The 110431-nt window shown below is 38.8% G+C and overlaps 7 protein-coding genes and 3 long non-coding RNA genes across 19 annotated transcripts; 3 read left to right on the top strand and 7 right to left on the bottom strand.

Annotated features, from left to right (window-relative positions):
* Nucleotides 1-1010: 1010 nt before the first annotated feature.
* Nucleotides 1011-2970, bottom strand: LOC120110987. Its single transcript, XR_005512110.1, has 3 exons — nucleotides 2536-2970; nucleotides 1713-2382; nucleotides 1011-1240 (listed from the first exon to the last, which is right to left on the bottom strand). It is a non-coding gene; the product is annotated as an uncharacterized LOC120110987 (long non-coding RNA).
* Nucleotides 2971-8640: 5670 nt separating this feature from the next.
* On the top strand, nucleotides 8641-15062 carry LOC103713028 (protein GID8 homolog). Of its 3 annotated transcripts, XM_039127120.1 has the most exons (7): nucleotides 8644-9032; nucleotides 9246-9405; nucleotides 9516-9622; nucleotides 13616-13747; nucleotides 14069-14225; nucleotides 14534-14595; nucleotides 14720-15062. In XM_039127120.1, exons 1-6 carry the CDS (start codon nucleotides 8907-8909, stop codon nucleotides 14575-14577), a joined length of 726 nt encoding a protein of 241 aa, XP_038983048.1. In that variant the 5' UTR covers nucleotides 8644-8906; the 3' UTR covers nucleotides 14578-14595; nucleotides 14720-15062. The 3 variants fall into 3 exon arrangements, with proteins under 3 accessions (XP_008798010.1, XP_038983048.1, XP_038983047.1); XM_008799788.3 differs by lacking the exon at nucleotides 14534-14595 and having other exon boundaries at nucleotides 8641-8957; XM_039127119.1 differs by lacking the exon at nucleotides 14534-14595 and having other exon boundaries at nucleotides 8646-9032.
* A 906-nt stretch (nucleotides 15063-15968) lies between these two features.
* Nucleotides 15969-46972, bottom strand: LOC103713720 (probable cyclic nucleotide-gated ion channel 20, chloroplastic). 5 transcript variants are annotated; one of them, XM_039127118.1, is made up of 15 exons: nucleotides 46891-46956; nucleotides 45133-45173; nucleotides 44590-45041; nucleotides 43753-43941; nucleotides 41790-41888; nucleotides 39858-39995; nucleotides 30703-30951; nucleotides 30054-30305; nucleotides 29301-29446; nucleotides 27432-27509; nucleotides 22248-22377; nucleotides 20752-20998; nucleotides 19976-20138; nucleotides 16859-16958; nucleotides 16268-16400 (listed from the first exon to the last, which is right to left on the bottom strand). In XM_039127118.1, the coding sequence occupies exons 3-15, from the start codon at nucleotides 44998-45000 to the stop codon at nucleotides 16395-16397; spliced, it is 2208 nt and encodes a 735-aa protein (XP_038983046.1). In that variant the 5' UTR covers nucleotides 45001-45041; nucleotides 45133-45173; nucleotides 46891-46956; the 3' UTR covers nucleotides 16268-16394. The 5 variants fall into 5 exon arrangements, with proteins under 5 accessions (XP_038983042.1, XP_038983045.1, XP_038983044.1 ...); XM_039127114.1 differs by lacking the exon at nucleotides 16859-16958 and having other exon boundaries at nucleotides 15969-16400; XM_039127117.1 differs by lacking the exon at nucleotides 16859-16958 and having other exon boundaries at nucleotides 15969-16400; nucleotides 20752-20992.
* On the top strand, nucleotides 37231-39602 carry LOC120110986. Its single transcript, XR_005512109.1, has 3 exons — nucleotides 37231-37285; nucleotides 38629-38678; nucleotides 39439-39602. It is a non-coding gene; the product is annotated as an uncharacterized LOC120110986 (long non-coding RNA).
* A 4227-nt stretch (nucleotides 46973-51199) lies between the features above and the next one.
* LOC120110984 (aarF domain-containing protein kinase 1-like) lies at nucleotides 51200-63680 on the bottom strand. Of its 3 annotated transcripts, none has more exons than XM_039127113.1 (16): nucleotides 63359-63680; nucleotides 63202-63285; nucleotides 62905-63045; nucleotides 62734-62804; nucleotides 61372-61465; nucleotides 60077-60154; nucleotides 58692-58758; nucleotides 57145-57230; nucleotides 56905-56955; nucleotides 55209-55256; nucleotides 53849-53969; nucleotides 53547-53727; nucleotides 52192-52329; nucleotides 52016-52084; nucleotides 51823-51894; nucleotides 51200-51732 (listed from the first exon to the last, which is right to left on the bottom strand). In XM_039127113.1, exons 1-15 carry the CDS (start codon nucleotides 63557-63559, stop codon nucleotides 51861-51863), a joined length of 1464 nt encoding a protein of 487 aa, XP_038983041.1. In that variant the 5' UTR covers nucleotides 63560-63680; the 3' UTR covers nucleotides 51200-51732; nucleotides 51823-51860. The 3 variants fall into 3 exon arrangements, with proteins under 3 accessions (XP_038983041.1, XP_038983039.1, XP_038983040.1); XM_039127111.1 differs by having other exon boundaries at nucleotides 51972-52084; nucleotides 63359-63674; XM_039127112.1 differs by lacking the exon at nucleotides 62734-62804 and having other exon boundaries at nucleotides 51972-52084; nucleotides 61372-61416; nucleotides 63359-63673.
* Nucleotides 63681-73385: 9705 nt separating this feature from the next.
* Nucleotides 73386-78517, bottom strand: LOC103713046 (protein NRT1/ PTR FAMILY 8.3-like). The gene is made up of 5 exons (XM_008799811.3): nucleotides 78116-78517; nucleotides 76552-76657; nucleotides 76225-76442; nucleotides 75396-75949; nucleotides 73386-74471 (listed from the first exon to the last, which is right to left on the bottom strand). Exons 1-5 carry the CDS (start codon nucleotides 78182-78184, stop codon nucleotides 73649-73651), a joined length of 1770 nt encoding a protein of 589 aa, XP_008798033.1. The 5' UTR covers nucleotides 78185-78517; the 3' UTR covers nucleotides 73386-73648.
* A 3185-nt stretch (nucleotides 78518-81702) lies between these two features.
* LOC103713054 (protein NRT1/ PTR FAMILY 8.3-like) lies at nucleotides 81703-86015 on the bottom strand. The gene is made up of 5 exons (XM_008799821.4): nucleotides 85765-86015; nucleotides 84673-84778; nucleotides 84369-84586; nucleotides 83679-84235; nucleotides 81703-82742 (listed from the first exon to the last, which is right to left on the bottom strand). Exons 1-5 carry the CDS (start codon nucleotides 85822-85824, stop codon nucleotides 81920-81922), a joined length of 1764 nt encoding a protein of 587 aa, XP_008798043.1. The 5' UTR covers nucleotides 85825-86015; the 3' UTR covers nucleotides 81703-81919.
* A 145-nt stretch (nucleotides 86016-86160) lies between these two features.
* LOC103713063 lies at nucleotides 86161-87325 on the top strand. The gene is made up of 3 exons (XR_605021.4): nucleotides 86161-86497; nucleotides 86586-86766; nucleotides 86863-87325. It is a non-coding gene; the product is annotated as an uncharacterized LOC103713063 (long non-coding RNA).
* Nucleotides 87326-89410: 2085 nt separating this feature from the next.
* LOC103713071 (protein NRT1/ PTR FAMILY 8.3-like) lies at nucleotides 89411-94219 on the bottom strand. Its single transcript, XM_008799839.2, has 5 exons — nucleotides 94069-94219; nucleotides 92415-92520; nucleotides 92111-92328; nucleotides 91412-91968; nucleotides 89411-90373 (listed from the first exon to the last, which is right to left on the bottom strand). The coding sequence occupies exons 1-5, from the start codon at nucleotides 94123-94125 to the stop codon at nucleotides 89551-89553; spliced, it is 1761 nt and encodes a 586-aa protein (XP_008798061.1). The 5' UTR covers nucleotides 94126-94219; the 3' UTR covers nucleotides 89411-89550.
* Nucleotides 94220-96906: 2687 nt separating this feature from the next.
* On the bottom strand, nucleotides 96907-101846 carry LOC103713731 (G-type lectin S-receptor-like serine/threonine-protein kinase At4g27290). Of its 2 annotated transcripts, none has more exons than XM_039127110.1 (7): nucleotides 100518-101846; nucleotides 99056-99202; nucleotides 98779-98972; nucleotides 98423-98663; nucleotides 97870-98107; nucleotides 97620-97770; nucleotides 96907-97521 (listed from the first exon to the last, which is right to left on the bottom strand). In XM_039127110.1, the coding sequence occupies exons 1-7, from the start codon at nucleotides 101785-101787 to the stop codon at nucleotides 97216-97218; spliced, it is 2547 nt and encodes an 848-aa protein (XP_038983038.1). In that variant the 5' UTR covers nucleotides 101788-101846; the 3' UTR covers nucleotides 96907-97215. The 2 variants fall into 2 exon arrangements, with proteins under 2 accessions (XP_038983038.1, XP_008798972.2); XM_008800750.4 differs by having other exon boundaries at nucleotides 98423-98633; nucleotides 100518-101845.
* Nucleotides 101847-110431: the final 8585 nt, after the last annotated feature.

Below are 110431 nucleotides of genomic sequence, written 5' to 3'. Positions count from 1 at the left end.
CCAGCTAAAGGGCACGTCAACTTGTCACCCACGTAGATTTTTCATGCACATGATGATAAAGTGAACCAACCACCATGGGTTTTCTTTTTTATATAAATTATAAAAACCTCCTTAGATCAGAAATAAATTACATTTATATCTAATACTTTATAAAATTATGCTTAATGCTTAATTTTCTAAAATTTATTTTTATCTAATACTTTAATTTATAACTTAATAGAACATCAGCCAATCCGTTAATCTTAAATAAGACCCAACTACCATGAAAAATGACCAAAATAAGCTTAGATGATATAATCATTATTCAAAAATATAAAAAAAAATATATGTATCCTTCTTTTCACTTAAGGACAATTGTGATTTTTATATGAGATAAATGTTTTTACCGACATCATAAATTTAATTGGATGTAAGTGTCGGTTTTACAAAATATCAAATATAAATGTAACAAACGTTAATATTAGAAGGTTTTTATATTTTTTTTTTACAAACCAGAATATCATATTATCTTATAATAGTAAATAGATATTTGTTAATCAACTATAAGCTTACCGAAGAAAGCATCGATTCAAATAAAAGGGATGCTTCTCCTCTGCTACAAAATTTTCCATCTAATCAGCGGAGTCAGCTTTAAGATTTTTAAGTGACGGACATGGCGACCTTATGCCAGATATTACCTTATGTTAATTCCCGTATTGATCTTTTCTCTATATGCTTAAATTTTTGAGATCAATTAATTAAAATTATTTATTTATTTATTTCCAAGTAGATTTCAAAAACCCATGATGTTTCTTATAATGCATAAATATAAAATATCTTTATAAATACAAACTTCAGGAAGCATCAAATGGCCACGATTTACAATTATAATGACTTACTTGGACGACTATAACAACAATAAAAAAATAATTAATTACTTTAATATCATAATTTCATCCTTGAAAACCTTTAAATTATCTAGTTCACTATTAAAAGAGACATTATGATCCATTAAATAAGAATACCATGCATCCATATACCTTAACTTTATTATTTTTTAAGAAATAGGTGTACTATTTACCATTGATACTCCATTGACACAACAATAATAAAATAAAGAAAGTTTTTTCGAAAAATAAACATTAAGAAAGACACGACTAGGACATGCATGGCACGTGCGGACGTGCCCCACCTTGGAATTGGAGTTACGCAACAAAAACCAGCACTTCGCGAAGGAGATCGACTGCGAAGAAGCCACCTTCTGCCAAAAAATAGAGGAAACCTCTGCCATTTAATTTTATTCGCCCACATGAAATAACTTACCTAGATAAGGTTATATGTGGCTCGGCCCATCAAGGTTGGAAAATAAGGGTTGATATGTTCATGCACTGGTTTTATTTAAAAAGAAGAATAAGAGAAGATAATTGTATTTTTATCTGCTAGTCTTTATATAGACTAGGAGGTTGATGAAGTTTGGTAAGACCGACTAAATTTGGCACAATTAATCACAAATTAATCAAGGTGAAGTTTAGTAAGACTGACTAAGTTAGGCACAATCAATTAATCAATGGATTCTAACATCTCCCCTCAAACTCAAGGTGGTAAAGTAGACACTAACTTGAGTTTGAAAACAAGAGATCGAAAGATGCCAGGAGGATGAGTTATGATAAAGATGTCTGCAAGCTGATCAATCGTAGAAACTGAATCACGAATGTACCGAAAAATTGACGTACCAGATCAAGAGTAGGAGTAGGAGCTGTCCGGGTTTGGAGCGAGATCGCGTCTGCCAAGTTTGCCTTCGCGCAAGCTTCTGACGGTACTATTTGACACGCTGCTGTTGGGGTATGGAGCGAGATCGTGCCTGCCAAGTTTAGCCACCAAGCTTCTGACGGTACAGTTTGACGCGCTGCTGCTGGGGTTTGGAGCGAGATCGCACCTGCCAAATTTATTCGCCAAGCTTCTGAAGGTACGGTTTGACGTGCTGCTGCTGAGGTTTGAAGCGAGACCGTGCCTGCTAAGTTTACCTGCTAAGCTTCTGACGGTACGGTTTGACGCGTTGCTGCTGGAGTTTGGAACAAGACTGCACCTGCCAAGTTTACCCGCTAAGCTTCTGACGATATGGTTTAGCGCGCTGCTGCTGGGGTTTGGAGCAGGACCGCTCCTGCCAAGTTTACCCGTTAAGCTTCTGACGATATGGTTTGGCGCGCTGTTGCTGGGATTTGGAGCAGGACCGCGCCTGCCAAGTTTACTTGCCAAGTTTCTGACCGTACAGTTTGGCGCGCTGCTGCTGAGGTTTAGAGCAGGACCGCGCCTGCCAAGTTTATCCGCCAAGATTCTAACGGCATGGTTTGGCGCGCGACTGCTGATAGAGATAAAAGTAAGCCATGATTTTGGGCCATCATTCTGAAAAGTGGTCGCCGAAAAAGTCATCGAAAAAGGGGTTGCCGGTGCGGAAAAAGAGATAAAAAGTAATGGCAAAGCTGTAAATATGCAGTAAACTTTGTAATTTTTTTTTTTTTGGTACAATTTGGGGCTTCAATTAAAGCTTTACGGAACCTTTGGTACGTGAGGAGCCTCACAAGCTTCGGTCAGCTTGAAAGAGAGAGGACGGAAGGGCTGAGAGGAGTGACTCTTCCATCTGAAGCCTTACGGAACCTTTGGTACGTGAGAAGCCCCACGGGCTTGGGTCAGCTTGAAAGAGAGAGGATGGAAGGGCTGAGGGGACGGAAGGGAGAGATACCTACCGCAGAGCTTCCGTTAAGGATTTAAGAACCTCACTTTAAGCTTGGAGGGAGCAATTGCATGGCAGCAGAGAAGCCGGTCGTGAGGCCCAACAAGACGCACATAGGAAGAACAAGACGCGCGTAGGAAGAGAAGGCACAAGAAGAAGTTGTCGAAGACATGCGTGGGGGCACAACTGCTTAGGGACGAGACAGGACAACCTTGTTCTGATACCGAGTTTATAAAGAAAAATAAGAGAAAAAAATTGTATTTCTGCATGCCAGTTATAATGTACAGAAGCAGCCTTTATATAGACTAAAACGCTGACGAAGTTTGATAAGGCCGACTAAGTTTGGCACAGTCAATCACAAATCAATCAAGGTGAAGTTTAGTAAGACCAACTAAGTTTGGCACAATCAATTAATCAATAAATTCTAACATGCTTATTCTAAATGTTTTTTTTTTCTCCCTCTCTCTCTCTCTCTCTTCTGACCTTCGAGAACTTATTGGCCCATGGGTGGAGTAAATTAGGATTCTGGATCAATCCTATCTAATGTTGCTGTCAAATTTGAGTTTGATGTGTTATCGGAGATCCGGATCAGGAAGATCTCAATATCTTAGTTTTTAAATGGTCTATTCTGCATTGCGTTCTATTATTGAGATCCAGATTTAGTATTTAATTCGCTCAATATAATCATGCATGTCATGTTCGGCTGTTACTGCATCCAAATCTGCCAGAGTGCTGGACATTGGCCACATTGGCCAGATTGATGGTGTTCAAACTCATCTCTTGTCACTATGTGCAACTTGTCTAGTGTTCTTATGTGCTTGCAGTTCAAAGCCTCCATCATGACAAGCACTCGAGCAGCTAGTATAGGTCCAAGACAAATTAAGACATTAGCCATTGGTGTTTGCTTGTTTGTCATACTTGGAAAAATATGCTTTTGCCCATAAGACCACTACTACATTGTGCTCTGAAAATATTCTTTGGCAAGAAGGATGTTGCAGATCAATGAAAGATGCCTAGTGAAAGAGAATCTACCATCCTCAGCTATGATACAAATATAAACTATGACAAGGTACTAACATCGATCAACATACAAAATTTGTATAGGCTTTTGCCAAGAATTATACCATAATTCTCAAAATGGCAACCTTTTTGGCTATGGGATTTCAGTGCATGCCATGCATGCAAATTGCCGACCGATTATATTCATAATGATAGCCTGATGAAAACGTCAGGATTTAAATGGAAGAGTATATGGGAACCCATGTGAGTAGGTGTTTAGTCCCATATTGATTATTCGTTGGGTAGAACTTGGGTACTTAAACCCAAATAATACTTTTCGGCTAGCCATTTTGGATGAGGTCCTGAGTTGTTACAAATGGTATCATAGTGGATCTGGCCCATAATCTATGTGAATTAGGGGACACTGCAGCACAAATCTATTGAAGCTGACCACAGGCCAATCGTAGTATTTATGATTAGATTTGAATGGATTCAAACTTTTAGCCTGACGAGAACGTCGGGGTGTGCGGGCGTGTGTTTAGTCTCACATCGGTTATTTGGTAGGTAGATTTTGGATACTTATACAGGATCAAGGAATCTAAATGATACCTTCCGACTAGCCATTTTGGGTGAGGTCTTAGGTTGTTACACCATGGTTAGGTTATACAGCGATTTGGTTTTTTTTCAAGAAAAAAATAAATAATATGGGTTGGTCGATGGCTGATAATGAAGTTTAGGTATCTTGGCCGCAAAATTTGTGCCCCTTTTTTTTTTCCACATCTAAGGTATAACAGTATTTAGTCAATTTGTACTGCGACACTTCATGCATTGCGTAATGCAACTCCTTCAAATCTAACATGGTATCAAGATGCTATTTTCATTATCATTGTCACACCGAACTCGTTTACTAAAGATTGTGACATCTATAGCTTCAAAGGTTCTAGAAATTAAGGAACTTGCTACGTCTTCAAGGAGAAGTCCTTGAATTAGTCTAAATAGTGATGATTCTTGTTCCAAAACACTGATCAGTGATGTGGGACCAAAACAGTGAATTAATCTCCTGCAGATCCAGTTATGAAAGTGTTGACTGATCTTTTTCTTTTTTAGACTTGGGCCCAGCCTGTTAGTATAAAAGCCCACTTAATGTTAATGTTAATCTTACAAGAAGTCTATATAGTTTTCTTTCTTTTTTTTAAAATCAGAGGTCTATATTATTTTAGCACAACTTATATTCTTTTTCTAGCTCATAAACTAGTGTTGCGCGTGTTATGTATATAAAAGGAAGCATGAAAGGCTGTGCTTCTCTCATCAAATTAATAGAAATGCGTGGTAATTTTTCTCAAGGCACATTTTTCTGTTTTATCTTGCTTGAAATAAGAATAAAATTGATTATTTATTAAAAAAATATAAGTATCTCTGGAGACGAAAGGAGATATATCGAGCGACTATGCGAGGCAAAGAGTTTGCATTGGATCAGTATAGTGTCAAAATATGTGCTATGCCTTTAATTTGAAAATGTCCTCGTATGGCCAAAAATGAAATCTTTTATAGATAGTGTAGGCAATATATTAATATTATGTTATACCCAATATTTAGAGGGTATATTTCTAGAATTTGAGAACCATTTTTTATTTGGAGCTCTTGAGTGCTACCAAAATTGAGAAACTAGTATTGGAGATTTTCTCTCCTTTATGCTCTTTCCTTATTTGTGAGCATCCTTAACCGTCTCTAATCTCGTGGACGTACTATATAAATTCTTATATTTTGTATTTTTTTTTGATTGATGTGCTACCTCTAAATCTAGCTTTTTTGCATAATAATTGATTGTATTGATGGCATCTTCTTATTTGTAGTGCATTCTAGTTGAGAATATATACTGCATCAAATAGTATGGTATTATTGTTAGCTCCATTACCTTGGAGAGAAAATTGGTATACCAACATGATTGATTAATTGATTAAAGAGTCAAAAAGCATAGAAAAGGAGATGTTTCCCAATAAAAAACAAGAGAGAAATGATTGATTTCGATCCATTAATCAACATAGAAAAGTTTTAGAAAATGGTTAATAACAATAATCCTTGAAGTACATAGGTTCCTTAGATAAAAATCTGTTAGCAACATCAATTGCCATTTTATAATACAACAAACTTTTAGTGAAATGTATATATTATCTTGATCAAGAGCATATGTGGGTAACTCAGATAGGTTGTCCACAGTTCTATAAAAGGGATTGGCAGGTATGATTCAGATAGCTGCATCATGCTACTTCATCGAGCTGAATCAACAGACATGAGAATGCCATTGTCTCACTGAGTTGATGTCTCCATGCAAGTTGGCCAGACTTAAATATTCCTTCCTTTAAATGCATAGGCACATGTTGCAGATCTTGGTCATTAGAAAGCATGAATTGCTTACTATGTTGTAATATGGTTGAACCTGATCCACTGCCCAAGGTAAAATCTACTATGATATGATGCATACTATGAAGACAAGCTGCAAGAAAATCTTCTTGTCTCTGCCATTACTTATATGATTTTCTTTCCAAAAAAAAATCTATCCATCTATCTATCTATCTATCTATATACTTTTTTCTGAAAAACTTATGTTTAATTAACATTAATCAAGTTTTGAGTTTATAATACATGTATGATAAATGATGGTTATAATACCAACACCTGAATTTGGGAACTTGTCCAGTAACTTTGGTAGAAAGTTGGTAGGTCTCAAACTCACATTTATGAAGCAAACATGGAAGTGGAGTCGGAGCATAGATTTCCCCATCCTCATCTCCTTCATGAGAGCTTTTGTGACTTCATGGCGGATTACATCGAAGACATTAGGGCAGCTAGTCGCATAGAAACCGATGGTCGATTGTGCGCTCACTTCTAATTACAAGCAACAAAGGATGGCTAATAAAATTGCAAGCCTCCATCTTTCTCGTTCCAAGGTTTGATGAAACATCAACTCTATCAAGCTCTAAGTTGGCCTCTGGAACTTAGGGAGAGCTGGCATTTTATAGATAGTTGCAAAGCTAGTTCAGAAGGTAAGAAATTGATGGCTTGCTTCACTTCTACTTGCTTCACTCCTTTGGGGCTACACCCACATCCTAGAAGATGGAGTTGTTTGGAAAGTAAACACTTGTTCTCTTGCACTGATAAGTGTAATGGAGCTGCATTAATCCCCACATACTGAACTAATTGCTAGTGCGAGCCAAAAGAGCAGTCCTCTGACTGCTTTGGTGGCTCTCAGTTTCGTATACAATTCTACAATGGCAAAATGCAATGGCGCCTCAAACAGGTTAAGCACATTGACTACTCCCGATGTGAGAATTGTGGGTTTTGGACTTAATTGAGACAGTATTGTTAATTGGTGCTAAAGAGTTCTTGACCTTATCATATTCCCGGGAGTGCCCATATTATTATTATTATGATTATTATTTTTCTAATTTCATTTCGTTGAAGAGAAACAATGTCAAAAAGCCATCATTGGGCCATTCGATGGTAGATTTTACCATTTTCAATTTGATCTAAGACGAAATTTGCATCATTGATTTGATGCAAGTTTTTATCTTTGATCCCATTTACTAAATTAGGCCCTATTGATGAGGTCCAACCTTTGATTTTTCACAAATTGTAAAAGTTTTTTTTGCCGTCCATTTTATATATTTTGATAAATTTATACATGAGTCCCTTCCAGGGTGTTGTGGCCCGGGAGGGTGCTATTCGATAAATTTATAAGTGTTCCAACTATAGATTTATTTATATGATGGAACAATATTAATGTCTTATATATTATATTATTCTGATTAATTAAATTATAAATGCACTCTTGGGGCTTTAAGAAAATTATGCCAGTGACAAAACTTTCTTGATAGATATTAAGTTAATCATATTTATCAATTTTACTATTTTTCACAGGATTTGATTACCATAAATTACATAGAATTTAAAATGTATATCTTTAACCCAACCATATTAGGTGTATAATTTATTGGATGGGTTTTTGATTAATTTTGCTTGTTAGATTTACTATTTTTTGTGGTACTTGATTATTATAGTTGCTATATTTTAATGACAGCATCTATTCCAGTGCATTGGTAAAATGTTTTTTTTCATGCAATAAGCATATACTCTTTTTCTTAATTTATCTGTACACGGGCTTAAAATTGATGAGAAGATATTTTATCAAAATGATTCATGTTTAGTTTTTTCCTTGTATGCCTATGTATTATGCAAAGAGATCGAGAAGTTATATAGATACGCACTACCATCAACCTCCATCGGTGGGACTTCACAGTAAGAATGCCATGAAAACAAGTTTGCAACGTTAGATTACAGAATAATTTGATGTGGCTTAATTTGTTTATATCAAAGGATGAGAAATATTTTTTTAGCCTTAGCATCTACTAAATTGTACTTTTATTAGAAATGCAACAAGTTGCAATTATGGCAGTGGAAATATTTTAGTAAATATTTGATTGATGCATGCCAATTAGGAAGGAGAGATAATAGGTTGCATAGACTCAAACTTTTTTTTTTTTAAAGAAAAAAAAGAGGAGAAGGCTCCATCCACTTCACGAGTAAATGAAGTTAAAATAGTACGAAGATAGTAGTATAGATGTGGAAGAAGAGAAATGTATAAGATGAGATATAAGATTTCGAATCGTAAGCGAAACTTATAATCCAACTATGTCTTCAGAAATAAAGCATTAGCAAAATATTTTTGAGTAGTTATGTTGTCTATTAAATCTAGGAAGAAAATCTTATTGTTTCTTTTTTTTTTCATATTATTCATGCGATAACCCTAACCCGGAAAAGAAATACATGTATCCAAGAAGCTCTCCGAAATACATGTATTCAAGAACTCCAAGCCCCAGTTATTTTGGAACGACTACTTCGTTTGTTTTTATATGTCACGGTGTGACTTGGGGCGGGTTAACCTGAACAGGACCCAAACCCAACTCGTGGATTTTGCCCGAAATCTCTTTCTCCTCCTCGCGGCGGCTCCAGCTACCCTCTTCCGCCGCCCGGATCCCCACCGACGTTTTCCTTCTATCTTGGGTGCGCTTCGATCTCTTTCTTTATCTCGAGATCTTCCTCTATTTTTTCCGTTTGACCGATCTCCATCGCCTCCTCCTCCGGTTGCGGAGGGAGTTCTCGGCGTCGGCGATAGGCTCGGCCGGATCCCGGTGATGTGATGTCTCTTTCTTGGATCATTCTTGGCCAGTTAGATTCGATCGAAGCCATGGTAATCTCTCTGCCTTCCTTTCTTTACTGGTTCACGACTCAATTGGATGATCAACGGTTTTGGAGATCCAATGAGGCTAGTTGAACCTTTTCCCGACCCTTCTATTAGTTCTTCTTTTTTTTTTTACTGCGTTGCTGGTGATTCTTGATATAGATTTTAGTCTCATACTGGAAAAACGTTGGAGTAGTATCGAGTTCGTTAGGGTTTTGCTTATATTTTGACGTCAATTTGGGAGATTAGGGAAATTTGTGCATTTTTTTAATGTCGATTCGGTCCCACATGGTGCAGTCGACGTCAAAGAAGGTAATTACGAGAGATGAATGGGAAAGAAAGCTCAAAGATGTGAAGATTAGGAAGGAGGATATGAATAAGCTGGTAATGAACTTTCTCGTAACAGAAGGTTTTGTTGAGGCTGCAGAGAAATTCCGGATCGAATCTGGGACCGAACGTATCCTTTGTTTCTTTGGATCTGTTCTGGGTCCTGTTGATGCATTTTTGTTTAGTGTTGAATCTTGATGTAATATTATTACATTTAATGTCGTTCCTTATTGAGATTAGCGGGCATAGATCTTGGGACGATAACCGATCGCATGGCTGTGAAGAAAGCTGTGCAGTTTGGCAATGTGAAGGATGCAATTGAGAAAGTCAATGATTTGAACCCTATGGTATGTTTCCTTTCTTGCTGACAATCTCCAATATAATATTTGTGCTCCTTTACTGGATGAGGATGTGCATGTTGTGCTTCTTTCGCCCTTTATACAACCAGTTGCTTTTACATCAGTAAGGGAAACATGGCAGCACAAGGCTGCCAGGGTACCTTTTCATTCACACTATTTTCTTGCCTCACATTTTTCATACTATATTTAAGCATGTAATTGCTGTGGAATATACTCATGTGTTAGATTAGCATAATTCTTGTAGGCATGAAGTTCCCTTTAAGACTAATCACTACAAAGTTTATAGCTTTCTGAGCCAATGAGGGATGTAATTGGGAACATGTTGCACATATGTCGACATAAAAATTGTGTTTTATGTTGAGCTAAATTTTGTTGTTTCAATCTAATCCAAAGATTCAAAATGGCTAAGAGAAGGAATTATCTGTCTTTTAGAGATATTTTATTAAAAGTTGGCCTTCCTTCTTTTTGTTGTTCAACAAATATAACCACAAGTAAAAAGCTTCGAAGCTAAGCCTCACCTTGTAAGCCGATCATTCTTTTCTTTTAGCTTAGTTCCAAGGTTTTGGACCTAGTTGCATTGAGATTGGTTTTGGAAAATGAATTTGTGGTACTCTGCAACTTGTGAGTGATCTTTAGATGGTTGGTTGGTGACAATTCTTAGGTGTCTTCTGACTTCCAGAAACAAATATTTTGATTATAAAGGAGATTCTAAATAAATTAGAAACATCAAGTAATTTTCTAACAATTTGATAAACTGTTAAATGATCCTAAATGATCCAATATGCCCACTTGGACTTGGACATTGAGATCTCCATGGATTTTTTATATTTGTTTCGTTAGTTTTATTAAGCTGTCTTGTCACTTGTAAATAGTTATATTTTAGTTCATGCAATAAATTTACTTGCTCAACTAGTTTAGCTGTGAGACCACCAAGGCCCTACGTGGTTGGTTAGGATAACTTGTTGTAAGTCTGACATACATTTATGCAGGTTTCCAACCCGCAATATACATTCAGGGAAAATAGCAATACGGGTTTGTATCCTTCTTGTTATTTTTGTTTGAGTGTTGTATGAATGAACTTATCTTATAAAATGTAATATCATAAATAATAACTAAAACATCATTTTTGTTCATTATAGAAATATCCATGCTAGCCTTTGTTTCTTCAAATTCTTAAACACCATGTTTTTTTTTGCTAAAGCGGGTATTTTATACAATATGAGTATGGATGCACCCAACAAAATCAGGGCAGCTCCCCCTCCTCAACCCACAAGGTGCCTCCAGAGTGGCTAGCCACATAAGCAGCCACTCAGTCCACGACTCCATTGGCCTCTCTGAATACATGCTTGTCCTGAAAGGCCACCCTGTCCCTCACCATCGCCCAAATGTCTCGAAGCAGGGGTTGACCCGCCCCACCATCGCACGGACCCCTTTGGATCCAACGAATCACTATGGCCGAGTCACCCTCCAATATAATCGAGCTGGCCCGTAACACTCGCCGCGCATGACCAAGGCCAGCCCAAGCAGCCCGCAGCTCAGCCCGTAACCCCATGTTTCATTCTGAATCAATTTTTAACTTAACCATTGTCATATACCAATTGAGGACTATATTAGTCTGCGGCCTACCTTAACTGTATATGTTATTTTGATCTAGTATGGGCATGTTGCATGATAACACGTGAGTATTCATTGTTGAGATATATGTTGTCAGCATATTCCAAAGAGCAAAAGGAGGAACCTGTTGCTAAAACTTCAAATTGATCCATGCCCTAAATGTGTGAACTCCCTCGATGCATTTATGAAAGCAAATTCCAAGGAGTCTTCTGATTCAAATCATGTCGGGATACATGACATCCCTATTGTAGATACATGTTCAAAAATGAAAGTTGAGGTAGTTAAATAAAGTTTGTCTTTTACTGCAATATTTAGAAACCATAAACAATTGGATTAGAACAACACATTATGCAGGTTTGTATATTTCTTCCTTTTTTGTATGAAGCAAGATCAGAAATTTTCTTTGCCCTTTGCTACATTTTGAAAAAGCACTAGATAAACCGTACTGTAAGCAAGGAGCGAGCTTAGCTGCCAACCAGAGAAGCCTGTGGAGTGGGGATCCCCATGATGCATGCATATACAGACCAATTTTTGTAGTTGGGCGAACAAATGTGCAATGGGATCTCATCATGCAAACCCTAGCAGGAGAATCTTCAGACCCTTGGGAATGGGGAGTTACTTCTTTTTGGTGGAAGATTAGGAAAATAGCAGTAGATATTGAATGAAAGTGATAGTGGTGCTGCTTTTGATGATGGCAGTTACTGGTAGATGGGGGTGAGCATAGGGTAGATGGGGGAGTCAGTGATGAGGAAAAGACAAAAAGCAAAGAAACAATGAAAGTAGAGGAACAGGAGAATTCTTTTGTGGCCGTGGAAGTTGTTGACTTATAAGAATTGGTTCTAGCACATTTGTGAACTTCACCACTGGGCATATACCACATGCTTTCCAACCTGTAAATTGCTCATAAGACCCTATTTCAGGCTGTTTTATGTATTTATTGCATCTTGTAGGATTGAGAAATGAAAATGCATACTGCAGGATTTTGTCCTACCCACAGGCCCTAAGATGCTTTCATATAATATTATAGATGGTATAATCCTAGTCCAGCGTCATTGATTCTATAATGTTGTTAAGGACACTTGTTGTTAAATTATATGTTACCTTTCTTTCCTCAGAGCTGGCTTTTGGCTCATTTTGTTACTTGATTTTAGTATTATTCAGTAATTTTTAAGCTTTATTGGTTGCCGTGTTCTGAGCCACAAACTATAACAACTATATATTGAAGGGAACTAGGCATTGATGCTTGAATTCATAAATGAACCTAAATCTTCTTTGGAAGCAAGGAATTTACAGAAACATGACCAGCACAGACCCAGTATTCTTCTGGGGATGAAAACAGGGATTGGCTGCCAGGTGATTTTTAAGGATTGGATAGCTCTCTTGATACAGTCACGGGGCAGTTTATTGGAAAAATAATAACACTTAAAAAAGAGAAAAACATTACAATCAATATTTTTTATGTACAAATGTCAGTTCTACATGTTATACTGTTATTCGGTGTTGCAATCTAATGTTGGAATGACCCGTGTGCTACTGGTCATTAAGAGTGGCAGTGACAAAGCAAGATAACTGGAGGCTTAACCTTAACAAAATGTAAAACATTAAGTTAATAAAAGGGGATAACTAGAGGTATGACCATAGGAAAGTCAACACTCGTAGGGTTCTTGCTCCAAATATGATAATACAAAGTTTATCCTTTGGGCACAAAATCAAATATATTGCACAAACTCTTTATTTATAATGTTTTGTTTAGGAAACCAGTAAAACTGCAAAATTTTATAGGAGTCAACATGGGAAGGCCCAGGGTTCATAAACATGATTACGTAAGACAAGTTGTCAGTAAGCTCCTAGTTTTGTATTACTAGGAGGGTTCATAAACATTATTCAAAGGCCTAAGGCTGCTTTGACCTGAATTATTTTGGAGTGGAAAACATCTACCTCTGTACATTCACTTTGTCAATAATGCCAATGTAATTCCTATTCTTCTGCAATTTCATATGATGAGACTTGCCCTATAGTTAAAAGAAAAAGAAGCTGTATAGCTACCAACTTTTCTTATTTTTGATTGAAAAACCTCTCTGATTGCCTTTATATATTTTGCTGCTCGATGAGACAATGGATCAGATTCTACCAGATCAACCAACCTGTGGGATTCGTGATCAGTTTGATGATTTTATCCAGTTTTCTGGATGACCTTACATGCAATTTAATCTTAATATATGGATGATGTGGATTTTTCTTGCGTTGGGCTTTCTTTAGAAATTTGATTGCCTGCAAATATATAATGCTATCATCTGTATGAAAGGGACAAAAATTCTGTGTACCAGGGGAACTTCACCGTACTCCAGATTTGATATAATTTTGCAGATTCTGTATGCAAATCCCCAGCTGCATTTCCATCTACAGCAACAGAGATTGATTGAGTTGATTCGCATTGGAAAGGTAGAAGAGGCTTTGGAGTTCGCTCAGGAGGAGCTTGCACCCAGGGGCAAGGAAAATGTAATTCTCTTTTCAAAATTTTACCATGCCGGTTTATTATTATCCACAGCATTCTGAAGTTGATTGGCCTCATATAGGTGGCATGCTTTATTTATCTTGTTTGCTTGTCTGACTCTATTTCAGTAACATTATATGTGAATTGTTATTCTTTGTCAACTAGTTGTGTGGTCTTTTCCCTAACATGATTGTAGTAGAAAATCATATAATGGTGTGGACTGCATAATAGACCAGGATGGAGGGAAATTGAAGCTACATAGGCATGTCGTCAAGATAATAATGTATTTATTTGATATTTATGAAATTGAAATTCGGTGTGTGCAGCAAAGTTTTTTGGAGGAATTGGAGAGGACGGTGGCTCTTTTGGCATTTGAAGATGTAAAGAACTGCCCTTATGGAGAGCTTTTAGATGTGTCGCAACGTTTGAAAACTGCAAGTGAGGTGAATGCTGCCATACTTGCAAACCAAAGTCATGAAAAAGGTTGGTGATATTTTCCATCATCTCCAGTTCTCCCTAGGTGCTATTTTTAGATGAACTGAAGGGTTGGGGTGGAGTTAGCATTGTATAATATTAACAAGTAGTATGTTTCTGAAACCCTATGATAGAAAGTTAAATCAAAAGGGGGAAAACCTATGATAGAACACTCCTTGAAGCTGTATGCAATTTGAAGGACATAAGTTGCACGAATTTGAAATGAAGCACCTCTACAAAATCTTGTCACAATTTTGTCCTACCAACTTCTCCAAGCAATAACCATGCATTGTATTCGAGGTGCTTTTTTTTTGAAGGTCTGGGTCGGAATCAGCAATCACAGTTTTTTATGGCAGAATAGTGTCAACAATGCGAACAAGTAATGCATCCTTGAAAACCTTATGAAAGCCCGTCCACCAAAGTTTTTATGCATTTAGTACGACATGTTTGAATTGGATTTTTCCTGGATCTGGATTACTATCAACTGTTTTGCTATTTGGCAGATCCAAAGCTTCCAAGCTTGCTGAAAATGTTGATATGGGCTCAAAACCAGTTGGATGAGAAGGCTGCTTATCCACAAATCAACAACTTATCCACAGCCATGCTCGAAGACCCAGCCATATAAAGTATATAGAAATTTCTTTATTTGTAACTAGATTAGTTTCTTCTATACTCTGTATCATGTATGAAAATAATGCTTGGAGGCTCGAGCATCCTGTGAATAGCTTCGTACAGGCTCTGTGCTTGTTGCTTTCTAGAATTTAGCTTCTTGATACTACACGGTGCAGAGTGTTTGGGAAATCCTTGTACGCACATATTATGAAATGGATTTAGGCTTGGCATCCAGATTATGTGGTTTATGATGATTTTGCATATTATGTTACCTATCTGACACAAATAGCAAGGAGACATGTTTTGTACGTCGGATCGTTTTAGTTGATGATGATACCCAGTGCGCCCGGGTAGGGCACAGAGAATCATTCTGGTAGTTGTTGCAGCATTTGGTTATATCTGTAAGAATCTGATCCCTCGGTCAGGCGGCCTGCGATTCATCCGAGCCAATATCACACCAATATGTGAGGCTTCTTGCCCTTTTCTCATTTGTTTAAATTATAAAGCTGTACGAGAGATGATGAAAAAGTCTTGCGAGTTCATTATCTACAGGGGGTTGGAGATGGAAAAGATAAAAAAAATCAGTCTATGATTGAGGTTTGTTTATGCGAAGGCCAGTTTTCTTGGGACAGATGAACAGGGTCGCCACGGCTCATGGAGGCTCCACGATCGAGAGTACGAGAAATGGGATACAGCCATTATGACGGGGTGAGAACTTACGTCAGCATCAAGAGATGAACAGAAGCATAAGATAGCTGGGAAACTGCGGGGAAACATGAGAAACCATGGGTAGACCATGGACAAAAGAACATAAGAAACGCTTTCCCATCGACAGGCACAAAGTTGCATGGGATGCCCATCCTTAAGCTTATACGATGCGATAACATCAAAGGAATAATATATCAATATGATGATGAACAGACAGCAACTCTGCAGCGCTTTCCCTGAAATAAGAATTAAGGTCAAAAACAGTATGCAAACATCATGTTAACAACTTCGATGAAAACTAGAGACTTACAGCTCCACTAATTGTCATCAATCAAGGCATAATCAAGAAAAGGAGTTCTTCTAAGATTTGACCATCAAATGGTTGTTGATCTCCTTGAATCAAAATAAACTCAGTGGCAAGCTGCTCATATTGGCGGCTAGGAAGGTGCATTTGAGCTTTATAATTACCAGAAGGCTTTAAATGTTGCTTATTCCTGTCAATTTGTGATTCATCCATCATTAGTTCAGATGTCTGAACAATTACGAACTCCCAGACAAATCTACATATTCTGCTAAAGCCCCGCAAACAAAAGGCCATTAAACCGACAGGTCAATCATATCTGACACACACTCCAAAGCCGTTCCTATGCTCCAAAACAGATGTATGCAGTATATATTATGACATGTTAGCCATACATATACAGTTGTTTTGCAGAATCTGCTTCCTGCTTTTGAGTGGTCCCAGAGCTAGAATGAGAGGAGCCATTCATGGAACTTGCTTTCCTCTTCAGACGCCTTTGTCTGTATCTCCACACTACTTGAATGTGGGTTGCAGCCTTATTCCTCCAGTAGGGTGATTCATATCTGTAACCAAAAGGGAAAAATACATCAGCCTCAAGATATCAAAGAACTACAATCATCGTTAGCACTGGTTACGGTATTCCGATGACAACCTACAGGACATCTTACCTAACAAAGAAAAGGACATGAAGAAAATAAATGAAAACAGTTCTATGATAATGGCATTACACAAAAAGCCCATTAATAACGTTTCACCAAAGTTCAATGCGAAAAAGAATCCCCTGGTAGACTCACGCAAGTCTCCTATTGAGTAGAAACCAATGTATGGAATATGGCGCAACGTAAAAAATACGAGCAACAATCCTCTCCCTCTCTCACTCTCAAAAAAAAAAAAGAAACAAAAAGAGAAAAGAAAAAGAAATCAGGCTGCAAGATGAAAATCTTGGAAGTTTGATTCAATAGTCTGTAGGAAGACAATACTAAACCAATTATGCGAGAACAGAACTTGAAACATGCTCCACCTGCAAGTCCATCCTGAGCTGCAATATGGGCATAGACTTGGCAGTGTAAGGTATGAAGTCACTGGAACAAGCTTGGCCGCAAGAAGCTACTGTGCATAAGCTGTGGAAACAAGCTTAAGTAGGCCATGATGGAAATTAAAGTCTATTCATTGTGGTATAAGGTTAGCATGAGTACAATAATAAATTTGTGAAGGCCAACAAGAACCTAGATAATGACTTGAAACTGAGACAATGCTTCCATGTAGTGAAAAAAGCATGAGTAAAATAAATTTGCAAAGACATTGAAAACTTGAACATGACCCAAAATGTTTGATCTTCTCATGCAAACTCTTTCCACATTACCGTGATGCAACCATACGTCAGAGTTAGATCAACATAAGGCAAGAATTGCATTGTCTCAAGGACAATGCTGATGAAATCTGTTGTCTTTTTTCTGAAAACAACTTGATCAAAAGATGAGACATTAAGGATGGATGGTAACATACATCTTTTATCTCAGACTATGAATAGATATCTCATTAGCTACTTTCCTCCTAAATGAAGATGACGATCAAAAGAAATGAATGATATTACTGTTCTTAAAAATGAATATGAAATAGGAAATGAAATCTATTGAATATCCTCCAAAAGCAATTTGATCGAAACATGGAACTATAGGGATAGATGGTAATAGACATCTTTGATGTTGAACAATGGAGAAGATGTATAAATAGAGGTTTCAGTAAAAACTTCTTTTTTTTACAGAAAGAAGATGATGATGATTTAGCAATGCTTTTGTTAACAGTGGATGTATCTTTTTCTGAAAAACAATGAAATAGTGATTCTGTTAATGCATGTATTTCTATTGTATTGAAAAAGTATCTCATAAGTTGATTGTTAAAGACAATTTTGAAGTACATTTGCATCTTTGCAAAGGATATGAAGGCCCATCAAGAAAAATATCATCAAGAAAAAAAAAACTTTATCAACACAAGATGAGGACGATTCTCACAACAAATGAAATAGATACAAATGTGATGAAGGATACTAATATACTCTGTCAAGTAGAGGGCAATAGATTCAAAAGAGATGGTTATTACTATATTATTACTGAAAGACAAATATCACAAGGATTGCTCATGGTGTTCAGCCATTCTTTGGATCACAACTAAAAGAAAAGTTTCTTTAGACCTTTAAAGGACCTGTCGACTTAAGATCATGTTTTCTTTAGCTTTGGCAGATTGATTAGTCAATATCATCCAAATATGTCCATAAATCGACAAGATGTGCAGGCCAAAAAAAATTATCTAGAATAGGATATCTGAGAATTGGTTAGGGACAACACTATCTTCCAGAACAATGTGAGCATGCATGTGAAATCCACCGATCCACTTCTTCCCATGTGAAGCAAGCTGTTTACTCATTCATGAGCAGCTGGCAAATATGACAGGGAAAACAATCAGGTGGATCACACCTGCTGCTTGTCCCATCCATAAAACAGGATTCCCACAGTTTGGGGGATCACGTCATTAGCTTTTGACTGAAACTAGTTCAACGGAGTCCTTCAGAAGAGGCACGTCAAATCAAGAAAACTTTTAAGTTATTTCAATTCAAACACTGAATTTGAACTGAAATGAGTGTCATAACCATAATAACAACAATTGACTCCTAACTATCTGGTGTCTTCTTTATGAATTCCTAATTGCAAATCATTCACAATGAGGGCTATATTTATTGTTATTGGAAGTTTCTCTAAATCATTTTTCACAACTTCCATCCATATGGATGAGAATCTTCCCCACCACTTTCACCCTTTGACAAAGATCCAAGAACCTCATCTTGCCAGACCTTCCTTCCACATGCTTACGTCTCAGCCAATTCTCCATCATTTCGTCATCTAATCAATATAACTCCTATGACTCTAATATACTCATTCCTTGCACTCTTGTTACCAAATTTTCCACACATCCATGTCAACTTTTCCATATTGATCTTATTGTCATTTAAACAAATTCTAGCCCTTCATTTTCCATTCAACATCACAAAATATGTTGGTCATATGACATACTAAGTAACAACACCTCTCAGCTTCATCTCCTCACTCGAATATGTTAGATATGTCTTCGCATATCTCTCTATTCCTTTATTAAAGAGTCAATATAACGAAACTACTCACACTAAGAAAATTATAAATGAAGATAAAGAAATTAGTCACATGAAGAAAGTTATGTCATTTTCTTAGAAACAAGTAAGAAGTGTTCTATAGGAGAATCAAGCATGGTAGATTATTTGAAGGCATCTTTTTTGGGGACAAGCTGATTTAAAGAGACAGCTTTATGACTAGAGGTTGACCAAATGTTGTGCCAAAATTTATGCATGATTGCATAAGTATTACATAAATTAGGGTTCTGATCATACATCTTTTTTTAAAAAAAACATAGGCTTTTCAGATGCAAAAAACATTTTCATCAATTTAAAAATACAAAGAAATATTAATAGTGTGGGAATGTTTGATTTTTGCATTTTCACATGACTATATGTTCTGATAACTGGTTAGCAACATATACAAGAACAACATAAAGCAAACTATCAAAATCCCCTAGGTTCCTTCCTACATTAGCAGTATATGTATATCACCAATTCTCATGCATGCATAATCCATGACATAAAACAAGATGAAGCATATCATCATGGATAGTAACTGCTGTTATGGTGCTCATGGTAGCAGGCAACATCAAGACCATCATGGGTAGGGGTTGTAGCTATGGTCTTCGCCACAATCTGTTTAACTGCAATGTCAAAAATCAATAGACCATATGGTAACTATGTTTTGGATCCCAACCATTTAGTATGTTATAAAGCAGCAATATTGCACTGTTTCATTTTTCTATTCATTCTTGTCATTATTATAATTTCACAAATCACACCGCTATTTGCTTTTCCAGATTTTCAGCATTCTAGACATGCACACATACACACACATGCACACACACAAAGAGATAGGTAGATAGTTAGAAAGAGAGAGAGAGAATACATAATCAAAAATTGGGCAAAAAAGAAAGGGTTATGAATGCCAACATTCACACATAAGTTGTGCTGTTAAGAATTAAAGATGATATTAGAACAGGCTATGTCTACCTAATTGCTCGTTGAATGCGAGGATTCCGCAGGAGTCGTGGAAACATGGTAGTGACTTCTTCAAGATCAGCAGTACGGAGTGCAAAGGTTTCAACATTTGTCAAACATTTAACTGTCCTGGTAGAAAATAAATGCAGTCCAGGGAACCTAATTTTTCCCCCATCTGCAAAATAAAACAATTGCAAACAGATTTATGATGAAGTATCTTATTTTATGGCTACTTTGATAACCAAAAAGCGGTCTCAGAAGTCAAGAACCTAATTATCTTTATAAACCGGCAAAACACTTACTTGCAACCACATTATGCAACCACATTTTCCTAAGATGGAGAACAATATACAAATTAAGATCATCGTTAGGTTTATTAAAATCGTATCATCATTTCATCAACGCAACTGGGAAACAAATTCTCTAAATAACTAACAGTTCAAGATACAAATAGTGATAGTTTGAAAAGCAAGAAATATCATTTTTTTAATCTTTCTGTAGAAATTCAGCTATCAATCACTAACATAACGTTCATCATCTATCCTTGTCCCAACTGTTTAGGAACTGTTTTAGAATCCTCATCATGCAATTAATCACTATAATTATCAAATTTAAAATAACAACAGTAATCAGAGGCACAAATATAAGAGAATATCAAGTTTAGAATATTTGAATTCAAAGTTTATTATAAGAAATTTCCAGATATATTTTAGCAAAAGAAGAAGCGGCTGTGTGGAATGAAATGTGTAATGCTGTTTAAATCAATGGAGTCCACAATTCTAAGTTACCTTTATATACCGAAGAGTGTTCAAGATACCATGTGAGGAGCTCCTCACCACAAACATCTCCTTCTGACAAGGGAGCTATATTTCCATCTACTCCAATGCTCTCTACTTTGCCCCGCACTATGAAAACCATTTTTTCAACAGGACCTCCTTGATATAGAATATCGCTTCCTTGTATGCAAAACTTTTGCCTTAATCTTTTACATATAGCATCTAAGATTGGTTCATCCATTAGGGTGAAAATCTGCACCTGCCAATCATTAGCTTTTAGATTACTAATAGACAGACTGAGTGATATTACAATGGCATGCACTGCTTCTCATAACTTGCTTGCTAGCTTTCACAGTATTGCACATTGTCTAAATCTTTGCTCCAAAATCCAAATTGTGCTATATCCATTTACACCTAATATTAGTTTTTCCTGGCAATCCCACAAGCCTTGCATGCATGTCAGAGATTGGAAGAGGGAATAAAGATGATAGACCCGTAATTGAAAATACAAAATACAACCCATGTGTTCTGTATTCAACATGAAATCGACATTTGAAGTTGGACTGACAGCTGGCAAAAAGTCCTTTACATTTTTTAATTACTTTGCCTACTATATATTATAATGAAGTCGCCTTGGTCGTGGCTCGAGATTTGTACGAGGCCATGAGGTTAGCATGAGTGCCATTTATTTACACATAATATATAATGCAGCCCTCCAAAAGTACACACCCCTTTTCAGTAAAAGTGCCCTTGATTCTCTCTCTGAGAACATTCTTGGAAAAATCGAACTAATTGAGTGCCATAAGGCATTTAATTTAGATATTCTACTAAGGAAAATTTCTATTAGAAAGATAATTTGTATTGGTGCAACTAGAGATTAAAATAAATCCAACTTTAACTGACATGATTCAGCATAGATATCACATATTTCTATCATGCTATAAAATTAAACAAAATAAAAGAATCTTTAACAATAAGTCATCTGTGACCAACAGAAATATTCACTATCATTAACTTTTCCATTTGTAACTTGAAAAATACTAGATATTATTCAAAAATGAAAAACAATATGGTAAAGTTTGACAAAATCGTAATGGATATGCTAGAACTTAAACCAGTCTACCTGACCCTATTTTCGTCTCAAAGGTTAAAGAGAATGGATTAGTGACTGTATGAAATAACATACAATCTACAACATGATTCTGCTAGTGCACATGATCAAATTGCCCTTAAAATTCAAATTGCTCTTCTTTTTTCTAACAATTGATTGAGTATTTATGATCTCTTGGTAATTAAATTTGGCCTGAACCGTTAAGGAATCATGAATAAGTGAAAAATAAGTATTTCAACCCATAGTACTTTCATTATGTAAAAACATAGATGATGTTTCTATGGTCTGTTAAAAGGACAAATTGGACTAAAAAATTAAAAGGAAAAATAATTTGTCAACATTATGTTTCTGCTTCAACTACTATAGCAGGCATGTGACCTCATGTTTAAAAACTCACCTTTTTGAGAAATTTAAAGAAATGGCGGCGTATGTCTCTCTGTATGTTCTCTGGTAGATTCTCAAGTAGTTCTTCTTCATTTACGCCTCGTGTGGCAGCCCAACTAAATCTCTCTGCTTGTCTCACTTGCCTAATATTTCAAAATTCAAAAGGTATTGATGAGAAAACTAGCAATACGATTTGTACAATATATGGAGGAAAAAAAAAACTAGCATGATGGATAACCTGGGTTTAAACCACAATATAGGTGACAATGGGCTCTATGTCAACCATATACGTATGATCATAAAATAGAAAAGAAAATCCATAACATTTACAATATAAAAAATAAAATATGAAACTGAAAGTAAAGTGTGAAACTACAAACACAGACTCATTGTTTTGAATATTTTGTCCTTTTCATATACATATAAGAATTTAAAGTGATTATGACAGAGACCCAATAGTTTGACATGTTTATAATTTTCAAAATCTAGAAGACTAGGATTTGTTTGAGGGATGGTGATATGGCGGCTTGGTATTACTGGAACCCTAGGAGCTTAAGCACAAGATGAAGAAAATATTAGGATAGAGTAGAAGAACGTAGGGAAGGTAGATATAAAATGGAATCTACCACTAAAATCAACTATACATAAATATACAAAGTCTTCGTTCACTGCTTTCTCTTGCCAAAAGAACGCTTAGACATTGTTTGCTTCACATCCCTTGAAGTAAAATAAAGAAAACTTTTTAAAAGAATAACTACTTCTTTAAACCTGAAGAGATATATGAATGAAGCACAGTTAACAAAGCCTTGAACTCCAAAAGTCAAATTCCATGTCCACGAACGCATATTTGAAGCTTAACCACTAGCTATTAACTATCTAATATATAGTTTAACTTAAAATAAGAATATGGTTACTCCAAAATGGGCTGAGGCAAAATGGTTGGTTGATTGCTCCTTTTGTCACTTAGGAGAATTAGCTGTTCTTTATAGTCTGGATGCAACTAAGGACAGCATTTTTTTTTTTTGGAGATTCCTTTGGAAAGACAAATTCCCCTAAAACATGAAGTTGACAGACAATGGAAAAATATTAGGATTAAATTATATATAATTTCCTATGCTTGCATTTGTAAAGAGTATAGTTAACATACTAAATTACCATTAATCAACTAAAAATAGAATACTGAGAGCAGAATAAGCAAATTGAAATAATCTATATTTTTTTTAGTCATACAATGTCATCCTCTAAAAAATAACCAAACCTAAGCCATACTGATGCAGGTTGGAAAACCCTTATCTTTTGGCTACATAATCCAAGTCCCTCATATGTCAAATTATGTGACCAAAGGCTTCCAAGGACCAAAATAATGGGGAAAAAACAACCAAGGCTCAAGAAGATGTCAAGGATGCACTGGAAGATGTGCTAGAATAAAATCAAAGATCGCTTCCTCAAGATTTGTGGAAGGGCAAGAAAGTAGCTAAAGCACCACCCTTAGGGAGCCTCGGTTGATGCCCAAGCACAACCACGTAGCATGACTCGACTCTAGGTGCTTAAAGAGCCAAAAATTTTGCAATATTAGGATAGATGTACGTACCGGCAAATTCAAAGATTCACCAAAAACAACACAAGTAAAATTTGAGAATGAAACCGCTCCCATCCTGTCGATCTATTATCAAATAAGCTTTCTACAGCTTGAACCACAACAATCAACAGTCAAATAAGGAAGTTATGGCTAATTGAGTGGATTTTTTTTTGTTGAGAAATAAGGAGGGAAATGCATGAATTTAATTGCTCAAGACATACCCGCAAGTGCACCATTTGGGACTCGAACCTGGAACCTTTGCCTTAAAGCTAGGGTTGATACCACCGAGCCACTAATTGAGGGGATGATGAAGCATAAAAAGTTTAACTATTGGGAGTGGGAACCAATGGTCAAACAACTTTAACATCCAACATTTATTTCCTAGCACTAAACTTGCTTTATTACCTAGCATCACATTAGCATTAACCATTTCAAGTACCTCAAACAGTCACTAGCCAAAACCAACCATTATTCGGATTTGGAAAAGTTGTGGGATTTCTTGCAATGGGGTCAACACATATTTGGTGCCATTAAGAATGAGAGAAAGGAAAAGGAAGTAGGTGCTCAGGCGGAGAGGGGCATCCAGGGAAAGAGAAAGAAGGCAGCTGCTCAGGCCAGCAAGAAAAAAAGCAAAGGCAACTGCAGATCAGTTAGAGTCGAGGAGGAATTTTTTCATTTAGATTCGAAGATCGGTGAGCTCTTGGATGACCGGTTGCTCAAATCATCCCGCGATACCAGAAATGTTGGCAGTTCGAGCGATGTTGCATCTAGTAGCCAGAGAGGTAGTGGTGGATATGGCATGACAGTTTATGGCCAATATTCCCAAGGTGGTCTTCCATACACCAGTTAGTTTTCGGTATATTATGCCACACAAGATAGGGGCATAATGCACGACCTGATAGAGCCCATGGAGTAGGACCGCTGGACGTATTTAGATTCGAGTCATATGTTAGATCCTATTCCACACAACCAAGCTACAACCTTCACGCATATCCTTCCTTTGAGGTGTCGTATTCAAGTAGCTACCATCCTCCACAGCCTCAGGGTAGCTTAAGGGATGGCTTTCGCTACAATAATCTTCAGATAACCAGTCCAGTATCAGATGGAGGATCAGTATCACGATGGCTATCCAGTGAACGAGTATTATAAGGAGGGTGGCGGAGGGTCGGCGGAGGCCGGCAACCCAAGCAGGAGGAAGAGGAAGGCTCCATGTTTGAAAAACAAGCCGGGTCTCCGATTTCGTTCGAAACAAGGGGTCTAGCTTTTATTTTTTTCTTTATTTCAAGATTTTTAAGTGAAGTTGGCAAATTGCTTGCCGACTTCACTTAAAAATCGCTAAATTAAAAAGGAGTTCGGGCCTCTATTTCGAACGAAACAAGGGACACGGCCTATTTTTCGGTTGTGGAGCCCGGAGGAGCGTCTTCCATGCGGCTCGCCGGCCTCTGTCGGCCAGCCTCCACCTCCCTCTCTCTTTCTTCCTCTCCCTCTCCCTTCCTTCCCTGCTCGCTCTTTCTTTTCCTCTCTTTCCTTCTCCTTCTCTCCCTCTAGCAACGAGTTTTGTTTTCGTTACCGGAATTGTCCCGGTCTGCCGCTAGGATGGCTCGGTACAACCAAAACCGTCCGGTTCGGGACGGTTCCGCCGACCTTGCTATAAAATATTTAAGTTAACCTTAATCAACAAGCATCACACCATTATTAAGAAAATTATAGTGACTAATTCTAATAAATTTACATTGAAGGTCAAAGTGTCGTTCACCCTCTATAAGATGGTGAACCAAAAATTCCCATCTAATTGTCATTAAAGTGTAGAGAATAAATAATCAAAGAGCTATTAAACAATAAAAATACATTGTAATGCACAATGGAGCAAGGTCAAGAGCCAAAACATGATTATGGCCCTAGAAAAATATTATTTAAACTTAGAAAAACATTCATAAACTATTTAGCTCAAAATCAAACATGTGTTTTAAGTGGTTTTATCCTTGTGAGCTTATGAATGTACCGAGCATGAACCTTAATGTAAAACATCATGAATGAATTTTGTTAATGAAGATTTGTCAAAACCACTTTCCAACATGATTGGCACTAAAGTTCATTTTCCAAATAAATCATTACCATGTTTAATATTCCTTTAAGATGAGTACAATGTGGGCATTAGGTCGGGCTAAAGACTAACCTCCAAGACCAAAAAAATTTTCACTACAAAGGAGTTACTTCTAAACCACTCAATCTATCTATATTTAGATAAAAATGTGAAAACATAAATTATATTCCTAGATTATGCAAACAAATGTATGTATTTGAATAAATGGAGATACAAGAAAAATTTTTGAACCATCTGCAGCAGCAGAACTAAGACCTAGCTCTCCTCAAACCTAGCAAGGGTTAACATCTACATGCTTAGATAATCCTAGGCTCTAACTCTAAAGAGACTAAAACTTCTATGCCATGATTGACAAAGACTAGCCATTGATGCTGACATGCACATTCTGCTATACAGTTTGTTCCCACATCTTTTTACTTTTCTTTACATAACTATATGCTTCTCCATATTCATCTCCATAGATTGATGTAAATGTAGGTGCCACATTTTGGAGGCTTGCAGGCTAACACCATCAGGCTAAGAAGAGTTTGAATGATGAATTATATAGTGAGTTAGGCAATGCACTTGAACAGAATGGAGTTCATAAAAGCAACCATGTCATCAAGGACTTGGCCTAGATTCTTGTATTGTTATAGCCAAGCATTTCTAATAAAAGCTATTTTTTGATGTTGTAAATAATGGGATAGAAATTCTTGAAACAGAAAAGACAATGACAGAGATCTTATAAGAAACTATTTTTGTTCCAAAATATAAATAGCTCAGGAAAGTTGAATTTAATTGGTAAAAATCAAGAAATATTAACCAAAAGTGCTTGATAAAAATGCACTAAAGAGCATAACTTCCAAATTTCAAGATGCATTCGAGTTTCTTCCAACCAATAGGCAGATGAGGGGATCAGGTGTACTTCATGCTTCTAGGAGCTGCATTAAGCAATCTCATTTGTATCCCTCTATTCCCCTACAAGTTAAAGGATGAGGTTAAAATTTATCAGGTACTTATGTATTCCACAAGAATTCTTGTTTTTCTTACCATATAATTAGTGCAAGGTTATTAATAACATGAGTTTCTGTGTTTTCTTTACTATTAATTATGTAAAGTTTTGCAACCACTTATTTTTACTTCCATGAATCTGTGAATAAATTAAATCTTAGTGCTTATTTTATTAGATGAATTTTACTACAACCGATCAAGCTGCTAGAATTAGTAATATAATTTTTAAGAAAGAGTCAACAACACAGCAACCATCAGAGAGAAGGAAGAATTGCATAGAGAAATACAGAAAAAGAAGAAAAAAAAAGTATTTAGAAACTGGCTACTACTGTAAAATAGATCATAATGCACCGCATCATCAATCTTGATATACATAAAAGTAAAACCAAGCCAATAGAAAATTACATAATATAGAAGGTAATAAATTAAAAAGAAAAATAAGACTGAAAAAGGATACATTAAGAATATGAAATAGATAATTAAGACTCAAATCAAACATTCAAAGGTCTATTAGTCAGTCAAACCTCTGCAGATCTTCTGGCAAGCGTCGATGGCTCATCCATTGCTCAAAATCACGTTGTCTTATTTGCATTTCAAATCTCCTAATAAAGTGAGATACATAAATATCATTAGATGGGAGGCTCAAGGTATAATAAATATAGGTATATGGAATAGCATACAACAATTTCCTACTAATAAATAAGAAAATACAACTGGACTTGTCAGTATTACCTGCATAAAGAATCAATTCATGGGACTTTTCAAGAATATCAGTGGATTAGCTACTGTCATATTAATTCCATGAAAAAATGGAAGTATTTGGAAAACATAGATACCCTTAATATTTACAATATACATTGAGAAAAAACTTTGTCTTCAGTGGATCATGCACCCTGACTTGGTCGTCCAACTTCATACCATTGGATCACCTAGCTAACAGGATATTTGGATCAGAATTCATGTCATTGTCTTGATAACAAAAATATAGCTCTATATAAATATATATATATGGATGTATGTTTTTTTTTTTTTTTTTTGCTTAAGAGGATGTATGTTTTCTGTGACTGTGATTCCATACACATATATATATCATTGATCATATTAAGGAATTGATGTTACAAATTAATAAATTCACAGCAACTATTAACCCAAATATGGTTTTTACAGTGTTGTGTAACAGCCATATGGAAAGAAGAACTTGTGCATATTCTGGACTCAAGGGCACATGTGATTATGTTATGGATTTTGGCAATGCCCATATTGAGGCACTTCTTGAGAGCAAAACAGTACAGTTCAGAATTCATATTCAAATATGGAGATAACCAAGCAGTTTGATCAAAATATAACCTATTTATGATTCGGTAAGACAAACATCATATTATATAAAAATCACAACAGAATTTGTTTAACTATAGAAATGGATCGGTAGCAGCAACTAGATTATTTTAGAGTGCAACATTAGATCTGGTCCCAATCTGTCTCTGTACTTATCAACAACATGGGATAGCAATATGCCAGCAAATTAATTTCTTGATCAAGAACATTTCCTCAAAGCAATCCTATAGACATTGATTATCTTCATATATTTGGAATCCTTGTTTTATTAGCATGTTTGTATGCATAAAGATATCATAAGCACAGAACTACCCAGTACCAACACAGATGTGATGGGAAATTGCAAATGTTGCCGCCTATATTCTCATGGTATTGAATTCCATCCAATTAGCGAATCAGAGAAAAGAAAAGAGAATAGGAAAGAAAGAACAAAGAATATAGTAAAGAGGACAGTGTGTCCCAAAAAAGATAGAATTTAGACAATTTATATAAATAGTCTAAATCTTCATTGGTCCAATACATTGCTGTGCTTCGAGGCCTCAAAACTGTAATGTGATCCTCAATGGTGGTTCAGTGGCTAAAAAATAGAGGAATGGTGGCAAAAAGGAAAGAAGTTAGAAAAGGAGCAGAATGTGGAGGGCATAGCTCTTATGATAATTAAGGCATCAGAACTGAGAGGACTAGCGTACCCCTATCTGGAAGATGGCCACTTATGGCATTGTTGATCATTATACAAATTTAAGCAAGAAAACAGGCATCTGAGGCATGTAACCAAGGCCTGACAAATGACAGACAAGCCAATAGCTCTTTTACACCTGAAGTATATAGATTTCTGAGCATGCAATAATATTTTCTTGAACCATAAAAGAGCATAAGCAGCAACCAAAGGTCAATAATGGAAAAATATTTAACGTTTTAAACGTCCACCCAGACAAAAGCATGTGTTTGACCAAAGCTATGATTTCTTACACATCAAAGGTAGTCAACAATTTTTTATGTCAAGAACTGATATGAAAAAGAATCTGGCATAATGTGTGAGTAGTTTGTAATTTGCATACCTCCTACCAAGAGCCGATAGAAAGTTCTGAATATTTCCAAGTAGCCAAGCAAAAAGCAACAGTCCCAATCCAATGAGAAAAGTAGTGAACAGAATCTCCCCCACTTTATAAGATGGAATTTGGTTCCCAACTAGTGTAGCCATTTGCTAAGACAGAAAAACAAATTAACTTTTAAAACATCAAAATACAGTTCACGTTATGTTAGCATACAACGTTACAACTAACATATTTTCATTTTAAAAACTTCAACACACTTTGTATAGGATGATTAGGGTGCTTAAATTGACATTTCTTCCATATCTTTTAGGAAAACATAATATTAAGAAATAAGAAGCAAGAAAAATATGGAAATGCATATGGAGGCGCAAACAGGCTGGGCATACCAAACATGTCAAAGTGTATGGTTGATATCCTTTATCAATAGGAGGGCGATATGGTGGATACCATACCATACCTTGGTTTATATAGATTTGATAGTTGATATTTTAAACCTTTATACAAAGGCAACAAAATCATTTCCATATCTTTCAAACTTGAATATCTCAACATAATATAAAATAATTCATAAAAGTTTTACATTACATATAACAGTAACTACTTAGAGTCAAAATCGTGCATAACATACATTGCAGTATGAAAGAACACATTACATCAAAATTTATTTTGTGTTCCAAATCTCATGCAAAACAAAATGATATCAGTTTTAGGACCAAAAGCAAAAACATTTAAAGGGAAGTTGAAAGGATAACATACCAGGAAACCCCAACACAATGCATAAATAAGTCGTGTGATGATACTAGGTTGCATAGTTAAGAGAACAGCTTGATTAAAAATTCCATATGTGTAACTACCATCTGTAGTAAAGCAATCACTAGAGTTTGAATCCTTTAACCATTCTTGCCAAGCTGATATTGGATTTTTATTCCCATGTCCACATTCAATGAATGATTCACAATGCAAGATATGAGAATCAGAGCAGGCGCCCCGTAGACATTCATTAACCCTCTGAAACAGAAAAATGTAAAGTTAAAAATATGCAGAGTCATGAACAGGTTAATGTTGCATTATACTTTTCCTAAGGATTGGGATCAGGATCAAAATATATGCATGGATGCAGGTTAGACCTGCAGCAAAGAGAAAATAAGGCTTCTAATTCAGGGATGAGACATAGGTAACTTTGAAACTAGTGATCAAAGTATCATGTCCGTAGAGTGGTTGACAGGGATATTTGAATCTGATCCTCCTCCAAAGTCCAAACACAGTATAGAAGTCCCTTGTGCATAGCAGAAAGCATGAAGCAGACATAAAGATTCTACTTCAGCTAAACTTGACCCTATACAATCTCCATTATGGAAGTGGATTATATCAAGCAAGCATGTATGTCAGAAAGGCTTTTACCAACCTGTAACCCAAAGATGTACCAGATTGCACCCACAACATGTCCAGACAATAAATACATAAGCACATTCATAACAAAACTTGTCCATGCCGACTCAAATACGAAGCCACCTGTTGACCGACCAGCTAGCAATTGGAAAAATTTAATCATTCTTGGTATATACTGAATTGTAACTGTTAAGCATAAGATATCTCTTGCATAGATTCCTGCTGTTGGTTCCACAGCTTCTGGTATGACGAACAATAGCATAATCTTCATCAGAAACAGAAGAGAAAAGATTCTTGGTAAGTACAAAGGACCAAAAAAGCCACAGCCAGAAAATATGCTTTGGATCCTAGTTTTTTATAGCATGAGTATGCTACTGAAAAAGAACTGTATGACCATAAATACTGTTTCAAAGAAATAATGCGGCAGCAGCAGTTTCATGATTTGGAGCAAGAACAACATTAACCAGCTGCATTTCTTAAATACATATCAAGGATTTACAAGCTGACCACAAGCCATTGGAACTATTTGTTTTAGGTTGTATTCTGAGAGACAATATGGTATAAGCAGTTTCTTATATTTCAAGCACAAATAGCATCAACTAGCTCTAATTTTTGAATAAAAATCAGTGATTCAAGTGTTGCAGGCACCGGCACAATATATGCCAGCTAGTAGCTGGCATAGCATGTGCTATGCAGTGTCTCATGACATGCTGGATGTGTCAACCATGGTCCAACCATGATTCATCTGCCACAGGGATGGGGGAAGGGGGCAGTTTAAAGGTAGCAACTTAACATGCAACAAAGGCCTAATATTAATCCTAACTTAAATCAAAAAAAGAAATCTAACTTATTCATATTGCATTTTTCAGAAAAAAGAACATGTGAATTACAATTGGAGGAACAAGTGTTCCTTGTGTTCATGAAAAAGAGGAATTTCGTGACACAAGCTGGGACCAAAGTCAATAACAGCAGTAATATCATGGTAGATAAGGAGTGACAGAGATGAGTGCTGGTTTGCTCATTATGGGCCATTTGCTATGTGAATTTTGGCTGTCAGTCTTGAGAGTTCAAGGCTCCTAACAATTGTGACAACTGACAACTATGGAGTCTCAATGTGCAAAGAAGAGGCCTATTTCCCTCCGTCGAAGAAAACCTCCATGTAGCTCCATTCTTGCAGGTCAATATGTGACAGCAGGCTTGATACCTAGTACTGACACAGTGTCGAGTGGCAATGGTAGGCCAGCATAGTACATGCTAACACATGGATTGGCACAGGATGACGCTTATATCCTTGATACAAATGCAAAATATACTATACCAAATTACCAATGCATAGTAATAGCCTGGCACTGTACATGCCAATGCATGGAATGGCAGAGTACAAGGAAAAAAAAGTACATAGCTACTTTGCACTCAAAATTATTATGCATAATGGACAAAAGAATGAGTTCATTTACACCAAAACCTTGAGTTTCTCTAGTCATAAAATATTTTATTATTATTAGGGTAATGGCAGAAACTGCAGTCCGACTTTTGATGACAGTGACCTTATTTCATGTTTTAACACACCTAATTTACTCATTCATGTAATACAAGAGCAATAGGCTTTCACATGTAAGAAAAATAAACAATAAAACTCACTATCAGTTAAGCAGAGTTTATTCTAACTTCACACTAAATGGAAAGACAACATGTAAAATTGATGAAGAAGAGAGAGGAAAGACTAAGGGTGGGGTGAAGAAAATACCAGAAGAAAAAAAGTGTGATGGATGGAGCCAATCCTCATGTCACGCCCCTGCCTCTGCGAGGCACGTGAGGCACCTAGTGCCCACGTGGGGGCCACATGAGGGGGGGACTGCGGGGCTCTCCTGCCAGATATTGTCCGGTTCTGAGGCTTCACGCAAGCGTCCTTCACCCCTCCCCGGTTTTGTTTTCCACCCAAAACGCGTCTGCAGGATTTGGAGTCACCCGCCTCATATGCCCAGGCTCTGGAACGAGTCTTTCCGATGTGGGACTATTGGGCCTCACACCCTTCCCACCATCGGACAAGAGCCGTCCTCGGCTTTGATACCAAATGTCACGCCTCCACCTCTGCGAGGCACGTGAGGCACCTAGTGCCCACATGGGGGCCACATGAGGGGGGACCGCGGGGCTCCCCTGCCAGATATTGTCCGGTTCTGAGGCTTCACGCAAGCGTCCTTCACCCCTCCCCGGTTTTGTTTTCCACCCAAAACGCGTCTGCAGGATTTGGAGTCACCCGCCTCATATGCCCAAGCTCTGGAACGAGTCTTTCCGATGTGGGACTATTGGGCCTCACACCGAATGAATTTTTATCTCTGAGGCAGACAGATGATATGACTGTGCTAGAATATGCCAACAAATTTACTAAGCTGGGTCGGTTCTGCCCTCAGATGATAGAGATTGAGAGAAGCAAGGCTAATAGATTTGAGCAAGGCTTAAGGGACGAAATTCGATCCCGGTTGTCAGTTCTGATTTTTACCAGCTACGGAGAGGCCCTGGAGAGAGCACTGAAGGTAGAAGCAGATCTGAAGAAATCAGGGAAGGAAAGAGGTGAGCAGAAAAGGGCCGAGACGTCAAGAAATCTAATGAACCGACCAAGAAACTTTGAAGGCCCTCCTAACAAGAAGAAGAAATTTAAGGCTTGTTATTACGGTGACAAAATGCATTCTGGTCCTTGCTCGAAGAGGATGGGAGCCTGTTTTATATGTGGGCAGCCAGGACACATAGCCAGAGATTGCCCGAACAAAAAGAAGGTTGAATCTGGACCTTCTAGACCGACTGATCATATGCAGAGAGGAGCTGCACGGGTGTACGCACTGACACGACAGGATGCTAGTGCCAGTGACACAGTTGTGGCAGGTATGATTCCCATCAACTCTGTTGATGCTTCAGTACTATTTGATTCTGGCGCTACACATTCCTTTATATCCTCCAAGTTCTCTGCATCCTTGCATCTTATGCCTGATAAGTTAGATGAGCCTTCACTTGTTGCTACCCCTCTCAAGAAGACAGTAGTGGTGGATTCTGTTCATAAAAACTGCATAATTCAGATAGAGGACAGAAAATTATTGGCTGACTTAGTACTATTAGACATGTATGATTTTGATGTCATCCTTGGTATGAATTGGCTGTCTGAATATCATGCTCACATTGATTGCTTTGGTAAGAGGGTAGTGTTTCAGATACCTGGTGAACAGGAAATCTTCTATCAGGGTGATGCACCCACTATGAATCCCTCTTTGCACATTATATCTGCAATGAGTGCAAGAAAGGCCCTCAGAAAGAGGTGTCAGGCCTACCTAGCTTGTATGGTAGACACTACAAAAGAAACAAGGCTAGAGGATATCCCTGTTGTGAGAGAGTATCCAGAAGTATTCCCTGATGATCTACCTGGATTACCTCCTAATCGGGAGATTGATTTTCGGATCGATCTCTTACCGGGTGTTGGGCCTCGAAGGCTCCTTATCGGATGGCCCCGGCAGAGCTAAGAGAGTTGAAGGTTCAGCTACAGAAACTTCTAGAGAAGAAATTCATCCGTCCGAGTGTTTCACCATGGGGAGCTCCTGTACTATTTGTCAAGAAGAAGGATGGAAGTATGCGGCTGTGTATTGATTACCGGGAGTTGAACAAGGTGACAGTGAAGAACAAATACCCTCTGCCCCGGATTGATGATTTATTTGATCAGCTACAAGGTGCCCAAGTCTTCTCCAAGATAGATCTGCGATCTGGGTATCATCAATTGAAAATCCTAGCAGATGATGTGCCGAAGACTGCATTTCGAACCAGGTATGGGCACTATGAATTTTTAGTTATGCCATTTGGACTAACCAATGCGCCAGCTGCTTTTATGGATCTGATGAACAGGATCTTTAAGCAGTATTTGGATCAGTTTGTTATTGTTTTCATTGATGATATACTAATCTATTCTAAGAGCAAAGAAGAACATGAAGATCACTTGAGAGTGGTATTACAGATTCTTCAGGAGAATAGATTATATGTCAAACTGAGCAAATGTGATTTCTGGCTGGATAGTATTGCATTTCTTGGTCATGTAATCTCTAAAGAAGGGGTGTCAGTGGACCCAAAGAAAATAGAAGCAGTGGTGGATTGGCCTCGTCCTACTAATGTCACTGAAATCAGAAGCTTCTTGGGTTTGGCTGGTTATTATAGAAGATTTGTGGAAGGATTCTCTCGGATCGCTACTCCTTTGACTCGTCTGACCCAGAAACGAGCAAAGTTTGTATGGAGTGAAGATTGTGAGCAAAGTTTTCAAGAGCTAAAGCAAAGGCTGGTATCTGCTCCTATTCTTACTTTGCCAACCAGTACTGGGGGTTTCATCATCTATAGTGATGCCTCCAAGAAAGGATTGGGCTGTGTACTAATGCAGAATGATAAAGTAGTAGCCTATGCCTCTAGACAGTTGAAGCCATATGAGCAGAACTATCCGACACATGATTTGGAGTTGGCAGCAGTGGTTTTTGCTCTGAAGATTTGGCGACATTATCTATATGGTGAGCTTTGTGAGGTTTTTACTGATCATAAAAGCCTAAAGTATATATTTACTCAGAAAGAATTAAACATGAGGCAAAGAAGATGGCTTGAGCTACTAAAAGATTATGATCTAAGCATCAAATATCATCCGGGAAAGGCTAATGTTGTGGCAGATGCTCTCAGTAGGAAGTCAGCAGTGGGCTCTATATCTTTGCTTACCACTCAGAAGCAGATTTTGAAAGATTTTGATATGATGCAGATCGAGGTGATTACCAAGGGTGCTGGAAGTATGTTGGCTAGTTTGTTGGTGCAACCTACCTTGATAGAAAGAATAAAAGCTGCTCAACAGACAGATGCACATTTATGTCAGCTTAGAAATGATGTGGAGAGAGGGTTACGACCCGAACTCCGAATCCACCCGGATGGTACTCTGCATTTTGGCAGTAGATTATGTGTGCCCAGGGATGCTGATCTAAAAAGAGAGATTCTGGAGGAAGCTCATCAGTCTCGTTTCTCTATTCATCCCGGCAGCACTAAAATGTATAAAGATTTACGGAAACATTTCTGGTGGAACGGCATGAAGAAAGAGATAGCAGGATTTGTAGCTCGGTGCTTGGTATGTCAGCAAGTAAAAGCTGAGCATCAGAGGCCGGCTGGTTTACTAGAACCACTAGAGATTCCAGAGTGGAAATGGGAGCACATTACTATGGATTTTGTTACTGGGCTTCCAAGGACAGTAAGAAGGAATGATGCAGTATGGGTGATTGTTGATCGCCTCACGAAGTCAGCTCACTTTTTACCTTTTAGGGTTGGCACTTCACTTGACAGGCTGGCTCAGAGGTATATTGATGATATTGTGCGCTTACATGGGGTACCAGTAAGCATTGTATCTGATCGGGACCCCCGCTTTGTATCTGGATTTTGGAGAAGCTTCCAGACTGCTATGGGCACTGATCTGAGACTCAGCACTGCTTATCACCCTCAGACTGATGGTCAGTCAGAGAGGACGATCCAGACCCTGGAGGATATGCTGCGGACTAGTACTGTTGATCTGGGAGGTTGCTGGGATGATCATATATCACTAGTGGAGTTTGTTTACAATAATAGTTATCATTCTAGCATCCAGATGGCACCTTATGAAGCCTTGTATGGAAGAAAATGTCGGTCTCCTTTACATTGGATGATGTTGGAGAGAAGAAGTTGTTGGGCCCTGAATTAGTTCAGAGTGCTAGGGAGAAGATTCTACTGATCAGGAAAAGGCTCAAGGCAGCACAAGATAGACAGAAAAGCTGGGCAGATAAGAAAAGAAGAGAAGTGAAATTTCAGGAGGGGGACTTTGTATTCTTAAAAGTTTCACCTTCGAAAGGTGTTACAAGATTTGGAAGACATAGTAAATTGAATCCTCGCTACATTGGACCCTTTGAGATTCTTGCCAGAGTAGGGGAGGTTGCTTACAGACTGGCTTTGCCACCAAAGTTATCCAGTGTGCATAATGTCTTTCACGTTTCTCTTCTACGGAGATACATTCCTGATCCCAGCCATATAGTACAGCACGAGCCCCTGCAGATTGATAGAGACCTGACTTATGAAGAGTATCCTTTACGCATCATTGATCATAAGGAGCAGGTCCTGAGGCGACGTATCATCCACTATGTGAAAGTTCAGTGGAGCAACCATTCGGAGAGAGAGGCCACATGGGAACTTGAGGAGGATATGCGAGCGAGACATCCGCAACTCTTTGACAATGCAGGTATGTAAATTTCGAGGACGAAATTTTAATAAGGAGGGGAGAATGTGATAACCGCCCCACTCCCAAGAGAAACGGAGGGGGGGGGCATTACACCGTCGTGCAGGCGTTCGTAACGCCTGATGGTGGGCGGTTACAACCGCCCGCTTTTCCCAGCAATCGGAGGCTACAAGAAGCCTCAATCGGTGGAAAATTTCATCATCCTCTTCCCTCTTCTCCAGTCTCCACTGTCTCTCTCTCACAAACCTTCACGGTTGGCAGGATCCGGTGTTAGACCCACGCCGCCGGAGCAGAGGGCTGCATCGCCGGAGTAGGAGACGAACGATCCCCTTCAAAGCAGGTAAAGCCCTTCTTCATTTATTTTTTTAAGATCTAGCTTAGAGATTAAAAAAAAAAAGACGGGCGTCGGTCGGGGTGGCCGAGCAGCATCGGTCACAGGCCACGGCGGCCGCAGGCCGTCGGCCGCGAGCACCAGTTGCGGCCGGTGTCGCTGACCGGCCGGGCAGCGCTGCCGGCTGTGGCTCAGGCCCTCCCCGAGTCCGATCTCCACTCCACAGGAGAAGAAAGAAGGGGAGGAAGAAAAAGAATAAGAGAGGAAGAGGAAGAATATATATATAAAAAAAAAACATACCGGTGGTTGATCCACAGCCGCAACCGCGGGCGCCGGCCTCGGCCGTGGGCCGCAGGTCATCGGCCGTGGGACGCGGGTCGCCGGCAGCGGGAGGCAGACGCGACCGCGGGCCGCCGATGCGCCCCCGAGCACGACCACGGGCACGGCCGCGGGTGTGGCCGTGGGCGCTGCAGGCCGGCCGCCGGGCGCTGTAGGCCGGCCGCCCGGCGCCATCGGCCGCTGCCCGTTCCTCCCAAGCCTCCCGACCTCGCCCTCCTCCCTCCATGGGAGAAGAAATAAGAAGAAAGGGGGAAGGAGAAATCGGGAGAAGAGAAGAGGAGAAGAAGAAAAAGAAAGAAGAAAGAATGGGAGAAGAAGGTTCGGGAAGAAGGAAGAAAAGAAAAAGAAGAAAAGAAGAAAAAGAAAAGGAAAGGAAAGGAAAAAAAAAAAGAGAGACCCTTAACGGGTCCGACCTAACGGGTCTGATCCGAGTACGGGTCCGAATCTGTTAGGCCCAAATAAAAGAAAAGAAAAATGGGTTTAGCCAAATTTGAAAAAAACCGAGCCCAGTCAGATTGGGCTAAGTCCGGACGAACCCAAACTATAAATTGGGTTAAATCCGAACCAAATTAAGCCCAATTGAGTTGGGTATGAACCTAATTAAGCTGAGTTAGTCTCAGCAGACCCAAATTGAATATGAATCAAGCCCAATTCAAAACCAGTTTAACTAAATTTAGACCGAATTGACTTTGGGCTGACCCTGACTCAAGCCTAGATGAGCCACATTGACCCTGGACCAAAATTAAACCTAATTGGACTTGAAATTGAGCCCAATAACATAATCAGAAGACCAAATTGACCCGATAGGGCTAGACCCAATCAGGAACCGAGCCCAATTCTTTAATTAAAGACCCAATTGACCTACGTGAACCCAATCTGGTTCTAAATCGAGGCCAAGGGCTCTAAATTAAATAAATTGGACTTGAGATGCAAGCAAGTAAATTCATGTTATGATAAATTAGAAAATTATGAAATAAATAGAGAATAATGTGACCCCTATGTGATTTATTTAGGTGATCAAGGATTTGTCATCCGGACGTAAGAAACTGGAAAGCATATTGCTGTAAGTAACCTTGGCACTGATCTTAAAGTTTTTAAAGTACTGTTTATTTACAATTATAAAAATGTATTGGTTATGATATATTTTTCTCAAAATTAGGATCAAGTATATGATTGCATGTAATTCATGAATTTGATTAAAGAGCATCCTTCATGAATATTTGATGGTGTATGAGTTATGAAATTATGATTATGTTAGACTGTATGAAAAATGATATTTGAGGCATGTTTATGCATTTTAAATTATATAATGCCATTTATCATTTTCAAACCTATTTATAATGATTATGATTTATGAAAGAAAAAGAATATGATTTATGAACTCTCAGATAGCTATGACCACCTCTAGAAATAGAGGCCAGTCGACACCCTGGAGCTAGCATCCAAAGAATAATAGGCCCTCTGCCAACGGGTTAAAGTTGGTAACGAATAACAGAATTAGTCGACTAAGATTAACAGGCCCTGTCACGGGATTATAGTGACCATAGCAGCACATCCGTCTGAGAGTATGTTTTATACAGTATGGATAAATGGCAATATTTTTATATGACTTGCATTATTATGATTATGAACTTTTATGGATAGAACATGCATTGCTTTATGACCTGATTTGTGTATATCATCTATAAAATATTTTATTTTACTACAACTGTTGGCTTTTTAATCACTGCATTGGCATAATTGTACTTGATCCAATAAGATAGTACCTGGTTACTTACTGAGCTGTGTAGCTCATACCTTTTTATCTACTTTTTTTTCTACAGATGAATAAGACCACTAGGAGCAGGGAGCTTGATGTTATTCAGGGTTGGGGTAATTGAAAATGTTATGTAATAATCAGATTTTAGAAGCTCTGTACTGTTCCAACTTCTTCACTAATGTTATGACATTAGTAAATGAAACTATTTATTTTTATTATGAAATTTTATGTGGCTTCGTGTTATTGTGTGCATAAGATAGCAATAGCACGGCCGTGTCATGATCCGGATTTGGGGCGTGACACCTCACATATTCCTTAATCCTCTTTCACCTAATTAAGTGCACTACTGGTGAAATTAAATTAAAGTTTTGCCCCTAAATAAGCTACACCAATAATTTATATGCAGAAAAGAAAAAAAAAAAAAAAGATGATGATAACAACTGTTGAAGAGCAATAAGCAACTTGTAAGGAGTAAGATCTCACCTGAGGAAGTGGTAATGCAACACACAGGTCAAGTATAAAATTATGTCGAAGATAATGAAGAGCAATTCTCTTTGGTTGATCAACTAAATCCCCAGCACCCACCACTCTAGATTCAGGAGCCACATATGCCACCCTGAACTGCAGCAAATGATATGATTATATTGATAAGCAAAGTTCAATATAACTTATGCTTATGCAGGTTAGATATATGAAAAATGATTTTATTTCACATGGCTAATTGTCAGATTTACAAAGAGTGAATGATTCATATATACATATAATAGTAAAAATAGGCACAAGCTTTACCAAGCAAACTCTAAGCCTCTGAGGGCTTGTAGACTTCAAAACTCATATAAAAGAAAATGAGACAGGCAACATTTAAGGATGCAATTATTCTGATACAGGGAAGGAATAAAAATTCTGAGGGATCCAAAATGTTGATGTTCCATCTTTTAAATCCTGCAAAATAGGCTATAACAAGCAACTAGTTCTTTACCCTCACGTAGGAAACACATGCTCATTTTTGCACGTGTTGATTAAATATACTAACACAAGAACTAGTAACTGGCTGCTTTTTGTCAGTACTTCTTTGCAATCAGGGAATCTTTTCCATCAGAATAGCAAAGTCTTAAAACATTTCAGACCCAACTATAGTAATAATAACCAAGGGCAATTACCCAGTTATGTTCCAGCAATCTGGGGTCCAGGGAGGGGCATACTAAGGAGACCTAATGTTTGGCCCTTTTTTTTTCTCACAAAGCGGCTGGCATAGGACTCAAACCCCTCTATGTACTAATAAACAATTTTGTGAAAAAGAAGCATAATCATTGATCATAAGCAGAATTCCAACTTTGGTACTCATAATTTGACCACAAGATTGCACAATCAGTGAAATGTTAAAAAGATAACAGCTTTTAGAAGGAAAAAACATTAAATGAGCAAACTTTGAGCATTAAATATGTCAAATACTCATACATTTGCAACTTCATGAGATTTTGTGTTTTCACAATTGCATATATGAAGCATGCACATGGATATGGAATACAAATACAACATTACATGGATATGCCAATACAAGAAGTCTTGAAAGTGTAGGACATGATGTGGCTAGGATATGTCGAGAAATACATGTATTTTATACGAAAATACATGTATAACTATGTAGATATACGTCTACGTACATATATACGGATGTAAAAAAGTATCTATAAAGGATGGTATGCTATTGAAAATTCACAATAACATAGACCATACTTTATACAATAGTATCAACTTTACAAGCTCATAATTTAGTCATCCTTCACCATAGACCCCAGCCTATACTTCATGTTTTATCATTAACATCATAACCTCCAATATTAATATTAACCATTAAAAAGCTAATATTAAAAAAAAGCACGCTCCCCCTCATTTTTGAAGGTATCGAGGTAGCATCTCAAGTGTATATGGGAAGTATCCAGAATATTATTTTTTAATTTTGAAAAATAGGATACTTAACACAAGTATATGACACATATCTGGGAAGTATCTAATGAGTCTTGATACCTGATATGTATCTAATATGGACACCACATGTGATTTGAAGTATCCTTGCTTCCTCAGATTGTATGTATTGGCATTTAAAACTCTATTAAGGCCAAATCAACTTGCAATATGCTAGTCAAAACATGGTAACCCTATTAATCATATGGTTGGTTTGGTCTCTTGATAGAAGTTCTTAATGATTGCAACTTTATTGTCTCATTCTATAGAAAGTAGGCTAGTGTAGGCTAGTATTTTTTTCTTCCCACCTCATCCAAGTTCCAAGTATCAGCATTGTTCAACTAAAAGAGAAAGGATAATTATGAAAAAAAATGCTAGTGAACTGAGACCAATATTATGACGGGATAGGCCTCTTCAAAAGCACCAAGTAGTTTCACCCAAGTAACTGACCTGAAGAAGCATGTGTATGAAGTAGATGAAATCAATTACACTTCTCACAATTGCAAATGATGTTGCCAAGGACCAGTCCATGATTATACACTTGTTGTCCTGCTCTTGAAAGGAAAAAATGGAAAGAAATATTATTATGTACCAAAAATGGACCAAAAAGATTCGAAAGGTTGGGTTCATGCATGAACATATCAGATGAAAGTCATAAAGCTTGATCATGCAAGTGATGCTTTAGATAATTTAGTCCTAAGAATTAAAAAACTGTTAAACAATATGTCATGTAAGCATGATATTTAAAACAATATAAAGCTAAACCAGAAAAATAAGGAATAGTCAATATTGAATATATCTCTTGTCAATATTTTTACAGGTAATATTAAAATGCAAATAAAAAATTAAACCTTGAACAAGGGTCTCCTTAAATATATTTTTTCAACCTAAAAAGAACTATATTCTATTTTAGATTGAATAAAATCTCAATTAAAAAATAAAAAAAAACAACATGTTATTAAGCATATTATGCTACCTTCAAAGGAAAAGAAGAAAAGGAAGTGTAACAATCTTATATTTAACCTCAAGAGGTATATTATTTGCAAGAACGAGAATGCTTCATTGATATATGGTTCTTGCAAGCATTTCTATGCCCCCTTGCCATACATCATTCCCATTGCTGGTCCATTTTTCATCCACAATATTGATCAAAGTAGCGGGTCTGAGGAGGATGCATGACAGTAAGAAAAGCTTTAGCATATATCAGGATATTTGTTCTGAGTTTGTGGTAAACTGACATCAGGTAGCATTAGAAATGAACACACGTAAGAGTACAAGGAGTCGCACCAACAATAGAAAAGGTGCTAAGAAATCCTTTCAGATGGGTGGGCAATGTGCAGCATACACCAAAGACAGATTTAGCGAGGTGGGATCGCAACTATGGATCAGAAAGGAGGACCAAAAGACTAAGAAGATACTTGGATGAAAGTAGCTATGCTATCTATAAAAAAAGATGTGAAAGAATTTGGCATGGACTAAGAAAATAATGGCAAAATAATCCATATATGCATCAGTGGACCACATCAATGTAAAAGACCCCCAAGTAAATAACTTGAGATTCAATAATTATATATTTTAGTTGATAATTGAAAGGAGCTCTTGCTTCCATAGTTGTTCTTTCTATGTTGCATTAATGCAACTTCTAAATTTACCCACTTCTGTGTCGATTCAGACAATTCTGGAAACTAGATCAAATTTAGTTAACTTTTGATCTGCACTACTAGTTGGCATTGGAATTCTGTACCATGAAAAATATAAAGAATGTAATGTATGAACCATCTCTTATATAATTTATGTATTTCCAGAAGGTATGAAGAAGTTAAAAGACAATGTACTTAACTGATTAACTAAAGAGACGAGAAAGAAGTCCAAATAACTGAACAGAGGAAGAACAAAAATTGCTCTTGATGACTCCTGCTGTTTCAATATTTCATAAAGTATCATGCCTATGTTCTGATATCATGATAATAAGCACTTGTATATATTCATATTGTATTGAGGCAAGCTGTGGATGTGTCATGATAAAAAGTTATCATGTTTCAAGTTTTTGAGTTTCTGCTAACAATGGAATAAAACACAAAACATACTATCATGAATGATACTTATTCTCTCCTTCATAATTTTGAAGGCACGGAATAATATGCATATACAAGGATGTTGTCTCAAATCATTGATGCATATAAGTAAATCTGATTAATCCAAATGATTTTAGTGAACTATAAGAAATATGCTAACATACAACCAATTTCTGCTTAGAAAAGAATGAAACATGAGAATTGAAGCTCACCAATTACAAGACTAATTTAATGCATGAGCATAGCATAAAATTACATAATTAAGCTTAAAACAAAAAAGAAATCGTTTGATGGAACCAGGATGTACTCCCTAGATGTAGAAAAAAGCAAATGCATACCATTTGTATAGAGGGAAGCAAGAAAAATATTGGATCAAATACAACCATCAGCAGGCAACAAATAAAAATAAATTGGTTCCATTGTTGGATAACCCTGGTATGTGGATTCATGATTGGAAAATATGAATAAAAACAAGAAGTAATTTTCCTTGCCCCTCCTTCAGCATCCCCATATAGAATTTCATGAAGCTGCACAAGAAAAGAAACAAAGAGAAAGTAAAACACAAATTTAACTAATAATACATGAAAGCTTAGATAATTTATGCTATATAAAGTCATCCATAGTGATATTGAATCCTTCACAGACATTTTTCTTTTAAATTTTAACTAGAAATAATCTAAGAAGAGCAGTATGATCGACCAAAAAAGCTAAGGAGTGATGCAGAACTCGTTAAGCTAAGACAAAAATGTGCTTCAGAGTATTAGCATAAATTTCTTTGATCAATGCTTGATTGGAAAACGAGATAATAGATGATTTGGTCAGTTCAGTGCCCTTCCCTCCGTAATTTTAATTGAAAAAATTCTGCCATCTTTGCTTATATGCGCTGCATGCCTGTATAATGCCATTTTCATGTAACAGTAGTAGAATCCTGGTTCAACAACAATCAAGTACTCTACTTAAACCAGTGAAAGCTCATGTCCGCACTTTTAGGTGAAAGTCAACCTTAAGGTCGTGGTAATTGGTTAACATAACTCCCAGTCATTTCCTTGATAAAATAAGTAGTCTATGATATCCATTCAACATCTAATTATAAATTTTAAACACATGTTACTCATCATAATGGTTGCATAGGTTTCCATGCACAAAAGGAGAGTTTCTGAGGGAAAGAAATGCACCTTGCTATCAAGATGAATTGAACCTCGGAGATGATCCCATTTCACTTTATAAGCTGCTGGACAATTAATGCAATCAGGATTGCTGCATAACGCCAAGCTCCCAGATTTTGGCAGATGCTCATTCCTTCCTTCATGTTTACCATCTGACCGGTTCTTCCGAGCGGTTTCTTCAGGCATTACTGCTGGTAAGTTATGTTGTTTGCCAAACTTGGAGCCAGAAACCTTATCAAGCTTCTGCTTGCCACATAGAGGGATGCTTAAAGGTACAAATTGTGTTGTCCTCTTGCTACACGGATGACCAGTATGAGACACAAAGTCATCCTCATTTTCATAGGATGAACTTGCTGGCTTAGACATGGATGCACTCCCAGCAGTTGAATTTTGATATTCACCTTCTCTGTTTGAAGGCATGGGAATTTGAAATTTGACCCAAACCAGATACTTCTCAAGAGCTGGCCTTGGATAAGAGGACATTTTGAAATGCATGTGAGCAAAATGACAACGACAACAACAACAAAGATGGAAAAAAAAGAGATAAATTACCTTGAATTACTCATCAGTTTGATCAAAAATGTTCCTCGATACTTGAGAGTATTAATGAAAATAAGAAATTATTAGCAAATAAGAAATGAATATGTATATAATTATTTTCCATCTAAAAAAAATTCATAATCTATTTGATGTACAAAATTATTAAATATTAAAATTTTCATGAGATAAAATATGAGCGAATTCAATAGAAAGGACCCTAAGCAGGTTTGAAACTATGATAATTTGGTCAAAAACCACAGTTCCCAAAGCTTGTTTCTACCATATGGAGCTAGCTTTGTGAACTTGATTCACCAGCATTCTTTTAAATAACCTGGACAAAAACAGAAAGATAGAACTGAATATTTTTTTTGCAAGAACTAATCTTTTTCCAAAAACAAATTTAGAACCATGTAACAATTCTAATGTTCATTAAAACAAGAGGATTTAAAGAAATATTTATTTGAAATCTTAAACTATGAGTGGATTCCCAAATCATGTCGGCCAGTGCTAAAGTGATTGGGCTTGGATGGAAGTTACAGGCACAAATTAAAGAAACTTTAAGCACTAATTAAAGGAACCTGCCCTGATGAAGAGCATGATTCCAACAGAAATGAATTAAGCAACTTTTCGGGCAAGGCATGTTGGTCATAAACCCACAGTTGCAATATGACAACTAAAATTTTTGAATGTTATTAATTCTAATAGATTGTCAAGAAAATGGTGAGCTCATTCACAATAAAAATATGACATATCACATTGTACTTCATATCGCGTGCAAAATGACGCCGGTTCGTTATCTTAAATTATATGCTAACAAGCTTCAGGCCTAACTATATATTTCAAAGATGTTTGCAGATTTATTAGTTTTCATGGGCTGATCCACCTTCTGAATCACAAATAACAGAAGCCTTCTTATTCATTTAAAAATTTATAGCATATGCCAAACTTTGGAATTTTGAACCAAAAAAAACCTTGATCAGGATGTGTATCACACATATATATGGTTTCACTATAGTAAACCTCCCAGAAAAGGGGAATTTCTAATCTGTCACAGGTGATGCAACCCCATCTTTAAACCCCATCTTTAAAAATGGGTTTGGTTATTACAGTCAATAGTAGACGCAAAGCTACCAGAGAATAATTTTTCTTTTAAGATTTCAGACTAAAAATAGTAATCCTGAAAGAGATGATAAATATGAAACCACAGAGAATAAATTTCAAGATCTTAGCCTGGCGCAGAATTCCTGAAAAAAAATAAAAGATTAAAAAAACCCATAGTTTGCAAGAAAACATTGTAGCATTTCCTAGAAGAGAAAAAGAATGAAAGAATCTCAAAAAATATTAAAGATTTCACAAGAAAGCATTTTTAAAGAAGAAGCCAAGAAACTCTCGTAAAATTAAAGATTTCATGCCAAAGATAGATATAGAATTCCCGAAAAACGTAAAAGGAACCCCAAAATTTACATGAAAATGATGTCACAGAAGAACCAAGATTCCAGACAAGAATCTCATATTAAAATTCCACAAAAGGGAAAAGAACAAAAAAAGATCCTACAGCTCGCAAGAAAACGATGTTAAAGAACAAGACAAGAAACAAAAATAGTAGCAAAAAATTGGCGACAACGCGAACGAGAACCAGCGCTCGAGAATGTTCGCATGAAAACAGAGAAGGAATTCTTTATACACCAAAAATTTCCCAAGAAAACGTTGTACAAACTTCAAAGAACATGCCAAGACACAAATACTAAAGAAATTGGGGAAGAGGAGAACCTCGTCGCTAGTGAGCCGTCTTCTTCACATGAGAGAGCGAGAAGGAGAGGGAAAGAGCGTTTTGCCTCCAATTCAAAGTTCGAGAGTGACTTCGCATGCAAGCCACCCCTCAAATAAAATTTAAGAAATAAAATGTTTTACATAAACACCCTTCTAAATATTAAATTTTGCATGAATATGTTTTCCAAAATTCATATTTACATAGCATATCCTCGTAAAACACTTATTTTGCTATTCTACCCCTTTTTATCATTATTTTTGCATATATACCCATGCCATCTAAGGCTGCAAATGGGTCGGATCGACCCGAGACCCAACCTGGCCCGATTCGCGTAGACCCGATCCGATCCGAATTTTAGGACCTGCGGATCCGGGTCGGGTCCTAAAATTAGACCTGAATCATTTTCTGGATCGGGTCTGGATTCACCGAACGGATCCGATCCGACCCGAATGGATCGAAGAGAGAAAGAGAGGGGGGAAGCAAAAGAGAGGTTTTTTTTTTTTTTTTTTGTGTGGGTCGTGGCACTATTGGTCTGTGAGGATCCTCTCTCGGTCTATTACACTGTTGATACCTCTGGTGACTCGGTAGCAGGCTTTTTTTTTTCTTTTTTTTCCTTCTGTTTTTTGGTTTCTGTTTTTTTTAACTTTTGCAGGGAGGAAGTGAGGGAACATCGAACTGAATATGGGTCATGTGCCAGTTTTCTGCAATGGAATTGGATTTTGGAAGAAGGTCTGGGATTTTTTTTGTCCTCGTGAGAGGGGAGCCGGGAGACACCAAGTTCCGTCCAATCAGTCATATGGACAAAAAATAGTGTGATATGAAATTTGGCTTGTAGACCGACTTAGTCAGGGGCCATCTGTTCTGACTGGAGGTCAATTGCAAGTCTTTCAAGTCATGGGTCACCCAGCACCTCATAATTATGATATGACCAAATTAGATTTGCCCAAATCCTTTTCCAAAAGTATAAAAAAATGGGACTTGATTTGGATCCGAACCCGACCCGACTCGGATCCGGACCCGAACCCGACCCGAACTCGACTCGGACCCGACCCGATCCGAACTCGACTCGGACCAAATCCGATCCGATCCGATCTTCAACCGGATCGGATCTGGATCCAAAATTAGAACCCGAACAATAAACCGGATCGGATCGAGGTCACTCAAGACCCGACCCAACCCGTTTGCACCCCTAATGCCATCTAACACCATTAAAAAATAAACAGTTTTAAATTAAAATGACCAAAATATTCTTAATGGATAGATGTACAAAAAAAAAAAAAATTAATAAAGCGATCGCGTTGGAGGACAAAAAAATAATTTCAAAATTTTATTTTATTTTTAATTAAAATAAATATGGTTTTTATTAACGGTGTTAGAACTGTTCTATTAGGAGCATTTGTGCAAAAACAGTATCCTATAAAAGCATAAAAATAAATATAAATTTTAAGAAGGTATTTATATAAATTTAATTTTTTAGAAAAATATCTATGCAAAAATAAAATTCTAAAAAATAATATCAATGATAAAATTCTAAAAAATAATATCAATGACAGAGTGGACTTGACAAAGCCATTAACGCTTTCTTCTTTTGGATAGAAACCATCGGGAGTGGGGGTCCCATGTGGGGTTATTTTTCCGAAAAGGGGAAATTGTTTTTGTTGTAAAGATTTCTTTTGTCTGAGGATCATTAGGCAGAACCTCAATATTTCAAATGTTATGTAGTATAATGAGGAATAAAAGGTTCACATAAAGATTTACTCAGGGTGAGATTTCACGGTGACTTTAGCATTTTTGGTTAAGAAAAAAGGAATGTGATAATTACTGAATCTTTTCTTTAATCACTGTATCTTCCATTTAGATTTTTATACTTTTTTATCTAGTATGGAGTCTACTGTTGTTAAGTAAGTTTGCATTTTTGAAAGATTTACATAAACTTTTCATATCACTTTTGCAATTACTGAATCTTTCTTTGATCACTACATTTATGCATGTCTCGTTTACTTACATTTTTTTTCTTTTGCACTGCTATAGCAATTATTGCATGAGATATTTGGATTTGTCACCCAAGCCAAATGGGAAAGTAGTAAAATTTCTCTCATCCAGTAACTGGATATCTGCATGTCTTCTTACATTGTCTTAAGAGTAATGCTAAAAGGCTCCCATCATGTGCACACAAATAATTCTCATGGCAAAAGATGGTTGGTACAATTTGGAGGATTTGTTGCCAAACATGGAGTAGCTTGAGTATGGAGTTGCCAAATCAATAGTTATTAGCCTAGTGAACTTTTCCTGTGATCATAACGAGTGCCCTGAAGTATTTTCTTAATTTTGGAAAGACGATACATAGGTGGGATGTATGTGTCAAACAAATAGGGTCTGCATTCATCTTCTCATTTTGTGGGGTTTGAGTTTTATTGGTGTTAATTTAGATGGATAAGTGCATTTATCATTGTCATTTGTAGCTCCTCCATTCGATGCATTCAAGTATGAGTAATATAATTGGAATAGAAAGCACCAGATTTAGGGTTCGCAAGCCTTCAACTAATCAAAATCTATTTCATATCCAAGTTGTAAAATTCCTCCGTGATTCGACTATAGAGAATTTAGTGCACACAATAATCTTCCTTCTTAAGGAAGAAGATTTGCCCAACAATGGAGCAGCAAGCTAGAAGAAAGAAGCAACAATAAATGAACTCTCGTGTAGCAATAGAGAATAGAAGTAAAAATTTTATTTGATTTAAGATGCTTTTTATAATGGCTAGACAACCCCATTTATAGTTGTATGACACTTTGAGCCTAGCCATTAATATGTCCCGTTCATCGGTTGTTGAAAAGGCTAAAACTTTTACAAATAAGAAAAGGAAAAAAATATTCTCCTTAATAGGATTTGATTTGGTGCAAATATGTTAGAATTTGATATCGAGTTCTTCTAAATTTGTCTACATGCTATTGGTATCAACCTTATTTAATTAGATCTTTATGATTATTTTCTAACTTGTAGTGGCTTTCTAAAATTCACTTAACCCAAATCCAATATCAAATTCTTTTGATCCTTTGGTCAGCCTTTGATATACATGAGTTCAAATATATGTCGGCCAAGTCTATAATATATGCATCATCCTCTCAGAGTGGAGAGAACTTTTCCTCGAGTTGAAAGCTTTGTAGTTCTCTAACAAAGCAAGGAAGAGCTTCCTCAACTCGGCTTCCAACATCCAAGAATCTCTGGCTAGTTTGTCCTTCCAATTCTCCATAGTGTAGTTCTTGGATTATATTCTCTCTCATGAAACAATTTGGAATATAAAATTGAGTTTCGAAGAAGAGAAAACCATTGGCAAGAGAGAAGTTAGGAGTACCTCCATGCTCGAAGAAAGATCAAACAGCTCCAAAATGTGTATCTTCCTTATACATGGGTTTTAGTAGGTCAAAACTCACTATCTTCATAGAGAGTATAAAATGAGTGGAATATGCCAGCAGCTGAGTGCATCTACTACCCAATTCATCGCATCGAACTTGAGCCCGCTCAAAGTTGAACTGTTGGAGGAACATAGCCTATCTTCCATGTCAGTAATTAAGATGGTGATTGCTATTAAGGAAGGACAATGCCTCATGGTCAGAATAAAACAAAAGGTTACATTGTTGATGGTATGGCTTCCAATATTGCAAGGCTTGCAGAATAATATAAAACTCTACGTTGCTAGCAGAGTAGTGGAGGCTGCTTCCCTCCAACTTTTTAATAAAGTAGGCCACTGGTCAACATTCCTGAGAGAGAATAGCCCGATTGCCACTTGGTTCCGTCGCACTTTACCTCAAATAAAATACTGTGACAATGTCAAGTAGCACCAAGATAGATATTTGTTTGTTAACTTTTCAATTTGTGGAGGCTCTTCTCAATGTTGAGCAATCAAATGAACTTTCCTTTCTTCATGCAATTGGCGATAGGGACAATGATGGAGAAGAAGTTCTTGATGAAGCATCGATAAAATGATGCATGGGCATGGAGGCTCCAGCTATTGTGGATATTTCGGAAAGTTGGCCATTCTCCGGTCAACTTGCATGTCGTCTTTGGATACGGCATATCATAGGAAGATCAATTTAGGCATCATCCAGGAACACTTCTTCGAGTTCATATATAGCTTCTTTTAGCACAAGGTTCCAAGCATCTATCTCAAATGCTTGATTTACTTGCAAGAATTGCAATTGTAAACAAGTATGTTATCAAAATGCACAACTAAAAAACTTTTACAAGTTATGACTGTTTATCTCCATGCTTCTTTAACCTAAAACTACAAGCTATCTTTAATCACATTCTGAGTACCGAAAAGATTTTCCATAAATGAGACCATGTTGTACACCCATGATTGTCGAATGATAATTATAAAATGGATTCCTGGAATGAAAAAGCGTTTTCTTATACCAATCCTTGTCGACTCGAATGGTTATTGTACAAGATATGACATCATCACATAATAGTTCTTCCATGTCAATAAGAGATAAATTGATGAGGCAATCGACCACTGGCACTTAAAAAATAGTACGCACCACCAGTTTTTCCTCCCTGGCAGAAATTAGCTTGGATCCGGCTTACATGCTTGCAAGCAGGCCTCCTCCAGTGCACAGCTGATATTTATTTGCAATTTTTACTTCAGATATCATACTACATCTCTTCCTGCCTGAGACACCATTGGATGTTCTCTAGAGCATTACCACTATCTCTGTACTTTATGAATGCAAGAAAAATAAAGTCCCGGAAAGGAAATAGACGACTCCATGCAGCATCCTCCTCAAGCTACTCACAAGCGAATACCTCATATCTTCAATTTGAGAAAGCAATGCCAATATTTCTGGAAAATATGCCAAACAATGATGATTTTCCAAAGTATATTTTGCATACATGTACTTAAGGGCTTATGGAAAGCATAATGAAAGCTTACCAATAAGTATTCTGAACTGAATATAACTCACATTTGTTCTAATTTGGGAGAGTGCATACGTAACTCTTGAACCTAAATCAATAACAATGTATCAAAAACAAAACCTCAGTTTGCAAGTTTGCAGTCCCAAAGATGCTATAAAACCGTACCAGAGTTGATGCTGGACTGTGATCCTAGGCCATATGCAGCATACCTAGCATATGCAAGAAGACGCACACGTCGTGGTGCACCCAGCTTGCTGATTATGGACCTCAACAATCCGCTGAGAAGAAATTGTGGGAGAATGAATATGATAAAACTGAAAAGAAATTGTGGGAGAATGAATGTGATATATAACATCTATATGCAGCTGAATGAATGATTTCCTACTCTGTTCGTAATATGGATAGAAAGTCATCTGGCAATGATTCTAGGAATGATGAAATGTCTTCCATCCTCAGGGAGCGCAGTTCTTGTTTCAGACGTTTCTTCTCTTCATTTGACATTTGTCCCCCAAGAGCTGATTTGCTGATGAGCAATGCAAAAACAATAGTGTTCCATGAATTCTTGACAAGAAAAATCGCTACAGGAACTTAAAGAGCAAGGAAGAAAAAATGGTAATAACTAGAACAAGTTTAGTGGATGTAATTATACATACCAGAATTATAGCACCGGATTCCATAGAACTTAATATGTTTAATATGTTGATTGGTTCCAGAAACAAGGAAAAATTATTCAATGGATTTAATAAGAATTCATCTTGTATTGTGACTTGTAATTCTGTTCAGAGTGGATATAGGATGAATTTCCCTTTGAAAAAGATTATTTTGTTTAGGACAGGTTTCCTGGCAACATGATTAGGCCCCATTTAAATTAGTCTTACGTACCTAATTGCTATGCAAGGAAAAATAGCAGTATGCACCATCCAACTGATCTGTAGCCCTCAACAGCATGGAATTATGGCCATCTCTGAACATAGGGATATTACAAATGAAACAAAAGCAACTTTTTGCAGCTGACATGTAAGTTCAGACTCAGAAGCTACTATATTCTTAAATTTATTGCTTCCGTATAAGAACTCCCATCTTTTGACATGTGTTTCAGAATAGTTTCCAGAGTCCCAAGTGCATAGCATGTATTTTACTGGATTTTTTGCATGTTTGTGATTTTCACTGATGAGACCCGATGATGCAGTACAACACCCGCACACTCAAGTTTTTCTTTCTCATGTCAAACATGAAGAGCCCAAAACTTCCATTCTGAACTAGGCGAAAGAAAATGCCTGGAAGGGTTTCTAACAGCTACTAGAACAGGAATACATTAGGAAAAAGAAGCCTGAACTAGAGCTACAAGTAATACTTGGATTACTCTGTACAGATATGAGAACAAGACATACAAAAAGAACATGTTAATTAACATGAAAACTAACTTTTAGAAATTGAAAATGTAGATAAAGCTGAAAGCAGTTTGAAGACATTTGTAAAATCCTTGCTTTTCTAGGTGCTTGTTTTATATCTCAATTTTATAATGATATGCAAAAAGGGCAGAAAGTTTAAGTGGAGAATGAAAATAAAAGCTGTCCAGAGAGTTTGAAAGTGAATAAACACCATGGTCTTGCATGAATGCCCCGGTGAAATCAAGAAAAAGCTAAATAATCATTCATATAACTACTTACAACATCAAATCTTGAAAACAACAAACGACCAAAATGACAATAAATGTATATAGAAAGTTAATAAAATCACCTATCTATGGTCCTCCCAGTGAAAATAACAGGGAAGTATTTTGAGTATTTGCCAACGCCAAACCGTTCACCTAGATGTTGTATTTTCTGTGAATCCAATAAAATTAGAGCCTTCCACAGCTGACAATAGTCCAATCTGAACCTTTCATCCAGCTCTCTATAGATTCCATGATCCAAAAGAACTGCATATTTGGAAGGCATGGAAATTATTTGTTGAAATGCATATAGAAGTAAGAGATTCGAAAAATAATAGAAACATTGATGTTTTTCAATTTCCAGGGAAGATAAAGATATAAGGCACACCTAGTGAGAATCTATGATGACCTTCTGGAGAAACCAATATATTTCCAGGGTGGGGATCTCCATGCAGAAAACCATGAACAAATATCATTTCAGCAAATACCTCCATCAATGCTTTGGCAACCTGTGATAACAAACATACAAATGTTGGTTGATATTTATGGAGTGTTAATCTTATTAATGGGCCCTAATAGATGGAGTTGAGAAAATCTCTGAATAGCAATGCAGCAGAGTACAACATAAATAGGCATTCGCCTAATATTAAAAGAAATATAAAAGAACAAAAGACTGACAGACTAGCTAAAACACAGCTTTTATTTTCTCAAACAAATACAAAATACATTAGCAAGAAGAGTATTAAGTTAAATACTTGTCGGCACAAAAGCTGACAAATTGCAACTGATACATCAGAACATTTTTCAAGATTATTGCTTAGGAAGAGGAGTGATATTCCATTTAGTTAAGAAATATGTTACATTTGTTTTAATTTTATTGTTTGTTAAGGATTTCACAGTTGAAGTTCCCAAGAATCGGAATATATGTTCATGTTGTAGATGCATTACAATTATTTGACTTGAAAAAAGAGACCTATTGCTAAAAGTACCATGATAGGGGTTTTGACAGAAGAAGAATTTATTATTGGAGATAAGTAGTAAGTTGCTTGGTCGACTCTCTTCCTCTTTCATATCATGGGCTCTTGCAAGGCCCATATCATCTCACCTACTGGTTGAGAGGATGAATAAGCTATCTGGCTCCTGGAAAAGAAGATATTTGAAAGAAGAACTTGGACTCATGATTCACCCTGACGATTTCCATAACTACCATACATCTTTTTGTTTAGTAAGTATTAGCCATTATTAACAAAGTGGAGAAAATTAAAAGATGGATCAGAAGAGATTAGTAGATCTTGTTTAGCAAAATAAGTTGATAAAGCCCAAGGTTTTCAAAAACTGGCCCATGCTAGTCTGCGACAATGAGCATGTATTGTCCCGAGCATGGAGTGGATGAGCACTCTAGCTCCTGGAAGAGAAGATACTTTTCTTTGGAAGGAGGGCATGGACTCATATGATTCACCCTTATAAATTCGCTACCTACCATACATCTTTTTGTTTAATAAATATTTGCAATTGTTACCAAGTGGAGAAAATTGAAAAATGGGTCAGAAGGTATTAGTAAATATTGTTTAACAAAATAAATATTGTTGAAAAATGGGTCAGAAAACTTGGGGCCTTGAGAAGACGATACACTTTGTATAAGATTTATAAAAGCATGTATAAGAATATAACAATATAAACTGATAGCCTGAGATGGAAACATGTAAACAATATAAAAGCATCACATATTGTTAAAGTTGAAAACAAACCTTCTTTGGATTTATGCCCGAGTCCTTCAGAAAGTCCAAGTCATCGACCTACATATTTAGGCAGCCCTTGTCAAAAGCATAATGTAATCAACAAGAAACTCATATATGTACAACAAAATAAGGCAGGAAGCAAAATGAATATAACTGATAATGTTGAATAATATTACTCGACGGTGACTCAACAAAATAACAGGCAGCAAAATAACACAATAAAAGAATACCAATAATCAATTGGAACTAGTTTAACAAGATGAACCATCATAAAATTAATGAACTAATCCCTCCATATGACAACACATGCATAACCAGCATAAGGAAAGCAAAGGGAAGATAACTAGAGTGAGACTTTAGCCATAAAATCATACAAGAATTTATTATGTAGTCAAGCCACAAAATTATATAATAATTTATTATCTACTAAGCAGGTTACCTTCTTGTACAAATTCTTCTTTTCTCTTATCAAACATATTCTTCTTAAATTATACAAGAATTTATTAGCTACTAAGTGAGCTACCTTATTGTACAAATTCTTCTTTTCATTTATTAAACATAAAGTATTGTTCTTTTAAAAATTGAAATGACAAGAAATACAAATTCACTCTCTTAACTCTTAAGTAATGCCCAACATAGTAGAACAAGTTATTGTCAGATGGTGAAATGAACCAAGAAATATTAGTCTAGATGATGAACTTCATAACTATACTAGTGTCCAGCTTCGTGGCAGAGGCTTGGATTAATGACATTTTCTTGGGAGGAACCAAGGTTTTAAATCCCGTGGGATGGGGGTCTCTCAGTTTCTCCATGGAACAAGATACCCCATTGTCCTGCCCCGTCCCAATAGCGGTCATGGTCATACATCTCGATAGACATCCTCCGTCTCTCGCCCCTTCTACTTTCTTTCTTTCTTTTTCTTCTTTTTCTCCGTCCTTTCTTTATTTTTTTCTACCTTCCTTCTTCCCTTTCCTTTTTCTTGCTTTTCCTTATCCCTTCCTTTACTTCTTTTTTTCTTTTTCTTCTTCTTTCTCTTTCTTTTCTTCCTTCTTTTCTTCCTTTCTCTCTTTTTTTTATTCCCTTTTTTCTTTCTCTCCTTTCTCTTCTTCTTCTTTCCTCTCACTTTTTCCCTGTCTTCATCTTTCCTTCCTTTCTTTCTTTCCTCTTTCTTCTTCTCTCCCTGCATGAATGGGTTTCGAAGTCTCGACACTGTCCTAATTCCATTTTCTCATAGGAACAGGACAAGACGGCCAGGATGTCCCCGATCCCAATAGGACATAAAACCTTGGGAGGAACCATAAAAAATAATGGTGAAGACTTGCATCTGGTCAAGATGTAAAGAGAGCTATTATGAAGCAAATTGCAGCGGCACAGCTGCTAAAGGATTTCTTTTAATCGGTCTTTTTTGAAGACATGGGGCAGACATAATTTCAAGAGTTTTACAATGTTATGCTATGAGATGATAATTTTGTGCTGTTGGACTGAAACAATAGTTTCACTTCCATTTTACTTGAAGTTGGAGGACCCCCAACTAAAAGTTGATAAATTGTAGTATTGTGAAGGCCAGCCACTTATCCTCTTTAAGACTCTCTAAATGAAAAACCTACAATTGCATCAAAGAGACACAATGGAGCATTTTGTATTAAGAGTGAAACATCAAAAATCCCTTGTAAACCGTGTCGCAAAATACTTAGGCAAGCAGTACCTTGTGTCCACTGCAAAATTGCATTGTCAAAACATGGCGTGTTGTCAGATCCTGAAAAGAGCCTGTCACAAGTCAAATTTTGCATTTATAAATGAAAAACTTTAAATATATGCTACTGACTCCTTTTAAGCTCTAGACTTCAAGAATCCAGCACAAAAATGAAGAATCAACTTAAAATTAATTAACTCCAGACAAATTTGTTCCAGAGAAAATGTTAACTGCTTCTGAAAAGCTGCATACCCAGTAAACATGAGGAATTTTGATGATGTTATTCTTTTTGAAATTTCTGGCCGTTCTCTCAGAATTGTTTGCCTCTTGAATGAAATCTGCATAGCAACAAAAAAAAAACAAACATGAAAGCTGCTGGACTATTATTTTGCGAAGCTTCCTACTGACTCAACCAATATTTCCAGTGCAGGCCAGTAGGCAGATTGGGGAATGCCACCAAGAGTTGTTCTTCTTGTATGTGTGTGTGTGCATGCACATGCACATGCTCTCTCAAAATTTTTGCCTCTTGAATGGAATTCGCATAGCCACAAAAGCATAAAAGCTGGTGGTCTATTATTTTGCCAAGCCCCCTACTGACCTTACTAGTATTCTGGTGCAGGCTGGTAGGCAAGATGGAAAATACTGCCGAGAGGGTTGGTTTTCTTTTTTCTTTTCTCGATGTGTATCTGCGTGCATGCATGTGTCTGCATGTGCATGGTTCCTTTTGTTTGTGTGCCCATGTTTGTGTGTGAGACCTAGTAGTAAATGCAACAGCTAAATTTCCAATACCCACACTTACGCACATTTTTATATAAGAATTACCATGATAATATGTTAGTTCCATGAATGAGGAAGGCATGTATTCTTTGAACCACCTAATATGAGTCAGATTTACATTTAACTGAATATTAACTTCTCTTCCAGTAAAGAAGAAAATAGCAGATCATTAATCTTGACCATACCGGATGGTACCGGATATATCATACTGTACCGGTTCGGTACCGGTACCGGTGGCGTACCGACCCTCGGTATGCCAAAAAAACTTCATACTGTACCGTATTAACACTATGCTAGTCTGGTACCAGTACGGCGAACCTTAGTTTTGACATACCTTTTTTTCATTGGCAGAATGATTTATCTAATGTAAAAAAGAAACATTGTGAAAGGCCTAAGAGAGATAGAGAGAGATGGAGACAAGCAAAGTTGCTGAAGTATCAGATACATTTCATGAAACTTCAAAAATCCAAACTGTACACAGTCAACTGATAACAAAAAGACACTTTAGCTCAAGAATGACTGCATGTCTAGTACATATATGAGCAATCTTCTAGTTAGGAAAACAACGTTGTTTGAATCACTAAAAAGGGCAGCATTTATGCCAGCTCAAAAAGCACAAATATATTCCTGCCAGTACAAGTTGTCTCAAGATAGAGCACAGGATTTCAAAAAGCAGTAAAAGTTCCGATTGATCAGATAATTAATAATGTGGACATTCTGGGAAGTTAGGCAGAATTTAATCTACTTAAATATAAGAACATAACATTATTGAATAAAGTTGAAGGGCACATTATAGCTTTGGTGATAATTTGGCCTGCCTAAATGAGGAACTTGCAAAACTGTAGCCAAAACAGCAGGCCAGCTAACAGCCATCAAGGAAAGTTAGCAGAAACGAGATACAAAAAATTTGAAAGAGCAGCCTCCTAACTTCCACAAGACAGAATAATGCTAAAAGAAATTCATATTGTAAGTTAAATTATAAATTGTAAAGCCATTTCAATGAACATTTTCCTTGTGCTCACCAAGTTCCAAAGATGTAGCCCTCTCAAATTCTGATACCACCCGCTCAAACCTGTAATCGGGAAAAATCTGTAGAAATAAAACAAGGTGTTTTAAAGCAAAAATTACTATCCAAAATGCTCAGATAAAATCTAAAATATAACAATTTATAGAACATACATTTGCCTCAATTTTTATTTACTTCTATTAACTAGTACACTTGTTCAGTGCCATGTAACATAAAATTTCCTCCATCATACATCATGTTAATTATGTATTCTTTTACATCCCCATTCAAGAAGGCAGACACATCATCTACAAAGATTCTAGAGATAGTTGTCATGATTATTAAGTTTAAACAAGCTGCAGACATTGTTAACTTTGATGCTTAGCGTTCAGATGATGAAATGGGGGAAGTAGACACCCGATCATATCATCAATTTTAAACAATTGATCTTCATAGTATGAGTAAAAAGACATCCCAGTGCACGAGGCTTCTATCACTGCAGGGTCTGAGGATGGTTAGATGTATGCAGCCTTAACCCCATATACATAGAGATTGTTTCCGTGTTCTGAAAACGTGACACCCTTGTAACAATAGAACAACCTTACCATTGTACCAAGGCCTGCCCTCTAACAAGTGCTAGTCTAACATAGGAGTGCAGTCTCAAAGGAGGTGATTTCCACAATGCATGATGCCCTTCAATTCTTTGAGGCATACAAGGTTTACAGAAGGGTATTTGATGTCACAACACCTCTTAACTTGCGTACTTTTCCAGATCCATGGCATGAAGGCATACAAGGCTTGGAGGGTGCAGGAGGGGGTGGGAGGTGCATGTGGTGTCAATTAAACATTTATTATGTCACTTTAATAGTAACATATGCCTTCCTTTTAAAATCATAATTTCAGACAATCTGTGTTCTAGGAGTTAACGATAACATTAAAATTCAAGTAACACTAATAGGTTATAGAACACACTAAAAAGATTATAAAGTTCAAGTCATTCTCACATTTCTGATTTTCTACCATCACCTCTTGTCTTTCCTTAATTTTAAATACTTTTTAGTCTCTCTTCTACACTCAAGTCTGGTTTATGATGCACCTGCAATCTATTGCTTTGAGTGGGTATAACACCCTAACCAGCTCTGGCCATTATAACTTATAACACCATCTGCTGGAACTTGAATACTTGCCTCAATGGCCATAACAATAATGAAAGGTCAGTATAAAGGGCAGGCTATACAAAATAAACCCCATAAAAGAGAAAAGAAAGAAAGAAAGAAGGGTGACGGTCCATTCTTTGTTGAATTAGATGAAATCCATAAGGTTGAGTGGCATTCAATCACTGCAATCATGCGTGTAGCAAGAAAAATTATTTAGATGTTTAAAAACCAAAATTCCTCATACCCAGGAGACCAACTTCGAGAGGATATCCATGGTGGTAATATCTATCTTCATCCGCTGCTCTAAGCCAGGGTATTGTACCTAGATGCCATGAAATTTCTGTTAGATTCAGAAACTTCACTACTAAAATTCATAAAATCCAAACACATTAATATCCAATGAAGAAAATAAGTAAAGAATGACCGACGACATAAGCTGACTGCATGTTCAAAGCTCATCATACAAAATTCTCAAACTGACAAACTTTAATAACTAATAATTTGATCCCAGAAGACAACTGATATATGGGGTAACACTTGCAAGAATAGAAGCTAATGTTATCGAGGTAAAATTGAACCTTAAATATGTCAAACCATTTAACCAACCTATATTATATGATTTGGCAATCTATTATCTCAATTTCTTTGTCTTCCTCAGAATTTAAGAAGAATGTTATCTCCTTCCCCAATTGGTCTTTGTCAAGAAAGGTAGAAGTTGATCACTTATTCTTTTAGTTCTGAGAATATGATCTCTGAAGAGGTTTAAAAAAGCATTTGTGATAGTTTATGAAGTAAAATGGTTGCTAAAAATTAATTACATACAGTATTAGGAAGACCAAGGCCATGTACATGGGCTCTTATGGCTATGCATGATGCGAGAAAAGTTATTGTGCTTGGAGGATAATGTGTAAAAACACTTTGCTACCATTTAAGAAGAATTTGTAGAGGTAGCTAGATCCACCTTCATGGCTAGAGCATGTAACTTAGACATCATTATGCAAAAATGATGTTAAGCACAGTGAGGCACGAAGGTCTTCAATGATGAAACACATAAATAACCAAAACTGCCACCACAAAACAAACAACAAACCTTATTATTGATTGTATCACACTAACAAGACAACTTATGAAACAAGCCCCAAAGAACAGTCAGAACAAAGAGGAGCGGTCAAGCAGTTGTTGAAGAATGGGTTGCCAAGAATGAGCATATACTTTTTGAGCTGTGCACAAACTGATCAATGAATGATAAATGTGTGAAAAGAGAGGTAGTGAAGGGAATTTTCTCAGCAATGGTATGCACCCATCCTCTATAAAATGAATCAAATAAATTTGCATTCCTAGAAAAGATATAAGGACATGAATTTCTATTGAAATGGGGAAAAGTAAGGCAAACATTATGTTAACCATTGTTGACAAATAACATATAAGGATGGTAGGAGCTAAACGTGAAAGATGAATAACCTGTCTTTGGTCAGCGATGATCTCATTAAAAAACAAAAACAAATGTTATGTTAACCATTGTTGAGCAATGACCCCTACCTTGATTGCTACTTCTTTGTTATCCTTTAACACTCCACGATGTACCTGAGCAATTGATGCAGCAGCCATTGGTTGTTCATCAAATGCTAGAAATCTGAAACAAAATGAGGTGAAGAAATGCTAAAAATTTCTATATAGAAAACTTTTGGCTTATTTGTGAAATCATGAAAGAAGGATAGCATCCATTTACAAAAGTCATGTGATTACAAATTAACATAATCAAATTACAAGACAAGAAATAAAGCAGGCAAGAAGTATTCTTACAAAATGATAATGGGGGCGCCTCATAAATATTGAAAAAATTACTAGTATGTGCTGCAAATCATATTGGAACCTTCTAGCAATGCTATTAACATGTTTCTGAAATGGGGATAATTGATGTAGCATGATGTCACAACAGAATAAATGCTACTCGGATGGAGCCAGAACATGTCAGAATATATAGGGTTCAAGTGCAGCCTTGAAAGTATGAGCAATGCAGAATGTGAAGTAACCTAGGGAGAAATTCAAAAGAATTATGTTTGCCGTGACCCATTCTATGCAGAAATATCTTCCAAGTAATTTTCAACTACAAGTACATGGAAAAGCTGAATATGAATGGTGTGAATTTTAACAACCAAGTAAAGCTCTAAGCATCCCTACCTTATGATGTCGAGTTATAACATTAACATAGCACAATTTCCTCGCATCCAGCCTACAAAGTAGTTCATGAATGAATTCATGACCCACAAATTCTGAATAAACTGGGTAAACTCTTGGTATTCGATTTTTCATTAATTTGATAGTGACTGTTAGGCAATATTGTTCATGGACCTATGTATGGTTACATTATTTCATCATGCGTCTGCCAAATTTTCCCATTTTTCCTCTTTAGCTATACAAATGTCTCCACAATTTCTGCAAGATTCAAACCAAGAGAAGGATCTCAAATAGAGAGCCAACCATTATATTTCTAGTTGTAAGATAAACAAGAGAAAACAATTTAATACATATGTAGCAAAGACCAGCCTACCAGCATTTCATTTGAACCACAAAAATGATAAATTCAAATAATACACGTGTTAACATGGCATCATATAAGTTACCCAAAACTATGAATATAAAATGTCAATGGGACCATTATTTTAGTGTAGACATCACCAAACATATTATGATCACTGAAAACATTTGTTTGGAGAACTTTAGCAAGACAAAATATGGTAAATTACATCTATCAAGAATAATCGCTAGTTATTTTTCTTCAACAGGTAGAATAGGCAAACACCGTTACTCTGAGATTGCATAGCATTCTCCAAGGTTTCATAAATGTGCCAAAAATAAAGATGAACATGAAAACACAAAACGGCGGGGATAAAAATTTACACTTCTGATAAATCCTTGCCCAAATTTTTGGTTATTACTTCTTTAATATCTTTGAAGTGACATGGGATTGCCTGAGGCATCACAAGTGAAAAATAAGCAGAATGATCAGAAAGCACCTTAGACAAAGTGAGTTCACCGATACACAGAAAGACATCGCACTAATTCACAAACCTGATCTTGCAACGATGAAAGGGCCGAAGAGTATTCCTTTGGTACTTGTCTCAAAGATGAAACAAATTGACCAGCTTTGACATAAAATCCTTTATTGGCTTCACACAATCTGAGCAATCTTCTGGCTGAGCGAAGATGAACCTAGAACCCAATATAAACTAAAATTTCAACAACGCAGGCATCACATTTTCTACCATTTTCTTTCCAGCCTGTTTTTTTATCAATCTCATGCTAAATGATTCACTTAGAAGTTGAAGCCGTTCTCCTAAAACAAATCAAATCGAAATGAATCCACACCTCTGACAGCTTGATCCGATACTCGCTTGAATTCGGCGGCAAACTCCGTAGATAATACTTGTAATCAACAATAATAAAAGTGATCTGAAGAGAAGAAGATCAAATCGTGAGAAGAAAACATACAGAGATCGAGAGAGAGAGAGGGGGGGGATCGTACAGTATAGACCGCGCGGGAGGATCGGACGACGCCATCGAAGGCGGATTTGATCTTCTCACCGGAGGAAGAGAGCGAAGAGTCGGCGGAGAGGGGTTTAGGGCTTGTTTGCCAGGCCAGGCCGGCCACGGCGATCCCTGTGGCGAGGCGGAGGGGAACCCGCGACGTCGCAAGAAATCTAAATGGCCGACGGTTAGCTCCCATGGCGATTTTTTCTTTTCATGGCATGAGAGAGAGCGAGTGAGAGGACACCGGGATCGGAGGCGGCGGGGGAGCTTAGAGAAGATCGGCGAGCGAGAGCTTTTATTTCCGAAACCGATACGATACGACACGGTCGGAAGAACCGGTATAAAAGATCCATTTGGTTGATCGAGTCGTTTCCTTCTTCCCACTTTTATTATATTTTGCTTTGACATTTGATTATTTAATACACCCATCGAACGTCAGCGTAGCATCCCTGGTGTCGTGGATTGATCTTATTCGCCCAGCACAGATTTCAAAGCATTTTCAACTTCATTCATCCGCTGTACATATCTCAAGGCGGCCGTTGCAAGATCCAACGGTAGATTCGTAAGGTATTAAAGAGAAAAAGAGAGAAGCTGTAGAATAGATCGGGGTTGTATCCTTCGCGCACACAAAAAAAAATCCATCATCCTGAGCATGAATCCATCATTAGATCATCCACCAATTACACTTTAAGACCTGTGCAGGCAGATCAATGACAGGTCTAAAGTGCTTTGAGATGTATATTAATAGGTGATCTTGTCACGCCCCGAACCCGGGGGCCCGGGGCGCGAGCAGACGCCGCGCACCTACAGGGCGGACCCCGCAGGCACGCAAGGCAGATAAATCAGATCAACTATTAATAACTAATTAAAAATAAATTCCAGTTTTCAGATCAAATGTCCATATATACATAAGTCAAAAGAGAAAGTCTATATCCACTAGCTAACTACATCATGATCACTCCGTCCCGTAATCCCCATAATCATATATCATCACCTGCAAAAATGTAAATAGTAGGAGTGAGCTAACAGCTCAGTAGGCGACATCATGCAATAAAGTCATCATATAACATGTCATAATGCATATAAAAGCGGCTAAACACATAAATCCAAAAATCCACACAATAATCTGTAAACCCAATCCGAGACTCAAAATAACTCAACCGCATGACTACGGCCACATCACCCAGTGGCATGGTTACACCGAAGTGCCAATACAACTCTCCGAAGAGCCGCTCCACTGAGCCAACGCACCACTGTGCCGCACCCCCTGGTGCCAAACTCACGCTCCACCGAGCCGCTCCGAAGAGCAAAACGCACCCCTGTGCCGCCACTATTCTATCACCGGTGGTCGCGGTGTCGGAACTAGTTCCTCAGTACAAGTCGACAGGGCCAACGTATCATCCCATTGGCGGGGTCTAGACTATAGTCACGCGGATTTTGAAAATCAATAAATCAACTTTCTATATCAAAATCATAATCATACTCCCCACAGTAAAGCGCATAACAATTTATGAAATTAAATATTTAATTTTAATTCTAACACATATTGCTAATAATAAATCAATAAATCAACATATGCAAGATACATGTTAGAATTCTACTTTAAAGCAACGGTCACCTACCTGGGTTCGCTTAAAAATTCCTGCCACAGATATCACGAACCCCTGATTAAAACATAAACATTATTTATTTAATTAACTAAGAAACATAATTTAAAAAAATTTTCAAACCCTTAAACTCCTAAGTTCATAGATCCAAGAATGGGCCCCTAAGATCAAACATAGACCCTAAAATCAGAATCCTTTAAACCCAAGTCAATTGTGGCCCAAAACAGATTAGGCCCAACTGAACCAAACCAGTTTACAGGCCCAGATCAGATCTCGGGCCCAAACCAACCCAGCCCACAGATCCAATTAGGTTCAACTCAGCCCAACACAGATTCCCAACCCAACCCAAACCAGATCTGATCAGACCAGATCAGATCAAATCTTGACGAACCAGATTATACTTACATCAGGCTAACCCAAATTCCTGACTCAGATTCAGACCCTAATCAAAACCCATTCACTCAAATCCAGATCAAACCCAATACAAGGATTAGGTGGAACCGGTTCACAGTTTAGACCCGGTTCAAAGTCTGGTTCACCATTAAGGCACACATTTCAAAGCAAGGAAAAACACCCAGGCCGAATGAAGAAGAAGAAGAAGAAAGAGAAGAAGAAGAAGGAAGAGAAGAAGAAGAAGAAGAAGAAAGGAAAAGGAAGAGGGGGGGGTTGCTGGTGGTTCCGGTCGGCCCTCGGCGGCGGCGCTCGGCCAGCCGCCGTCGGTCACCCCACGGTCACAGGCGACGGAAGGGAAGAAGAAGAGAAGAAGGAGAGAGAGAGAGGAAGAAAAGGGAGGAAAGAGAGGGAGACCGGGGCTGGAAGCCCGGCCCCCGTTCACCCACCTCCGGCCGAACCCATTTCGGCCGGATTGACCCCGGCCGGCCGCCGTTGGCCGGCCGAATCCCACAAAAGAAACTTCTCCGAAACAGGGGAAGTGAAAACCAGTTAACAACCCTCATTCCTTCCCTTTTAAATCTATAAAAATAGTAAATTAGTGATCTTCCTCACCTCCGGTCGTCGACGTGTGGCTTCCCGACGGTGATGGCGGCTCCGGCGGTGATGGGGCTCCGGCGATCCTTTCACAAAGAGGGAAAACGAAGAGGAAGGGATGGGCTCTCAGAGAAAAGAGAAAGGGAGAGAGAGAGAGAGAGAGAGAGAGAGAGAGAGAGAGAGGGAGAGAGGGAGAGGGAAAGAGGGAAGAGGGGGGGGCTTGCGGGGGGATTCGCTGGCCGTTCGGCCGGCGTGGTCATCGTGGGGAAACCACGATGACTCAACTGAAGTCGGCACTCCTTGCCGACTTCAGTTCGTTGGGCCCTAGGATGGGCCCAATTCGGGTCTTCACACTCTAACCAACTAAAAAGAAATTTCGTCCTCGAAATTAAAGAGATTTAGGCCTTTCAAATGCTCACCCCATTGAGTAATATAAATCCAAGATCTTATTCTTCTCGATCAAAATCAGTGTGATAGATAACTTTAAATCAATTAGCAAAAATTTCATATAAACTCGTAAGATTAGCACTAGATAAATGACTGACTGAAATCTCAGATTGAAATTATCATCTTGATGCATGTTTACTCGAGATCGGATCAGGATCGATTCACAATAGGATTGATTAAAAGTAGTTGTGTTTGGGATAGAACTTGAAATGAAATAGATCTCATACACTTCTCATGGTAGTGTGTTGATCCCTCAAAGAATAATGGCCAACCTTAGAGTCAAATCATTAAATGGCTAGAAATGTAATTCACAAAATGAACATGTACTTATGATCATTAGATAGCAACGGTCTATCTCAAAGATGATTTGCATCAAATCACAAGAGCAGGTCCGAGCAGGCAAAGTATTGATACCATGATTCAATATGCCACGAAGCTTTTAACTTAAACCTATAAGATGGGAGCAAATAATGCATGGTTTACGTAGATACTTAACAAATTAGACCATATTTGGCCAACAATCAACTAACCCGAGTCATGATACGCTCAAATTATTATTATTATTATTATTCTCTTAGCATATCCAAAAATAGCAAATTCTATCTAAGAGATAACATAATCATATCATGATTGACCTGAGAATCAACAAAATCTTTCATTATTGAACAACATAGTCTTTCATAATAACATGTTACCAAAATACAGTCCATATTTTTGACCAGTTTAGATTGACTCAATCCATCATACTTTCGCTGCGTAACTCTGATCAATATTCTCCAAAATTTCTTAATGATCCCAGATCATCAACATTTTTTTTTTAATAATATCCAAGCAAAATTTTATCCTTGCTTTCCAAGTTCACTAGGTCATTGTTAACCCTTGAGATAGTTGTCGTATTTGTACCATCATATAATCAAGTAATCATATTCTAGATCCAAATTTGAACTAAGCCAATTCTAGTTTTCCTTGACAATTCCATTATACAAGTTGATATTTATTCTAAGCTTCGATAATTAAAAGATTCTAGATTAACTTACTCAGGAGCTTACTTAATCATTCTGAATCTTTTCTTTTAGGCTAAACTTATTTGGGCCTCTCATGAAATCCCACTTGCATTTCTCATATGGTGATACAAAATCCACAATCAACTCATAGCCTTGATTTATAAATATTTAACTTACAAGAATCTAATAATCTGGTTCAAAGATTTACAAGGAATTCCACCAAGATATAAGCTCCATGATTTTACATTGAGATCAACTCCTCAAATAAGTAAAATATTTTATATTTGCAGTACTGCAAACATTTCGGGATCTTGTAAATCTACTAGACTTAGAGAATCTACTAATAACACAATGATATCCATATCGATCAAAATCCAAAGAACTATACTTTCCAACGATCTTTTTTTTTTTTTTTTTAACAAGGAAAAACATCAAGAACTTTTCCAAATCAAACAAGTCCTATTTTCGACTAACCCAAAAACATTTTAATCCACCAATATTCTCAAGATTTACTAATTGACTTCCCATCAAAATATCAATCTTAATTGTTTCAAGTCTCAAGTAGAGCCAAATAAAAATTCTTAAGTCTCATCCCCAAGTATATTTTCCTTCTATATACGAGTTCCATGCATAATCCACATACAGATTTCAATAAATATTTTCTAGTCCAAGCCTTAGACATCTTTTTATAGATGAATCTTAATTTGCCACCAAAATAATTAACTTCAACTAGAAGCAATATCCACAGTGCCTGATATCAAGTTAAACTTCCAAAATAATTATATTGCACGATAATATCTCATGATTAATATTCCTTCGCTTAATTTAGTCAAAATCTAATCAATCATAACTTGAAATACAAATTGCTCTACCAAAGAAAACTCTCAGAATAGCTCATTCACACTTCGGTTACGACCATAATTAGGTTGCATTCTAATTTTAGCATTTCAAAATCATGATAAATTAACTCAAATTTATCAATAACAAAAGCAAATAAATGCCTTTTAGATCAAATATTAATGATCTTAACCAGTTTCAAAATAAGTCAAACCACCACACTTCCGCTGCACTCTCTGATTTAATTCATTTAATTCTCTAAAGTCACAAAATGATTTCTGACTAAAGTATCATTTTGCATTGAAACTAAGAAACTCCAAATTTCAAATTTCCAAGTGGAACTAGAGCAAAACCTCTAGATCTTTTTGTCCTCAATTTATATAGAGTGTACATACCATAGCTAACCCCCGATCCTTTAGTCAAGTTTAAGGTCACTATGTGATCTCCACAACTTTTTTAGAATCCAAAATGTCTAGGTTTAATTTAAAGGGGGTAATTCTTGTATTCTCTTTGCAATTTAATTAGAAAATCTACATTGATTTTTCTTCCAACATAATTTACCTCAAACTTAATGGGTTAGAACTGTTGAGCTATCACTATGAGTAGGAATTAACTCTATCAACTTCCAAATCCTTCTTTACCAAAATCCTTAATGTCTATGATTAATGCTACCCATGATAACTCACATAAGCATCTCAAAATCGAAATTTCTACTCAATTTTGTATTTTACAATGACAAAGATTTCTAGTTAGGTCATAAACCTTGACTTGAGTTCAAGTTAACACATCCAATGGTCTCCAACAATTATAAGAAAAATTTAGTAGCCCAATCCAAATATACAAATTCAAATAATTAGAATACTCCACCAATTTGCATACTATATGGCCTTAAGAATTTAATCCACTAATAGAAATATGCCGATTTACAATATTCAAACATGTCAAATCCAAATATAATCCCCATACAGATTTAACCTCGAAAACATTCTGCACTAATACTACGAAAAATCTTTCTTAGCCCACTCCAATGATACGGAAGATGTATGTATAAATCACACTCTGATAATTAGTAGCAAAACCAAAAGTACGATTATATCACAACCCATATCAAGTTTGAACTTCCAAGTCGTTTAAATAATATCTGAACATGGTATAACCGGTATGCCATTGTTAATTTTCCTACACTTATCTTAGGTCAAACCTCTCTTATCATGATCAAAGATAATGTATACTTTCCTTCCACACTCATCGAAAACCAAACCCGATGCATACATTTTATCACAATGCCCAGTGATCTTACACCTTAAGCACCAAATATAATTGTCATGTCCCAATTGATCATAACCTTAAGCTATGATATATTTATGTCACAATCCCTAATGATCTTAAACGTCAAACTCTAATGCCATTAAGCCTACAGTCCCTAGTGGTCTTAAGCCGTAGGTTATAATATCATTCATGTTACAATCTCAAGTGACTATAAACCAAGGCTTTGATAGTTTTTCTATCATAATTCCCCACTCACACTTACCTGAACCTGAACCTAAACCCTAGGATACCTTAACCTTAAGCTCTGATACCAATAAATCTGTCACGCCCCGAACCCGGGGGCCCGGGGCACGAGCAGACGCCGCGCACCTACAGGGCGGACCCCGCAGGCACGCAAGGCAGATAAATCAGATCAACTATTAATAACTAATTAAAAATAAATTCCAGTTTTCAGATCAAATGTCCATATATACATAAGTCAAAAGAGAAAGTCTATATCCACTAGCTAACTACATCATGATCACTCCGTCCCGTAATCCCCATAATCATATATCATCACCTGCAAAAATGTAAATAGTAGGAGTGAGCTAACAGCTCAGTAGGCGACATCATGCAATAAAGTCATCATATAACATGTCATAATGCATATAAAAGCGGCTAAACACATAAATCCAAAAATCCACACAATAATCTGTAAACCCAATCCGAGACTCAAAATAACTCAACCGCATGACTACGGCCACATCACCCAGTGGCATGGTTACACCGAAGTGCCAATACAACTCTCCGAAGAGCCGCTCCACTGAGCCAACGCACCACTGTGCCGCACCCCCTGGTGCCAAACTCACGCTCCACCGAGCCGCTCCGAAGAGCAAAACGCACCCCTGTGCCGCCACTATTCTATCACCGGTGGTCGCGGTGTCGGAACTAGTTCCTCAGTACAAGTCGACAGGGCCAACGTATCATCCCATTGGCGGGGTCTAGACTATAGTCACGCGGATTTTGAAAATCAATAAATCAACTTTCTATATCAAAATCATAATCATACTCCCCACAGTAAAGCGCATAACAATTTATGAAATTAAATATTTAATTTTAATTCTAACACATATTGCTAATAATAAATCAATAAATCAACATATGCAAGATACATGTTAGAATTCTACTTTAAAGCAACGGTCACCTACCTGGGTTCGCTTAAAAATTCCTGCCACAGATATCACGAACCCCTGATTAAAACATAAACATTATTTATTTAATTAACTAAGAAACATAATTTAAAAAAATTTTCAAACCCTTAAACTCCTAAGTTCATAGATCCAAGAATGGGCCCCTAAGATCAAACATAGACCCTAAAATCAGAATCCTTTAAACCCAAGTCAATTGTGGCCCAAAACAGATTAGGCCCAACTGAACCAAACCAGTTTACAGGCCCAGATCAGATCTCGGGCCCAAACCAACCCAGCCCACAGATCCAATTAGGTTCAACTCAGCCCAACACAGATTCCCAACCCAACCCAAACCAGATCTGATCAGACCAGATCAGATCAAATCTTGACGAACCAGATTATACTTACATCAGGCTAACCCAAATTCCTGACTCAGATTCAGACCCTAATCAAAACCCATTCACTCAAATCCAGATCAAACCCAATACAAGGATTAGGTGGAACCGGTTCACAGTTTAGACCCGGTTCAAAGTCTGGTTCACCATTAAGGCACACATTTCAAAGCAAGGAAAAACACCCAGGCCGAATGAAGAAGAAGAAGAAGAAAGAGAAGAAGAAGAAGGAAGAGAAGAAGAAGAAGAAGAAGAAAGGAAAAGGAAGAGGGGGGGGGGGTAGCTGGTGGTTCCGGTCGGCCCTCGGCGGCGGCGCTCGGCCAGCCGCCGTCGGTCACCCCACGGTCACAGGCGACGGAAGGGAAGAAGAAGAGAAGAAGGAGAGAGAGAGAGGAAGAAAAGAGAGGAAAGAGAGGGAGACCGGGGCTGGAAGCCCGGCCCCCGTTCACCCACCTCCGGCCGAACCCATTTCGGCCGGATTGACCCCGGCCGGCCGCCGTCGGCCGGCCGAATCCCGCAAAAGAAACTTCTCCGAAACAGGGGAAGTGAAAACCAGTTAGCAACCCTCATTCCTTCCCTTTTAAATCTATAAAAATAGTAAATTAGTGATCTTCCTCACCTCCGGTCGTCGACGTGTGGCTTCCCAACGGTGATGGCGGCTCCGGCGGTGATGGGGCTCCGGCGATCCTTTCACAAAGAGGGAAAACGAAGAGGAAGGGATGGGCTCTCAGAGAAAAGAGAAAGGGAGAGAGAGAGAGAGAGAGAGAGAGGGAGAGAGGGAGAGGGAAAGAGGGAAGAGGGGGGGCTTGCGGGGGGATTCGCTGGCCATTCGGCCGGCGTGGTCATCGTGGGGAGACCACGATGACTCAACTGAAGTCGGCACTCCTTGCCGACTTCAGTTCGTTGGGCCCTAGGATGGGCCCAATTCGGGTCTTCACAGATCTAATGGTGGATTCATGTTCCTTCTTTCACGTGAAACCACATTCTAGTAAAATAGAAGTTGAGCATGGACTCTAAAATGCCCTTAAATAACTTAGAAATGTCTATGAAGCCAATTATATCCTAGAGTTAGTAAATGACAAAAGAGAAGGCAGTGGAAAACTCAAGCCCTCTCCACAAAGTTTTATTTTAAAAAAATTGCTGTGAAGTGAAAAGGCTTCATTTCATTATCTTAAAATCGGTGCATTGCTTGCATAAGAGCAAGAGTGGTGTAATTATGAAAAAAACAAATTTGTTTGATCTAAAGAAATATGCTAGTTTTATTTATTAATAGCCGTGTCGAATATTAGATGAACATCTCTTCTGCTTCTGCTTCTACTACTTCTCTTACTGTTTCTCCTTCTCTCCTCCTCCTTTGTCTCTCCATCATGTTATCGTGTTATAACTATTCCTAACAAAACAATTATAGATTGTTCCAATGGTTATAATGATCATTATCTATCCCAAAATATATTATTCTAATTCTTTTTCATATCAAAAGAATCATTATTATGATCGCTAATGTAACGATATTATAACAAAAACTAATAGATAATGATGGAAAAGATAACAATATTATTTTTCCAATCACAAACTGCTTAAAAAAGATATTACTTTTTAGAACATACAATCTCTTTTGAGAGGGAAAGTTGATGCAAAAAATTTAGATTTTGAAAAATATTATTTAGAGGATTGTTATAAATGAAAATAATGACAGCTAATTGCATTATAACACACCATAATAATAGTAAACAATATATTGCAAGGAGTACTACCTTTTTCCATGTTACCATGCATATAATATAATAATATAATGGAGGGCACCCGGTACATTATACTAGCCATTACAGCATGATATAAATCAATGACAGCTCTTATAAAACCCAATACATTACAAGGATTCTTATTTTTAATAAAGTGGATATAAAACAGAGAATTTTTCAAGTGAAATTATCCTTTTCACTACCATCCTGCTTCAAATAAAGGTAAAACAGAGATCTGCCTGCCCATTCGAGAAATTTGACAAGTGCATCCATTGTTTAACAAGTCCCCTTCAATCTCCTAACCCAGAATCTCTCCATTAGCATCTTAGATGCATGTCCTAGACCATTGAGATATGCATGTCATAATATTGCCAACACTGACCTACTCGAAACAAACCAAGGCCTCCTTCTAGATTTTTTTTTTTTTGGGACAAACCTCCTTTTAGATTAGAGCTGAAAAAAAATTTCAGATATGTGTGCACTGTACTAATGTTCCATTACAACCAAAAATGTTTTATCACATTATAAACTTTTCAATTACTTTGGGTCATTGCAAGAACCAAAAACATGATCAGAAATAACATATAAAAACAACCTACTCATTGTCAATATTCAGTACCATATGCAACAAGATGATAGAATCATACAAGCAGATGACCATATGGCCGATAATTTCAACATGCTAGTTTTTGGAAAAAGTGTTCAATAGACATCAAAGGCAGAGAAGCAGCATTGCTAGTTAAACACCACAGATTATTTATGGAATATACTCGCATACCACTAAAAACCATTTATAAGGCTCCAAGGGCCAAACCATCATCCCGACCAAGTTCAAAAAGCTTGCTTGTATTGGTGCCTCATGGCACAATAAACAAAAACCAGCAGGTTCAAGAAACTGAGTCCAGTTATAAACCAAAAGAAGTAATCGAGATGCCCTTCATTCAAGTTATCCGGGATCCATCCAGGTTTTCCACCTTGTGTAGTTATGGAGGTCAGAATGCTCAGAACCAATGAACTTAAGTAGTTCCCCAGTGAAACTGTTACAAAATAAAGAGCAGTGCATAGACTTCTCATGGCATCTGGAGATTGGTCATAAAAAAACTCAACATGCCCGATTATAGTAAAAACTTCAGCAGCACCTATCAAGAAATATTCCGGCATTTGCCAAAGAATACTCATTGGCACTGGAACCTTCTGATGTACTAAACCTTCAGCCTTTGAAATTTCTAACCGCTTTCGCTCTACCAAAGCTGCTGCTACCATCGATAGGATAGACATGAATAAGCCAATTCCAATCCGTTGCAGATGTGAAAAGCCTCTATCCTTGCCAGTGAACCTCCTTGCAGAAGGTACAAGAATGATATCATATGTTGGGATCCATATGGTGACGCTGATGACAACAAAAGTTGATAAAGAGGCAGGCGGGATATTGAAAGAACCAATGCTTTTGTCGAGAAACATCCCCTGCTCCAAAAACATTGAAGATATTTGTGCATTGGCAGCATAGAATACTATGCCAGTTGCCAGTATGGGGAGCATCCTAAGAACTATCTTCAGTTCTTCCACCTGTGTTACAGTGCAGAGCCTCCAAGGATTGCGAAAGTTTTTGCACTTATCATCAGTATTTGATATAGTGGCAGCCTTGTCAAAGAACCTGCACAGATGTATGTTAGAATTATATAATAATACGACACAATCACCTGTAGGAGTAAATAAATGAGAACGAAAAGTTCAATAGAGAGAGAGAATCCTATTGGTAAAATTCTAGCCTGTCTCCTATTAGTGCAGAATTAAAGATAGGACTTGGATGTTGGATATTCATACTGAATCATAATCTAAAACATTTAAATATGCTTAAAGAATACTGTGTTGGAGGTTCCTTACCTATGCATCAAATGGGTACTAAATGAGCAACATCAATTTGGCCCATGTGCCAAAATGCATCATCATATGGTAGCTAAGATAATGATCCACAACTCTAAGAAACATATAAGTCAATATGTAGCAAGTTCGAATGCTTACAAGCCATAAACAAGTAACTAAAAACATTGTCATGTGAGTGCATCTGTAATTGAGTTACGTCTGTAGAAGTTGATTATTTTTTTTTTTAATTACAAAATCTATTATCTGAATGCATTTATTCAGTATCTATTTCAATCTAATGGATGAATATTTACGTTAATAATCATTTCAAACATTAGATTGACATTGAAAAACTAAGATTAGCTGAAATTACAAATATAAACTCTCTGTTGGAACCCAGGCTCTTAAGATTGAGCTTTTAGGTTACGTTCAAATATTCTAGGTTCTATAGGAGTTCGAGCATGTTCTGGCATACTTCACTTTAGTTTGTTTACATGTTGACTCCAGCATATTGGCTGTCACTAGTGAATGTATATAGAGACAACAACCTGCACTGAGTTTTGAGATGACATCCCATCATAATACTAATATCTAAAAAATATAATGAACGGAATGGATCCACTATTCTAGCACTCAAATTCTATATGTATGGTATATAAATCTAAGATTATATCAACTGATATGCATTTGTACAATACAGAAGTCAGAGAAGTACTTGAAATCAGTAGTGTGCTCCAGTTTCCGGCATCTTTTGATAGCTGAGGTTTCACCGGGTAGCTCATAAAGGAGAGAACCATCATGAGGAATATCTATGTTCCACTTGCGAAGAGATGCAACAATGACTTGGCACACTCTTGTAAGAGGGCTTCCTCTATGTTGTTGAAATCTATAAAATACAGAGCCCAAGAAAAAACTACCAATAGCTAAACCCAGGGATAGAGCACAAATGCCAAATCCCAAGCCCCACCCATAACTATCTTGAACCCATACAATATAGGTGGCTGATATGAATGAACCAAGGTTGCCAAAGAAAGAAAACCAATTGAAGAAAGAGCCTTTTCTCACTTTCTCCAGAGGATCGGCATCATCAAACTGGTCAGCTCCGAAAGATAAAACACAAGGTCTGATGCCACCACTCCCTAATGCAATTAGATAAAGACCCAAAAAGTATAGCACATGAGCTGAGATTGCTTCTGGGCAAACAAACCCAACACAGGCAGGAAGCGTAAGTGCAGAAATTGATGCTGTAAGTGTTAAAGTAACCATTCCCTATCGTACAAAAACAAATTATTGTTCAATAAACAACATATAGAAGATGAAAGCAGCAAACACATTAATAGAAAATCACAAGTTTTAGGTAAAGGAGGACAAAGTAGATGGATAATACAAAGAATCAGAAAAATGCTGAAGTCAAGCATATCCCTTACATACCATTTATGAATCAACCAGACAAAAGAAGATAACATCGGTGATTATGAATTAGGTAATTGTTTGGTCCATCCAGCTTAAAAAACACCAAGAGTGAAATGACCTTTTATACTTACAATGAGGTAAATAGCCATGAAAGCTGTTATTGTCCAATATCTTCCCCAGTATGAATCTGCTAGCACAGCACCAACTAGAGGTGCGAGATTACATGTGCCTTGCCAAGTGGTAACATTTCTTGCTGCAGAAACATTTCCTTCATGTAGCTTCGTTGTGAGAAAAGTCACTAGATTTTTTTCTATTCCAAAATATGCCAATCGTTCACAGTATTCAGTCCCTGTAATAGGTATTCGCTTTTGTTCAGTAAAACTTTGTGTGCCATATGTATTCAGTCCTTGTAATGAAGCTTGTGGCTAATAGAAAGAATGAACATTGTCAGCTATTACCCAGGATGAAGAAGCAAGCCTTCCAATTTCCTGTGTGGTGCTTCAAGATAGAATTGCCTTTGATTTCAACTGATCCATCCCCTGTGTATGGTCCATCACTTCCATTCTACAAGAACAAAGAATGAATTCCATAGATATTACAATGATCTGATTCTTCCAGAAACGGTTAAAGGGTATAGAGTTCCCTTATTGGATCATATAGCTAATGTTGTGGGATGGGGTTCCCAGTTTAGTCCCACATCGGCTAATCAGCGGAAAGGTCTGTGCCTTATAATGAGGAGGCCTAAAACCTTTCCTCACGAGGCGCCTTTTATAGGACAAAACCGTGAGGGTAGGGGGCAACCTCCGCGGACCCCCGCGCCGTCAGGGCTCGGGACTGTCATTGGGACTGTCATTGGGCTCCGGCCCTGGGCGACCTCCCGTAGACCCGAAGCGGCAATCCCAGAGCGGACAATACCTCGGGAGGGACGCAGATGCTTTCCTTGCTCGGCCGGTGTGCGGGCTGGTGTCGGGGTTCCGACCCCACATCAGATGGCGCTAGAGGAAGGGCCCCGGCCACGCACAGACCTTCCCACTGAGGGGGTTGTGTTGTGGGATGGGGTTCCCAGTTTAGTCCCACATCGGCTAATCAGCGGAAAGGTCTGTGCCTTATAATGAGGAGGCCTAAAACCTTTCCTCACGAGGTGCCTTTTATAGGACAAAACCGTGAGGGTAGGGGGCAACCTCCGCGGACCCCCGCGCCGTCAGGGCTCGGGACTGTCATTGGGACTGTCATTGGGCTCCGGCCCTGGGCGACCTCCCGCAGACCCGAAGCGGCAATCCCAGAGCGGACAATACCTCGGGAGGGACGCAGATGCTTTCCCTGCTCGGCCGGTGTGCGGGCTGGTGTCGGAGTTCCGACCCCACATCAGCTAACATCATATATCAAACAAAATTCCGAAAGGTAAACAGAAAGGAATGTTGCAACTTGTTTTAAGATAATGTCAGAAACGATCCTTAACTTTTAAACTTCAACTTAGTTTAATATTTTTGAATATCCAAGTCACTCATTCTTTGATTTATGATTTCTAAAACTAAATTATTTACCTCATCAGTTTCAACTTCTTTTTCTTAAATATGCACATCCTTTCCAAAGTTCATAAGCTGAAAGCCTCAATTTCTTAATAATCCATTGTTTGACCTCCATAAAGATCACTATGACATGCCGGCAATTACACCTGAACTAATTTATCAAATTTGACACTACCAACTTAGAAATATCATTATCGGTATTAATTTTTCTTTAAAATACAGATACTGTTTTTAGTCAGTGAACAACGAAGATATGAAAAATGGCCTCGTTTAGATACTCGTTTTGGGTACATACAACTTGACAGAGTCCTCTGACACCAACATATAATGATTGTTATAACGTCGTAAAAATCGTAAATTTAAATCACGATTAGAATAGGGAAAATACAGTGTGAAGGCTCAAAGCTAAGTTTTTTCTCCTCTTCCTGCAGAGAAAATAAATCAAACGTCTAGATGATAACAAGAAACAACAACCAGAGTGAGAAAGGCAGACCTCGGAGATGGGCTCTTCCGATTCCAATAGCAATCTCTCGTTCACTTCCACCACCTCCAACGAGGCCATGATGAATCCAAGAAACCATCAAGCAAACGAAGGACCCGTCTGAGCCGAGGGGAAGGAAGAGATTGGTGATGAGAGGGAGTTAAAGTGTCAGAAACCACTTGGCGAACAGCATTGCATCTGCTGTTCTTCTCCCTTCCTCCTCTTGGAGCCTGGAGGTTGGCACAAGAAACGGAGAAGTGCGATGGGCATGGCATAAAGAGAAAAAGCCCGAGGCTTCTTCCCGTTTTGGAGGCGACACGCGCCGTAGTTGGTGGCTTCCGCGCGACCCTCATAAACGCTAAATTTCTTTATCCAAGCGAGGAGCGGGGGGTGGGGTGGTTGGAGAGAGACTGAGAGAGGAAGGGGGCGCAAGAAAAGGAGTTTGATGTCGAGGGTGGCGACGGAGACTTCACTTTTTGCATCTTCTGGGTTCGCGTGAATCGCGTCTTATTTTTTTAAACAAACAATTACGGGAAACGCTCTGGGTCAAAACGGCAATTCTACGCATGCACGTGCAAGTTGGTCGCCCATAAACAGCTGTTATTTTGTTAAAAAATAATACATTACATTTTTTTTCCTACGAATAAACATGCTTTTTTTTTTCACAAAATGAGATTTTAAAGATTGAACTTAGACCGAGGGAGCGGAGAAGTTTTGGGAGGGGAAGGCGAGGGCCGAAGAACGGAGATAGGCTTATGGTGGAGAGTGCCCATGTACAGGCGGCAAAGCTCTGTTGCATTATATCGATTTTGATAGCTCCAGATATCTGGGGTTCTCATTTTGCTTTGGTAGCATCCTGTACAGTGTTTTTCACCTAAAAGCCTCCATCTTTGAGTTTTCTCAAGGTCAACTTCGATGAATCCATCTTGGACGGAGGTATGTGGGGCGATGCGGATTTCGTTATTCAGGACACGTCTGCTAGGATCGTGGCTGCAGGGGGCAGTCAACTTTTCGACATATCGATTCCGGATGTGGAGCTGAAGGTCGCTTGGGCGGGCCTTCGTCACACCTGGTGTATTTTACTAGCCAGTTCTATTATCCTAGAGAAGTACTCGGCCACGGTCATTGGCTGGATCGGGGGGGGGGGGGCAAGGGGTAATGGTTGCGTCTACCTTTTGCTCCGAGATATCTGTGCATTGGTGAGGGACAGAGAGGCCTACCAAGCCAAGCATGTTTTCCGCGAAGCTAATGGAGATGAGAAGTTGTCCTTAGCACTTCGAGATAATTTGTTTTTTGATTTTATTGGATGTATCCATACTCATTAGATATGATCCATCCGCTTTAGCAAGCGCGCGAAAAAAAAAAAAAAAAAAAACTGAAGGCGTAGAGGACGTTGAGGTGGTAGGATGGATTACGGAATTCCGCATACCTACTTCTATGCGGACTTAACTCCGCACAGATAGTTATATGATTCCATCCGAATGAAACCCTACCGGTGCTCTATACGCATTACCGGGAGGTGGGTGTCCGCATATTTAGTTCTATGCAGGCTTCTAATCTGCAGAACTAATATATGCGCCCGCCCGCTGGCGACACTTATCTTGTTTTCGCAGTATCACTTGTGATGCCGCTGCCCGCGTATTTAATTTTATACAATTTTCTTCCGCATAGAACCTTTATGAGCAGGTCCTCATGTGTCCATCTGAAACATATTCGCATCTTGTGAGCGGATTCCTCTATCGGTCGATCAAGATCGGATGGTCGATGTTTAGAATGTTTTCCATCGATCCCCGTCAGCACCTCCTCCTCTGACGTAACTCCTCCCAGCGGAACCAACGCTGCCGTCGGCGCCTCCGCCCTTGAAGTCGTCGACATGGCGGCGGAGACGACTGCAGGGGAAGGCAGTGGAAGGCGAGGGAGGGTAGGGCGGCGGAGACAAGGAACCGGCGAAGCCTTCTTAAAAAGTTCTAATTCTCGGTTTCTTTTTCCAAGAATGATGGTTTACATTTATAAAAGTATAACTTCAAAATGCTTACGGAATGTTTTTAAAAATAAATTGCACAAGATTTGAGCATTAATTATAGGGGTGCTATCAAGGTGGGAGATCGGGTATGGGTACCTGTCGAATATTAAATATTAATTATATCTTTAGAGATAATCAAAGCTAAGCAATCCGTGCTTTCATAAGTTTATAAGCATCCAATATATACTAAAAAAATTAAATTATGAATAATAAACACTTGTAGGTATGTATATATGTATATATTTTATTTTCATTATCTCATTATATATATATATATATATATATATATATATATATAGTGAAAGAGAGGATTAATTCGCGTTATTAATTTAGGAGTATTATCAATTAGTATTAAAATATGTACTAGTATAATAATAAACTAATATTTAGTTTAGTAATTAATATTTAATTATTATTTAATTAGTTGACTTATTAATTACTTGATATTTTATTTTTTTATATTATAGTATTTTTTTTAATTTTATAGAGTATAGAGATAAAGTATAGAGAAAGAGACAAAAAGATAGAATTTAGTTTGTATAAGGGAACCCAATGCCTACACCATATCAAAATAGAATCAAAACAAAAAAAAATGTAAGTGGAATTCCCTAAAGAAGTATTAGTATATATGTATAACTAGAAGTACTAGTATGAATAAAGCCTTTTAAGTTGTTATGTATGTGTATACGTTTGATCACTAGATTAAAAAGTATAAAATAGTAACATCAGTGTGGCAAGAGCAGAGGGTATTTCTATCGGACCAAAAAACATCTCATTCTTGTAAAAAGGAACAATACATATTAAAGTAGCAAAACTAGCTGTTTTTTTTTTCATTACTCAAAGATTTCACTTATTTAAAATAATATTTAATGGGAATGATTTATTTTTTCCTTTATATGGTTGGATTGAATCGAGAAAAGAGTATGTTTTATTAAAAAGAAAAAGCGAGAGAGAGAATTCAGCCACACCTTACCTGAAGCCAAATTGACTCATAGAACCTGCCGGACCAACCCCCTGGCATCCCAAAAACTTGTAAAGTTCCAGACTAAAAGATTAAGTCTTGCAGCAAGAATTTTCATATCATTTGCAACCTAGACTCAGTTTACTAAATAAAAATGACAGCAATCAGATACTGAATTTGTTCACGGTACTGGTACCATTCTATCATGATATAGATATGCAGTACAGTATGAGATGATGAGATGTATTAAAATGTTGGTACAGTAAGAAACTGCATACTAGTTTGGTACCAGTACAGAATGATACAGTAATAACCGGTACAATAAACTTTGATACTTCCCTTTAAAGATAACATTGTCTCATAACCAAGCACAAACTTTTGTCTTTTCCCTTCTCTAGGGGTTTGGAACATACTTTCAATCTTCTTCGGTGCCGGACAGGATTCTGTGGCTAATAAGCACAGAAGGCTCGCATATACCACCACCAGAATACCAGTCGGCAATTCTGCCCACAAGGCAACTGCTAACCAACTTCTGATGTGTTAACATAAGATCTGCCATGCTGACGATCAACTGCCACGTCACGCATGCTCCCTGAGACCCCAACAGAGACACCATGCAAGAAATAGCAAAATTATTATTTTTCTTGTGAAAGAGTTACTATTTTCTATTACATACTAATTACATCAGCACAAATGTCTCAACCAAAGCAAATAAAGGAAAGATACTACTACAACATTAAAGGATTCAATGGAAACATGAATGACACAACAGCTGTACACCAGACTTGGGAATGTTCTGAGATTACATTACTACAACCATTCAAGTTGGAGCTCAAGAAGCCTTCTTGCTCCTATACCTAATTGCACAGAAAACATAAACCAGAAGGTTCAGAAAACTGAGCCCAGCTAAAAGCCAGAAGAAATAATCAAGATGCCCTTCATTTAAGTTGTCAGGAATCCATCCAGTCTTCCCTCCTATAGTTGTTATATATGTCACAACTGTCAGAATCAGAGAGCTTAGGTAATTCCCCAGTGCGGTTGTGAGGAGTGAAAGCGCACTGCAGAGACTTCGCATGGCATCAGGAGACTGATCATAGAAAAACTCAAGCTGCCCAATGAATGTAAATACTTCTGCTGCTCCAACTAAGAAATATTGAGGTATCTGCCAGAAAATGCTCAATGGAACTGCCACTTTTTGGTGCTCCAAATGCTCAGCCTTCACAATGTCCAAACGTTTTATCTCCACCAGTGCTGCTGCTGCCATTGCCAATATTGATATGAATAGTCCAATGCCCATCCTCTGTAGTTCTGAAAAACCTCTCTCCTTGCCCGTGAATCTCCTTACTATTGGAACAAGAATCCTATCATAGATTGGAACCCATATGATAACACTGATCACATCAAAGGTTGATAGAGATGCAGGGGGAATGGTGAATGAGCCAATTGTTGCATCTAGAACCATCCCTTGTTCCACAAACATGGTAGAGATCTGTGCATAGACTGCAGAGAAAACAATGGTAGTGGCCCAGATGGGGAACATCCGTACCAGTATCTTCAGTTCTTCCACCTGAGTGACTGTGCAGAGCCTCCAGGGATTGGACAAACTTTCAGTCTTCAAATCAAGATCTGACACAGTAGCAGCCTTGTCGAGAAACCTGCAGTACAAGTTTACTAATATTTAGCAGTTCAACATGCAATATCTGGAAGAAACAGCAAAAGAATTACTGTATACAAAAACCTAGCTACTAAAAAACATAGCACATCTAAAGAAAGTATTAGCTACTGAAAAATGTTATATATATTAAGAAAAAGTCATAAGTCAGACCATGTCGGACAGTTGATAATAATCATCAGTTTTTAGCAGAAATAATGATCCATCACTCAAATTTCATGATTTGATTTGATTAAAACAGAAAGGACATATGCTTTGTTTTTAGATCTCAGTTGATAATATATTGTCAAGATAAATGCTTGTTTGATGTCTATCATTAAAGTAAAACCAAGTAAATCAGCCCACCGTTGGCTAATTTCCAATAGCAAGATAAGAGTTTTACATGAACTGAAGAAAAAATGAAAATTTACACAGTTACCAAGCGAATACAGCTTTAAGTTGAAAAGTCATGAATTTTATAAAATCAAATACACAGCATATCAAAACTGGGGATGCAAACACCTTTCGAAGGTACCAAAGCAAAAATGACGAACAATTTGACGGAACCCTATTCACCATGAACTTACAAAAATTAACTGATTTCGTTCATTTTTTGAAATGATTTCAATAAAATCTTCTAGTTTATAATCTGGCTTTACAATTTACTTTGATGACATCCTCTTATGATATGATAGATAATCGATTTCTAAGACTGACCATTGTTGACAGATTATGGATTCTTAAAAGAAGTACCACAGAGATTGCAAGAGAATCTCTTGACAGTTTGCAACCTAAATTTCATCCACAAGGATTTCCAATCTGCCAATTGCATGTCTATAGATGCACGTCCAGACTGAGTAGCAGAATTACTTAAGGACTTGACTCGAGATTAATGCAACAATCAAATCTTTTGAGATATAAATGAAGTTAAGAGATGTACTTAAGTTCGTCAGTGTGCTCCAATTTTCTACTCCCTTCAATTGCTGAAGCTTTGTCTGGTAGTTCATATAGGAGAGAACTATCATGAGGGATATCTAACTTCCATTTACGAAGAGAAGCTACAGCCACCTGGCACATTCTTGTAATAGGGCTTCCTCCTGGTTTTTGAAATCTATAGAGTGTGGTGCCTGCGAAAAAACTTATAATGGCCAGGGCCATGAACAATGTAGGAATACCAAAGCCCAAACCCCACCCATAGTTGTCTTGCACCCACACAAGAAAACTGCTGGATATAAGAGCACCAATATTCACAGAGAAATAAAACCAATTAAAGAAGGATCCCTTCTTCACTCTCTCTGCCGGATCAGTGTCATCAAATTGATCAGCACCAAAGGAAGAGACACAGGGTTTAATTCCTCCAGTCCCTAATGCAATCAGATAGAGACCGACAAAGAAAATAGCATATTGGGATAGACTTGCTTCTGGGCAAACAGATTTCACACACGATGGGGGCTTAAAGGCAGGAACTGATGCTGAAAGGGTCAATGTACCCATTCCCTACACCCAAAACAGTAGCATAATTAATTTCCAAATTAAATAATATGGAACAAACAGATCATAAGTCACAAACAGAGCAACCAAACACATGATTACAAGATGAAAAAATGAGAGAAAAAGTACTTGTACTTACAACAAAGTATATTGTTGAGAAGACTGCTATAGTCCAGTACCTTCCCCAGTATGCATCAGCCAATATTGCTCCAATCAAGGGGGTGATGTAGCAAGTTCCTTGCCAAGTTGTGACATTTCTTGCAGCAGAGACATTTCCCTCATGTAGTTTTTTGGTGAGGTAAGTGACAAGATTGGTTGCTATTCCGTAGTAGGCCAAACGTTCACAACATTCAGTCCCTGTGATTTGGTTATAGAATCTTGAGTGCAGTGATTATGCATAGCTAATATATAATGGGCTAAACAGTATGAAGTAATGTTAATACCTAAGATGAAAGGGCATGCTCTCCAATTGCCTGTGCCATTCTTTAAGACAGGATTTCCATTTATGTCAACCGATCCATCTCCCGTGTATGGTCTCTTATTTCCATTCTACATATCAAACAACAGATATCCAATGTGATGGAATTTTATAAAGTTCTAAATAATCAGAGACTAGAAGGTGCGTGAATTTTAAAAGAGTCCTATCAACTAGCATAACAAAATGAATGGAATATAATTTGCATTTACAATGTCAATTGTGTAACTGAAATCAGATCAAAACTGAGATTTAGACTTTGCAATGGCAACCCAAACCTTCATTCTGATGACAACTTCTAAATGATGTTTTGATCAAAAACATTTTTTCCCTATTTAAGAACTATTAAGCTCAGGCTTTAAGCAAAGGTTACAAAAAACAGCTAAATGAAAATAATCCCAGGTAACAAATTACCCGGCTGTGCCACCTTTATCAGACAGGTCAAGCACCTTGGGGGAAGACATGCAAGGACTGTTTGAGTTACAGCACGTAAAACCTACCATCCATAAATCAGTAATAGAAACTTATGAGCAGTTGCATCGGAAACCATTCCCTTCATCTGCATATTGGTCGCTGCTTCCAATTATCTTACGGAAGGTTCTTAGTATTTACTTTGCTCAATCATTCTTGACGCCTACAGAACTTTAGAATTGCGAACCCTAGTTTCCTGTTTTCTTTTCAATTTCTGTTTTTTATTTTCCTATTGTATGATGGAGATTAAATAATCTAATCTCATTTTTCAAGGATCTGGGACATGTTCTTATAAAGATCTAATCTTTCCAAGGCTTCACGTCAAAGCACGACCAAATGAATCATGACACACCCAAATTGGAGAGGATTTATTCACCCAACTCCATCAGAAAGCAAAAAAATCTGAAAGACGGATACAAGTCAATAGCTAAAACACAATTTCTTACATTAGTACCAATCATCCTCAGATTCACAACGAAACAATCATTAATAAAAGAAATAAATCCATTACAGAACTTCCTAAATCGAACGAAGATAGATAGGCCAAAATTTTCATCGGAATCTAAAGCTATGAAAGAAGAAAGCAGACCTCTTCCGATAAGAGAACGTCTTCCAAGAGCGATCTCTGATCTTCCTCCTGAGAGCCCATGGATCGAAAGCCGAAAGAGAGAGAGGGGGATTCCGCAATAAAAGGCTAGTGAATTAGGGATTCGAAGGGATTTTTTAACAACGAGGTAATCATCGAGAGACTAGCTGGGAGTGGAATGCTTCCGCTGACGGGGAGAGAGAAGATTTAAGACCGAGCATCGAGACGACGGTGAAATGGCAAAGGCCAGCCTTTCCCTTATCATTTTTTATTGGTTTCAACTTCCAGTCCAGGTTCAGGCAAGAGAAGTGGGTTGCATCTTTTGCACGAAAGAAGAAATTACGTTCCTTCGCATACAGCCATCGTTGGATCACCAACCACACAGATCTCAAAGCATTCTGAGTCCATAATTCTCAAAGCGACCACTCCTCCCTTCATCCCTCTCCCTATTCAACTCTTCTCTCTCCCTTCTCTTTCTTTGCTCTCGTCTCTGCGTCCCCTTCTCTTCGGTGAGCTTTTCGGCAGTCTCCGGCAGTGATTCCTTGCGGCGCTTCGGTCCGAGTGGTAACACTCGATGCTGAGGAATCTCCATTTCCCGATTGGTTAGTGCCATGGATACCAATCTTGGATTTGCTCTGTTTTGGTGTTAGCTCTGGACTTCCTCGTAACTGGACGAGCTGGCGATCGAGAACCACCAAAAGATCAGCTTCTGTGGAGCAAGCAGAATAAAGTGATGGTAAAGTTTCGATATTTTCGCACGTTGTTTGCTGAAAATGGGATCTTTGGGGCTGGGTTTTGATCTGGAGACGGGGGTTTGGGTGCAGGTGGGCTCGATGAGAATGGTCCGCCATGACTGAGGCCGCTTCTGAAGACGAGCTTCTTTGTTCCCTGTGAGGTTCATGCCGATTCAACAAGAACAGATGCAATATGTAATTTTTGGATTGCATAGGGCGGGCTCTTTATTCCTATTGCCTCGCCAACCACAAGGACCACCACGTTGTTCAGGTATTCGTTCTTATTCTTCTCATAGAATCTTTGAAAGAAACCAAGAAAAGAGAGGATTTTGATTTTTTTTTTTTTCCTTTCGGGATTTTGTTTTAGATTCGGAGGTCATCGTGCCATAACATGATAAGGTGTCAGAGGCGTCGAAGCTCAACAAGAGGCTGCAGCCGAGGCCTGGAAGAGGGTGACCAACACCTACGAGATTTGCGGCCGGAGCCTCCTCGATTCCTTCCGGTATTTGATGATATTAGACATTATTCTGAAAGATTTCGGATTTCTATAAGCAAGACTCCTCCTTGCTTCAAATGTCTTTTTTTACCACCTCCGGCTTGTGGAGTCCATGGTCTCCGAGGAGAGCGATCTCATCTTCCCCAGCCTCGAGTTCTCAGCCCAGGCCCTTGTCTCCTTCCCTGAATAAATACGTCGGCTTGCTCCCACGCCCGATCTTCATCCTCCTCTTGTCAACTACTCTGTTTCTTCTTCCTCTTATTTTATTAATCTCTGTAAAGAACTGAAGCACAGGGAATGCCACCTTAATTTAATCTCCATGCAAAGAGTTCAATTCTCGTATGTACTTTCAGTTTCCAAACCTAGCCCAAAGATAGAGTTTGATCTTGATTTTGAATTGATGGCTCTAGAAATGTGGAGATCTCCTTAACAATAATTTTGTTTCTTAATCCATAACCACATTCTTTAGCATCTTTTTGTTGTATAGGAGCCAAGTTTCTGTGATTTTGGCAACTAATTGTGGATGGAAACATTGTGAGAGCAGTTGATAGTTCCATTCACCAGAGCTAAGAAAGAAACCTTCATCAATTTTTAGTCAGCCATGGTTTCTATATTAATAGGAATTGTGAGAGCCTGCACTGGTGCGTATTTAGCTCCAAATCAGTTATGGAAAAATCTTGGATACTTATATATGACCAATAAATACATAAAGTAGGTATTTTGAGTGAGGTTCAGAATTGTTATAAATAATATCAAAGCAAACCCGATCCATCGCCATGTAGACTAGAAACTACTGCAACTCGGGCCCATCATGATGTTTGGAATTGGATTTGGCTGGTTTTGGCTTCGGTACAATTTTTTCTGCTGCTTTACTAAGCAGATCTTTGTGCCAGTCAGTAAAAATTGGAATACCTCATCCTCCATCGTCTTCAGGCTGATAGATCACCTCCCATGAGATCAAATGTAGCTTTCTTTGTTCAGTATTGTGACCCTACAAGAAACATCTAATTTTTTTTTCAATCCACCTTATAACTGCTTGTGGCATCTAGCTACTAGGCATTATTTGAACTGGCCAAACTGATTATATCAGTCGTCTTCCAGCCATAGATTGAAATTTCCATTTCCAAGATTCTAATCTTGCTGCAATATGGTCCTTGATGAATTGAAATCAATTGCAGATGATCCACTCTCTATGACAGGTACGCCCAAATATTCTCTAAAGATGTTTGAATGGGGGATCTGAAGGATTGAAGCGAGCTTTATTACTTTCCTTCAGGTGTTTTTGGACTAAAGATTACGGAAGATTTGTTGAGATTTACCAGCTGGTGACACTACTTGTAATAAACGGGCCAGCTGGGCCTGGCCTGGACCATAGTCGGCAGACCCAGCCGGCTCTACCCTAGGACTAGGGGATCGCAATCCCCCTGCTCCAGCGGGTTCGAACGACCGCGCGGCTGTTGAGCGGTTGTAATCGCCGAACGGCCGACCGTTACGGCCGTTCGACCGAGCTCCCCCACACCTCCGGGGTCTATAAAAACCCTACATCCCACCGGCAAAGCTCGGGATTCGGCAAAGGGCCAGAATGTAGGGAGAGGAACAGAAAGAAGAAAAAGAAGGGGGAAGGACCCTGCGGTCGCCGCAGGCCCTCGGCCATAGGCGTTATTGGAGTTCATATAAATTTGTTTTAAGATAGTTTTTTTTGGAAATACCTTATCCAACTAAATTCTCTTTTTCTATTATATTTCTATCTATATTTTTTGGTCCAAGCACAACGTAATAACTACCTTAGAGTTTTAAAAGTTTTAAAATTTCACATAACGCACTTCTTGTTACAAGCAAATACTTAAAGGAGTTTTTTTTTTCTTTAACCATTATTATTAAGGAATAGTATTGTACGACAACCAATGGGATAGAAATACCTTGAATCTCAGTGCTGGAAGTAGCAATAATACAGGGAGTTATGCTAAGCCTACTTCTGATGCATCAACATGCCTAGATATCTTTCTTTTCTTTTTTGATAGAAGGGGACGTAGATAGCCACGCGGCTTTTATTGATCTGATCAAAAGAATACAAAGTTCAGAAGCTGCTAAGAGGAAGAGGCAACAATTTAAGGAAGCAAAGCTCTGCTACAAATAGAGTGGAAAGAAGCAGAGAAAAAAGAAACTGAAAAAAGCAGTGGAGCACCAGCACTTGGACAAAATGTTCTCCATTCAATCTGTTGCAAGAATGGATGTAGGGAACCTCACAAAATAAATCAGAATTTTTTGCAGCATAGAATCCTGAAACAGTGGCATGCTCAGGTCTCAGACAGCATAACCATCAAATCCTCACATGTAGGACTAGAGAAATAAAAGTTTCAACCAACCTTTCTGGGGTACACACACCCCAACGGAAGCATCACGCAAGCAAAAATATGTCAACTTATCAATTATCATATAATATTATCATCTTCCTGATCTAAAACATCACATAGGAAGGATACTTCTACATGGTTAAGTGACACATCTATAACCATTCTAGCATCTTGTAAAAGTATTTGTACACAACAAAGACAGAGTTCAAGAAGCCTTCTTGCTTTTATACTTCATGGCACAGTAAACATAAACTACGAGGTTCAACAAACCGAGTGCAGCTAGAAGCCAGAAGAAGAAATCGAGATGCCCTTCATTTAAATTATCAGAAATCCACCCAGTCTTCCCTCCTTGGGTTGTTATATGTGTCACAATGGTCAGGATCAGAGAGCTTAGGTAATTCCCCAGTGCATTTGTGACAAATGATAGCGCACTACAGAGACTTCTCATGGCATCAGGAGACTGATCATAGAAAAATTCGAGCTGCCCGATGGCTGTGAATACTTCTGCCGCTCCAGCCAAGACATGCTGAGGTATCTGCCAGAAGATGCTGAGGGGAACTGCCACTTTTTGGTGCTCCAAATGCTCAGCCTTTGCGATGCTCAAACGCTTTATCTCCAGCAGTGCTGCTGCAGCCATTGCCAGTATAGATATGAAAAGGCCGATACCCATCCTCTGCAATTCTGAAAAGCCTCTCTCATTGCCCGTGAATCTCCTTGCTAATGGCACAAGAACCCTGTCGTAGACTGGAATCCATAAGATAACACTGATCGCATTAAAGGTAGATAGAGATGCAGGAGGAATGCTGAATGAAGCAATGGTCGTCTCAAGAACCATCCCTTGTTCGACAAACAATGTAGAGATCTGCGCAATGACAGCAGCAAACACAATGCTGGTAGCCCAGATTGGGAAGATGCGTACCAATAACTTCAGTTCTTCCACCTGAGTGACTGTGCAGAGCCTCCATGGGTTGGAGAAGCTTTCGATCCTCTCATCAAGATCTAAAACTGTTGCAGCCTTGTCAAGAAACCTGAAGTTCATATTTGTTAATATTGCACAGTTCAACATGCCATACCAAGAAGAAATCATAACAGATTATTGCATATATTTATATGTAAATACATATTATAACTCGTGTATATGTAAATTTCATAGCATATTTAGACAAAATGCTAGCTTCTGAAAACATAGTGTCTAAAAATAGTTGATCATGCACTTGTGAAACAATTGATATAATCATCTTTTTATTTTTTCCTCTCTGTATACTATTTAGTAAATCAGTCCACAGTTGGCTTATCTCCAACAGAAGAACATTGGTTTCATATGATGTGAAGGTAAAATGGAGGTATGCACATGGGGGACTGACCTCGAACTACAAACTAGTCCTGTGTGGAAGTGGTCAATTCGCTCTTTGCTTTAAATGTGTCTGGTTATCTAAATTGATCTATTACTTTCTTCATTATTTGTAACAGTTCTTTACTTAGGTGGGTGGAATTTCTTTCCGGGACGAGTGGGTGAATCATGTAGTTCTTAAGCTCCTTAACGTAGTTGGAATAAGTATGAAATATTCTGCAAGTTGATAATAACTTTCAGCTGAGTAAACTCATCTATGATCTTTATAATCTCTCATACACAGAAAATGGAAACTAAATATATACACAAACTCTTTTAGAAAGTAACAATGCAAACATTACGAACAAGTTGGCTAAACCCCATTCGCAACGTACTTGTAAAGACTAAGATATTTTCTGGATCTTTTTGCAGTGATTTATTAGCAATTCTTCCGGTTCTAATCTGATTTTATAATTCTATTTGATGCTTTCCGCTTATGATATATACCAAACAAGTGATTTCTGAGACTGACCATCATCGACAACTTATGGATTCTTAAAAGATGTTACATAGAGATAGCAAGAGAACCTCTTGGCAACTTATGTACATAAGAATCTCCAGTTAGCCCTTTTACAAATCTAAAGATGCATGTCCTGCCTGAGTAGCAAAATGACTTGAGGACTTGGCTCAAGATTCATTTAACATTTAAAGAAGTAAGAAAAGTTCAGAGATGTACTTGAGTTCATCTGTGTGCTCCAACTTTCTACTCCCTTTGATTGCTGAGGCTTTGCCTGGTAGTTCATGGAGAAGAGAACTATCATGGGGGACATCTACCTTCCACTTGCGAAGAGAAGCTACGACCACCTGGCATACTCTTGTAATAGGACTTCCACCCGGTTTTTGAAATCTATAAAGTGAGGTCCCTGAGAAAAAACTTATAATGGCTAGGCCCATAAACAGTGTAGGAATACCAAAGCCCAGAGCCCACCCATAACTGTCTTGCACCCACACAAGAAAACTGCTGGATAAAAGTGCACCGATATTCACAGAGAAATAAAACCAATTAAAAAAGGATCCCTTCTTCACTCTTTCTGCTCGATCTGTATCGTCGAATTGATCAGCACCAAGGGAGGAGATACAAGGTTTAATTCCACCAGACCCTAATGCAATCAGATAGAGACCAATAAAGAGAACAGCATATTGAGCTGGTCTTGCTTCTGGGCAAATTGATCCTGCACAGGATGGAGGCCTGAAGGCAGGAACTGATGCTGAAAGGGTCGATGTACCCATTCCCTACAACCAAAACAGTAGCATCATAATCTCCTGAATTAAATAATATGGACAAAACAGATCATAAGTCACAAAACAAAGAGACCAAACAGATGCAGTTATGATTACAAAAAGGAGAAAAAAATATTTGTTGTACCGTACTTACTATAAAGTATATTGTCAAGAAGACTGCAATTGTCCAGTACCTTCCCCAGTATGCATCAGCCGATATTGCTCCAATCAGGGGGGTGAGGTAGCAAGTCCCTTGCCAAGTTGTGACATTTCTTGCTGCAGGGGCATTTCCCTCATGTAATTTTTTTGCAAGGTAAGCAACAAGATTGGTTGCTATTCCATAGTAAGCCAAACGTTCACAACATTCAGTCCCTGTGATTTGGTTATGGAATCTTGAGCACTGCGATTATGGGTAGTTGATAAATAATAGGCTAAACAGTATCAAGTAATCTTAATACCTAAAATAAAGGGGCATGCTCTCCAATTGCCAGTGCCATTCTTTAGGACTGGATTTCCATGAATGTCGACCGATCCATCTCCTGTGTATGGTCCTCCATTTCCATTCTACAGATAAAACAGCATAAACCAAATATGATGAAATTTTATATGAGTCCTAAACTATCAGAAAAGCTGGAAGGTATGCGAAGTTTTGGACAATCGCACTGACTGGCACGATAAAATGGATGAAATAGAATCAGAAATCAAAATCTCAACCATATGAATACAAGCATTCTTGAAGAAAAAGTGTGTGAAATATGTTACTATACCTACTAACTGGCATGATAAAATGAATGGAGTAAAATTAGCATTCACAACTCAGATTTTTAACTGTAATCACTCAAAAAGATGTATAACCATAAGCAGAGTCCTGAATCATGCAATCAAATAGACCATAAGCAGTCCTGAATTATGCAATCAAATAGTTAGATCAAAACTGCATCCAGAACTAGACTTTGCAATGGCAAGCCGGATCTTCATTTCCATGAAAATTTTTGCATGATAATTTGATAAAAAGAAATGATTTTTCTTTTTTGTATTGAAAACTATTAAGGTCAAGCTCTCTGAAAAGCAGATAGCTAAAGTTATCTCAGTCAACTAGTTACCAAGTTGTGACATTTCTATTGGACAGATTAAGTACTACAGAAGGGAAAAAATTCCCGGGCTATTTGAGTTGGAGCACGTCAATCTACAATCCTCAGATCAACAATAAAAAATTTGAGCAGTTGCATCTGAAAGCTCTCTCTTTGTCTGCTCGTCGGTCATTGCCTTCTAATCATCTAACAGATTCTAAAGAAGAAAAAGAAGAAGATTCACGATAGCTTTTTTTTTTTTTTTTCCCAAGCAAAATGGTGGAGACTGGAGAAGACAATCGAACAAAATGGGCACAAAAAAGAGAAGCAATAAAAGGAAGATATGGAAAAGAAAAAAAATGAGAAAAGAAAAGAGGAAAAAAAAAGAAGATTCATTGTACTAGTTTGGTTAATCATTCTTTTTTTGTTCTTTTTTCTTGCGGGTTAGGGCTGAAGGAAGCAGTAGTTGGGTTGAGGATGGGATTCGAACCTGGTATCTAACACCCAATAACTTAAACAATTGAGCCAATTGACACTCTCAACTTTGCTTGATCATTCCTGATGCATGCAGACTGTGAGGACTTAGATCACTAATTCCTTTTCAGTTTTCAAATTTTGGTGCTTAATTTCTATTCTAATAGGTCTGTCTATTGTATAGTGGAGATTAGATAATCTAATGTCACTTCTCGAAGACCTTGGATTATGAATTCCTATCAAGATCTATTTTTTCCAACACCACCTCAGGCCGCAGCCATATGAACTATGATCCCATTAGACTTCCCCAAATCTTTCTTTTTCTTTTTTGATGTAAAGGGAGGTTCACGACTAGACTAACCCAAATCTATCAGAAATCAAAAATCTGAAAAATAGATAACAATCCATAGATAACAGAAAATTTGTTACCATAACATTAATCTTTCTCAAATCCACATTGAATGATTTAAGAATTTACCAAACTAAGGAACCCCGAATCGAGGAGCAAATCTAAGGAAGCAACAAAATAATAATAATAATAATCTTTGTCTGCGACAAAGAGACGAACCTCTGATGAGAGCCCATCTTCCAACAGCAATTTTGGTTTCTCCTCCTGAGAGCCCATGGATGGAGACTCAGAGAGAGAGGAGAAGGTTAAGGATTCCAGGGATTTCCCGCCCGAGAAATGAGACAGAGCACCAATTTTATTTTTTTGAAGAGAGTTTTTTAGCAGTGTTGCCTTTAAAACAGCACATAACTTTGTGACGCGTGTCGATACACAAAGTTTTGTTCAAGAGTGGCCACGATGCCACTGATTAAATTATTTACGTAATTTCTCAAAAACAAGAATGGTTTATAGACAAGTAGCAGCACAAGATGTCTGTTAATTAACATTCCTGCTACTTGTTTTCATTAATGATCTAAAATTTAATCCCTGTTATTATATATTTACGCATAACTATGTGCAAAATAAACATGAAATTCTTTATATATTGAAAAAATTCCAAATATGAGCCAATGAATGCGTACAAAATAGAATGGAGAATTTTGCATGAGAGTCTCCATGCAAAAAATTATGTCAATAATATTGATATTATAAGTATTGGCCCTGCATGATGCATAGGATATGATATTTTTCTCATTTTTCTCATTATAATTGAAATACTATATAATAATATAATAAATCATAATTAAAAAAAGATTTTAATGGTTAAACTTCTGTTGCATGTTAAGTAATAAACTTTAATGATGGTTGACTACATTAATACCAGAATCATTAATATATTTTATATATTGAGCAATAAACTTTAATGATGGCCGAGTATAATAATACCCGCATCTACATAGGAGAGAGGACTTCATCACAAGCTGAGCCTCCATTATATATATAGGTAATAGATAATAGATATGCAGAAAATACTGTTAAATATAAACTACAAAATTTATAAGGACTAAACATAAAATTTGACGATCAATCAACTTATCCTCCTTAAGATGCATGTGTAATGAGAAAAGGCATGAGTAAATTAAACATGAATTCTATTCTTCCATCAAAACAGTTGAGAACATAAGTTTCATTTCATCATTTATTTTATTTGCTCTGATTTTAATACAATATATCTGAAAAATCTCTAGAGTTGCCAACTAAAATCAAATAAAAGAAGCAGGTGGATATGTGTGGGTCTCCACTCTTTGGGAGTTTGAGCTAAATAATACAAACAAATTCTAGCACATGCAGTACATATGAGAGATATGGCATAATTTTATTTCCAAAGGAATTACAACTTATGCATTAGGGTTTAAACTATCTTTATTTTAGCCCTTATGCTATGAGTGGTTGTCTTCTAATGGAACCAGTGGAACGTTCTGTTAGAACATGCCATAAGTGATGCGTGCTTCAAATTACTGCATATCAATCATTGGGAAAATGCTAGTATTTGTATAATACAGTTGCCACAAAGCTTGAGCCAACACTACATACTTAGATAATGTTTGGCATAATTTTTATTTTTTAAAAAATTAAAAATTATTTTTTGCGAAAACCAAAAAATTGAAGCTCGCTTAGCCGTAAAAATGGTGAAATTGGTGGCGGCCGATGATAGATGGTAATAGTCGATGATCACCATGACAGATAGCGTTAGAAGCAACTAATGAAGGCCACGAATTGGGAGCGATAAATGGTGGCCGGCAATGGCTGGTGACGGATGGAGGCGGTGGCTGGCAATATTGATACGCCGTGGAGATAGTCGCAAAAAAAAAAAAAAAAAAAATCAAAAACATAATTTTTGACTTTTATAATTTTTACAAATTGGTTGCTAATTCCAAAAAACTGAAGATAAAAATTGGATTATGAAACACTACAATGCCTCGATTTGTATGTTTCTGATAAAAAAAACTTGAAACTTGAAAAACTGACAACCATGCCGGACAAAGACTTACCCAAGAAGCAACATTAATTTCAAAAAAAATCTCAACCATCAAATAACCACCTTCCATCAAAGACATTCTCTGGACTTGGCCATTGCTGGACACAATGCCAGAGTTCTAGCCATAGTGAGGGCGAGAGAGTCCACCATGCTGTGTATAAAAGCTCGTTTAGCTTATTAACTCCAAAAAAAAAAAAAAAACCTTGCTGAGCCAATCATCAGCATGCCTACGCAATAGTGAAAACTAGAAGTCTCTGCAATCTGCCTCTTCAATATCTAAGGGATTACAATTTTGTTTCCTTCTTCTATAGCTCTTGTTCATCCTCTTATGCCTTCTAGCAGATTGTATTATGCTTCAGAGGAGGTACCAGACGTGTTATGAAATTGGTTGTGAAAAATTGACTGGTTTTTGTTTCAGAACTCTCTTAAGTCGGACTTTTCTTTATGGAGCTTGTAGCCATTCTTTATCTTAGTGCTTATTTTAATGTCTCATTTTGATGTGGGAAGGGATACAATAACTTGATCTTCTGAGATCAGAAAAATAGAGCTCTTCATGTTCAAAAGAGACGGGTATAGCAGAAAAGTATTAGGCCAGAAAATCTTTATGAAATTGCTTGAAACTTTCAGGCAATAAATGCCCCTGTTTGTTAGTCTGAATGAGATTTTTTCCTCCAGTGCTTCTTCTTACGAGCATTAACAATTCCTGTCCTGATTATCAGACACTCGGTTTGGAGTCATTTAGCTTCTTTTTCTGACATGCATTCCTCTTCTTCCTTGACAATGTAACTTATCTCTACCCCTCATCTTTGTTGTAAATACGATTAATCTTTAATAAAAACCGGGTGGCTTCTTTTGCCTCCCTTTACATAAAAAAAGAACTCTACTAGCTTGAAGAGGAGTTGTACAAGAGGCATTGTATATGACAGTTTAGAAAAGCTTCATCGCCTTGGCACTAAGCACATAAAAGTAGAGAGGGAGGGGGATCTAATGGTGTCCGATTGTTTCTCTTAGCTTAAGCATTGCACTCCTCAAAAAAAAAAAAAAAAAAATCTCATGCGTTACAGTACGTGACTTAATACTTCATATGTAAAATTTCACAGCTCGAATCCACTTACGTCACCTCAAATAAGATAACCCAAAATTTTGAAATTTCTCTCTTCTCTGAAAGAATCTTCTGAGAAATAAAAATTCTCTCTCACTGTACCTTTGTCACCAAAGAGATGGCTTGTTCGCATCTTCAGCCACAAGCACACAGGGACAGTTTCTTTGATAGGAGATTAAAGCATGTATCACCTACCTTCCATCATAGTAATGGTTACTTCATTTGAGGAACCAATACCTCTTTTTTGACAATCTTCTCCACTTACCTGACCTTCACGAGCATGGAAGGCTGGTTGATTCAGTGAAGGAAGGCTTACATTACTACCACCCAGCTGGGAAACAACAGCTGACATTGTAGGTCTATCTTGAGCACTTTTTTGCACACATGATAGTCCCACATGGATGCATCTCAGCAACTCTTCTTCGCAATAGGAATTGCCTAGTTGTGGATCCACTAGCTCTAAGGCCCTCCCATCCTCCCAAAGCTCCCATGCCTGTCATGAAAAGAAAAATGTTACACAGTGCATCAAATTGGTTTATACATGTTTCCCAATAGCTTGTTATTAATTCAAAGATTGACGAACATGCTTACGTAATTTAAAAGATTCAAAGAGCCGTTCATGCCCTGAGAACCAGAAACCTTCTCGCCACTGATAATTTCTAGGAGCAACACTCCATAGCTGAAGACATCAGTCTTTTCAGAGAAATGCCCCCATAGAGCGTACTCAGGAGGCATATAGCCACTACAGAGAGAGGGAACAATGATTAGTTGATCGCTAGCATCAGTTTTTTTCATCTAAGAGTTTAATATTAAAGTTCACTTGAAGAAAGATTTCACTTACTATGTCCCAACAACCCTTCTTGTCTTTCCTTGCTCTTGATTTCCTTCAAATATTCTTGCTATTCCAAAGTCTGATATCTTTGGGTTCAACTCGGCATCCAAAAGAACGTTACTAGCTTTTAGATCTCTGTGGATAACTTTCAGTCTAGAGTACTTGTGGAGGTAGAGGAGTCCTTGAGCAATCCCATCAATTATTCTCTTGCGTTTACTCCAATCCAATATTGCTCCCTTGGTCGGATCTGATTCAAATTCCAATTAAAAAAATTGAATAGTTATTTACTTGGTTATAGAATGAAAAAATATAAGACAAATGCTTCAACAGCGGGGTAACAAGAAGGTCATAATGTAATGGCACAAGATTATCCAATTAGTCCATTATCCTTTTTCCATGTTCCTGAAGAAATTGCTGATAGTTTTCCATCCTTGCATCCAAAAGTGGAGAAAAACTACATCACGATATTCAAATAATTTGATCGCATAGAAATTTCTCCTTTCTATGTGGAACTAGTGCATCATAAGCAGTGAGCAAAAAATGCATGTTTAAAGAAGCTCACCGAAGAGGATGGAATCCAAACTTTTATTGGGCATGTACTCATAGATCAGCATCTTCTCTTCTCCTTGAGTGTAGAAACCTAGAAGCCTCACAAGGTTCATGTGTTGTAGCCTAGCAATCAGAATAACCTCATTCTTGAACTCCTCAAGTCCTTGTCCTGAACTATCTGAAAGTCTTTTAATAGCCACTTCCTGCCCATTAGGTAATTTACCCTGCCAACAAAACCAACATCTGTTGCATGACTGTAGACACAAGAAGAAATTATTGAAAGTGTAAGTCCTCCAAATTCAACGATTTATTGCATATAACTGAAAGAACTAGTTAGCCAAAAAAAAGAAGAAGGAGAAAGCTAATTACCTTGTACACCTCCCCAAAACCACCCTTTCCTAGCTTACTTTCTTCCGCGAAATTGTCAGTAGCAGCAGCAATAGTGCCTAAACTGAATAGAGACAACTCTGCACTTATATTGACATCATCTGTTGACATGCTGCTATGTGCTACATTAGCTCCAAAACCAAGTAATGAGTGACTTTCGCATTGTTCGATCTTTGCTGCAATCAACAAATAGCCCAACAATCAGGTGTAAAGTTTGATCTATTCCAATGAGCATAGCTATCTATGAAGCACGTCTTACCTTTTCCTTGCAACTTCTTTTTCCAGAGGCTACGGAGGCATAATTGCAAGAAAAACAAAGATAAACAGATTGTTGCAACTATAATTATGATCAACTTTTCCTTGTCCACTGGAACATGTGTTTCGTCATCCTCATCATCATCCTCATCTGGAAGAAGACAGTATAATTTCAAAACCATTTGGTATGCGACGCCATTTGGTGAGAAGAACAACTTGAAGTTTTTGTGTGTTGTAGGTAAATGTGTGCATGAATCGACAATAGCAGAAACTTAAAATTGCAGATTACAAGAAGCTCATGAACAAGCACATCAAGAGTGACTTCGAGTACTCATTATTCTCGAAAGGGAAAAGGATTCTATGGAGACCAAACTCTAGCAGGGCATGCGAAGAATATGCTGAGCTGAATCTACTTGCTACTAATATATGTGGGTTCTATGGAGACCAAACTCTTTTTTTCTTCTTCGTAGGCTCACCGAAGTTCTAGAGTTCATGACAGACTTGGCATACCTCAACTTGCATCATTGCCTATTGCATTTTATACAAGATTTGATAATGTTTGCATCAATTTGTAAATGGAGTGTAGAAACATATCTAACATGATACCTAAATTAAAAATTGATCAACAATAAATATATAGAATAAATAGCTAATAATAAAAATGTTTGAAAGCAATAAACAAGTAGAACAGAAAGCTAATTTTCTGATAAATTTGCACAAAATCTATGTAAGACTTTAATTATGTTGAATATCTTACGAAATCGGCTATATATAATATTATACAAATTTCACTCAAAACTTGCGCACCTGAAAAGAGCTGGTGCCAATGGATTGATCCTAATATTAAAGTATCGCATATAATATTGAACCCGCAAGAATAAAAAAATAGTTTTTAATAAATATTTAGTTTTTTATTTAAAAAAAGTCTATTTATTCAAACCTATGCTGGGCGACGATAGCCATCAACGCTAGCGCCCTCCACGGGCGGCTGATTTTGTGGGTTGTAAGGTGGGCGGGGGCTTTTTGGCTTTTTGCCCTATCCCCAATTATCGACGCAACTTGATTGAGCGCCACAATGATTGACCCAACTTGTTACCTAAAAAATCTAGCCGGTCCAGCTCCAATATAGATCCATCTATTAACCTACGCCAGTTTGTGTTTAGCTCAAAAAACCGGCCCAACTTGGTTCAAAGTCTTCCAATTTTGATGCAACCGGCGTTCACTTTCACATTCATCTAAACCCATTTTAGACCCGGTCTGAAACGTCTATGTTCCAGTTCTGCGAAGGATCTGCTGTTTATGTTCACAGCCAACGATATATGCAACACCTGTGGATCACCCGAGGAAGCCCAAAATATTTCTAATCTAGCTCTCTTTTTTTTTTAACAGCCAATCACCAGCAACCACGTCATTAGCTAACTGTGGCCCACCAAAATGCATTGGGAAAAAAGTTATGCGACGCGTACCTAGATCTGAAGCCGCCAATCGGACGTACACATCCTGGCCGCCGCTCGGGAACTCCCTCAGGTCCATCAAATCTTCCACCCAATAAACGCACCCAGTAACACCCCCACTGATATCAGCGGCTGTGTAGCCCACACACGAGCAGTTGGCCAAGCACACCCTCTTGCACTCCTCCAGTCCCATACTCCGGTTGACGATAGCGGTCGCGGTATCTGGAAGCTTCAACTCAGTCACCCTCCTGAAACCGTCCCGGCTCCCGCACCTCAGGCCGGTCCGCCTCGCACAACCGGCGGTCCAGTTCCCGACTGACCGCGGCTCGAACCCATTTACACACTTACAGACCGGATTCGAGTCCATGTTGCAGACCCCGAACGGCCCGCAACTCCCGTACCTGTCGCACAGGTCCTTGGGTGCGGACCAGGACACGACCCAGGACTGGGTCTGGTTCGCCCATATGAACCGCTGCAGCTGCCCGGCCTGGTCCAGCACCAGCCTCGTAATCATAGATGGGTCGTTCAGCTCGTGCTCGTAGTAGGTCTCGTTCTCGTTGGAGACGAAGGCGTAGGTGAACAAAGTGCTGTAGGATTTCATCTCCGGGGTGCCGCTGAGCCGCAGGCCGTTCCACGGCCCGGTTCGGTAGACCGGCTTCGACCGGCCCCAGAGGATGATCTGGGGAAGGCCGTTCTCGTCTAACCGGACGGTATAATCACCGAAGGAGGCGTCGCCGGAGTTCTTCCAGGAAGTGAGGCCGAGGGGGAGCCGAGAGGAGAACCGCATCCCGGGAAGCCACGTGTCGGTCGGGCATTGGAAGGTCTGCCATGCAACGCCGACGAGAAGTGCGTCCGCTGCATCGCGCAGCACGAAGTTGCCGGAGTCGAGGAGCTGGGCGACGGGTCGGGAGAAGTCAACCGGGTCGGTGTACCAGATCGGGTGGTTCGAGCCGTTGGTGAGGAGGAGCTCACCGGCGGGGCCGAGCTGGAGGTGGCCGGTGCGGTCCGGGAGGGGGCTGGCCCGGTTGGCGACCCAGACGACGGTCTGGACGGGGATGTGCTTGTACCAGATGCCGAGGTGGCGGTGGGTCGACCCAACCGGGCTGAAGAAGCCGAGCTCGAAGGTACCTCGGGCCGAGACCAGGGTCTGGCCGTCTCGGATGGATTGGGTCCGGGTAAGGGTGTCAGTGGCCAAGGAAAGAGAGAACAGGAAGGAGAGGAGGAGGAGGAGGAGGAAGGGAGGCAAACTGCTCTTTGGCTTTGCTATGGCTCCGAGTTTCATTTTGGAAAGGAGATGACTAGGATGTTAATCAGCAAATTAAGCTATTTGCAAGTCTGGTCAGGCATTAGTTGGGCATGCGATGATCTCTTGGAGTAGTGGCTGGAGAAGTCTCCTTTAAAGGAAATTCCTCTCTTGGTCTTGGTGGTGGTGGGGTGCGGGCCTCTCCGTACGTGTGCGTGTTCAGCAAGTTGTAAACTTTGGACTGGGTTTGGCAATTTATAAAAGTTTTTCCTACCCGTAATTATAAGCTTCCTGTCTATTTCATAAGTATTTTGTAATATTTCATATCAAATTTAATATAATATTTGTTTGTTAGATGGAGGGGTAGATTCATTAAAATTCGACCGATCCAATTTTTTGTTCGAATTCTAATTTTGGATCCAAATCTGATTCGATTGAAAATTGAGTTGGGTTGGATCGGATCGGGTCGGAGTCGGATCCAGATCCAAGTCAGTTGGATTCGGTTCAGATCGAATCGGATATTTTTTTTTTTTGCATTTTTGGAAAAGTATTTGGGTAAACCTAATTTGGTCATATCATAATTATGATGTGCTGGTTGACCCATGACTCGAAAGGCTTGCCAAAAGTCAGCGGTGACCTTGGGTCAGCACAGGTGACCCATGACTAACTAAGTCGGTCTACAAGCCAAATGTCATACCAGGCTATTTTTTATCCATATGACTGATTGGACGGAAGTTGGTGTCTCCCAGCTCCCCTCTCACGAGGGCAAAAAATATCCCAGGCCTTCTTCCAAAATCCAATTCCATTGCAGAAAATCGGCACATGACCCATATTCAGTTCAGCGTTCCCTGACTTCCTCCCTGCAAAAGTTAAAAAAAACAGAAACCAAAAAACAGAAGGAAAAAAAAAAAAAAAAAAAAGCCAGCCACCGAGACACCAGAGATATCAACAGTGTAATGGATCGAGAGAGAATACCGACGGACCAATAGTTTCATGACCCACACAAAAAAAAACTTTTTTTTGCTTTTTCCCCCCCCCCTCTCTCTCTCTCTCTCTCTCTCTCTCTCTCTCTCTCCGGTCCATTCGGATTAGGGCTGGAAGTGGGCCGGGCCGGGTCGGGCCAAACCCCTACCCAAGCCCGGCCCGAATTTTTTTTCCGGGATTCGGGCCGGGCCGGGGCCCGAAAAATTTTTAAGAAACAAGGCCCGAGCTCGGCCCGAGCCCGGCCCGAGCCCATTTGGGCCGGCCCAGTTGGGCCCTAACCTGGGCCGGCCCGTTTGGGGTATGCACTTGGCTCATTTCCTAACAACATGAGCTTAATCAAGCCCGTCGTCAAGCCAAGCCTGAGCTGCTCATGAACATCTTTCTTTTGTTTGGAGCCCTATATATGGCCTTGCAGACAATTTCCGGGCAAGAGTTTTATGGAGCACCATTTGATCTGGTAAAAATCACCACCTCACTTTGCTATTAAAGAAAAAAAAAAATCGCGCTCTTGCACCGAATCTTTAGAACATGAAGGTCAGAACTCAGAAATAACAAAATTATATTGTGCTGAAAGTTAAAGAATGGTCAGCATCAAACTCCATATCTTTTAGTTTCCAAAGCAAATACGACCTCAACCATTATAAAGCACATAATAACATTTCCATATATAGCCTGTTAAGAGAAAGAAAATGCAATGATAAATCAACTAAACCCACTTGAAGTTCAAAATTTAGCCACTGAGGTATGATGCCTTTGAAACTAAATGGGCAGTTCTCATCAAAATCTGGGTTTTATTTGAACAATGCTAGATTAGCAGATCAACTGCTACACTTTCCGAAAATTATAAACGAGAAGGAAGATAGATGGCAAGAAAGGAGAAGAGGGTTTGGACTGGGAGGTGAAAGGATGGAGGGTTTACGACTTACGAGTGCTTGCGTCCGATCTTTCTGACGTATTCGAGGAAGAAGGCCGCAATGCCGAGCGCCAAGATCAACGCCTGCGAAGTGAGAAGAAGAGAAATAAACAATCGATCGTGAGAGGAAATAGGAAAGGGGGATTAGGTTTACGGTTTGAGATGGGAGGGGGGGGAGACGAACCAGAGTCCAGAGAGGACAGGAAGAGGGAGAGGGCGAGATGGGGATCGGGGAAGAGAGACGATGGTCTTGCCTCTGCGCTCCCCCGCTCTCGTCTTGCCTCTGCGCTCGCGGACTAGACGAAGAAGACGATGGTCGACGAGCTCTGGCGGACTAGATGAAGAAGACGATGGTCGACGATGGCGGCGGCTCTGGCGGACGGCTAGGGCTGGCTTAGAGACGATGGTCGGGCTGGCTTAGAGACGATGGCGGACGGCTAGGGCTGGGGAAGTGGAGCTGTGGAGGCTAGAGAGTAGAGACGATGATAAAATCCCCAAATGCCAAATCCCGTGAGCCCTAAAGCCTAAACCGGTTAGTCCCACACTCCCACTCCCAAATGCAATTCGGGCCGCCAATTTGGGCTTGGTTCGGGCTGTCATTGGGCTCGGGCTTGGTCCGGGCCAGGGCCGGGCCAATGGGAAACCCGAGCCCGGCCCGAAATAAATTTGGGCTTAAGTTTGCAGCCCGAGCCCGGCCCGAAATTCATTGGGTCGAGCCCATAGCCCGGCCCGCAGGCGGCCCAGCCCGATGGGCTTCGGGCCGGCCCGAGCCCACTTCCAGCCCTAATTCGGATCGAGTCAGATCCGTTCGGTAAACTCAGATATGATCCAGAAAATAATTTAGGTCCAACTTTAGGATCCGACCCAGAACGTAGGTCCTAAAATTCGGATCGGGTTGTATCTACGCGGGTTGGGCCGGGTCGGATCTTGGATCGACCCGACCCATTTGCAGCCTTATTAAAACCTCAGAGAAGTAAGAGTCTGGTAACATCCAACAAAACGTTTGGAGGTCAAGTTGACGTCCACAATGTGCATGGGACCATCCATTTCTACTCCTCTAGCTATTCGGAAGATGATCTGCTGGTTGATTGTCATCTCTGCAATCATGATTGGCTTTAAAACCAACAAGTGAAGCTACAAGATACCATAATGCTTTATAGGTTGGAAAGAGAATTTAATATCTAAACCATATGTAATGTAAGCGCAAATAAGAATGCTCATTATTGGCTCGTGATGTTCATTTCGGCCGACTACAGCTCACCAGAAAGACTGACCAATTAGAGTTTGCTACAACGCCAGCGCGTGGCCGATTGAGAGCGGCTATCTGGCAAGCCCAATGCTATGCGATCGAGTTCACATCTCAAGAGCTCCTCATAGTTTGCAGCATTTTAGCAAGGGGCCCCAACGATCACCAAAATCATGCCGATGTGACAAACAAGACGTCATCACATGCGAGATACTTGCGTCTAATATTCGGGACGTACTGAGGCTAGTCATTTTTGGCCGGCCCACGTGCCCTAATTTTTCGTGGTAGGTAAACTTTTCCACCTACACAATCATCAAAAAAGAGAGAACCCAAAGGGGTAAGTGCTCAGAGCTCGCAAAGGGCTCCGCCTCTGATAGAACCACAGACGGTCCTAGTGGTGATCCCTAAACAATTTCAGGTACTTCTCTAATAGGTTTAGGCACTGACCGTTGCGATTCAACATATGCGACAGGCATTTGCCTCTCAGCAGCTGCAGGAAACTTTTAAACAGTGCTGTCGTGAAGACCTGGAGCGCCCAAATCTCACTCCCCACTAGGGGGTAGGAACCATTTTTCTAGCTTTCCCGTCATCACAGCTTCGGCAAGGCTCCCCACAGCCACCACACTCAGCCGTGGAGTCAGATGAAGGAAGGCCAGTCTTGATCTACTGACTCGTCCTCTTGGGAGGAGCCAGCATCCAGCCATTGTTCCTCCGACCAACTAGATAAGGCTTGCAAGAGGGAAGCCAGCCTCGACCACAAGCTCGAGGGGATGCATCGGCACCTCAAAGACCTGTGGCAGTATCAAGCCAGGAAAGGCCGAAACGTGGAGTTCACTATCGAACCCCTATTCTCAACAAAGATAATGGAGGAGCTTGTTCCTTCCCATTTCAAGATGCCATAGTTGGAGATGTATGATGGCACCTCGGACCCTCTCGACCACTTAGAGAGCTTCAAATCTCTCATTATGCTCCAAGAGGCCACCGATGCGGTGCTATGGAAAGCTTTACTGGCTACCCTTCGGAAGATGGCTCAGTTGTGGTACATCGGGCTATAGCCGAGCTCGGTCCATTAGTTCAAGCTACTCGTCCGGATGTTTGTTGTCCATTTTATGAGTAGTAAGAGGTTGAGAAAAAGTTCAAACACCCTCTTTACGATTAAACAACTGGAGGATGAGTCCATACGGGACTACGTTAGCCATTTTAATGCGGCCATGTTAGAAATGTGTCACCTGAATCATTCGGTCACGATGTCTGCCATGAGGAGCGAATTGAAGACTTCTTGGTTTCTTTTCTCCTTAAAAAAAGGTTTTCGATACTATGCCAAGTTGTTGACCAATGTAGATAAGTACGTTAATACCGAGGAGGCCATGACAGTACAACGAGAGTTAGTCGAGGGCAGACCCGGCATAAAGAAGAACAATAAACGGGTCGGTGATGACTCTATGATCCCGGCTAAGAAATTGAGGAGGGATGGAGAAGCTACTCATCGATCGAGAAGCCCTCCTCGAAAGTTTGAGAGGTACTCGCCTCTAAACACCCCACGTCAACAGATTCTTATGGAGGTTCGTAACTGCAATTATGTGAAGTGGCCGCAAAAGATGAAGTTGATAACTCCTAAGGACATGATGTGATACTGCCAATTCCATCGCGACCATGGACATGACACGAAGGACTGCTTCTAACTGAAGAATGAGATTAAGGCTCTAAATCAACGAGGCTATCTTGGTGCCTACATCTAAAATTTGCGGGATCGGGCTAACCCTGGTCAGAAGTGGCCCTCTCTCGAGGCACAGGTTGACAACTGATCGATGGTTGGGATAATCAGCACCATAGTTGGAGGAATAGCTGCTGGCGAAACCAGTTCATCAGCCCAAAGAGCCTACATGCGAGCTGGAGTGTTCGCCGATGAAGAGACCATGGATAGGTGTGGTCATTTGCTTCTCAGATGCTAATATGGAAGGGGTATAACCTCCCATGACGATGTCGTTGTAGTTTTTCTTACTATTGTAAACTATGATGTAAAAAGAATCTTAGTATATAATGAAAGCTTGGGGACATCTTATTTTATGAGGCCTTCTCTAGAATGAGCTTGCCAATCGACAGGCTTCAAACGATCACCTCCCTCTTGGTCAGCTTTTCTAAGGATCTAGTCCCCAAGGAAGGAGTCATCACCCTCCTTGTCACAGCAAGGTGGGGCCCATAGCAAACCACCCTCATGATGGATTTTCGGGTCCTCAAGGTCTCGTCCGCTTACAATGCCATTTTAGGATGGCTAGGTTTAAATGCTTTGCTTGCCGTGGTCTTCTCCTACTATCTATTGATGAAGTTCTCCACCAAAAATGGTATGGGATGTCTGAGATGACCATGCGCTCGCTCAACGATGCAACATGGCTAACTCAGGAAAGAAGCCGAGGGAGACGCTTTCTATCGAAAGCTTTAACACCTAGACAACTAGAGGCAGCAGCATGGGGAGCCAGCCAAGGAGATTTATTTCGTACCTCTTGAAGAGACGGAGTCGAACCGAATGATAAAAATTGGAGCATGTCTAGATGATGCCATCAGAATCCAGCTTCTGAAGTTCTTCCATGCAAATGCTAATGTCTTCGCTTGGTTAGCTTCTAATATGCTAGGCATAGACACAGAGGTCATCATCCACAAGTTAAGCATGGACCCTACTCACCGACCAATCCGACAAAAGAAAAAAAGCTTTGCCCTAGAAAGGCAGAGAGCGATCGAAGAGGAGGCAGAGAAGCTCTCCATGCTGGCAACTTATAAGAGAAGGCTTGGCATGCTAACCGACCTCTTTCGATCAAAACAGCACAAACGGAGGTCCGGCTTTCGTGTCGAAGGCTTGGCATGCCAATTGACCTCTTCAGGTCGAAACAGCCTAAGCATAGGTTTGGCCCCCATGCCGAAGTCTTGGCGTGCCAACCGACCTCTTGTAACTGAGGCGACCCAAGCAAACCTGCCAATTTCCAAAGAAAGTCCTATGAAGGTGTAAACCACGATGTCGACCCTGCGGGCAGTTCCCCTTTCAGCTAGCTAGATGCCCCCACTAAGAAGGACAACACCCCACCCAACAGTGGATACGTCGTTGTGCACAGAAGCATCATGAGCATGATAGAAATAGTAAAAGGGGATGAATCGATGGACATAACCTTTATTTAGTGCTTTGATTAAAGAGGAAATGACAAACCAACAAGATATGTGTTTACACAAGAAACAAAAATCGGGCAGTGCATGCCGAAGCAAGGGCGACTCAATAGTAGCCGAATTTTTGCTGACTATAACATCTAGAAGGGATCCGACAGGTGCTCCTTGCTATGGCCCCCTTTAAGGACAACACAATGGTCCTCTGCTGAATCTCTTCGGCACGGACCCTACCTCTTCATATCCCTCAATAGTAGAAGACTTATGCCCTAAGGAAGGAGCAACCTTGTCGTCATCCTCTATGGTACATAGGGACGTGTTTCCTAATCTCACTACTAATCCGACGAACTTGAGATGCCCCTCTTTGTCTTGGGTCGCTCTCGGCTCCGCCTCCATCTTCACTGGCTTGATGACCATCCTCTAGTCGAAAACCTCCATGAGTTGCACTATAGCCTGTCCAGAGCTCAGCGAAGAAGGATAGCAAGACGCTTGCTATAGTGAAAAATTAAAAAGAAGGATCCCATCCTATTTATAAGAGAGATTCATGGTTGGAATCAAAGAGCCCGAGCTCGAGTCAGTGGACATATGCCCAATTCTCAGCCAGACCACATTTAATTTTGGGATTCCCTAAGAGCGCGCTGCTACCTCAGCGGCATTCTGGGTTGTCACCCCATCGAAGTATGAGCCCCATTGATGAAAAATGCTTTAGAATTTGGGCATGGGTCAGCATGATGACATCCACAGCTTTTCAAGGGAACGACTAAATCCAGCCACACGATGACCAATGAGCAGGTGCCGTTACTTTGCCGCAGCATCCGCCTCAAAAACCATCTCGAGTAATGAAAGACATAAATAGCAAAGTTACTGAGCATCCCTGCTTTGGATGAAGTAGCCCCTTAAGCGAAAAACTAATAAATTTGGGCAAACAAATAAATAATTGGAAGAAAAATACACTTTCATTCATTAGATGAAAGAGGATACTATAAAAAGAACGGAGAAAAGATATAAGGTAACATTTCACATCTGACCTAACCAAAAATTATCACTCATCCCTTTTTTTCTTTTCCTCCTCCTCTCTCCTCTTTCTCTCCTTCCTTGGCCTCGCTACCCGATGACCAAAGGAAGGACTCCTCATTTGAATACTCGCTCGAGAAGGTGACCGAGCTGAGGTCAAGCTTAGGAGCCACCATGTAGACCTTTTCTCAGCAGACAGTAAAACTTTTCTTGAAGAATTAGTCCAAAGTAACACGTTGGGCCCTTTTCTTGAAGAATTAGTCCAAACTTTTCTTGTAGACCTTTTCTCGTCACCCCATCAAAATCTCAGGCGGCTTCTAGCATCTTGTTGCAGAACTGTTCGGAAGCCTTGTAGTCCAAAGTAACATGTTGGGCCCTTTCCTCAGCATGGGAGGCATTCTCCTTTGCTCGGATGATCTCTTTGGCTGCGAGGTCGGCCCTCTTCTCAGATTGGGCGGCTTTCTCCTCCGTCCAAGCGAACCTTTCCTCGGTTTGGGAGGCTTGGAGCCTGGTTGTAGCGACTGCATTGCTTAGATGGGCAAACTCTGTGTCGACCTCTCTCCTCGTGCAAGCCCCTTTCTCACCGATAGCTCGTTGTGTCTCCTAGAGCCAAACTGCCATTTGGCCTAGCTCTGTCTAGGAGCTCCTAGCCTAAAAGATGAGGAAATGAGCTTGCACCTCATCCTCCTACTTTCTCCTCTCCGCCTCTGCCCACTCCTCCTCAGCATGAGCTACTACACTCGGTCTCTCAGAGGTGGCAATCAGAGACCTTTAGTCTTCACTAGTAGGAGTGGATGGCCTCGGTAAGTATACGAGCAGCATATACTCCCCGAGGAGACAGAAAGAAGGTCAATTACTCAAAAAAAAAAAGGAAGAGAAAAGAAACGGAAGAAAGAAGAGCTAATCGATTACCTCAATGGCGGTGTGGCAGAACGAGGTGAGTATGCTTTCCAGCAGTCTCCGCCGTAGCTGCTCCTCATCCTCAGGGAGCATGAACCTCTGAATCATCTCCCACATAATGTGAGATTGCCCTGGCACAACACTGAGTTGGAGGCCCTCACATAGCAGTTCTACAAAAAGATCCCCAACTTTATGCTCCATGGGGCTGGTCGGAGTGAAAACATCAACGCATGCATGCCCCCGATGGAAAGATTGAAGACTGGTTCGGTGGCCTCGGCCTGCGGCACGGTGGTGGTGGGACTAGTGGCATAGTGGGGCCCCTCAGCTAGGGCCGAAGAAGGACTGGTTGTATCTAGTGTAGTCAGTGAGACAAGATTGGCAGTGGAGGCCTTTGCAAAAGTCAAAGCAGTCGTCGGAGTACGAGATTGTACGAGATGGGGAGGGCATTAAGCACCTCTACTTCCGGAGATCCTACC

The sequence above is a fragment of the Phoenix dactylifera genome, chromosome 6, assembly GCF_009389715.1.
Source record: "Phoenix dactylifera cultivar Barhee BC4 chromosome 6, palm_55x_up_171113_PBpolish2nd_filt_p, whole genome shotgun sequence".
NCBI lineage: Eukaryota > Viridiplantae > Streptophyta > Magnoliopsida > Arecales > Arecaceae > Phoenix > Phoenix dactylifera.
The sequence above is the reverse complement of the archived record's forward strand: the minus strand, read 5'-3'. Positions and strand labels throughout refer to the sequence as shown.

Excerpts from the sequence above, each read along its gene's own strand:
- LOC103713046 (XM_008799811.3), bottom strand. The coding sequence starts at position 78,184 with ATGGCCTCGTTGGAGGTGGTGGAAGTGAACGAGAGATTGCTATTGGAA. Across the intron at positions 76,658-78,115 it reads CGGAAGAGCCCATCTCCGAG|AATGGAAGTGATGGACCATA; the intron begins GTCTGCCTTTCT and ends TTGTTCTTGTAG. Across the intron at positions 74,472-75,395 it reads GAGCACACTACTGATTTCAA|GTTCTTTGACAAGGCTGCCA; the intron begins GTACTTCTCTGA and ends ACATCTGTGCAG.
- LOC103713731 (XM_039127110.1), bottom strand. The coding sequence starts at position 101,787 with ATGAAACTCGGAGCCATAGCAAAGCCAAAGAGCAGTTTGCCTCCCTTC. Across the intron at positions 98,973-99,055 it reads AAAGAAGTTGCAAGGAAAAG|CAAAGATCGAACAATGCGAA; the intron begins GTAAGACGTGCT and ends TGTTGATTGCAG. Across the intron at positions 98,664-98,778 it reads GTTTTGGGGAGGTGTACAAG|TCATGCAACAGATGTTGGTT; the intron begins GTAATTAGCTTT and ends TTGTGTCTACAG.
- LOC103713071 (XM_008799839.2), bottom strand. The coding sequence starts at position 94,125 with ATGGGCTCTCAGGAGGAGAAACCAAAATTGCTGTTGGAAGATGGGCTC. Across the intron at positions 92,521-94,068 it reads AAGATGGGCTCTCATCAGAG|AATGGAAATGGAGGACCATA; the intron begins GTTCGTCTCTTT and ends TTTTATCTGTAG. Across the intron at positions 91,969-92,110 it reads TCTTGACAATATACTTTATA|GGAATGGGTACATCGACCCT; the intron begins GTAAGTACGGTA and ends TTTTGGTTGTAG.
- LOC120110984 (XM_039127111.1), bottom strand. The coding sequence starts at position 63,559 with ATGGGAGCTAACCGTCGGCCATTTAGATTTCTTGCGACGTCGCGGGTT. Across the intron at positions 63,286-63,358 it reads CCTCCCGCGCGGTCTATACT|ATCACTTTTATTATTGTTGA; the intron begins GTACGATCCCCC and ends TCTTCTCTTCAG. Across the intron at positions 60,155-61,371 it reads ACAAAGAAGTAGCAATCAAG|GTACAATACCCTGGCTTAGA; the intron begins GTAGGGGTCATT and ends CATGGCATCTAG.
- LOC103713054 (XM_008799821.4), bottom strand. The coding sequence starts at position 85,824 with ATGGGCTCTCAGGAGGAAGATCAGAGATCGCTCTTGGAAGACGTTCTC. Across the intron at positions 84,587-84,672 it reads AGCATGCCCTTTCATCTTAG|GGACTGAATGTTGTGAACGT; the intron begins GTATTAACATTA and ends ACCAAATCACAG. Across the intron at positions 82,743-83,678 it reads GAGCACACTGACGAACTTAA|GTTTCTCGACAAGGCTGCTA; the intron begins GTACATCTCTTA and ends CTTGTACTGCAG.
- LOC103713028 (XM_039127119.1), top strand. The coding sequence starts at position 8,907 with ATGTCTCTTTCTTGGATCATTCTTGGCCAGTTAGATTCGATCGAAGCC. Across the intron at positions 9,406-9,515 it reads GATCGAATCTGGGACCGAAC|CGGGCATAGATCTTGGGACG; the intron begins GTATCCTTTGTT and ends TATTGAGATTAG. Across the intron at positions 13,748-14,068 it reads CACCCAGGGGCAAGGAAAAT|CAAAGTTTTTTGGAGGAATT; the intron begins GTAATTCTCTTT and ends CGGTGTGTGCAG.
- LOC103713720 (XM_039127116.1), bottom strand. The coding sequence starts at position 45,000 with ATGCCTTCAAACAGAGAAGGTGAATATCAAAATTCAACTGCTGGGAGT. Across the intron at positions 43,942-44,589 it reads CAATTCATCTTGATAGCAAG|CTTCATGAAATTCTATATGG; the intron begins GTGCATTTCTTT and ends TTTCTTGTGCAG. Across the intron at positions 20,999-22,247 it reads TCTTTAAATTTCTCAAAAAG|GTGCAGATTTTCACCCTAAT; the intron begins GTGAGTTTTTAA and ends AATGATTGGCAG.